The sequence below is a fragment of the Carassius auratus genome, chromosome 50, assembly GCF_003368295.1.
Source record: "Carassius auratus strain Wakin chromosome 50, ASM336829v1, whole genome shotgun sequence".
NCBI classification, from domain to species: Eukaryota; Metazoa; Chordata; class Actinopteri; order Cypriniformes; family Cyprinidae; genus Carassius; species Carassius auratus.
Genome location: NC_039292.1, coordinates 10,002,725 through 10,124,620, shown reverse-complemented (window position 1 = coordinate 10,124,620; position 121,896 = coordinate 10,002,725). Strand labels below are relative to the sequence as shown.

The following is a 121,896-nucleotide window of genomic DNA, read 5'->3' as shown; positions in this document are numbered from 1 at the left end:
TTAATTCAGCGAGCAGTCATTGGCTACACAGAGGGCAGAGCCATGCGTTATTTAAAGGGGAAGTTCACGCGTCAAAGAGGAACGAGGGAATAAGTAGCTAGATTCTGATTAATTTTATGTAACTGATCAATATTTTGTATGTAGTTTGGGATAATAAAGGGTTTTATATGTTTGACTCAAATAATAATGTAAAAACTGACACTTTAAATCAACGTCTCAAACAACAACAATACAACAAAAAAATTAAAAAAAACATGTATCCAAATCATAGACTGTATAAAAACATGGACGTAGTAATGTCTGTGACGTCACCTGTGGACTCTTGAGGAGCATTTTTGAAGCTCAAAGTGTGAAGAGCGGGCTGTTGTCATCTTGGCAGCGTAATCGCGCGACTCTCCTGGACAATGGAAAATGGGCAAAAAATCACCCACCCAATCTTGCAGATGTTTTTAAATAATTTTGTCCCATGTCTTTTATGGACTCTTTATGGGCTTCTCCCTTGACTTTATGCCTCCATGTCCCCCAGATTGCCTCATAGACAGTAAAAGATTGCCTGCGAGCTTCTCCTCCTGTCTATATGGTAATTTCTCTACTGTATGACAGAGAGTCGCAGGTTATGACGCAATCGTTAGCCTATTTTTTACAAAAACTGCTTCTACGGGGCCACAATGTAAGATACAAGGTAATGGGGCCTTTTATACATTTTCGTGTTTCTTTACAAGTAATGAATGGAAAAATGGAGACTTTAAATGCAATGGAATGCTAACAGCAAGTGGGGGTCCGCTAGCCAATGGCGGCGTCCAGGGGTGCTTCAAAAAAATATGAAACCCTGCCCCCCGGCAAAAAGGCTGGAGCTGGTTGCTACGGCAACCTCCCGCTCTCTCTCGTGAAGCCCATATCGAAGTGACTAAAATTGTAATTCATCGACTGGCCGCTTGAGGCTGGCTGCAAAAGGGAGTCAATCCCATAGACAGTAAAATAACATAGACAGTAAAAGAAATGGACACAGCGACCCCATTGGAACTCAATTGAGACAAGTGAAGCCCATTTTTAGCTTTTTTAGCACTTCCGTTTCTGACGCGCAGACCTAAAGTGTGGTTATGACGCTATCGTTAGCCTATTTTTACAAAAACTGTTTCTACGGAGCCATAATGTAACATAGAAGGTAATGGAGCCCTTTATACACTGTCGTGTATCTTTAGAAATAAATAATGGACAAACGGAGTCTTTAAACGCCTCAGATGTAAAGTTATTCGCTGTCAAAGTGACGCCAAAATGAATGGGAGTCAATGGGAATGCTAACGCAAGTGAAGTTCAGCTACAAGATGGCGGCACGCGGCCGACTTCAACTTCCGGTCGACTTCCTTACCGCCTGGTCAATCCCATAGACTCCCCATGTTAAGATGCCCAACTTTACAGCAAAAAAAAAAACAACAAAAAAAAAACACCATGTGTACAGCTTGGTCCACCTGTCACTCAAGTGGCCAAGCCGTTAATTAATGCAGACCTTTAAGGATTAATATAATTTAAATGGATGAGTTAAAAAAAATTCAGCCCCCTCACAGTTGTCATGATGGGCAAAATTAGCTATATAGACCAAAATCATTTTTTTTAACCAGACTGTAAACGTTTTTTTTTCTGCTGTAAAGTTGGGCATTTTAACATGGAGAGTCAATTGACTCCCTTTTGCAGCCAGCCTCAAGCAACCAGTCAATAAATTGTAGTTTTAGTCACTTCCTTGTTGGCTTCACGACATAGAGCGGGAGGTTGCCGCTCATTCCAAATAAAATAAAATATGATTTATGTGTGATGGCGATTTATTTGCAATTAGGGGTTGCACAAACCTGTTTATGTTTATTTTAGGTCTATACAGGCATCTAGTGGCAACACATTGGTATTACAGATGATAAATGGTGTAAAATGTATATCTTAACAGTCAATTTCCAAATAATCTGTTCAGATTTGTCCAACTCACAATGTTGCATCTTCACACATTACTATGACAGCCAATGTGAATGTGTAAACTACAATATATATAGCACGTTTCATATAAAACACACACACACACACACACACACACACACACACACACACACACACACACACACACACACACACACACACACACACACAGCCTTGCTTTAAAACAACTGTGCTTCATCTAATATGGTTTTAACTGTGTGGTCCAGGTACAACATATGTCAGATGGTGAAGTCAGGGCACCCAGTGATCTGATGAAGCTAGATACTGAGAGAATAATGGCACTATAATCTGTAAATGCCTGGGCAAAGACAGCTTTCTGCCTTTGAGCAGAAAATGTATTGTGACAAACACTGCCCTTCCAGGAATCATCCATCCATATGGCTATGGTGGAGAAACGACTGTGAGATTATTCTGTGGATATGATTTTGCGTTTATAAAAATATCATCTTTCATTCTGTTGTATGGTTACCTGCTTTTGAAAACCATTGTAACTCAAGTCAGCTAATTTCACCTTGTGATCTTTGTATGGATTAAAATGTGCAGGTCATATTAATGAGCGTCATCTTAAAATGCCTCTCACATCTTTTTTACAGCATATGAATGCTCATTTTTGCAGTAATGTGCTATATAAAACATTAGTGCAATACAATGCATATTTACGCTACAGAAATATAGTTTAAATGGAACAGCTAATAATGAGAATAGATGATAATACTTATGCAAATAGCACATGCAAATACCATTGCACAGCTCTTTTTTGGTGCAATGTCTATAACTGAAAACTTAGAGGGTGGGGGAGTGGAAATAAATGTCTAGAGACATTAAGTGTTTAGAGGATCTGAAGATTCAGCCTTGGTCAGCAATGCCCCCCTCTGGTGCACAGACATATTTCTTTTAGGACTGCAAGCATAACAGTGCCAACCCTATGCTAGAATGGTTTTTAACCTTTAAAAACAAACACCCACACAGAGATGTTGATACTGAAGCAGATGGCATCTACTTTTTTTTTTTTTAAATGCAACATTGTGTAAGTTGCACTTTGCGGTTGAATATTTTTAGCTTCTAATGTTTTGCAAGTGTCCTTCTTTGCTAGAATATTATTTTGTTTGCATATGCACACTAATTAATTACCAATAATAAAAACCCATTTTAAAGGAATAGTTCACCCAAAAATGAAAATTTGCTGCAAATTTTACTCACCCTTAGGCCATCCAAGATAGACAAGTGCGTTTCTTAATTGGAACACAATTAGAGAAATGTAGCATTACATCACTTCCTCACGAATGGATCATCTGCAGTGAATGGGTGCCGTCAGAATGAGAGTCCAAATAGCTTATAGAAACATCACAAAAATCCACTGCACTCCAGTACATCAATTAATTTCTTGTGAAGCAAAAAAAAAAAAAAAAAGAAACTAAAAATCCTGGTGAATTATTGTTTTATCAGCTGTTTGGGCTCTCATTCTGACAAGGCAAGAGATGTAATGCTAAATTTCTCCAAATCTGTTCCAGTGAAGATACAAACTCAAATACATCTTGGATGCCATGAGGGAGAGTACATTTTCATCAAATTTAGGTTGAACTATTGAAATAAAATAATGCATTATGTTATAAAAATGACAACTCATTTGACTTTGGATATTTTAATTGTTAAAAATGACATGTATATGCCATGTTAAATGGAGATATTAATTTCTCTTCACATTCTGACTTTGTAGACCCTTTATATTTTATAAGGAGCTCATGCAGTGATGTTTTAAACCACGTGGATTGTTTCTCATGGTTTGAACAGTGCACTTTGCCAACATATAATATTAAAGCTTAATTATACACAACCAAAAGCTTACATTAAAAAAAGTTTGTTCTACTGTATGTATAGATATTGCATAGAATAAAAGCCATGCTGTATACTATGCATACATAAAAAGCAATCAGCCATGTAGACTTAGAGACAGATTAGATACATAAGTATAAAATGAAGTCACTGGTTTGCAAGAATATTTGAAGAGATAAGTGCATCAGTATGAAGAACATTCAGATAACTATAGATATTTCAAGTGATTTCATACATCAATATACAATGCATGTACAAATTAAACATGACAGGACATTTTGAAAAACCCTTAAATGATTGATAGATAGATCATAATGCCACCTTACCAGATGGTATACAGTTATATGATAATCTGTACAAAAACTGTCATACCAGAATCATGGTGGCATATCTGCGATAAGTTAAAGGCTTGCTTGAATAGAAGTCATTCATAAATACACAAACAAAAAAGCCTGTATCAAACAGTAATTATCTTGCATGCAATTATTATGTGTATACTTTTGCCCGACATGGAAAAAGTTGACTTGAATAAAAGAGATTCTAAAGAAAACGCAACACAATCATGCAAGAAAATGTTTAGAATTAGGTTCCGTTCTGTTTACTCGTCCTCCTCACATGTTTTATAAGGCAAGCCTCAGGTTCTCATTTCTTCCGGTCTTCTATTTAACTCCCCCACCAATGATTTTTTACCAATGCGCCGAACCGTTCATGATTAACGTTCATATGGTCATGATGTGAATGTCTTTATCTGTAAACAACAAACAGTAGTGACAAAAGTGGGTTAATACTGTATGAGTAACTGTTTGAGAAATGTGCTAAGTAACACAAATATTGCTCCCTATATCTAGTTCTTTGACATTCATTAGATGGCTTTCTGGACTGCTTGATTCTGACTGGGTCAGTTGGGGCATTCTGCAAACATCTAATTCTTAATATTCATCATAGTTCACGGCAACTCTGTATACCATTCACCTTAAAAGCCAACTTTTTATCTTGAACGTAGCATTTTTAGAATGCTGTGTGCATGAGACATAAGTATTCAGCATGTTTTCACAGAAATCAATGAAAAAGCAGCTCAGCAGAATGCAAAAACACATTCTATGTGAAACCTGCATAAACTGGTGCTACGCTTATGTATGCATATATAATGGTTTTTGACAATTCAAATGCATAAATCATTGCAATGAAATTATGAAACACAATACATGTTATTCTGTTCATTTACACACTTTATGGTAATTTTGAAATTTTAAGTGTAGCTTACAGTGCCTTAATTTCTTTGCTACTATAAGCACTGTTTACAATCTTGTTTTGTGTCTAGCTGACATGAATATTCTCAGTGTATCTGAATACTCACCTTGTAATGAAATCAGTTTGTATTTCTCTGACGTAGGTTTTTATCTTTGTGGTTGTTGGTGGAATTAGTTTTCCTTTGAAGGTGAGATCATAAAAATTAGTCAGAATAAGTGTCACAATTCAAAATACAAATCTAGCATTTTACGCATGCTTGTATATAATTGCATTTCCATAATTCACCGTTTCTTTATACTCTATACATTCAGTAATTACACATCCACTGGCATCAGTTGCATTATATTAAGTCTCATTTAAAATCTAAAGCTGACACTTACATTGGCCCAGCTGGTTCGTCATCTTAGGCAGAATGGGAAGCAAAACAACAATTTTAGTTTGAGGCTGTAATGGTTGCAGCTGGCACAATATACACATTATTGAATGAATGCCGCAAACTGACTGCATTAAGTAGCTAAAAACACCTCAATGCCATATTGTCTTTCAATATTTAGGATATTGTGGCGCAGTGCAATAACATAGAACAAAGACTTCGCTCCATCATCTTTGGTGTGAGTATTTAAAAGGCTTGCACTATATAACAGTTCATGAACTAACAAGAAATACAGCCATGCAGCCCATGGAGTGAAAAACTACCCATGTAATCATCCCATGATCCTATACGTTTAATTTTACAAAACTTTAACATATTCAATTTTAAACATATAGGATCATAGGATGGTTACATGGATATATGTGTATATATATATATATATATATATATATATATATACACACACATACATACACATACACACACACACACCCACGCATATATGCACCCATACTTTTAGCTTTTTTTTTTAAACAATCAAAATTGAAAGGAGAAAAGAAATCGAAGGAAAAATCTCATGCTCATGCCCACATGATTGCATCTGAACAGACTCAGGTAAAAAGACTGCACAGAAATGAAGGTCATTTGAAGGTTAAACAGCAAAAAACAGACCGCATTCCAATAATGAAGGCAAAATAAAAACCCATTACAGCCTAAAATCAAACAAGACTTATATATACACACACTAAAGTGAAGCAGAACAGTTATTATGGGCAATAAAGGTAGGTTCAATCAAGCTGCATGCAGGCCTTTCACTTACCACAGTGTTTTAGGTTGTGCCATTCAGAGAGAAAGAAACGTGTTAACGTTGTTAATTCTTAATAACCTAATGATATTAACCGCTAAAGGAGTAACTTAAGACTAAAAATAATGGTTCAAACTATAAACGCCTGCATAAAATGTGTAACACAAACGAAGCTGAAACTGAGATTATACACCTAACATTGTATTTTTACACATTTTAAATCAATAAAAAAGCATAAATTCGTTGTTTCAGTCTATGACGATGAAATCAACACCGATGAAAACCACTAGGTGGCGATGCTGGACACACATCCCATTCAACGTCACTGTGTGACTCATGAAGACGTTCACCATTTGTGATGCGCTAAACCAGTTCTGGTAGAAATATCGATTGGTAATAATGAAATGTAAGAAACAGCAAACATAATTGAATCCCAGAGAGAACTGCATTGCTTTAAACAGTCTTCAAACATCAAGAGTTCGTTTTATATAAAGGCAGAGCTAAAGTGAATTTACTGACATCCAGGAATATATTGTGCTGGACTGACTGGGTCTCGTTTTCCTTCGCAATGCAGTGTAGGTGAGCTGTAAGTGACGTGGGACTACACCTCCACGCATATCAATAATTCACTGCCCACTACCTACCCATACACTGCAGAGTCATATTTCTCTCGAATATCAGATTAGTGTCCAGATGACCTAACACAGGTGCCCAACAGGAAAAGAGCGTGAGTGTGTATGTGTGTTTGGTCAGGATGGCCTCAGACTGAATTATTAAGTAAGAGACCAGGTCAGGATCAGATAACAGAGTGTGGTTTTCCAATAAACTTGAGTCAAAGTGACGCAGTGGGAAAAAAAAAAAACTGTGTAAGATGTACAGAAGGACATTTATTATCCTTTAGTCTTTTCTGCTCGCCAAAACTGTATTTAAAAATACAGTAAAACAGTAACATTGTGAAATATTACAATTTAAAATAAATTTTTTCTAATTCAGAAATCATTCTAATATGCTGATTTGCTGCTCAATTTTTTTTTTTTTTTATAATGCATGTTGAAAACAGTTGTACTGCTTAAAGGGATAGTTCATCCAAAAATGATAATTCTCATGTTGTTCCAAACCCATAAGACCTCCGTTCATCTTCAGAACACAAATTAAGATATTTTTGTTCTCTGACCGTCCCATAGACAGCAAGGGTACTGCCACAATCAATGTCTAGAAACGTAACAAGGAGATCGGTAAAATAATCCATGTGACATCAGGTGTTCAACCGTAACATTATGAAGCTATGAGAATACTTTGTGCGCAATAAAACAACAAAAACGACTTTATTCAACAATTGTCTCCTTCGCTTCACCCTATAGCGCCATTTCTAATAGTATCAAATACGCAAACAGCGTATGATGTTCTGCGCCATCTGCACCACATGCATACGTTGTTTTCATTTAAATCAAAACAAAAACAATGCAGAAAACGTATCCACGTGGCGCCATAGGGTGAGCGAAGGAGACGAATTGTTGAATAAAGTCATTATTTTGTTTCTTTTGCGCACAAAAAGTATTCTCGTAGCTTCGTAAAGTTACAGTTGAACCACTGATGTCACATGGATTACTTTACCGATCTCCTTGCTATGTTTCTGGACCTTGACCGTGGTAGTACCCTTGCTGTCTATGAGAGGGTCAGAGTCAGAAAGCTCTCAGATTTCATCAAAAATATTAATTTGTGTTCTGAAGATGAACGGAGGTCTTACAGGTTTGGAACGACATGAGGGTGAGTCATTAATAACAATTTCATTTTTGGGTGAACTACCCCTTTAACATTTTTGTGGAAACACCTTTTGTTTTTAGTATTCTTTAATGAACACAAGAGTTCATTAATCCTTAAAATAACTAAGTAAATCTTAATGACGCCAAACTGAACAGTATTGTCTATGACATCCCTTTTTTAAACTTGAGATAATACCAAAATGTGTCAATGTTTTTTTTTTTTTGTCTATTTATTTAAAGTAGGGCTGCACAATTAATCAAATTTGTAATTGGGATTACAATCACAGATGCCACAATTACGTAATCATCCAAAAGGCACAAAAAAAAAAATTCATATATTATACACACACATAGTTTTTCTTTTTTGCATTTGAAATTAGTTTAGTATAGCATTATAATATCATGCATATTTTTTTCAACACAAACCAATTTATAGTTGACATTTGAGGCATAATACTATGAAAAAAAAAAGAATTCAGAAGAGTGCTTTCAGTTTGTTTATTTTCATATAAAAAATATGGCACGCAGTTGCTTCGAACAGTGGTAATAAACCTGTTCAAAACATCATTCAATGTAAATCGCAATTATATCCTCAAGGGAATAATCGACAATTATGATTTGTGTCATTATCGTGCAGCCCTAATTTAAAGTGCCCAGAAAGAAAAAGTATTCATACATTTCATTGTATTTTGTGCCCATTGTAGGTGTATTATATCAGATAAACTACGCTTAGGATGGTCTTGGACTAAATAAATCTCTTCAAATACCAATCTCTTCTCCACTAACATCAGTAGTCCATAATGAGACAGTAACCCACCCTTTTAAACTCACCGTCAGGAACATCATCAGGCTTCTTGCGCTTCTCGTAGATGACGATGATCAGCACCAGGATGATGATCTCGGCGAGGACCCCCAGCAGGGGCCACAGGGGGGCCAGGCGGCTCCTGACACGCAAAACTGATTGCATGGAGTTGGAGCCGAGGATGTTAGTGGCATTGCACTCGTAGTCTCCAGGGTCGGAGGTGATGTCTAGGTTGATGATGGACATCTCGGTGTAGCCATCCTTGCTGTTGATGAAGAAACGGCCAGAGGAGTTGTCAATTTCCTGAGTGATTGATGGAGTGGGAGGAAAACCGGTGACAGATCAGAAGAGGTGGAAGACAGGGAAGGAAAGCCACTGATTATATGCCCAAATAGTATATCTTTTTAAAAAATATTTACTTTTTATTAAATGATAAATGTTTGAAGGTAGCTCAAGTAACAAACTACAAGAGAGAGTGAAGACCTTTTAATGTAACTGTAAAAATGCCTTTGTTTTATAAATTAAATGTAAGAATACATGTTATATTGTTATTAATATTTCAAGAGGAACACTTGCTGGACGTAAAGTAACTTAGGTTTACTTGAGTTTCCATAAATCATTGTTTTATTTTAGAAACATCATGTTAAAATGTGAGCATTAAATATGAACAACAGGCTTTTGAGGAACATTTCTTTGTTCATCTCTCAATCATCACTGTATTGCATTGCATGTTTTGTCTTCCCCAATAAAAACTACAGAGCTTTGATCAGCTTTGATTTTAAGAAGACATTTTATTGGGAGACATAGAGTGACATTTCTTCTAAGATATTTTATGCAAGTAGTCTGTTATCTTGATAAAATCTCATTGATTTACATCGCAAGCCATCAGAATTTACTTTTTGGCCAAATAAATATCAGTACCAAAATTGCATATTTTTGGCTTAGTTTGGGGATCTGAATAAAATTAAGGATTTTCAAGTATTAGCACACACTATATAATACTATATGAAATATAATAATACTATTTTTTTATATAAAAAAAATTGATTTTAAGACTTATTTAATGTGCTTTACAGGGTTGAAACAACTTGAGGCTAAGATGTCAAACTATCCTTTTTAAAACAACTCAACAGAAGATCTAAGATTCACTCATTTGTCAAAATTAACATACCGCAATTTCGCCGTTATCAAGTTTATGCCAGGTCCACATGGGATAAGGATAACCCACAGATTTGCAGTAGAGGACAGCTTTCTCGCCCTCATTCTTATTCTCGCTGCGCTTGTGTCCCGTGATGTCTGGTGAAGCTATGAGAGGAGAGCAGAAGGACAGTGAGACCTTCATTATCAGAACAGATTTCATTGCATAAACCTTATTAAGCTGCCTGATCTTCAATCACTGCGTGGACATTTTTTCTTGCGTCATTTGCAGTTTCATGTTTGGGTGATAAATATAGCTGAAAACAAGAGGCAGATCAGGAAATATTAAGAAAAAAAAATTACCATGATAGCCCTAACGCATGGGAATAAACCAATAACTTAAGCCCACCGCGATGTTTAGATGGAAATGCTAAGAACAGTCAAAACAATGACATCTTCTCCTTCACATTTATTTATTTGGTTGGCCTTTTCTTTTTCCCAAAGAGATTTACAGTGCTTTCAAATTAACATGTATCCCATGAATTACTAAGGATTCAAAGCAAAGTTAAAATGAGTTGAATGAGTGTGAAGTGCTGCTTCAAGATCTCTTTAGTTTATTTAAAAAGACAATACTTAGACAATATTTAGTATGAGGTCATTAAGATTTATAATTTCTTTTAAAGAAATTAATACTTATTCAAGCTAATTAAATCAAAAGTGACATTAAAGATATTTATAATGTTATAAAAAGGATTTCTATTTTTTTATTTGTTTGTTTTGAGTGGTCTATTCATCCAAAAATCATCATGGTTTTTACAAACAATATTATGCAGCACAACTGTTGGTTTTAAAAGGGTTTCTAAACTAAATTAAACTACAAAATGGTTATTTTCAATTTTATTAAAAATATTAGTTTTTAACGAAAAAAAAGCAGCCTTGTTAGTCAATAACATTAACAAATCTTACCGACCCCAAACCTTGACAATATAACTATATACTTGCTGTTGTCACTGACATACAGTATTAAATCGAATATCTCAAAGGACTATGAATGTATATGTTGTGGTAAATATACACACTGAATATATAGGACCATAATGAGATGATTCACAGTCAGATCTCTAAGGTTTAGTCAGTGAAACCAACAGAGTTTACAAAAGCTTTAACACCAAAAGGGATATTATTCATATGCCAAGTCCACAAATAAGCAAAAAAAAAAAAAAAAAAAAAAAAAAAACCATACACATGTAAATCATATCCACATTTTGTGATTTAAAAGTCAAATAATGAATCATGACAGCAGACTTTTTAAAGGTTAATTCAGTCTAATGACACCAAATACCTCAGTTAAGAGATAGGAAAAGCGAGAGAAAAAGAGACAGATTTCCATCCCCACCCCCTCAGACATGCAGGCCACCATCTGGTGCCTGTGAGCCGACCGCGGGATAACCAGAAAGAGGTGACTAGGACATGCTTAAACCACATGGCACTTTACCAGCCGATGATCTCGAACACACAAACCAAACACCCTGGGAGCTTTAAAGACAATTATTAAACACATGACCACAAGGAGATCTGAGCTGCCTGACATTTTGGTGTATATATGGTACATTTGGATACACACACACACACATACACACACATACATATATACACACTTGGTGGACAAAAACCTCCAAAAACCAAGCTCACATTCATGCTGTCATGGCCTTTGTGAGCGTCCAAGCTCAGCTCTGACTCAGCATGTGTTATGTGGAAGAGATGGACAGACAGGCTGACCCCACAGACAGGTTCGAGATGTCAGCACTCATCCAAATCAACAGAAAATCAAACTCCCCGTCTTAGAAAGAAACCAGTGACCATTCACGGTCTTGTTTTTTTTTTTTTTTTAGGGAAACTTACCTTTAACCTCAATAGTTTCATTTGCTGCAGGGAGCGAATTGAATGTGTACACACACATATACTCGCCCGAATCCTCTGGCCTTGGTTTATTAAGTCTGCGTAAAAGATAAAACACATTACACTTTTAAATTAACGGTACCATAGGTGTTCTTTGAAGGAGCTTGGCATAATATAAAAAGAGTAACACACCTACAGGAAAAGACAGATCTAATGCAGGATATATGTTAGCAGTACTACTGTGTTCCTAAAAGGTTAGTCTGATTAGATTAGGAGTCAGCCAGGGAGATTAGCAACACGTGTTTGTAAGAGACCGAGGCCTTGCGCAGGATTTAGAGCAAACCGGCATCAACAAACACTTGGCCAGAGCCTGAGAATCACCGAGATGATACATTTACAAAACAAAAGACCACTCAGGTGATGCTAAATTTTTAACACCCAGAAGCCTACTTGTATTCGGTGTTCTTGGCTTCGCCCCTCGTGTCAGAGATCTCCTCCCCATTCTTCATCCAGAAGCTCTCAAGGGGGTTGCTTTGGGAAGTAGTAAGGTTGCACTGAAGCGTGATTGGTGGGAGGTGGTAACCAGTGGGTAGAATAATGTCCTCCGTTTTTTCAATATTCGGTCCTGGAAGCACAGAAGTATCAAATATATATATTTAGAATAAAATGGTTCTGAGGTTGACCATTATGAAAAAAATTATTAAACATACAAAATAATTCTATTTTGTATGCTATATACAGTGGGGTCCAAAAGTCAAAGACCACAAAATGTCTTGTGGTCTTTTAGGATTTAAAATTTTAATAAACGTCTCAGATTCTGCCGACAAACACAAACCAAATACTAAATCCAAAAAAACAAAGTTCATTGCTATTATCACATCACTGATACACTTTTATAGTTTTTGTCAATGCTTTTAACAGCGTTTTATTTTGTTGTTTGTATTTTCAATTTACAATAATTTTTCACATTTGTTTTTATTTTTTATTCGTTTTTTTAATTTTTAAAGTTGAACTAAAGAAAAATTTAAAATGTTCCCTGTTTTTTTTATTTTTTTTATCATTCTAGTTTCAGTTAATATTAGTAACCCTGAATTCTAGCATAGTGAGCAAACACATCTGGACTCCACTGTACATCATATACGATACAGTCCTATAGGACAGGAGAAGAGTAACTATATCAGCCACTGGACATTGAAACACATATCGGCTGACCAATAAGCACTGTACCTTACCAGATTCCATGGATTCCTCGGAACAGAAACTGTAATATTGTCATGGTCAAATAAGGAGGACAAGGACATTTTAGACTCAATAAGGGCTTTCTGACTACAGAAATAGGTCACTGCTTGTATATGAAGCAGCTACAAGGGCAAGAGTAATCTAATAGGATGGCGCTCTGACCATTTTGTGCTCCGGTTATAGACTATAACAAAAGAAAAGGAAAAGGGAAGATCACTACAGCAAACGCTGGCCACGGTGCTACACTATGGATCAAGGGGATGGATGGTTTATTTTGGCCACACCACTAGCGGGAACAGGTGAACTCACTCTGCAACACGGAAACTGTTGCTTGGGCTCGTATCCAGGTAGTGGACGGATTCTGCCGCAAATCGTTACGCCGTGGGTCATTACTGGCCCTGCACTCATAAATCCCAGAATCCTCAATGGTGACGCGAGTGACGGCTAACACGCTTACACCATTGACGCCGTACGCCGTGTTGATGGACACGCGTTGCCTGCGCGCGCCATCCCACAACTGGAAGAAGCTGTCGGCCCTGTTCACCTCAGCGTACCACCACTGGATCTCAGGGGTGGGCTTCCCCACAACGTCACAGTACAGCTCAAACGTGTCGCCCGTCAGCTTAGTCTCAGAGAGGGGCGACTTCACAAACCCCGCTGAGGGGCGGCACAGAGGAGGGAAGACAGGGAAAGATGACAAATAAAGAGAAAAAAGGACAGTAAGAGGGCAGTGGGTGGAAAACAGAAAACAGAAGATTAAACTCAAATTGCAAACCAAAAATATAACAAGAAATGAATAATTGCACAATTGATGAATGGGAAAATGAAAAAGGTTTATTTTACATTACATGCATTTATATTTAGGACACTGATACATTTCATTTTTGACTTTGTTTCTATTAAGTTTGATTGTGTACTGATTACTGCATTTTGTTAGTGATATTAGATATTAGTCATCTTAATTAAGTTGATCTTTATCACATGCAAGAAAAAAAAGGATCTTGGACAAAATAGTTATTTATTCAATTGTGTATTTTATTTATAAATATAGGAAATTAAATGAGGTCAGGGGCCTCATCCTAACTGCAGTGAAGTAAAAACTCTGATATGACCTATATTTTATCAGGATTTTTCCATCTGAAAGCACTGAGTTTTAAAATTCTGTCCACCACTAAAAACATGCCTAAAATAATAATAATAAAATTAATATTAATAATATATTAATTGTGTCTCTTACTCTCACTGAGGTTGATTTTATTTAATAATAAAAAAAATACAATAAAACAGTGACATTGTTAAATATTATTACAACTTTATATAAATGCTTTCTATCATAATAAATGTAATTTATTCCTGTGATGGGAAAGCTCAATCTTTAATCCAGTTTTCAGGGTCACTCATAAATATATATATATATATATATTTTTTAGTATAAACATTTTTTTTTTCAGGATTCTTTGATGACTAAAGTAAAAAGAACAGCATTTATCCTAAATGTCACTTTTGAAAACTTAAAATACATCCTTGCCACATGTATCTATATATAACAAAAAGAAATATTAAAATAATTCAAGAATCATAGAGGAAATAAGCATGCACATTTAAATGGCCAATAAAAACTATATATATTTTTTTCACACTGAAATAGTCATTTTAGCTAAATTTAGTATTTCATCTGGGTATTCTTTGCACGCACAAAATGTGCATACGGTGCATAGTATACATGCTACATATTTATGCCGACTAGAATGTCAGTCTGCTATTCTGACCATAACTGGTTTAAACTTTGAAGATAATGATGATAACTGATTCTACAGATAACAAAGTGCACAGCCGTGAATGGTGCTGATTCCGAGCACCTCGGTGCAATCTCACTATTCATGTGTGGGTGTGCTGATAAGACTGTTTCCATAGAAGCATACTACAGTAGTTGAGCAGGTAGGCCTTTAAGAAGAGGGAGAGCTGCCCACCACACTGCATACACTTCTGCCGCCCCCTCATTAACTGCTGTGTAAGCTGATTGCATTCACAGATTTGGAGCCCTGCTAAGCGTCAAGAGTCATATAGTGCAATAAGTGATTCTTGTGTGCATTTCACAATATAACTAGCAACATAGGAACAAAACCGGAGCAGAGACTGAAGGAGTGATAAATCAACCCTTCTTTCCAATTTAAAAAAAAACTGTTTTGGAGGAAACAAGAGACAATCCATTAGAGCACAATACAAAAGCAAAACTAAAAAAAATGAAAGCATTAAGACTGGACTGCATAAATAAATTCTGAATAGAAGTGATGTTGAAAAACTAAATGTTTTATGTACTCTCATTAATGATGATGTCTAAAAACATAGCTATATTTTTATTTACTGGAGTGTGACTTAAGTTTATAAATAATAATAATACATATGCATCTTTACATAACTATATTATGATTTATTTTAAAGTCTTGTTTGCTTTTCTATTTTTATCTGCCCTTAAAACTTTGTTTTTCACATACAACCTTCAAAAGTAAAAAAAATAAAAAATAAAGTCTAACAAAAGAAATATAAAACAAATGTGACTGCTACAGTAATCATTTATTTCATTTTAAGGATGCATTGTGGAAACAGTTTGAAATGAGGAATTGCCTTAGTAGGAAGAACAGACAAAAGATCAATTGTACAACGAATACAATGTTCCTTAGAGCAGTGGTTTTCAAACCGGTCCTGCGAGCATTGCACGTTTTCTGTGTGTCCCTTATGAATCACACATGATTCTACTCATCAGACCATTAGTAGAGACTGCAAGACCGGATATTGGTGTCAGATATAGGGAGACACAAAATGTGAGGTGCTAGGAGTGCTTGCAGGACCCGTGTGAAAACCACTGCCTTAAAGGTTATGTAACATAAATATGCAAAGAGGCTTTTTACTGGTTGTACTGTATTATGTTAATCAGAACATTATATTAGTTAGGTTTACACACAGTAGCCTACTGCTGGTTCTTCTGAATGACTGATGATAAAACAATCATATAAGGGCATAATGAGAAACAAAGCAGGGCCAGATATGATTTTTACATCTAAACAGACTTCCTACTCCATGGGTGATGCTACACCGATAAAAAAAACAATGATAGAAGCACGTTTTCTTTTAACGTGGTGGTCACAAAAGAGCCTCACAGTAATTAGGAGGCGTAGCTAAAAGAGGAGCTCCTGTTCCACATTCCTGTGCGGCTGAAAGGAAACTTACATAGTGCCTGACCTTCAAATCTAACACGCTTCCATCAGATTCTTTAAAGTCAACGTGTCTTCCAATCCATTTTATTAACATAATCTGATGCATTCAGCTAAAACAGATGAAAAAAAAAATGTGTAGCAACAATTTAAAAATGATTTTATTGTCTTCATCAATCTAAGCCTGAGGAACTAATGATGTGGACAGGGCATGTATGCTATTGCATATAGTCGCTTGCTAAAGATAGAAGCAAAAACCTTTTTAGTCTGAAGGCAGGAAGTGCTGTTGTGCTCTTCTTCCCGTTACTGAAGACAGCTATGCCAAAATGATCCATTTGATCAAATGTGTTTGCATGTGCTCATGCATTTGTATGCAAGAGATAAAACGCATGCGAGTGAGATGAAAGGAAAAGTGTTGGGTTTGATCTTCATGTGAGTTTGTGGCCCCTCACAAACGGGGAAATGGGTATTGCTGTCACGGCTGCAGCACTCTATAATCCACAAGACTCCAGTCCATCAATTAATGTCTTGTGAAGCAAAAAGCTGCAATTGTAATAAACAAATCCACCAATAAGACGTTTTTAACTTCAAAACATTTATTTCGTTGCTTTTAAAACTCTCATTCTGACGGCACCCATTCGCTGCAGAGGATCCATTGGGGAGCAAGTGACGTAATGCTCAATTTCTCCAAATCTGTTTGAAAAAGAAGCAAACCTATCTAGACTTTGAATGGCCCGAGTACATTTTCAGCAAATGTTCATTTTTTGGTGAACTATTCCTTTAAATACAGATGCACTTGCAAATGGTTGGGCCTGATTACTGATTACATTACAGATTTTTTTTTTTTTAATGTGATGGATCATAAAAAATAAAATAAATACAAAAGTCCTCCTGGAGCAAAACCGGTTGAGAACCACCAAATCCAATCAGCGGGTCACCTTGAATCAGGTGTTTAACACAAACACTAAATCAACTACTTTTTCTGCTTAACTCATTTTTCCCTACAGGTTCTGTAATAACCCGACAGATTTACGCTGCTAAAACGAACGCATTAGTCAAACTGCAGTAATTCATAACAGGTTATGGCCAGGAGATGAAGTCGGACGGGCTCATGCGTAACCGCTCATTAACTGAGCGCGTTCATGACGTCATAATGCACCGCGGTGCTGCTCCGTTAATACTTTAACGGGTCCGCGCGCACGGGGAGAACATTAACGCTATGCATACCGCTGCTGCATCGGCTCTATAAATAGAAACATGCAGCAGAACGGACTGAAGTTATTTACGGCGCTGCAGAGGACCGGTGCTCAAAGCGGGTACCTGCCTCTGTTTGATGAGCGAGCTCGGGCGAAAATCACGCAAACAGATCGCTTTGCGTCGGAGGAACAAACGGAAGAAATCCTGAGTCACTATCTCTATGCAAATCAAGCACAAGTGTGAAAACACAATTCTGCATTCCGATCGCTCCGCGTTGGATCAAGCAGGTTTTGGGTTTGTGACAAGCAGCCGATGACCCACCTAAACACATCCTAATGATTCTGTGAAAGAGTCGCAAATAGACGCGCCCTGTGGGACAAGCTACCAAATATTACCTATTTGTGAGCGTATTTAAGTAGAAAACCGAGCCGCTTTTAAGACATAAATTGCCCTTTAAAGCGGAATTGTAATGCGTTTTGACATTTAAACCTACAAGGACACATTTACCTAAATATTTAATAGGCTACATATAAATAATCACCATTCACAGCCCGCACGCCCGTTCAGTTCTGAGCATTTCAGAAAGCAATGCTGAGGATTGGCGAGAGTTTATCCGGTGCGGTCGAGGCAAATTACCTGCACGTGCCGCGACCGTTTCCTTATCAGGAAAGCCTTTATAATCTGTGATGAAACGTTCTTTACACGCCACACATTCACAGTCCTTACCGTTCTGTGCGGCGCCCGAATGCAGCATGAAGACTCCGAGTATTATCACGAACGGATTCCCCGCGCGAGACATTTTTAGGTCGTCTGGCTACCTGTGATGTGTGGAGGGATGCAGAGGACAGGAGGGCTGTCGAGGAGGATGTGAGCGGAGAGGGAGCCGCTACAATGACGAGGCGACCCTGGATGGAGCTCGAATCGGGTCACGCAAAAAGCCCGTCGCCTAGCAATAGCGAGCGCCGTAAGTAGATTCCGACGCTACACTTACATCCGGTTTTAACGAGTCTCGTGAAGACGGGGAATTGAGTTCTCTGCAGAACAAAAGTGGGCGTTTCTAAATTTGTCGGTGTTTTCAAGCTGTAGGGTGTTTCTCAATTATGCAATAAACATAATACCCCTTACCTAACCCCACCCATAAACATACGTCACTGTGGCGTCAGCCAATCAGGAAAAAGTTCTAAAAACACCCCGATCTGGTAACGCCCATTAATTTTCTGCAGAGATTTGGAAGACGGTTGCGCTGTCCTCTTAAATTCCCGCGATAGCAGACCGGCTGTGTCACATGAAGATGGACCCAATCCTCAGGTGATCATTCTTCTGGATCATATCATATTATAATCTTTTATAAGGGTTTGTTTATTTTATTGTCATTTTAAAGCTGAATTAAAAAAAACAAAACCAAATAAATAAAAAATAGTTCTAATAGTAAGAAATTTGTTGCACTTATGCTACCAGATGATCTTTATCGTAAAAATACAGTGTGACTAAATATATTAGTTTCTACCTGTGGGCATATTTTAATAAATAATGCAAATCATCTTATATTTTTAAACCTTTTTTTTACATGTATTTTAAAATGTCATATGCTATGCTAGATACCTTGCATTTAAGTAGCTGACAGGTTTTAACAGTATTTACAAATTAAAAATTAACTTATACAATAGTGAATAGTTTATGTGAGATGACTGTCATAATGAGATGACATGAACTAAATCCTTAAGTTCAAATCTAAATGCACTGCAAAAACATTGTTGACACCATAAAAATAGGGTGGCACATCTAAAGTGTAAGATGAACTTGAAGTTCTCGAGCCTTGCTGCACCAAACAATATTTCAGGGGAAAAGTAGTCCTATTTAATTTTTGCTACTTGCTCTCTAGGGAATCCGACACAAATAAAAATCTTATGACAGTAATAGTTTTTTGTTCTTTTTATTTTTACGAACACATTAAACACAAATCTATCACTGCAATTATGTGCCAACATTGCCATTCCCTGCCAAAACAAATAATTTAATATTTAGCTCTCAGTATGACAGTCTACTGCCATCTACTGGACAGCAATATTAACAATAAGACAAACTACCTCGTAAAGGTGAAAAAGTATTTTTAATTAAATTTTTAGTTAATAATGTTTTTGGAGCAATTGTTACATTACAATTGATTTATATTAACCAATCATAATTAGGCAGAAAGTAACTTAACAAAACTTGATTTAAACCATGGCATAAAAATCCAAAATGTCACTTGCGTAATTAATCTAGGAACCAGAAACGTTAAGCTGTTAGCCGTCACCTCCCTCAATATTTGCTAATATTCGTAATGTTTTTCACAAGTTCATAACTTTAAAAACTAATTTTGTCGTCCAATAAAAGTAGCTACCTCACCTCAGTAATTTCGCGCTCTTCCAGTCAGCCTCGCGCTGCAGTGAAGCACCTATTGGTCGAGTAAGATCAGGCAATATATATATATTTATAAATTATAAACTTATATATATATTTCCTGGTGCGTGTGTATGTATATTACACACAAGTAAAATGAATTCTTTGAACAAATCCAGCTTCATGACAAGTGCATAAAGAAACTATTACTCAAGATTTAATATTCTATAAACAACTCCATTCTATAATTTTGACAACTGTACAGAAATTCAGTTGTGTCCTTCTCATTGCACTCTAGTTTGTGATTGTTTGCACTTGTACCCTACTGAGCGGGCAAACATGGCACTTCATGTCATGCACAAGCTGTTCACACTGGCTCTGACCAGAATAGATGCTAACTGTGAAATCTCTGTACACATAAACATCACATTTTATGGATGCATGAAAACTGTTTCCTAAAACTGACATCTAGTCCATGCAGGTGATGGTAAACAAGTGTTGGAAATATCTAGAGGATTGGTCAATGAAAAATAAAAGGAACAAAGCAGAAGTTCAGTGATGCGGATGAAGCCTGTGATGTCTGATGATGCTTCTGGTGTTCTTCCAGCATATTATTCCTGATGCTAATTAAAACAGCAGTGTGTCATTTGCATATCATTTGCACTCAAAATATGAGCTCCATGGTTGAGCAAACAGGAATCATGATCGCTTCTTTTAGCTTATTTTACATTGACTTATAACCCCCATAACATGGTTTGACAAAATCTTAATAGTTAAATTGAGTTTTCATTTATTTAAATACAGTGCTTATTTGGCAGGAGTGTATCTTCCTCAAGCATTCTTCTTAATTTTCTAAATGTCACTTGTCCTGTATACGGGACACCTACATTTACTTCACTATTACAATTAAATCTAATCTTGACAAACTATATATCATTTGAAAGGTTTAAGACTCCCAAATTTTACCAATTTTACCAATGTTTTTTTTTGTAAAAACAGCAACCCTGCTATCCAGTCCAATGTGTCCACGGCAGAAGAACCACGTCGCTTTCTCTCGCCTCCCCAGCACTCACGGTAATCTCTTGCAGCCGGCCTTCAGCCCGTCTCACATGCTTCTACTCCAACAGTGCTCCGCAAATCGTTGACTTTGTGGTTACTCGTCTACAGTGTGCTGCAATCTCTCATAGCCATAACCCATCTCAATACAAGTGGAAGTGAAACCCAACACTAACGCTCAAGATGCAGGCACAATGTGATTTCACACTCGCTGTGTTAACTTCTGTTACAGATGCATGATGTGGCCACCTCCCATCTCTGCCAGTCACAGTTTTTAGGTTTTTAAAAGGGAACCTATTAACCGCTCCACCCCAAAATCCATCACTTATCAAGCGTCAAACTTATTAGTTCATTGCTTTATCAGAATTAGAGGTGTGGCTATGAGAATACTGCTTTCAAAAGAACACTGCAAATCCACACAAGAAAACACAGCAATTAAATGTGATCATGCATATATAAAATACATTGTGCAACACCCTTGCTCCACAACACCTCTAACTTTCATTCTAGAAAGATTGTCAGGTTGATCAAATATTATATGTAGACCCAAAATGGGCTACCCATGATAGATGACCTCTTGGATGCCATTAGTGCCTTTGTGTGTAATAAACACTTTAGTCTGAGGATGTCAAAGCAGGTCATTCTGAGGTTACCAGTCAACAAGTAATGTGTTATCCCCAATATTTACTGGCCGAGGTCCAGTGTGTCTCCAAATGACTTTTTGGGGCAATCTGGCAAAAGCTGCATTTCCTCTGTGATGTCTTGAGGGAGTTGGCTAAAAAGAGTCCCTAGAGACATGAAAGTGAGCCATGATCTTCTGAGCTCTGGACAAACTCCTCAAGATCATCTGGAAGCACCTTGGCAGGTTTAGGAAGCCGCCCATATAGACAATATTGGGTATTGTGGGTCATGGAAACTCAAATGTAAAATCATTTCTCATGAGCAAAGATATTTGAATCATGAAGGAGGGATTTGTAATTAATTTCTAATCCAAAGTATTTATTGCAGAAGGAATGGTAGTGTGAAGAGATAAATCTGGTTTTGTAATAAACTGAAAACACGTATGCCATTATGTTCTGTACACGTTGATCAAACGTCATCTTGTCTGTCAGCTCTACTCCTGGTAAAGGAACATATGATAGAGGTAAAGGAGCTATTTCGTAATGTGCTTCTCCATGCATAGTCCAACGGACATTTAACACAAGAGGGAGACTAAGATTGGCGTGCCAGGAAAACGCCACCTCCAAAAGCTGAATCTTTCAGAACCAGTTTTCAAAGATTTTCCCCATTAGGGCAAGTTGATTGCAATGCATCTCTTCAAATATTGTTCCAACCTCTGAGGCCAGAGAGAAATGGATACAGAAGGACAGTTTCTCTCTTCTAATTGATATGTTTTGTAAATGCATCAAACAGTTCCTTTTCAATCCCACCATATTATAAAGAATATAGTGGACTCCTCCTTGATATACCAGCTATTAGAGGCTCTCAGCATGGTCACGTTGTGACCTACTGAATGTAGTTCTTCAATCAGGACCTTCATGTTCACCTAGTGACTTCCATCCAATGGAAACAACACCACTTGACCTCAGAACAATTGAGATAATATGCTCAAGAATGCCAAGAAAGTGGCAGGAAGGTAATGCATCTTTTTTTTTTTTTTTTTTTACTTTTGATGAAAGAGAGTGTATTACAATAGATTACAATTTAGTTTCAACAATTAATAACTGTTTACATAAAATTGAGGTAATCTGCTTTACTCACCACACAAAGTTTATTAGCTGGCGATGAAAACTCAAGTATGCGACTGATCAGGTAAAATACTGAACGCATTCCTACTAAAATAATGTGAAACAAGCCCAGCCCTGTCAACATGTGCAACACACTGTGAGCGTTCAAGGGAAAGTTGGTACCAATGATTCATCCGTGTGCACAAAACTTGTACATGCTTTTGTTCTGAGAAGTGCATATATTTAGTTAAAATGGTCTAGTAACCAAGTACCCCCCCCCCAAATGTTAGTGTTCTTGTTTACCAAGAAGACAACAGTGTCATTAATAAAATGTTAGATGACGTAAGAGTCATGTGACACAGGGGAAAAAAAGTATCACTTGTGAGCAATGTTTTTATTGTAGGCCAGGCCTACATAAAAAATTGTCATTTCTTATTTGACGTGTGATGGAGATGACATTGTGACCATTTAGGCGGAACAGGACGGAGGATTTATGGTAAAGAACACTCTGAAGGACATAATTAGTACACAAATTAACAAGTGAGAATAAGAAAAATTTGATTTTAACATCCACATGGGCCTATTGTGCCCATAGTTGTAGAGATATTCATATGTGTAATTTGATTGCGTCACAAAATTCGATTTAAAACTGACTTGCACTCAATTAAATGTTATTTTCTTAGCGTATTTCTTTCCAACGCTAGATGGCGATTAGGTGTAGCATTTGAGTCCAGTCATATCACAGGCTTCAGAACTGTTCCTCATTTATTAATTTAAACTTTGTAAACTCATTATATTTATATATATATATATATATATATATATATATATATATATATATATATATATATAAAGGCACTTCCTTTCTTTTTCACTTAATTAAATGTATGGCTATTCAATCCAAACAGCAAATTTGCCTGACTCGACCAGTACGTGCTTCACTGCAGCACGAGGCTGACTGGAAGAGCGCGAAATTACTGAGGTGAGGCACTTTTATTGCACGACATAATTAGTTTTTAAAGTTATCAACTTGTGAATAACGTTTAGAATATTAGCAAATATTGAGGGAGGTGACCGCTAACACCGTAACATTTCTGGTTCCTATAGGTGAATTACGTAAGTGACATTTTGGACTCAAAATAGACAGTTATCCTACTTAAAAACTCAGATGTCAGATTGGACACCATATTGTATAACATATTAAAAATGAGGCTCCAATGGGACAGACTTTTAAAATACACCGTTTTTACACTGACATCCACTGTATAAAAGTGCTAGATCATACGATTTTCACAACTTTAAAACCTGTTTATGGAGTTTTTGCCTACTTTTTTACTATTGAAGATTTTTTTTTATTCTTCAGAAATATGTTTCATCAGCTGAACAATTGGTATGTTGTTAAACAACAGTACAGGGAACACACTGTACTTCTATACCTCACAGACTTTTTTCATTCCTGTGTAAATATGGATTAAATAAAGAATACAATAAAACAAATAGAAAGACAACACCACACACACACACACACACACACTGTCTAATCCACCCTATTTGATTAATGTTAAAAACTTTAATAATTTTGATAATTTTAACAATTTTAGTGTTTTTCAGTTTATTAAATTTTTTTGTGCATTAGTTAACTTTACTATCCAACAGACTTTGTTTTTCTCCACCAAACACCGATCGAAGCACTTTACAAATTAGACACTATAACCAAAAATGAATGCATATTTAGCTGGTCCAATTACATAAAACGATAAAATAATTGCAAAAGAAAACCAAAATATAAATAAAACGAAAATTAATGAAAAAATGAACAATTATATTTATATATTTATGTTTTAATATACAATCAAGGAAATGCTGTTTATAAACCCAAAATCAACTATATAATGAAAAAATATTTAGATTTGATAACTAAATTTTAGTATTGTTTTTATAAAATCCCTTGTACCAAACCAGCTTCATGATAAAGGTAATAATAAGTGGCACTAACAACACAATTGCTAACAGGGACAAAATAACATCTATAGAGTGGTACTCAATCCAGGACATTCGGTAAGCCTGTGTTCGTAAGTGAGGAGCTCCTTTATTCCTCATGACAAACTCAATCCAGAAGACAGCGTGATCAAGAGGTTTCATTGGCTGGTCATGGTGCAGTTTCGACAGTCTCTGCATGTTCTCCTTGTAAGATGGGTTATGCAAAACCTCCTTTAATGCCTCTAGAAACACAGTCCGGTCCAAAGTTGCAATATCTACAATTTTTGCAGTTCCTTTTGCTTGCATCCTGGAGAGATTGTCAGGTTGATCAAATGATATAGGAAGGCCCACAATAGGCACTCCATGGTAGATGGCTTCCTGAACTCCATTGGTGCCTCCATGTGCTACAAACAGTTTGGTCTGTGGATGTCCAAGCAGGTCATTCTGGGGGAGCCAGTCCACAATCAGAGTATTGTTACCAAGATTGGCAGGTCGTGGACCTGTGTGTCTCCAAATAACCTTCTGAGGCAACTGAGCAAAAGCTGCAGCAATCTCATCATTGATTTCACTCAGAAGCTGACCAAAAACACTTCCTAAAGACATTATGATGAGCCCATGCTCTCCAGAGCTCTGCACAAACTTCTCAAGGTCATCTGGAAGAGGCTTAGCTGGTTTGCACTGAAAGCCCCCCATATAGACAACATTTGGCATTGTGGGTCGTGGAAACTCAAAAGTGAAATCGTTTCTCATGAGCCAGATGTCTGCATCCTGGAGGAGGGAGAAGAAATCAACATTAGGCCCAAAATACTTCTGGGAGAACTCCTGGTAATGACAACCAAAGAATTTTGGATTTTGATAGATAAAAATCAGATAAACCATCACATTCATGACTCTTTGACTGAATGTCATTTTGTCGGTTAGTTGTAATGCTGGAATAGGTATATATGAGAGAGGAGATGGAGCTACAACAAAGTGACCTTCACCGTACATAGTCCAGCGGACATTTAGCACAAGAGGGAGGCCAAGACGGTGTGCCAGTAACACTCCACCTCCAAAAGCAGGATCCGTGAGAACAAGGTCATATTTATTATCCTCCAGCGAATTCATCAAGATCTCATTTTCGAATATCATGGCTGTCATATTGCATACTTGCCGATGAACTTCTGAAAACCTGCTAAAAATCTCCTGAGCAATTTCTATTTCAGACCAAAATGATTTTCCGTGTCTCTTGATTTGCAGTAACCGGGGAAGCAACATCATCCAAAAGTCACTGTCAAATTCACCAGTGTCGACAGTAATGGAAGTGTAGTGAGGAGACTCCTCTTCAATGTACCAGCTACTAGAACCCCGGACCACTGTGATATTGTGACCTTTTGAACGTAACTCCACAATAAGGACCTTCATATTGATCCAGTGGCTTCCATCCGCAGGGACGACCAGAACTTTACCACAATAGGATCCTGATAGAGCAGATAACAGAACAAACAAACCGAGAAGGGTGGATTGATGCATCTTCATTGATTACCTTAAATAAAAAAGAATAATAGCTATATTAATGTTAGATAATAAATGGTATTTGACAAATTACAATGATAAAGAGAATCTGCATTACTCTCCAGAGATATAATGGAATTGAGTGTTAAATATAATAATTAATCTCGATTTGTACTACTTTGTGGCCAAACTATGCACAATTGAATAGTTCAGGAATTCAGGTGTATTAAATAATATTAGCTTATTCCTTGGCATCAAGTATTGCATCTTCAATAAGAAGGTTAGATGTTACTTCTGCAAGTCACTGTAGTTTGCATCACTAATAGATTTTACACAGTCTCACTATGTATATAAGTCGAGAGGAGTGATAACATATCATGTACAGATGATTGTATGGCTCTTTATTGTAACTTTGTCAGATAAGAGTTCAGCAATAGCTAATACCAAGAGTTCATTCACAATTCTGTTGACTCAGTCATAACACAAAGATTAAATGAAATTAGGGGATGAATTTTAGCCTTTGTACTATCTGTGACTGATATTTGGCTGTAGCAAGTCCTGATAGTATAGATTGTTGTACACTGAAAGAAAAAAAAATACTTTAGGATTCATGAAAGCACATTTTGTCAGGAAATAATCAAACAAAAGAAAGAATTTATATAATAAATGAACTGATATTTCCAGCTATTGTACATTAAACTCAAAATAACATCTATAGAGTGGTACTCAATCCAGGACATTCGGTAAGCCTGTGTTCGTAAGTGAGGAGCTCCTCTATTCCTCATGACAAACTCAATCCAGAAGACAGCACGATCAAGAGGTTTCATTGGCTGGTCGTGGTGTTGTTTCGACAGTCTCTGCATGTTCTCCTTGTAAAATGGGTTATGCAAAACCTCTGTTAATGCCTCTAGAAACACAGTCCTGTCCAAAGTTGCAATATCTACAATTTTTGCAGTTCCTTTTGCTTGCATCCTGGAGAGATTGTCAGGTTGATCAAATGATATAGGAAGGCCCACAATAGGCACTCCATGGTAGATGGCTTCCTGAACTCCATTGGTGCCTCCATGTGCTACAAACAGTTTGGTCTGTGGATGTCCAAGCAGGTCATTCTGGGGGAGCCAGTCCACAATCAGAGTATTGTTACCAAGATTGGCAGGTCGTGGACCTGTGTGTCTCCAAATAGCCTTCTGAGGCAACTGAGCAAAAGCTGCAGCAATCTCATCATTGATTTCACTCAGAAGCTGACCAAAAACACTTCCTAAAGACATTACGATGATCCCATGCTCTCCAGAGCTCTGCACAAACTTCTCAAGGTCATCTGGAAGAGGCTTAGCTTAGCAGTGACTTCCATCTGCAGGTACAACCAGAACTTCTCCAGCATAAGATCTTAACAGAGCAAATAACAGGATGAACAAACTGAGAAGGGTGGAGTAATGGATTTTCATTCACAATAAGAAAGAATATAATCTGAATTAACATGCTATGAAGTAAATTATATTAAAAAAAGAAAATATATAGTGATATAGAGAAATTCCTCTGTTGTAAAATTGGATTACCTCTGTCTTTTTGAGCATGTGCACAACAGCCAGACCAATTGTAATATGGTTAATGTCGGATGAAGCCAATCAATATTACATTAGAATCAGCAATCACATTATTTCGATTTATTTTTGCAACTTTGCTAAAATCAGACTGGTGCGATTTCGTTTTAAATCATGTAAATTACATTTTAATTATTAGACTGACTAAGGACCGACATTTAAACTACATGTTAACACAATAAGTCAATAATGAAAGCAATAGTAAAATTTATTAAGCAAGGGTAAACTCGTTTTTCAAAAAATGTTATGCCTTAAATTATCACTTTCAGGGTTTTTTTGTTGGTGTTGTTGTTTTACTCTACTGAGGCTACCAAACATAAATGCAGTTCTAAATAGTCATTAAGAATTTCATTAAATTTCCGAGAATGAATTTGCTATGAAATCTAACTTTATTTCACTGAAATGTGTTTTACAAATAAAGCAGGAACATTGTAACAATAAACTCAAAAATTTATATCATGCACATTTCACCTTCTTTTTGAATAAAACTCTAAAAAGATATCGAATCACATATATAAACAAAAATACAAAAATGAAAAGTGTCGCCATTAACGTCAAAATAACATCTATAGAGTGGTACTCAATCCAGGACATTCTGAAAGACTGAGTTCGTAAGTGAGGAGCTCCTCTATTCCTCATGACAAACTCAATCCAGAAGACAGCGCGATCAAGAGGTTTCATTGGCTGGTCGTGGTGCAGTTTCGACAATCTCTGCATGTTCTCCTTGTAAGATGGGTTATGCAAAACCTCCTTTAATGCCTCTAGAAACACAGTCCTGTCCAAAGTTGCAATATCTACAATTTTTGCAGTTCCTTTTGCTTGCATCCTGGAGAGATTGTCAGGCTGATCAAACACTAAAGGTACACCCAAGATGGGCACCCCATGATAGATGGCTTCCTGAACTCCATTGGTTCCTCCATGTGCCACAAATGCTTTAATCTGGGGATGTCCAAGCAGGTCATTCTGTGGGAGCCAGTCCACAAGTAAGGTGTTGTTTCCAAGGGTCACAGGTCGAGGTCCTGTATATCTCCAAATCACTTTTTGAGGAAGCTGAGCAAAAGCTGCTGCTATGTCGTCTGTGATATCTTGTGGAAGCTGAGAAATAAGGGTGCCTAAAGACATGACGATGACTCCATGTTTCCCTGAGCTTTGCACAAACTCCTCAAGATCAGCTGGAAGCGGCTTGGCAGGTTTACACTGGAAGCCGCCCATATAGACAATATTGGGCATTGTGGGTCTTGGAAACTCAAAGGTAAAGTCATTTCTCATGAGCCAGATATCTGCATCCTGGAAAAGTGAGAAATAATTAACACTGGGGCCAAAATGTTTGAGACAAAATGAAGTAAAGACGGGGTCAGCCACGACTGCAATCTGGAACCAGGAGAATAAGTAAGTCATAACATTTTTGACACGTTGGAGAAATGACATCTTGTCTGTTAACTCTGCTCCTGGGATAGGAACATAAGAGAGAGGGGAAGGAGCAATGGCGAAATGTCCCTCTCCATGTACGGTCCATCGAACGTTGAAAACCAGAGGAATTTTAAACTTGTAAGCTAAGATTGCACCTCCTCCGGCTGCTGGATCTGCTAACACCACATCATACTTAACATCTTGGATTGATTTCATGATTTCTTTGTCCTCGAACATTCTCTCCATCATCTGCATCATATCTTCATGCATTCCTTTAAACTTCATGATTATTTCGTACTCCAGTTGAAGACGACTCCAAATGGATGACCCTTCTCTTCTAATCTTCAAGAGACGGCCAATCAATAAACCAAAAAACTCCTCATCAAATCCCCCTTCGTTTGGAATGGTGATGGAATTGTAGAAGGGAGACGTCTCCTTGATATACCAACTGTTGGAGGCTCTAAGCACGGTCACATTGTGACCCCTGCTATGTAGTTCCTCAATCAGGACCTTCATGTTGACCCAGTGACTTCCATCTAGTGGAAACACCAACACTTTACCGCCGTCTATTCCGGATAATACGCATAAAACCAACAACAAACCGAGAGGTGCTGAACGGTGCATCTTCGTACACAACCTTTAAAAACAAAACGGAAGAAATCAGTAAAAGGATAATGAGTTAAGGGAAACAGAAGAGAAAAGACAAGGAAAAACAAAAGGCAGCTTTAGTGTTTGTTTGTTTTCTTTGTGTTCGCTGAGTTGTGGATAAGTCTGGAGTGGCCGTGACTCTGGCTTTTAATGCATTGTGTTTCCTTGTGGGGCACCAGTGAGTATTTGGACTTTGTCTAATAGTAGCAAGTAGGTCTCTCAGTTGTCCTGAGTGTGAAAATATGGATCTTAAAACCATACAATCATTGTTAGAATGGGTTAAAAATAGCGAAAGATGTTTGAAAACCAAAAGATTTGTGTAACCTGAAGGATTTTTCTGAACAACAGCATCCCTGATGATCCCTGTGGATCATCCAGGGTAACAACACAGTATTATGAATAATGAATATGGAAACTTTTGAACAGGGTTTATTTATTTATTTATTTTTATATTCAACTATTATTTTCTCTTGTGGATGGTATGTAAACGTCTCTTATGTGAAATATCTTATTCAGGTCAGGACTAAATATAGCATGCATTTTGTATGATCTTTCTTATTTTGGTAAAATAATTAACATTTTACAAAAACTGCAAAGTGTATGTAAAATTTTGACTCTAATTGTTCCTTTATAAGAACTCATGGCATCAACCTGTACCTTGTAAAAAAAATCATTTAATTTATAACAACACTTAAATACAAAGCAGTCTAGTGTACATGTGTGTGGCATAGGCCACATTTTCAGGAAAAAGTAAAAAGTTCTCACCTTGCACACGAGTAGTCTCTGAATCAGCTTTTTTATTGTCTAATAGTGTTATGTGCTGAGAGCTTCCTAAATATGTCAAAGTTAAGCATACCTCACTACACATGCTGCAACATGTAATTTTCTCCAATCAACAATTTGTTATTTGATTTTGAACACCATATTCATGAGCAAAAACAAAAATGACAAAAAATGAAAACCTAGTTGCTGGATTTACTGCTGGTTTAAACAATTTTCACTTAAAATGGAAAAAGTTCTGTAAAGCTGAATTTAGTTTAACAAAGTAAAAAATAAATAAATATATTACATAATGAACTAAGCAGAATTTAAATCTGAAATCTGATCCATAGACCGATGACGAAAGAAGTTATTTGCCAGATCAAATCTTATTTTGACAGAATTATATTTTGATAATATTTCAAACCTCACCTGATAAGCTGCAACTACTCCTGAGAATTTACCTCGGCAGTGTAGCATCCAAAACCTTCAACAGATTTATCATGCAACGTTTACAAGCTTTTCAAGTGCATTCAGGTGAAAGGTTCCTTTGAATAAAAGAGAACAGCAAAAGCCTATCAGGTTCTAGGCAGGCTAGTTAAATAACGCCATGATAATAGTCAAAGATCTTTGAACCCTGTTTTGAAACTATGATTTTTATATAACCAGCCAAACATCATGAGGGAATTGCAGGAACTTCTTAGATTTTACGTTTAATTAAATCTTAAAAGGGTGATTCTTCAATTTTGCACTTCACACGCTAGATGTCAACATGATATCTAAGATTAAATGTCTGGATTTGTAAAGACTGAAGATCATGCTACACTTCCCCCATTAAGAGCATTCCAGGGGAGAAGTGAACTCAACGGGTTATTGTTTGAGTCTGTTATGTAACAGGCAGAAAGAATGACAGGAAATCTGAGCTAGGATCAATTCTTCTTGTTTAAAGCAATGCATAAGTAATTAACTCTGTTTATGAAGATTTTTATGTAGTGTTAGATCACCAATTGGAAAAAAACTGACACTATACTAATAAAAAGTCACTTAATGCCTGTCCTAATGCGGTCAAAAAGTTCATCAGTGCCAATAAAACTCAATAAAACACTAAATTTCACAAGACAAATAGCAGTGCATGTTCTGTTTTGCTTCTGAAAGGATATTGCATAACGTTAGTGTCATGCTTTAAGTGTACATTGTCTTATTTGAGTAACAACAAGACTTGGGCACAAGGAATTTAACTGGTTTCCCTGACATTTTTTCAACCCAGTTTTCACAAAATAATAAATTATTAATACATTTTTATACTGTGGATCAGAGAAAATTAAACCGCATTTGAAAGATGACAGCATGACAACAAGTGCATTACTACATTCATTTTTGGAGAACTACCCATTCTCATTTATCATCACATGTAACCGATTTCTTTTAATGGTCAGTTATACAGTAAATTTAATTTTCTAGTCGTGGATTTGAGTACCAGTGAGGTCCATAATGACTTTAGCTTAAGCATCAGTTACAGTTCCAATGACCATAAGCAAACATTAATTATTAATTGTAATACAAAACAATAAAATGAAATTATAAAGTTTGTGTTGTACTGCAGCTTATAATAGGCCTAGAGCATGCAAACTTTTGGTCTCATTGTTAATTGGAGAGAAGGAACTGCAAAAACACAAAATGGCAAACAGCTACCCCATGTGGTAAGGAAGAATTATAATTCAATTCATGTCTTCCATTTTGACATATGACTAAAATGAGGGAAGTTGTAACCTGCAAATGCAATTTTATCTTCTGACATTTTCATTTATAGCTCAAAATACTTTGATCCTATGATTTAAAAAACGTGCCAACAGCAATAGATTTACACAGTTGAAGACCGGATAATACTCAAACACACAAAGTGTGTTAAAAATGACCAGTTACTAGCTGCAGTCAATTATAATTTTTATAATCTAATCAAATATCACAGCTGTAGAACTTTTAGTAGAACTGAACCAAATCTTGTAGCTGTCAGGCTGTTTTAGAAGCAAAAGTGACTCTGAATTTAACCCCTATTAACTAAAATATACAGAATCAAGAAAAGCCTTAAAGGGATAGTTCACCACAAAATTAAAATGGTCAGTAATTACTCGCCTTCATGTCGTTCCAAACCCGTTCATATTCATATTCAGAACACAAATAAAAAAATTTTTTTTTTGATGAAATCAGAGAGCTTTCTTACACTGCATAGACAGCAACGTAACTAGGCCCACAAAGGTAGTTAGGACATTGATGAAATAGTCCATGTGACATCAGTGGTTCAACCTTCATTTTATGCAGGAGAATACATTGTGCGCAAATAAATAATTAGTTACTTAATTCCGTATTTCTTCTCCCATGTCAATCTTCGATGTGCATTTACGACAATACCCAACCCATTCGTGTTCATTCCTCTGTGTGCAAACAAGTTGTAGCACATCCAGGTTTTACATCATCGTGCAACACGCATCAAAGACGGAAAATGCATCAATCAGATTACTCACAGATACCCCAACAAGGCTAGTCATAAAATTCTTTATTCATAAACTTGATGCAAGTTTACAAATATACTGTACATGGTCAAAATTCTCTTATAATGGAAAAACCTAAAAAAAAAAAAAAAAACATGCTGACAGTGAGAGCTTCAAAAACCATTCTATGAGATGGCACCAGAGACGAGTTCTGTCATTGGTTACTGTGAGGTTCATTTTCGGTGTGAAAAAAACAACTAAAAAATCATAACTGTTCAGACAAAGAAACAGAAGAAAGGCTCATCAGTTACAGAAACCTTGTTCAATGTGGAAAAGCCCAGGTCAAGAAATCTGAGAGAAGTCCGATGTACTTCTGAGATAAAACCCCTCTTAAAGGAACACCATTCAGAAGTCTGCTTTTTCGAATCTCACCAATCAAAACCCTAGACCAAGAACATCTCGGAAACAAGACAGAAGAAATAACTTGCAAAGCAGATACTTGAGTTATTCAATACATCCCTGCTGCAGTGGCTCTCTTGAATTACATTTACACGTGACTGGAGAAAAAAATTACATTTATATCCATGTAAAAGATATACATATCCAAGAGCCTGCCTGTTATGATCAGGACTGATCCAAGAGGCACAATCACAACATTCTGTACAAATACTAAACCCAAATGTCCCAAAATATATACAACTGAAAGCTGAAGTCAGAGGGGCGAGAAAAAAAATATATAAGGTACATTTGACTGAGCACTCAAATTCAGTAAACATAATGGAAATCTGATCACTATTGGCCTTTAACACTTCTTACGATGGAACCAAACCCCATCATAAAATACTAAATAGCGACCACGGAAAGTGGTTAAAATCCTACTTTTCTTTGCTTTCAGGAACTAGATAAGGTTCTTAAAGTAGATAGAACAGAAAAAAATAATTTTTAAACAATGGATTTTCCTGAGTTTTCAATGAAAATTGCGAGATGCCTTCACATGCGCGAGTCTTTGACAGCCAGTTTTATAATACACTGCAAAACAGACAAAAACAGGGAGGTATGGTGTACTTTGAAAAGTACTCTTTCGCCATGAACGCTGAAGCCTTGCCCAGTCTTAAGACTTTATACTGGATGTTCAAATCCAAGAGGTAAAATAACGCCTTGAGTATTGTGAAAAATGTCCATCAGGCAGGAAAGAAACAGTGCTCTTGTAGTGTTGTGCTATGAGGAAAGTATTATTTGCGCTCTTGAAATCCATCAATGCTCACAAAATGAAACTGACAGCATGGACAAACTCTAGGCTAAAGTACTGTTCATGAGAGGTCCATTAGTAATGTAAACCTCAAATGTCTCAATCTGTAACAGATGTTTTTTTTAATGGAGCAGAAATTATGAAAATGACAATTAAGGGTGGCAACAAAAAAAAGTTATGTTCATATCACTTACATAAATACAATTTTTAAGATATTACCCCTGTTATTTTGAAAAACATCAACCTTTTCCCCATTTCGAGTCCCAAGTCCTCATGTGAAAACAACTCCGATAATTCCCCCACTTCACAAACACCACATTTAAGACACCTCAAATCCATTTACAAGTATACAAGTGGAGCTCTGTTCAACTATGGAGCGACCGTCAGTTCTGCTTCGCCTTTTCAGAGCTTGCATTTGTCCATTATTGGTCAGATCAGCCACATGCTAAAAGCAAGCTTGAGGAAACTGAGTGGAATTCATCCTTCGTTGGAAAAATGAGATCTGGAGCTAGAGTTATACAAGCGCCCCTCCCTCTCCTCCTCACTGTTATCATTAACATTGGGGTTGCTTAGGAAGCTTACGCATATAATTGTGGCAAATAACGATTCTTTGACGACATCAGCATTAAATGTACCAGTACAGGTTAACTCAGAATGCATGAGGGAGAAAAGAAAAGTCTCTATAGATACAAGAGCAGTGGCACATTGTCTTCACATTGTCTCTAGTTGCATCCATATCCTGTTTTAAGTTCAGTAAACCACCATTTAAAGTCCATGGCCATAAGAATGTCCTTTAAAAGCAGACAGAAGAGGATCAGATCCAGCATCTTCATTGAGCATCTCCATCTATATAATCCTGAACAGAGCCATGCTCCCATAAAAGGGAGGAGGAAGCAAAAAAAAAAAAAAAATTCTCTGATCAAACCATTTTGAAACACCATGTTGGATGCCTTATTAGTACAGTAAGGCTGTGAACGTCCCATCGGTACAGAAGACAATGGATGAGAGAGAGAAAGAGAGCATGAGAAACAGACAAATCCAGACATCATGGGATCTGGTCAAAGTGTCCAACCTTGCAGAGGATAAAGGATGATGCAAATTTCTGAGCATTCCAGACAGCAAAAGGAGAAACGTTTCCCCTGATGGCTTCCACTCACTGGAGGGGGCATCATACTCAAGCTGAAGATGTGAAAACATAAGTAAAATAAAGCAAAGGTTTGACCAGATATCTATCCCATGTTTGCAGTGTGCAAGCGGATCAATGATTTCCCTAGCCATCTTCTTTAGGAGGTGTGTACCAGCCTAGAGGAAAAACATCAGAAAACAAACATCTGAGAAGAGTTCAAAGTGCTTCATTTCTGCATCGTTTTACGGTTTCTCCACCTACCGTTCTTTTCATGAATCTGAACCAATGATTTGTATGACTGTTGTGCTCTGGCAAGATTGTATTGATTCTGTAGAAAACAAAAAGGGAAATGGTCAACATTTCTACAACCAATAACTATTATTTGTTTTTGTTCATGAGGCTGGACAAACCTTATTTGCTCCAAACTGTACTCTGGCTTTCCCTTTCACTAAGGTGGCGTTGATTTGCATGATGACTGACTCTATTGAGTAGGCACTGCTCCAGCCCTGTGAGGTCCGATTTATTTCATTATTTCTGATTTATTTTACTTCACTGTGCAAACCTTAATTAACCTAATTAAAACCTTAAGAATTCAAAGAGGATTCAAACCTGTTTTGTAAGTAGCTCCATACACAAGGCTCCTCCACCAAGAACATATCTAGATGAGAGAAAAATAAAAATTACATATACACACACACATACATATATACACACACACACTTCAGATTGTGATTATGAAAATGAACATTATTTGTATTAAGCCGGCTGCACACTATACGATTTATAATGGTACTTTACGATTGTTGCTTGTCAGACTGTATGAACACGGTGATCATGTCACACTGTGGGATCTCACACTGTCAGAATTTTGTCGAAATTAAAAATTTAAATCACAATAGTCATTAATCTGCTGTCAGTCAACATGTCAAACTAATGATCAAAGACTACAAAGGGCTCTAACAAGTGACCAAATGGTTGCATTTTGCAACCAATTTTTATGCCGGTGCGACTAATTTTTGTGAGCGGTCGCACTGACGTGATACAGTTTTGAATGTTATTTTTAACAGGGTGAACAAAATTAACTGTGGTAAACAATCACTTCTGTTAAACTACTTAGCCATTAATTAAAAAAAAAAATTCCACTGTATTTCAAAATTATAAAATAACTACTATAAAATCATCAGGAAATCAGATTTTGTCTGAATTTTACACTTCTACCAAATCTGTTCCTGGCGCCACCATCTGGAGAACTTAGTGGTGCTGGTGCCACTGCTCTCAAATGTTAAGTCTGGAGCTCTGCTATAGATTTTAGCCTAGGATCGGAGGAATCTTTTTGGATTCACAAAATTTCTCTCAGATGGCCAAGTCGTGACCAAAATCATAGTGTGTGTCTGGCTCAAGTTTTTATTTATAAACTAAAAAGGTTTATGACTTTTTTCATTTTGTCTTTTCACAAATATATGGTGTATTAAACAGAATGCTAAATAATAATTAATGTAGGCAAATTACATTAGCAGCCCTCATTCAAGTTACAATTACATACATGCTAGATTAATTCATGCAAAAATCTTTAAAGACGCCATTATACACAATACATTTATATTATTCTCTGGGGCATAATAATCATAATCATTCATCAAAGTAGTAAAATCTTTACTTGTAGAATCTTTTACTAGCATAGAAAAGCAATTCTGATTCATTTACTAGGATAAAAGTTCTCGTGCTCACCCTCCAGACAGCACAGGAGACACAACACGTACAAAGGGAGGATCGAAGGGAAAGTTATCCTACCATCAGCAAGAAAGAAAACAAAAATTCAGTTGCATAATCTCTCCTTTCATTCAAATAATCTTCAATCAGGATTTTTGAACAACAAAGAAAAAAAAACTAACTTTATAAGAGAAATTGAGCAGAATGTAGTCCATGCCTTCTTTTTCCTTCAAAACCTGCAAGTCACTGTGTAACGGACTGTCTGGGTCAACCCTTAAAAAATCATGAAAATTACTTTACACAGTAAAGACATCATCAGCCCACATGGCATTTCAAATGTTATGCAACCATACTCACGTCCTTAACTTGACATGCCATTCATACAGGCTGTCATTGACTAACTCCACTGAATAGATACCTGGAACAGACAGAATGGTAAACAAACTTATCAGACAGATCTGTAACAGTCCTGGAACAAGACATAACTAATGGAAACAGGCACACTCACAACAGGTAGGTAACTTCAAGTGAAAGCAAAGAACAAACTGGTGATGTCAATTCCAACAAAACCAGGCCAAACTAAATTCATTTGGAGTTCAAAACCAATGCGAACGTTCCAGGGAAGTTTACTTCAGCTGGTAAACCCCTTCTAACTACAATTGATTCACTTATCTGCTGAAAAAAAAAAAGTTCTCTGGCTTATTTCTTCTTTCCCATCCGTCAATCTCAAACTAGAGTAAAAACGTGAACATTCTGGACAGCAACTTTGTAGTACAATTTCACAATTTAATTGAAAGCAACACTTTTTTTCCCATGTTTAATACCGAAAAGCTATACTGCACAAAAATTGGACAAAGGAACTACCATAACAGTGAAGATGCTTCCTTAGAAACCAGCAGCTTATTTAGGCAGTAGGCAACTCATTAGGTTTGGAACAGATGTATGGAAATGTCAATGCTGTAATGCACAACTAAAATTACCTGTCTTATAACTCTGTGATCTATAGATCTCCCTGAGTTCCTTCATGAGACGGTCAGAGGCCTGGACTGAACCAGACACTGCACCCTACAAGACCAACAATGAAGCATTTAGGGAACATACACAGCACAGCAAGAAACAAGCTTTCAAATTCTTCTTCTGTAGATAAATTACAGACTTCACAAATACAAAAAAAAGTTGACCCGACTAGCAAATAAAACATTTGCTTTATTGCATTGTATAACACATCATAAAGAGAGGATACTGCTATAATGAATCAATAAAATCAATCCAAATCAAATGCTCCACCCAACCCCAGAATTGTATAAAAAAGGTACCTTACCGAATGGACACTTACGTTCAAGTGGTCCTGCCTCTGGTTCTTGCGGATTTTCTCCAAAATGGCCAGATTCTCCTTCTCAATGCCGTCGTCCTCTGACTTTTTCCCTTCGACAGGTTCCTCCTCTTTCATGTCATAGTGGTCTAGATCTTCAATATCCTGCTGCCACAGAAACAAACAAAAGAGAACTGTTATGCATCATCTAGTCCTCGTCATGAGGAACCCATCACATTCCCTGAAGCTTAATACCTCTGCCATTTCCTCTTCCTCCTCTTCTTCTGATGTCACTTCATCTGTTGTTCCATGCTGGGAAGAACAAGGACAATAAGTCTGCATCAGCTCATAAAAATGAGTGTAATTAGATTATGTAGGTGTGTGCTGATTTGGGCTACCTTCTTGTCTTGACTGATGGGTCCAGCAGGAAGAGGCTGATCCAGCATCTCCACATCAGGATGCTGGGGCAGGTTATAGAGTCGGCATAAATCACAGATCAGCCTTTTCAGCTGCTGTAGGAGCTGCATAAGAAAAAATTGTGGTAACAAATGCTAAGTTATTCTATTAGACAAAAGCGGGTAAAAAGTTGGCCAATTCAGTATTATAAAAAAGCTAATCTACTATTAAGCATTGGGTTGCATAAAAATAACGTGAGAAAGTGTTCAGAAGATAAAGAAAAAAGCATCATACTGACCAAAATTTGGATTTAGGGTTCATTATGGATTAGGCTCCATGACAGTTACGGTTAATCAAAAATGTAAGTATTATTAAATGGAACCGAGCTAAGTGTTACCTAATTTTCTTTATAATTCATTTGCAGTTTAATCTGTTTAAAACATTTGTTTACTTTATATTTTTGTGTATTGCTTTACTGTATTTAAATGTTTAGATCTTGTTATATGAATACAAAAACGATCAAACCTGTTCTATGATGACAACTTTGTTGCATATTATTTCAAAATCACGATAATACCGAAATGTGATAAAAGCTTAAGAAATTATCGCAACATGAAAATGTTATACCGTCACATGCTTACAGTCTTGACTCAAAAAATCTAAATTTCAATCCAGAAATTAAAATAGTTAATCAAAGAGGGGTTTTCAGATCACCATTTATATGAACTGCAAGTTTGATGTATTTTTTGAATAAATTAATAGATATGGACAGATGTAATTGATGATTATTTCCTTCAATATTGTAATCACTCAATTTTTTATTTGATTTGATGATCAGGAAACATTTATTTTTATTAATGATGAAAACTGTTATGCTGCTTCAGATCAACAATTGAAATAGTATTTTTGAAACTATGTAAAAGACTTTACTGTAACTATCAATTTAAAGGGATAGTTCCCCCCAAAAAAAATGTCACTGTCAAATGTCATTAATATTCTGTCATTACTCAATCTCATGTTGTTCTAAACCTGTAAGACCTCCATTCATCTTTGGAACACAAATTAAGATATTTTTTATGAAATCTGAGAACTTTCCTACTCAGACCCTACATAGACAGCAAGGGTACTCCCACGATCAAGGTCCAGAAACATAGCAAGGACATTGGTAAAATAATCCATGTGACATCAGTGGTTCAAACGTAATATTACAAAGCTACGAGAATACTTTTTGTGCACCAAAAAAAAAAAAAAAAAGCCATGCCGCAGCTGACACAGAACAGGTCAGTGGCATTCAGTGGATATTCTCCAAAATGGCACTGGGTGACACGGAGGAGAAAAATTGTTTAATAAAGTTATTTGTTTTCTTTGCATTCAAAAAGTATTCTCTTTGGTTTGTTAAATTACGGTTAAACCCCTGATGTCACATAGATTATTTTAGTAATGTCCTCGCTAGAGCCCGACCGATATATAGTTTTGATATTGGCAAATATGCTGGTGATATGAATTATTATTGTTTTAATTTTTTTTTTTACCGAAAATAACAGATAAAATCCTTGAAATGGTTTAATAATTAGTTTGTCCAGCAGAGCGTGCTCCATTGTTTGCTAATGCCGACCTAGAAATTGAACTTGTACAGTAAACACTATGCAGTGTTATTTCCCCTAATCATTAAATTTCTGTATTTGAACACTAACGACCTTATTTTATTTGTAACATATTGTGTTGTATTTATCTATGCTTGTAATTTGTGTATTTGTTCTTATTTTTATTGGCTGTTCTCTGGTCTCTTTAATCATGTTTGAACTTTCTTGGTTAATCTAACAGTATTTGCTGTGGTATCAAAGTAGTACTTAGATTTAAGTAATAAATGTTAAGCAAGTTAAACCGAATTATTTTTCTTTTCTCTGTGATCCGAAAAATGATACAATCCGTGAGTCAAAAACTGTAATCTGATCCGAACCATGAGATTTTTTGATCCATTGAACCACTATAACATACACAAAGAATATCGGCCGATATATCCATAGCGGCCTTTTTCTACTCCATAATATCGGTATCGGTATAGTCATTATGTTTCTGGACCTTGCTGTCAGAGAGCTCTCGGGAAGTATCAAAAACATCTTAATTTGTGTTCTGAAGATGAATGGAGGTCTGATTTATACTTCTGCGTTGAACCTACACTGTAGCCTACGCATAGACGCACATCCTAAACCATAGCCTACTCCGTAGCCTGACGTGCACCTCTCCAAAAATCTAACAGCAAGTCAATTCTACGCAATTCTATGATTGGTCTGCTAGAACCAAATAATGATTTAATATTTATTTACCGCCATCACAGCAACGAGAGGCTTTTTCTTTGGCTTTTGCCGTGGTTATACAAGCAACATGCCTGTGGAAACTGCAGACTAGCATGTGTACTGCACGTCGATGCGGACAACAACGCAGAAGTATAAATGAAAACTAATGCATAGCCTATGGTGTAAAGGCAACGGTGTAGGTCCGACGTAGAAGTATAAATCAGGCTTTACTGGTTTGGAACAACATGAGGGTGATTAACTAATGACAGAATTTTTATTTTTGGGTGAACTATCCCTTTAATGTATCTTTGCTGAATAAAAGTGATAACATTTCAATTGAAAAAAAAAATTTACCCAAACTTGTAAACTTCAGTGTACATTAAAATACTTATTTTGTGCATTATTTTGATGATCCCATCTCATTACAATCTCAGAGAGAAGAAACACCTCCTTACCAAGGTATTGCCTTTTCTGACATCATCTAGTCGTTCAAGGACTTCAGTCAGACTTGGATCATCTGAATCAACAAACCATATTGGTGGTGTTGAAGGGTAAGACTCCTACGAAAAAACCAAGAGTTACAACATCAGCATCTTCTTCAGAACTGTCTCAAAACCCTCTGTCCTTTCACAAGGTTACAGAGCGGTTCAGTTCAGCCACTTGCATGATAAGCAGACACATTAGCAGCTGCCAAATCAAAGAATCAAACTCTGCAGTTTCTGTCTCCTAATGAAAACCCTGAAGAGACCACAGAAGATCAGTGCAGTGCTGTTTATTTCAGAGAAGTGCGTGTCTGAGCTGATGATGTTCCATGAAAAATCATGTGAACATTATGTTCCCATCCACTTGTTAGAAATCTCCTCCCATCACGGTGTCTCCCGTCGAGGGGAGAGCCAACACGATGGCGGAGTGTTTTGTTTCTGCTTGTCAGGACCAAATACTGACCTTACAGCAACTCAAACATCAACATATAAGCTCACCGAACTAACTGGCCTCAATAACAACAAAACAGCAGCCAGTTGCATTGCAGTGGCGTCGTTTTGCAGTGTGCTTTCAAAAACACTCTAGGTCTTCTTGATAATGTAGTCCAATTAATATACAAGCGCATTTTGTCCAATAAAAAGCTGATAAAATTCAGGAACTGATCAAATACTAAGTTTCAAAATGTGCTAATACCACCTAACGTATAACACATTTTGATAGCAACTATAATAGTTACTCTGTACCAAATCATGCTAGATTTACCTAAAAATACAGCTGTGTCGTTTTTAATCTACGCTTTTCCTAAGAGGCCTCGCGAAATTAAGAACTTCGGCAAAACAACTAATAATTGATGAATTAAATAACCAACATTATAACCAGCTGTATGAGACAATAAAATGTTTTGTTACGCTATAAAAATTCTAAATAGTATCTCAAAGTCGGCTTAGCAAGACCAAAAAACACGGTTTGTCCAAAACGTCGTTTAGCTAGCTAAAGTATCCGCTTAGCCAAATTAGCACACAAGCTAATTACCTGCCAACTAACTTAACTGTAAAACCCCACAAACCAGAAATAAAACAACCCCTTAAGTTACATGCTTCATTTAAACTTATATTTGATGTGACCAAGCAAACCTGAACACTACCTGGTCAGTTTGTATAGCTAATAAAGTTAAAGCAAGAGCCAACGCAGTTAACTTTGTTAGCTAATCAACAAACGTTAACGTTAGCAGGCTAAATGTAGCTAGCAGTGCATACTTCCTTTGCCGTGATTTTGACACGTATTTGAGGATATAATCGATTCGGATCGGTCTAAATGGTTTATTCGCAATATGACGGCTTTATGCGAGTCAAAAAAGGGGTTGTGGGTGGTGTTATTTCACTCGGCCTGTTTTTGTTCGTCTGTAAGATTGACACGGCGGATGAATCTTACCGTGATGTTGCAGTGAATAATCAACAGCTTTTCTCCCGTCACATTGAACTGGCAACTTAGTTCATCGGGCTTCCAGTCGATTATTCTGAAGCGCTCATGGTTAGGGTCAAAAATTGACTCCAGGAACTTTAATTCGGCCTTCAGCCCCGACACCGACATCTTCCACTCATCTCATCAGCAGCAAGGCCGCGGGGGGAAGGGACTCACGGACTACTGCGAGCACGAGCGCGCAGCTGATCCAGAGAGAGCGCGTGTGCGTGTGCGCGCAGCGGAGGCTGGAGGAGAGGAACAACAAAGAGGAGGTGGAGAGAGGAGCACTGAAAACAGGGGAGAGACGACAAAACAACGCCTGCCAAAAAATTATGTATGAGGGGCCAGACAGAGAGTGTAAGGGCTGATCAGTATCTACATGGGATGCTGTTGGTTTTGTTTCATAAGCACATGCGCGTGTCATCTTTTTTATGGTATTAATATTAATACTAAGAAAAAGCAGAAAAAGAAGAATAAATGTGAAAACAATATTAGAATTATCCTTACTATTTATTATTTACAGCACGGTCGATTAAATAATTTGAGCAGGAACCAACAGTATTTCATATAATTAAAAATCTATATAGCAATTTCCATTATTTATTCATTTTTCATGAAACTCGACAAGTAATTTGAACCGACACTATCTCGTATAATAACCTCTTGCACTATCTAGCATATAACATAATAATACAAAAAATAATAAGTGTTCTTAGTAAGTAATAATTACGGTTTATAATAATTGATAAAAAATAAAATTACTACTACTATTATTATTATTATTAATAAAAATATATTATAATTATGTATACTATTTGTTTGTTTTTTTTCAGGATGGTCGACAGCAAATAATTTGAGTAGGATATAGTCATCCCCTTACATTAGCATATAGCATATAAATAATTTAACAATTATTATTATTATTAAAGTTTCTCATCTGACTGACTGGTCGGTTTTTGTTTGTAATTCTTGAAACTTGACACCATTGTCTCCAGATTCATGTTGCTTTTGTTTAGTGCTTTTTGGCAATATGCAACGTCTCGCATAAGAAAGTGACAAAGACCTGTGAGAGCAAAGAAAAAAAAGCTATAATTATGTAACGTATTTTTTCGTGGAAATCAAAATTTTAATTCACGCTTGTTTACTGAGGCCTGTTTGCTGTTGCTATTTGTCTCCATCTAGCGGCAAATATTTCTACATACATTTATGCACAAATAAAACTTTATTTCAAGCGCCTGTATAAAACTTTAATCTAGAGTTATGAGCTAGTAAATGCCAAAGAGAGCGCAGTTACGGACATTTAGGGTGTTTGGGTCGTTAAGTGCTATGATTTTCCTGAACTGCCGTGATGAGTATAACATTCGGTGACAGAGAGAGAGAAAGAGTGAAAGAGAGAGAGAGAGAGAGAGAGAGAGAGAGAGAGAGAGAGAGAGAGAGAGAGAGAGATGAGCTTTGGAAGCTGCACTACGTTTTTCTTTTTTCTCTCTCTTTATCTGGGTTTAAGTGGGCGGGAGCAATTTCCCTCTATTATGTCAATTCCCATTTGATATTCAAAGTGCTGCATACTGTGACAGCAAGTCATTCACAGCAACAAAGCCAAGTTTGTACAGGAACATCAGCGTGTGTCAAATCTGACCAAACATGAAATATCTTCAGCTTCTTCTGCTTCTCATCCTCCAGAGCCACAAGGTCCATATGGACAGCATTGAGAGGAACCAGGACTGTGCTTGGAGTTGTTCTGAGGTTTGTCAGTTAGATTTTTATGTAGTCTAAAAATAAATATAATCTGTTGTTCAGAAGCTTTTTTTTTAAATGATTGTTTTGTAAATGATTAATTTAGTAAGGTATTTTGTCTCTCTCTCTCTCTCTCTCTCTCTCTCTCTCTCTCTCTCTCAAAACTTGATATCACCTTGGCATTACTTCATTCAAACATTGCTGCAGTCATAATTTAATTATCAAAAGTTTAACGATAATATACTGGAATTATATCTAGCTTGCCAGGTGGGAGACATTTAACTTTTAAAAGGCAGTTAAATTAAATTGAACGAAATTTGCCAAATGGCAATAGCAATTATTAATATTTAACTTAATCAAGGCAGTGTTTATTTATATGAGCTATTTCTGTGTTGTGCCAGAAAAGTAGTGGCAGGTTGAGTGGGTGTAAATTATGAGTCATACGATATCAGTAGTAACAATCAAACCCAGTGAGTTATAAGATATGTTAAAAAAGCATTCATCTCAGTCTTATAGAAGCAGGTATACATACACAGATAAGCCACTCTCACTTATCTTGGACATCAGACATAGGCAAAGTTAATCTTTGTGTATTCTGTTGATTATCGTAAATAGATATGAGGAGGATACACTTGTTATATTGGCTCCAACCAGGAACTTTCTAAGGCATGAGCGGGAAACCCCTTGTTTTACTATCTTTACAGTACAGTAACATTTCCTGTTAAATGATAAAGCAGTTCTGGGCCATGCATAAATAGGAAAGTAATTTAAATAATTTGATTAGGCATAGTGCTTAAAATAATATTTGTTTTTATATCTACATACAGGGTCTACAGTGTAAACCCAGAGCTTACTGTAAGTATCTATCTATCTATCTATCTATCTATCTATCTATCTATCTATCTATCTATCTATCTATCTATCTATCTATCTATCTATCTATCTATCTATGTCTGTCTGTCTGTCTGTCTGTTTGTCTGTCTTTCTGTATATGCAAAAATTAATGATCCTAACATATTTTATATCTTATAGCTCCACTGTCAGCATTTCACTGCAGGAATCAGGCTGTTAGCAGCGGCGTGTTCAATAATGTGACGTTGTCTAATGTGTTAGCGTGTGAGGGGAGGAAATGTTCACTCCAGCTCAGAATCGCAGCATCAGTGAATGTTACAGGTGTGTATTATTCTGGTCACATTGTATGAATTAAATACTTTTAATGTAATATGTTTTCTGTAAAATACCACATTTTTGGAAAATATTTGTATATTTTACAATTAGTTCAATGCTTGTACTGTGACAACTTACCCCCCTATGTTCAATGTGTGTTCAGTGGACTGTGTCTTATTGTCTGGCGCAGCAATCCTGAAAAACTTCAACAATCTCTGTTAGAATGTTTTGTAATCACATTGGTAAAACTACCGAGTCATTCCTACATCACTGGATCTTTTTAAAACGACAGCTTTCAAAACAAAAAGTTATTGATTAAATACTCTATAACTAAACACAATATACCTTAATAATTACTATCTTGTTGATTTAACCTGAAATGTTTATTAAATGAGAAACTGCAAAAGTTATGTCACCTCTTTGCACCAACTATTAAAGCTGCAGTAGGTAACTTTTGTAAAAATATATATGTTTTACATATTTGTTAAACCTGTCATTATGTCCTGACAGTAGAATATGAGACAGATAATCTGTAAAAAAAATCAAGCTCCTCTGGCTCCCCCCAGTGGTCCTATTGCCATTTGCAGAAAGTCATCCGCTCCCGGTAAAAAACAACCAATCAGAGCTGCGGTCCGTAACTTTGTTTGTGTTCAAAATGTAGAAAAATGTATATAATAAGCGAGTACACCATGAATTCATTTTCCAAACCGTGTTTTTAGCTTGTCCTGAATCACTAGGGTGCACCTGTAATAAGTGTTTATATTCGGACTATTTTAGATTGCTTTGGGGGTACCACGGCGGAGTAACCCAGTACCTTTGTGATTCTTCATAGACATAAACAGAGAGAAGTAGTTCCGGCTACGATGTTTTTCCACAAGACGCAAGCAGTTCTGTTTATTAAACGCTAGAGCGTCAAAAGTTACCTACCGCAGCTTTAAATGGATGAAAGAAGATTTTTTTTTTTTGTTCTTTGAAAGTTTTGACTGTTTTTCCAGGTGATATTCGCGGGGTTTCAGTGTGTGCCGACTCTGCAGGGATGATAGGACATTGCCAGATTTATACTTTTGGACCTGTTGGCAAAGGAAAAGCCACAGGAAAACAGGTACAAAATGAACATATGATGCTTATTTGATGGTTACACTATGCAAATAGATTTCTAACATTACAACTGAGAAATTTATAAACGACATATCATTGTACCACCAAAACCATAATTTCTTTCCTTGAATGATTGTAAGATGTTGTATTCTTTTTTTCTGCTTCTAGGTTGATGTGCAGTTTAAATGTGTTCCTGTTAGACCTGGACAGCTTGTTTTTGTGACTCTCAAAACGATCCCCGGCTACTGTAAGGCTATTTGGACACAGAGACACCTTGTTCCTGGTATCAGTGTTGTCTTTTTCAGCAGTCTATAAATAATGTTTATATACAATGTAGTCACGCATGACATGAATAACATTAACATCTAATGCCCTTTTCTTTTTTTAATGCCAGAATGCAGTCACGAAGGTATCAGAGATGAAATTACAGAGTGCATCAGTAAGTTTCATTATCATGATGTCACTACATTCATAGACAGACAGACAGACAGATATATAGATAAATAGATAGATAGATAGATAGATAGATAGATAGACAGTAAAAGATAGACATAGATAGACACTCACACACACACACACACAGATATATTAGTATGTATTAGTATGTAAATCTGTAACTGTATTGTCGTTTTGTTGTAGCTGGGAAGCTGGCGTACACTGTAAATAAAGCTAGGAATATGTTAACAGTGAAAGTAACTGATGCTCCTGAGAACACAGATTACAACCTCAGGCTCTGCCATAAACGCAATGTCATCTGTGCAGGGGAAGGGGCACAGAGAACGGTAAGAACGGCACACACATTACCTTTTATTTCCTAGAAGAATTTACATCATTTCATTTTACCCTTGTGTTTTGCATGTGTTACAGATAAAACCACAATATCTAGAGAGTAGCATAACGCTTCATTATGCCAAACCATTGCCCTGTTTGTGCATTGAGGTATGAAAGCTTTATTTTACGGAAAATTCGGTTTTGAACATGAATCCGACAGTTAAAGGAACTGTTGATTTTGTCTTTTATTTCAGGGTTGGCCTGCTAGAGTAGATGCACGGAGAGTTCAAGTGTGTCCATTTAAAAACAGTGAGTAAAAGTTGCTGTGTTAAAAACAAAAGTCTTAGATGTTTTCAGGTTCTCGATTTCCCCTGTAAATATGCTTTGTGAGGGAACATAAAGGTTTAAAACGAGTGGCAACTTCTAAGTTAATCTTCAGACCCACCTCAAGAGCCGAACTGATGAACAAAAAAACTTCCTTGGATTGGTTTGCTTATTTACATTTGCTTGTATTGAATCTGATTTTTTTGTACTAGTTAGCACTTGTCGGATTTGTAAAGGGAGTACCAATTTCCTGTTGCATAGCATTCCAAATTACTTGCTTGCCAAGGGTCTCATACATGAAGCTAATACATTTAAATCAATAATTCACCGTCACATAAGTCTCAATCTTGTTTCAGTTGCTGCGGCGGTTTTTACTTTGTTGAACACAAAAGAAGATATCTTGATGAATGTTTAAATGGTTTTGTCCTTACATTTTACTTTAAAATACCCTCATTGTCTTCTGCCACAGATTTCGAAGAACTGTGGTCTGGGATAACTTATGACCTCAATAAGGAAGAGTTGATATGGGAGCCGCTGTGTCCTGTCAAAGTGTCAGTATCTCTGTGCCATGCTGATGGAGGGAAAAGCTGCCAAGACCTTGGAAATGCTTTTTATTCGGAGGGGCAAAAAGTATGTTCAGTTGTACCTTTTTATTACATGTGCAGTAATAGCCGCTGATCATAAGGAAACCTTACATCTTTTTTTTTTAACTGTTTCACCTCAGGTGATGTTCTCCTCCGTGGATCCACACCCAATGCTTTGCACGAAGGTTGAATGTTTTGTATTGCATATTTGCTTTCACCCCAAAATTAATTTTCCAAGATTTTGTCATTATTTTGTCATTATTAACATTATAAACCCTCATGAGGTTCCAAACCAGGACTTTTTGGAGAGACGTAGTAAAATGTCCTAGCTGCTTTATTCAATACAATGAAAGTGGATGGGGACTGGAACTGTCACATTTCAAAAATAATAAAAAGAACAATAGAAGTAGTCCTTATGACTCATGCATGATATCCTAATTGTTCTTGAGCTATAATTAGAGGACCATACAAACTAAACAAAAACGATCAAATGGCTTCATTATTGGCTTCATTAATTCATTCACAATTTAAAATTTTGAGGGAATTGTTCCTTTAAATGAATGATGTCATTGACAAAAAACAGCTTTTTGGGTTGGTTGGGAATTCATTGTAATGACTATTTCTTTATTGTAGTTTACCACTGAAGTGGGGGAATGGATAAAGTGTCCTTTTGCCAAAGGGAATTTCTCAGGTATATCGGCACAATACCTTTCACAGATGTTTATGTTACACACTGTATGATTCTAAATATCCTTTGATCTGACAAGTCTGGACAGCAAAGATTACATCCAAAGATGGTCAGCAGTCGGCAGAGATTTCAACATGGGTCAAAGCCAGCTTCTCCATTTCTGTCTGTGAGATGAATCCCTCCTCTCAGTGTAAACAAATCGAAGGAAACCAATTCCAAACCCTTTCAGTGGTAAGGAACATCGAGCAGGTAATCTGCCTGTAGGATCAGTTCAGAGCAAATGTACATGATGTCATACGGATGTTTTTTTTTCATGGTTTCCTCTGTACACTCTTATTCATCTTAGTAAACAATGAAGAGGGCAATTGTCTTTTCAAACTAAAAAATGTCACCTGGTTCATGCCTGATGATATGCGAAAAAGAAAACCTCAAAACACTGAAGCAGTCTTGTTTAAGCTTGTTTGATGTCATGCCAGGTCTTCTTTGTTTTCTAGGACAAAATGAAGCCCACAGTTTTCAACTTGCCTAAAAGTGCGTGCGAAGTGTGTGTCTGCATCAAGGTATGGCAACAAAGGAGTGACAGTAACAGTGCTGTCTAATCTTGTTGGATTTATGTCAGTGGTAATTATTGATGTGGATGGTCTTGTGTTTTCATGTTTGTAGGTCCAGAGGGTAGATGTGCGCTTTTCAGTCCCTGTACTTCAGTGCGACTTGCAGTGTTGTAAGTACATACGTAAAGCTGTGTTAGTGTATCTCAAATGATCTAGATTTTCATGTAAATTCCATCTAAATATAGTGTCCTCTAGCCCGAAAAGATCTTGCATTTCCATTAACGAGACACGTATAGAGTGAAACAGTATCACAATCTACCTCACTTCTGTGTGCACCCTCAGCTGAAACCAATAATAGCATATTGGTGAAACAGAATTTGCAAATGCACTCTGTATCATGGGTTTCTGTTTACAATATGTTCTTGCAGCAATGAGCATGATGATGCCCGTCACAGACATATCTGTTGAATTCTTGAACACAGTGTCTAATCAGAGGCGTTTAAGTTAGGCAAAATCCACTAACATCTCAAACACCAGATTTGCTGAGTTATGCCATCCCTGAGCCCTGTTAAACAGCCTGTATATAAACCTAAATGCCACTTTTGCGTTCTTCTGCAATGCACAAGGATTAATTTTGTTGATACTGCTTTTATGTCATTGGTTACAAATTTTTCCTGATTGTGTCTTATTATTGAATGTATTGTTTTAATACAAGAAATAAAAAAGTTTATAAATGACGTAAAGCTAGAGTCCCCCTAATAGTTCCACCACTGCCCATAATTTAGTTAAGCTAATCTACAGGTAAACTTTTAAAAACAGTTAAATGTAGCTACGGTACATTTCAAACTTCTTATTTAGCTACTAGTCCCACTTATGAAAAGTTAGTATGTAAGTTACCTTCACCTGTGATACAGCTAATAATACTTTAACTATCTGCTTGTGAAGTCTGACGTCACGTGTCTCTGCTTCCGTGTCCAAAAGCACTATCAGATACCACGAGAAAACAACAAAAGGTGCTAATATACACTCACAATGTGATATAATACTACCAAAAATATTATAATCTTAACCTTTAACTTCATACTGAAATCCCACATAGCCAGACAATAAAAATATAAATATAAATAAAAAATATATATATACAAATTATTTGTATTTGGGACGCTGTAAGCATGGAAACTGCAGTGTACACCGTTAGTTTGAAAACGTTTAGCTTAAATGTTTAATATGAATAAACAGTGCTCATAAACAGCTGCTGAGGTAGTGTTCTCAAGTGAAGTAAGTTGAGGCTTTGACACAGAAACAGCACTTCTTACGTCACCACTTAACAACCGAATAGTCATGCTAATATGCAGCCACTATAAGCTACTAAAACGTGGGCACAAAACAATGAAAAATATAACGTTTTTAGTCTAGCTACTTGTGACAAAGTCCACTGCAGTCAAAATTACTGAACCCATGTGGAGCTATTGTTTACAAGAATTAAGCTATATAAATATAAATGAAGACCTGATTTGATACCAAATCACAAAATAAACTTGAACATGAACACAGGCAAAGACTCACCAAGCAGCAGTTACACAACACAACTCTAGACGAGACACCAATCAGCTTATGACTTATGAAAGTACTGCAAAAGCAATTGGAGAGTAGACGACTCTTTAAACTTTTGAATTGCTCTCGCTTTACTTTGATTTCATACGCCGATTGGTCTGCACAGCACTGCTTCAAGTTGAACACACCTAATGGCAACATAAGGGCTATATACATATATACAAACAAATGGGGTTACATGACATAATCCAACTACTGAACACATGACACATACAACAGAGGAACCACTGGGAACAAAACACATGAACAAAAAAAAAAAAAAAACACATGACAGGATTAACAGTGGAGCAGTAGTCTCAGCCTCAGACGTCACACCCAGGGTCCGTTGGCTAAAATTCTGATGCATATGGGACACAAAAGTGGAAACATTTCAGGAATGTCGTCATCGGATTAGTTTAATTCTACAGGTGTGTCGTGTTCTGTAACATTCCACCTGGAAACAAAAATGCCGTGACCCCAAACCCTCTCACAAAAGAAGAAACCCGAAGTGTTTACAACTGTGATGACGAGCACTCATCAGGATCAAGTAAACGCTGGAGTTTCAAAAGTATGTGAAATATTCCATGCCCCGAAGTGTGGTGCTGAATGAAACAAACTGTGATTGGTTATTTGACATGTCAGTCAATAGGCTTCACGGGTGGGCCTTGGCCAATGAAAGCTACCATGAATTCCAGACCTTCAGCCATCAGTCTGAAGGTCTGGCTACATGAGACTAGTGGAGCAGTGACTGAGATCATAGATCGTGGAGCAGAGGGCAAGACCTTGGTGAATGGTGGACCTGGCCCATGGAGCAGAGGTGGGCCTGGACCATGAAGCAATTGCTGACCTAGGCCTTGGAGCAGTAGCAGGCCTTGATTTTGGAGCAAAGGGCCATGGTGCAGTGGTGGACCTGCGGCAATGGCAGATATGGGCAGTGGAGAAGAGACAGGCCTGAACCATGTAGCAGTGGTGGGCTTAGAACATGGAGCAATGGAGGACCTGGACCGTGGAGCAACCATGAAGCAGATTACCACCACGGTGGTGACCAACGTGATGCGGGAAGGTCAGGAGGCCATGGCAGATCAGAGACATGGACAGACCACCTGGCTGTGACAGAACAGGCAGAATAACTATTAAAAGTCTCAGTGGCAGTAACATGAAAGGCATAGAGATTGTAAACATCCACCGTGGCTGTGGCATGGCAATCATAAAATCCTTGAATGGCCTTATGCAGTGGCTGTAGCATGACTTTTAATGTTAAAGTTTGTAATAGTGGCATTGTTTTATTTTTGTAAAAAAAAAAAAAATCTTATTCAGTATTTTGAGAAGACCCTGCCCATGCCTCCCTTGCCTCCTCGGAGGTAAAAAGTGTAATGGTTAATGCTAATGTTGCTGCTTTGGCGGTACACAGGGAAGGAGACCAGAGCCTGTTTTGTTTGAATGGATGTCAAAACGACCTCTGGTCCCCTTCCCTTTGTACCTCCAAAGCGGCAGCTTTACTGTGGCAGTGTCACAAGTTTAACCATGGCTTTTGTAGTTAAACCGCGGTTATATATATGGTAATTAATATGCCAAAAAACATGGTTACTGCACTTTTACTGTTACAAAACCATGGTTAATTTTCAAAAGGATTAATTTAGGTAAAGGGTAAAGCTACTAAAAAGTAGTTAAATACATTATAATACATCATAATTTGTGGCATTATAATTTGTGGCATAAAAAATGTTCATGTAAATGTAGCGTTAGAGTTAGAAGCATCACCCATACAGCTATTATTGGGAAATCTATACTTTGAAAACAGCATATTGTCTTCAGCTACTCACACTTTCATTTTGGCCACAATATATGATTACAAAATAGCAATGTAGGATTTTGTAGCTTTATATCAGAAAAGCTACACTTTTTTAAAAAACAGCGCTAGTGTCACGCTAATAAAAAGTTCGTGTTTTTAAAAAGATACTTTGTACTTAGTTAACACCAATTGTGAACACAATAAGGATAAATACTTGCATTGTAGTGTTTTGTACTGAAAGAACTATACTATTTTGAAAACATCTAAAGCAATGTCAAGTTAATAAAAATGTAGTTGGTAATGCCACACTTGTGATGGGTTTCACTTTCAGTTGTACTGTATAACCAGTTTACTCAATCTATTAAGATATGAATTTTGTTTTTTAATCACACAGCAAGTTGGTGTCATGCCCCGGAGAGAAGTCAGGACATTGAGAAGGTTTTATTTCCTGCTCTCATTATTCTGACGGGGATCCTGGCGGCTGTCTTGTTTGGTAGAATGACAATAAAAGGTAAACCGACAGTGGTTTGACACACCTGTTGCCGCTGGCTAGAGGGAAAAGTCAAGATTGTTGTTGGTAATAGTACACATTGTGTTTGAGATTAAAGAGTCCATGACAAAAAATGTATATATAATTTTCAAAACGGTTATCCCTGATTTAACAACACCTTTTCACTGAAAATAAAAGTCATAATTAAAAGCAAATTATAGATGGAAGTAATATGAACAGTAGGTTTCAACATAAATAGTAGACATACCAGTTCCAAACCTGCATAAAAGCTTTAGAAATGAATCGGGCGTGGACGTGTTGTGAAAAACGATGAAAATCTCTGAGATACCAGTTTTTAGACTCCAGTTGCTAATGTCAGATTTTCCTGATGGTCTGAATGGCTTGTTTTGATTTTGATTTGTTTCTTGTTTCATAGATGGGGACAAGAGGAGAACACCATGGACGAAACTCAGATGTCTGAGGATGGTATGTAAACCAAGAAGATCTAATAGATATGTAATGGTGTCCTTAGCTTTCTAGTTCTATTCTATTTACGATTACAATCAATGGTTGCACATGATTCTTGGTATTTCTGACGTGATCGGACATGACACACACATGCACAATATTTACTGTACATGCAGTATGAATTCCTTTTACTTTAGATACAGTTTGATTACTTTTATAGCCAACAAAGGTCTCTAGTTCAACTTACAAATGAATATATTTCGAAGTAAAATTGCAAATGCATATTAGTATGTAAATATTAAAAGTCAGGTATTTTATTTGTGATTTTGTTTAACTTGATCTATACTCCACAGTGCTATTATAAGCCACATTTGAACTATTAGTAGCGGTGCTTTTTAAATATAATGCTCATGCCTAAACTTTTGAGGAATGTTGAGTTGAAGTGTGCTGTTACCTTTCTAAACAATCAGATTTACTTTTGACCTTGAGCATAAAAACCCCATAGTTACTGTATGAGAGACTTGGGCTAGTATGTAACCACCTAGCAACCATCCAGGAAACCCTAGCAACCACAAAGAATACCATAACAACATGCTAAAACTAACTCAGATGAGGGTTGGTTTTGTATTACCTATATACTATTATAGTATTTATTAATATGTTGAATTACCTTTTATTTTTATACTTTCACTTTTAAATGTTTTTTTAGTTGTCTTTTTATTTTTTTACATTTTTACTTTTACAACTGCATAACAACATGATTAAAACTGAGAACACCTTAGCAACCTATTACAATAACCTGGCAACCACCCAAAACATCTAGCATCAAATCAGTGACTTTTGAATAAGCAAACATGACACACTTTCGTTAACAAAACAATTGGGACACTGTACAAATTGTGAATAAAAACAGAATGCAATGATGTGGAAGTTTCAAATCTCAATATTTTATTCAGAATACAACATAGATGACATATCAAATGTTTAAACTGAGAAAATGTATAATTTTAAAGGAAAAAATATATTTTTTTAATTCCATGGCATCAACACTTCTCAAAAAAGTTGGGACAAGGCCATGTTTAAATCTGTGTGGCATCCCCTCTTCTTTTTATAACAGTCTGCAAACTGTTATACTGCAAACTGCAAACATGTCCCATTCTTGTCTAACACAGGCTTCTAGTTGCTCAACTGTCTTAGGTCTTCTTTGTCTCATCTTCCTCTTTATGATGCATCAAATATTTTCTATGGGTGAAAGACCTGGACTGCAGGCTGGCCATTTCAGTACCCGGATCCTTCTTCTACTCAGCCATGATGTTGTAATTGATGCAGTATGTGTTCTGGCATTGTTCTGGCACTGGCATACTTCCCTGAAAGAGACGACGTCTGGATGGGAGCATATGTTGTTCTAGAACTTGGATATACCTTTCAGCATTGATGGAGCCTTTCCAGATGTGTAAGCTGCCCATGCCACACACACTCATGCAACCCCATACCATCAGAGATGCAGGCTGCTGAACTGAGTGCTGATATCAACTTGGGTTGTCCTTGTCCTCTTTAGTCTGGATGATATGGCTTCCAAGTTAAAAAAAAAAAAAACTTCACATTTTGATTTGCCTGTCCACAGAACAGTCCAAAACACTTTGCCACAATCGATTTTAAATGAGCCTTGGTCCAGAGAAAACGCCTGCGCTTCTGGATCATGTTTAGATATGGCTTCTTTTTTGACCTATAGAGTTTTAGCCACCAACGGTGAATGGCACGGTGGATTGTGTTCACCAACAATGTTTTCTGGAAGTATTTCTGAGCCCATGTTGTGATTTCCAATACAGTATCCTTCCTGTATGTGATGCAGTGCCGTCTAAGGGCCCTAGGATCACAGGCATCCAGTATGGTTTTTTGGCCTTGACCCTTACTTACAGAGATTGTTCCAGATTCTCTGAATCTGTGGATGATATTATTCACTGTAGATGATGATAACTTCAAACTCTTTGCAATTTTTTATTGGGGGAATTGGTGATCCTCTGCCCATCTTGACTTCTGAGACACTTCTGAGGCTCTTTTTATACCCAAACATGTTGCCAATTGACCTAATAAATTGCAAATTGGTCCTCCAGCTGTTCCTTATATGTACATATTAAATTTAAAAAAAAAAATTAAATTGTTTAAAATTAAACATTTAACTTTTCTGGCCTCTTATTGCTACCTGTCCCAACCCAACAAAATGAGCCAAAATTTGGTATGACATTTCAAAATGTCTCACTTTCAACATTTGATTTGTTATCTATATTCTATTGTGGATAAAATATAAGTTTATGAGATTTGTAAATCATTCCATTCCTTTTTTACTCACAGTTTGTACAGTGTCCCAACGTTTTTGGAATCGGGTTTGTATAATAGATCCAGGTATAGATATAACATGTCTATATATGAATGAGTTTTTTTCTGGTTATTTTAATAAATATATTATGTCATATGTTTATTTTAACAGAACCAGTGACACCTGCCTTCACAGCAAGAGGATGTCGATTGCAGGATAGTTCTCAATAAAGCATGCATGTCTTTTTTTTCTTTTTTTTATCACTGTAAGAACTGAAGCGCTTGCATAATTTTTTGTCTTGTCTGGTGCATGAAAGAATTTGAAGAATTTGTGTATATAAAACTTTGGTACTTTTGTATGCAAGTCAATATAAGATTGAATGTATGTGAAAGCATTATAATTGTTTCGTGCTTTGCAAAATCCAATTTGTTTTTGTCACCTATGAGCTGCTGCTTTTGTACAGCAGAGGGCAGTGTCTCAAACAAATGAATGTCTGTGTCAGCAGTGTGAATGAGTTTTTCTTCTGATGTTGATATTTCTCTCACGTAAGGCTTGAAACTAGGTCACAAATGGGTAGTCAGTTTACAGACACTTGTGCAACCCCAGCATGTAGATTCAGTGCCATAGAAACGTTTGCGGCTGGACACGTTCCTGTGTCACTTGTGTCTGTAATCATGATTTTCGATGACACACTTTTTTCTGATTCTGAGGATGCAGAGATACTGTATGACATTCCTGGATGGTGCGACTCTGTGCCGATGAGAGGGGCCGGGTGGAACTGGCTCTGGGGTTTGCTGATGAAAACATTCCTGAAGTATAGAGTAAAGCCCAAACAATAGAGCTCAATCGTAGATATAGGACAAATATAGTTTTGGGGAGATGCCACCATTGTCCATCTTAGCTGAGGGTTCACAGTGATCACTCTTAAAAATAAAGTTTCTGAAAGGGGTTTTTGCAGTAATGCCACTGACGAACTGCTTTTGGCTCTGCAAAGAACCAAATGAAGAGTTCTTAAACTTAATGTGAAAAGAACATTTTAATAATGCTAAATCTTTTTCCACTATACGTATTTATGTGTCATGGACATTAAAGGTTCTTCATTGTACAATAAAGAAACGATATTTTTAAAAATGTGTGCATGTGGCATGTGGGTGCTAGCACTAGGGAGTATTTGACTCTGGTAAACACTGTAAAACAAGCCCATGTGAAAATTGTTGGCCTCAATGACCTCATCGATGCCTGCAGACTCCACCTGCTGTCTGCGAGTCTTCAGCTGGGAGTGAAGCATTCCCCTTTGATGCTTTCCATACAGACCACCGCTACCTTTTCTGTACCTCCCTGGCAGAATGTTCGACTGGTTGTGCTTTGCCTCCAAAACGTGTTTGGGATAAAGGGATAAAGCAGTGGAAAAAAAGACATAGAGACAAAAGCATTTGCTGAGTTGTTGTATGTTTAGCTACTTTCACTTAGCTGCCAGTGACTGCATGTGACCTTTTTGGTTGGGGTCAATAGCCACCAGCCCTGTCCTCTAACCTTTTGGACTGGTCAGTTTTATTACATGGACTCGTACCATCTGTTGGTGTTTAAACCCATAAATCCAAATGCAGAGAGTATAATAATCATTCTCATCTCATGATATGCTTACTTCACTATATGTAGTATAAAAAATAACTATTTCTGATTTCCAAAATTGCATACTGTCTGAGTAGGTGCTATATTTTATAAGGAAATGTATCATTGTCAGAAAAGTATGTTCTATATAGTGTCAATGTGTATAGTGTCAACTCCTCTCCTATTGCCTCATGGAAAGTAGTAGGTCTAGGGTCATTGGCGTACTTCTTGTATTGTTTCATGTACACTACTCATTTCACTGATTTGTTCACTCATTTTACTGTTTTTTTCTGTTATACAGCAGGGAAGAATGCATATTAGAACACATGGTAGGATATATGAACAGGCAGTGTTCAGTGCAACTAGAGAACACTTTGCTATTGCATAAGTGATTTAAAAAAAAAACATGAAGACATTTTTTTTGTGTTATGTATGATGACTTTTTTGGCTATGGATGAGAGAAGTGGGGCTTTCTGAGTCAAAATTCGAATCAACTAAACCAATTGCTTCACAAAACGATTCAACGTGCACGCTGAGGACATCTACGGAATAAAGCCGTGTTAATGCAAGTGTGTTGGTTCACTGACAAACCCACAAAACTCTAATAGATTCAATTAACAATTAACAAAAAACTGATTTGAAATTGGTTACAGTCATATGTAATCCAGGTTCCCGGATTAATTTGAGACAAACCGCCTCATAGCATCGAACCCCTGATTTATGACGCAACGAAGCGTGTTTGACGTGATTAACGTGGTCCACGTGGTTCACGTTTGAAGCCCCGAAGAACCATTGATTTAAAACAAAAGATTAATTAAGTGAATCTGGGCGCAAGCAGTGTTTCTAACATGGCCATCATTATAGACAAGTTAAGTTGTATATTGAATTTAGCACTTAACCTGAGCACACCAGACGCGAGTGATGCATCGCGACCAATTAAAACTAAACGTTGTCGTGCTGTGTGCGATATTTTATTTCCACTTTATTTGCCATTTAATTGTTGTATATATTTCCACTGCATGATGTTGACCTTTAGTCAGGTAATTTAAGTAATTTGTAGAAAGTGAATGATAATTCACACTTTTGGTGTATAAGGTTACAGACTTAAACTACGTATTATGACGTCGGGCGTCATCGGCTTTCATATCACTGTAGACTGGGAAAGGAAGCCATTTAAAATATTTAGGACACAGTATTCCTGTCTCTGGCATATTGTCTTAACACAGCTTCACACAGATAATTAGCTCAGTGTTGCTATTTGAAGTTTTTGGAACAGATACTTTTTTTTTGGTTAATCTAAACAGCACAGAATAGCATAGTGGAACACTGGGAAACAGAGAGTTAGCCCATAAATTCATGGTCCGGTGCCTCCAAGGACATCATAATGGTCCATTGGGCAGGGCACAAACCCCAGTGGGGGTGGTGGTGGGGTCAGGCTTGCATTCAGCACCCAGGGACCATCCATAATGAATCTTCCTCTACGTGGAGTCCAGCCAGCTCGCGAAAGTAAAAACCAGTACACCAAGGACCTTGTCTAATTATATTCAGATTATATTCATACTACACATTCATACTATATAGAACACACTTTTTAACTAGCAAATAATTACTTATTCAAAAAGAGCGCCTAATCTATGCGTTTTCGGATGCAGCCAGTCATAGCTTCTCACTTTAGCCTTTAGTATTTATTTATTTTTTTAGTATATAGACTCTTAGTGACTAAAGTTAGGGTTAAACACGCCCCCACGTGTCTACATCACTGTGCGGGAATATTTGCATAACACCACGTAACTTTTTATTACTGCCGTCATGTTGTGCAGATGCTGTGTGTTTTGTTGTGAAAGAGAAACTACTTTGTTTGGACTTCCAAAAGAGGACAATATCTGCTTTGTCATGCCTAGAGCTGATCCGTGCTGGTTGCTCAGAAAATACATCAACTTTGCACTGTGGATTGCCAGATCGTCCTTTACCATAGACGAAGCAGAGTCCAGCCCGGGGTTCTCACATGTGGTTGCCGCAAGCCGTTCTCAAGTTCGCCGGCTGTTCCTCACTCAAGCCCCCCATGTGTGACATTTTATGGAGCACTGTTTCCTGACCTGCAGAGTAACCTACAATGGGTCTGTGCTCAAAGGCTGTTTTATAAAATGGAGCAATTCCAACTTTGCAAGGACAATATGGTGCTTATGACTCATAGCCTGTAAGTACATTTTTTTTTATTTAAAGAATTTGCCACTTATGATTCAAAAATGAGCTTTGAGCAGTGTAGAGTAGAGCTTGTTGTTTGTTTTTTCTCCGATCACAAAGGCAGACATGGTTTTATGCTTATACGGCGCGATGCAACACGTAAAAACGCAGTATAAGTCAGTAATTATATCCCCACTGGATGCAACCAATGTTTTCTTGTAATGAGGTTTATTGGTTTTTGTCTCATAGTGCTGTCCTGTGAGACGTAGCTGGCCAATCAGCATACACCTCGCTTTTAAGAACGATGGGCTTTGTAAAAATCAACGCGTTTCAGAAAGGCGGGGCATAGAGGAGCAACAATCATGTACATTGTGGAAAATAAACCGCATAAACACATTGACCACTTTAATGACTTAACTGATGACATAACTACGACAATGCATGCTTGTTGTTTCTTTCACACTTTAATATAACGATACAGACTACTGCTTGTGCTGCCGCATTTATGCATGCAATTGAGGAGCATGTGCTACAAGCGCAGTATAACAGCTGACGGAAGAAAAAATAATTTTTACGGACATACGGCCTGACAACATCTCATGTGACCGCATTTCACGGTTGTTCTACTTAAGTTCCCTCGTCACCTGCACCTTTTTCACACTTGTTTGACTAGCACTTAGTATTGAGATGAAGTCGAAGTGCGCATCTGAAAAGTCTAAATAAACACAATTCTTGTCAAGAGAAAAGAGACCGAAGCCAAACTTAGCTCCGCCCCGGCGGTAATCGCATTAAATATTTGTAGCACGTTCAACTGAAGAAAATTAATCTACTGTGTTAACTTGCTAATTTTGACACCACTATCGCTTATATAACAGTTAGTCATCCCTGGGTCTTTTGTATCACTGGGTTTGCATGTTCCCGATGGTCTCCTTTTTTAGGTTTCATTGATACGCCAGTAGGTGGCAGTTTTTTAGGGGACCACCACTGTAGTGATGTCTGATACCATAGTGGACATTATCGAGTGCAATCCCATAATGCGTAAAAGTGCACTTTTTATTTACTCTGTTCAGTACATACAGTAAGTGCATTGTGTAAGTGCATATTGCATAGTATGTAATTTGGGACACAACTAGTTATTTTTTTTTGAGTCATTGAATCATTCATTCAAAAGCTGATTTTGTCACATTTAGCCACAGTCTTAAGACCCTTGGTAAGATTGGTTAATAGGCAGCAGTAATGTATCGGTTGCAAACATCAGCCACAAAATAATCACAAAAACATCACATTGAGCAAAACTGTCCCTGTATATTCAGGTCGCTAATACACACAGGTTCATTAGACTTATTAAGACACTGCTTGTCAGTACATGATGGTCCTAGTTCTCCAGTAATCATACATACCAGGAAATTCCCTAGACAAAGGTAAATTCCTAGAAACAGAGTGTTCCTCACAAGCTCTTTGAATTACAGTCCCTAGAGGGGCTTTTGGTGGTTGCTGATTTCACTGAACAATTGAATTGTTCCTGGACTTGTTGAGGCAACTTTGTGCTTTACCGTAGAATTCACTCCGTTTGGTAATTCGTTTGTTACATGTTTAATTAAATTATTCAGTGGTGCCTCCAATCTGTATGGAGAATATGTAAAAATGCAGTTGTCAAATTGGCAACGGTGTCTTTAAAAAGAATCATAACAGACACGCCAATGAAAACATTACAAAGATTTTTGTTGGATGAATACAAAACAAAACAATGCTTCTCTGGCGTCTGCATATCTTAACCCCGTGTTATCTGGCTGTGATTTATGGCCCTGCATATGTTAAACTCAATGTTAACCAATTCTCTTAACCAAACCCACCATGCCACATGCATAAATAGATCAGTAAATGATCAATGATGAATGACTCCAAAGCATATGGAAATAGATTTGAAATAAAAACACTTCACCGCCCCCCACTGACCACATTCAAACTCACTTTTCAGATATTCATGAGTCCGACACCACTTCATTGTCTGGCTATTCTGAGACTCTGTCTCAATTCTGGACAAAGAGGACAATGGGATAGACACCTGTTACCAGTCTATGAGCATAACAGATACATCATCCTGCTGCAATGGTCTGTCCACTCTTTTTTATATATATATTTTCTGAAGAATTATGATTTGTATTGCTTCTATTTCAAGCTTTCTGTGATCTTATCTGTCCACCTTTGTAGATTTTTTCATGCATTTTCCAAGTGCCTTCTGTTTGTTTATAGAGTGCCTATGGACACACTCATCACCCAATGTCCTTGGAAGGCCCCTGTAGAGTTCTTAGAGGGGGGTCTGAACAGATGGTCCCTGCTGAACCCCCCACATCGGACACTGTCTTCACACTGCATCATTGTCACTTAAGTCAGTTGCATGGCTTTGAGGGGGGAGAATTGAAGATATCTAAAATAAATTAGATTAAAGAACCAGGTTACTACAAGAATTCTTAGAGTGGAATATCAGAAATAATCCAAAACTGCCTTTGATATTTACAAAATAGATACAAAATGCCCCTTATTAAGTTGTATTGATTTAATAATATATTAATTTGAATAATATAACATATAATCTATTCAGTTCAATATTATTACAAAATAAATGTTTCCTATTTAAATACATTTTCAAGTGTAATTTTGTCCTGTGATGCACAACTGAATTTTCTAGTCTTCAGTGTCACATTGCTTAATATTTTTGTGGAAACTGTGATGCATTATTTTATTTTATTTTATTGTAATTTAATTTAATTTTTAGGATTCTTTAATGAATAGAAAGTTTAAAAAGCTAATATTTATAAATGTCTTTACGATCATTTTAAAATTTAATTCATCCTTGAAGAATAAAAGTATTATTTTCATTTAAAAATAAATAAATAATAATAATAAAATAATAATAATGAAACCCTAAAAAAAATTTGCTTAACAACTCCAAACTTTAGAAAAGTATTTGGCACTTTTGTAATACAGAATGTGTGAAACTGTACCACTTAATTTTAACTTAATTTTATCTGGTATTTTTATATCAGGTTGAGTGTGGACTTGTGTTCAAAAGCAAAAAGCAAATATATATATATATATATATATATATATATATAATACACTAAATAATAAAAATACATATTGCACTTTTCCCAGTCTGTATTCTATGTTTGTGTAAATCTTTTAATCAATCCTTTAATTATTTTTTTGTACTTTTGCCTCTTTCTTACATTTAAGCCCTACTCATTGCCCTGGAGTATTGATACCTAGTCGGGGTAATTAGTGAGCAACAGGGATGAGGGGGGATTGACATCCCCACATTCACTCCTACAGCTTAATTATCTCACCGGAGAGAAGCCTGATGTCCCTAGCTGCTTCCATCCCCCTCAAAACACATGTAAACCCACACACACACGCATTTATGCAGTTGCATGCTCTTAAAAGGGCACATTACATACATGCTGTGTTATTGCACACCTATGACATCATAACTTCATAACAGTGTTACAGGGAAATGAGGCTTCTGCATACAGTCATAATGATGTAAGGCCTGATTAATGGCAGTGCCCCGTTATATGTCTTTGGAATAATCATCATTACATCAGCATATATATCATGTTTCCAACAGGGTCAAAAAACATTTTAATCTGTTTATGCAATAAGTCCACAGATTTAGATCATAGAACAACGAGGGGTTTCTCCGAGCCCCTCCTAACATCACTTTATTCTTACAAAAGCTGGCAAAAAGCAGAAGAATTTTTTTTCAACTATAAAATAAATGGTTCAACGGAAAAAAATACTCCTATTTTGCATTAGTTTGCAATACATTTTGTAGATTTTTTAAATGCAACATAAATAGAGACAAACTTAAATTATAGGGGAAATGTTATTAAAATATAAATTATTCAAATCTAATATTTATAAATGTTCAAACAAAACTATTTTTTTAAATATATATAATTTATATAACAAATAGCCATAATTTAAATAAAGCTTTTAAATATAATTTAAAATAAGATCAAGAAATATATGCTGTGTCTCAGACTGATCTGCAGAGATTCTTAAAAATAATTAAAATGTTTTTTTGTGAAATGTAACCCAGACATTTCTTTGAAGAATTCACCCATATAAAATCAAATGTATAATTTTTCTCATATATATTGTTGAATATTTCTTTGAATGCCCTTGCTGATCCCATCTCTGCAATGTATTTTAGGCTTTTCTTATTTCTTATTTACTTAAATTCAGCAATGATAGCAAAAAAACAGAGTCACACTGAACAAATATTTGTTATGAAAAATCACATAACTTATCTAAATTTACAAAGTTTCCAACAAACCACACTCACATTATCAGATTCTTTCCTCTGAAAACTGCGGGACAAAAGGAAACTGATAATATGGGAAACCACAGCGATTTGAGAAGGATTCCTCACCGTGGGGATCATTTGTCAATAAGCTGATAGCTGAGAAGGATTCGTTCCAGGACAAACTGACCTCGTTTCTGAACAATATGGATGTCACTGGACTCATTCCCTGCATTATGTCTAAAGATACATAATGTGTATGAGATGTGCTGTTTCATAACGTAATGAGGTGTAACTGCAATACTGGGAAGTTCCATTTACTATATTTACATGAAAGTAACATGGTATTACCATGTTTTTAGACATAATACATTGTGATCTGAAAAGCCTTGACCATTGAAACTCGGGTAATCAGTTTCAGTCATTTGCAGTGGTTTGCTTTTGGCAGTAAGTAATTGTGCTTGCTCTGATGTGTGTTTGAGAACATCCTCATCAGTCTTGTTTCTGGAGTCAGAACATGATGCACCTGGTGAGTACGTTCCATTTAGTTTCTATAGCAACCCCCAAAACTATCAGCTATGAGTAAGCTGCTGTCAGATTTGTAAACAGCTTCTTTTGTTCCTTAGAAAAGGGTCTGCAGCATCTTCATCATCATCATTATTACAAAAGGCAGGTGTGGTAACAGCAATAATTTTTGATTGCAGCATGTCTACATAACTTCTGGCACATGTACACTTATGTTCTCTCCAGCTGTGCATGTGAAAATGAGAAAATGCTCTCCCCATGTTCTCTGTCACAGATGAAGATTGCAGTGATTTATTTGATGTACGGCATTGCATCTTTTAACTAAGATACTGATTATCTAAGCACATGCAGTGATTGCACATTATGCAGTAAAATATTTTATTGTTTATTTCTACATATTGATCGGATGTTTAAAATCATAAAATGTAATGTATTTTTAAAGAAGTTTTTTTTTTTTTTATGTGATAAAGCGATATGTGGTAAATATGTGGTAACATATATATATGTTAAATATGTATATAGCGATTTTTTTTTGCAGGTGTTTTACCTGAAGTTTGAACTATGCATTGCCTGTGTAGTGCTTTATGGATTATTTTATTGTGTGTGGGATTCTTTTTAACTAATATTTTTAATTAAAAACATTTACAGTTATGTATTTTGTTTTTCTTGCATAATAAAACAAATTAAACTCAAATCAAAGATATGATAGAATCTTAAAAAATCTGCTGTGGTTAATTTACCAGAGATGAGTTGATCCTTTCACTGTGATTAAGACTAAGTTTAAATCAAACATTAAGTGTCAGGATAATAGCCCACTGTTTCTGACTCACTCCCGCCTACCTTTCAGGGGTATTTCACTGAACCTATGTATGTGATCATGCTTCCCTGCAGCCATCTAATAGAGCCCTGTATAATTTACAGCGCTTGTGTCACATCTGTTGCCACTGGCAGTGGGGGGATGCCCATGTCAGGCCATCTCTATACTTGGTCAGCTACTGAGCTCGATTGGTCTGTTTGTCTGTGAGACAGAGGTAGGCCAATTATGCCCTTTTTAGGGCCGAGAGGGGATCTGTGACCCCAGATCAGCGGTGAATGTCACACAACCTGCTGCAGATCTCTTTGAGAGAATGTCCAGGCCTGGTTACTCACTTGTTTGTTATGCTCAAAGAAAAATAAATGATTATACAGGAGAGAATGATGGATGGAGACTGGCTTTTTTCCCATAGCAAAGTAAGTTGCTTTGCTACTGTCTGTATAGGTAGCTGCCATTTAAACTAGCATGCTAACTGAAATACAAACTCATAAGTGACACTCGTTATAGACACCAACTTAGCAACTGCAGACTGTAGGAGTAACTTGCAGTTAGCATGTTGCTAAGCTAACAATTAGATCAAAGTCATTTAAAGTTACACTCTGTGGCCATCTTGCTAACATCCACAGGTTGTTATATCCTATGTACACTGAACATGTTTCAAATCAAAAATAAACAACAGATGCATCATGAAAGAAGCTTAAAACATGCTAACCTGTATTTTTCAGGTTAGCCTATCTTATGTGGAGTATAATAGCAAACACTGCAAGCAAAACTATACTTCAGGCTAAATGCTCTTCAGCCAAAAGTTAAACAGCTGCAAATGTAAGACTGTTGAACTGATTTCATTAACTTGCAGTAAGCATATTGCTTAGCTAACAATTCCCTTTAAAGAACTCTGCTGCTTTTTTTGTAAGGTCCACAAGTAGCATTTTTTTATGTAAACTGCACATATTTCAAATCAGAGATAAAATGTGACAACAGTGGTTCCAGAAAATGTAGCTTAGAACATGCTAACAAATTATATTTTGCAGCTAGCCCAGCTAATGGGAAATAATAAAAAATGCAATGCTGATGCTGAATGAAAATATAAATTATAAATATAAAGTATAACTCAAAATACAAACAGAAATTATATTGTATATCAATGATACTAAATGAACAATGACCATTCTCCTCTTTTGCCGTTTCTGGTGCCATAGCTTTGCCGTTTCTGGTGCCCAATGAGCATCTAATACATTTTGATTTAATGCATAAAAATGTGGGATTTAAGATGCTATATCAGTTATGCAAACATCAACAAGGGTTAAACTTGCAATTTAAAAATTTGTAATTTCTGCTCCAGGTGGATGTCACACACAGCGTGTTTGTGAAAGAGGCATTCCTCACCGTGCAGCGTGGGAACAACCTGGACCATCCATCCGGAATTCCAACGGAGCATTGTCAGACTAGAGCCAGCTGTTGTCATGGAGACCGCCACAAGTTCTCAAGTGCATGTCCCCTTTTAGAAATGAGTTCTGAGGTGGGAAGTGCCTCGGGAGAGCCAATCAGTAGCTATCGCCATGCGTTAATAGTGCTTGCTGCTCTTTGAAGCCCTAAATTAATGAGGTTGCACAATGTTTTCCCAAACCACCTGCTGGACGGTCACATGTGCGTGAAGCTGATGGTTCACCTATGATATAACAGCAGTCACTTATCTTAAATGTGATTATGAGAACTCGGCATACCATAATCCAAGGGATGCATGCAAAGGTTGAAAAATGGCTTAAATAACAGAACCAACTGTGAGAATAAGAGTGCTAGCAGCAATTTTAAACACACAGGCAAGCGTATACATTCAGACACACACACACACACACACATAACCTCCTGTCTTGCACAGTATCAGCGGCTCACAAGCGTTTTGCCCCCTCCGCGCATCTGCTTTAATTAGTGGGAACACTGTGTACCCAACTTGTGCACTGGCATCAGGGCAAATGAAGCTCCAGCCTGAGGAAATCAAATGCATACACACAGCACATATCTGACTGCAGCAAATTAATGTTTTATCAGACTCCATTTCAGCTCCATGCAGTCAATTTCAATACATGCTGTGCTATTATACAGCATAATCTATATTCTTAAACACTTGCAGAGACTTTTACACTTGCAGAGCACTTTATACAACACTGGTTGTGTTAAAGCAGCTTTACAGTGTTAAACAGGAAAATAGTTTATCAGTAATGCAAGATAACAAAATAATTGTTTCAGCTTAAGTCAGTTCATTGATGATTTAGTGATGTCATCATCCAGTTCAGCTCTCTTCCAATTCTTCTGTGCAATCAGTCAAGTTTCTCCAACTAAGCAAGCCAAAGGCTACAGTGCAAGGAACCAATACCCAATCAGTAACAGAAACTGAGATAAAAACCTTGGGAGGAACCAGGCTCAGTCAGGTGTTGCCAGTTCTCCTTTAGCCAGATGTCACAAGCATGGCATGGTTTAGTTCCAGCCTGCTGCAACACAGGTCAGATTGGGCAGAGGACTTGTCTGGTTCCCGTAGTCTTGTGCACTAGTGATGCTTATGTGCATACATTCAAAATGTCTTGTAAAGGATTTTATGTGGGCATTGCTCTGTGGTCAGTAAATCTCTATCACATGCATGCTGTTCTGTGTTTCTAGGCTTGCTCAGGTGTTCTGAGTGGCTGCCTTTGCATTGCTATGTGGTTACTAGGGTGTACTGAATTGTTGCAAGGGCATTGCAATGTGGTTGACCTGTTTAGTTACAAGAGCAATGCTTTGCATTTACTTAAGTGCTGTGGATGGTTGGTAGGGTTTTGCTATGCCAGGGCATTGATATACATGACAAGGCATTGCTGTGCAGTTGCTTAGGTGTTTTAAAAGCTGCCAGGGCATTGCTATGCGGTTGTTAGGGTGTACTAATTCAGATTGATTGCCATGCCAGATCATTAATGTGCAGTTGCTTGGGTGTTTCCAGGTTGTTACTGTGCAGTTTCTAGTGCAGGGATCCTCAAATCTGGCCCACAAATCCACTTGTCAAAGAGTTTAGCTGTAACCAACACACCTGAGCATGCTAATCAGCGTCTTCAGGATCATTAGAAAATCACAGGTAGATGAGTTTGATCAGGGTTGGAGCTAAACTCTTACCCATTGGCCCTCCAGGGCAAGATTTGAGGAACCCTGTTCTAGGGTGTTATGGGGGGTTGAGGGCTGTATGCTGTAGCTAAGTTGCTCTGAGTGGTTGCCAAGGCATTGCTATGTGGTTGCTTTAGTCTTCTGGATGTTTGCAAGGTCATTGATATGCACTTGCTTGGGTGATCTGAGTTGCCAGTGCACTGAAATGCAGTTAACTTTTGTGTTCTGAGTAGCTAAGAGGAAGCTGCTCTGTGGTTGCCCTGGTCTTCTGAGTGGTTGTCAAGGCCTTGGCCTGTTAGTATTCAATTGCTATGTTGTTCTGGATGGTTGCCAGGGTATTGTTATGCTTCTCTGCTTAGGTCCCTCCTTTAATGGAAGTCAAAGAGTAAATCGTCCAGTACAATTTTGGCGATGAATTTCAAAGTTTAATAGTTTGGGTTTGCTCTTACCTTGAAAAGTCACAAAGAGTTTCAGTTTGTTTGTACAAACACCCTTGGCAAGAAAAGTGGGTGAACATCAGGACAGTTTTGCATATGCATTCTGAATGTGACAGAATGAAGGCAGTGTTTACAGGTGTGCACCCATTCTAATGGGTTTTAGTGCGCTACGTGCCAACAGCATAATGTCACTGATAACAACATGATACATCAGATCTTGTCAGCTGTCTCCTCATGCCCCATTCCACCTATTTTCTACCCGACCTTTCAGTCCAACTCATGAAAGTCTGTCAAGCACATTTTCTCCAATCCTGCTAATTGCAGTAACTCTTGATACAATGTCAGACAGCTTGACACACTCTCTCACTGGTCATCCAGACCGAGCGAGAGCCATCTCACATCTGCGTGAAATTTCTTATTCTATGAAGTCTGTAAAGTAATTATATTAAGCAAGTGGGTGCCCAGCAGAGTTAGATTCATTAGCTATTTTAGCACTAGGCCTGTGCCAAAGCTGCAGTCTGGCTTTATGTATGAGCTAGCCTGTGCGACTATTTATTTTCCATGGCTGTGTGGTTTGCAATGGAACTTATCTTTCAGTTTTAGCCATGCACATGGAAAAGCATGAATTTTCCAGGGCAAAAATGAAGCCATTCGCGAGAGTCAACATTCATTGTACGAGTATGCACACTGAGGCTTTTGTCCGCTGACTGGAAATGCTAAAGTTTTCCTTGAGATGGATAGACAAGCCTGAATTACTCTATGCAAGTGTGAATGTATGTGGGTGAGTCAGAGCTGGATGGAGGGGGGAAATGGGGATGTAATAGAGATTTTGTTGTCCACTAGGACCCAAATTGTTCTGGACCATTGAGGCTAAGAAAACAGTTTGTGTTCCTTGAAGAAAAGAAGCCCTGTTCATGCACAGAGTCTCTGTGTTTCTGCGCTTTTCCACTGCAACTGTGGTTTCTGAAAGAGGGTAGAGGGGGAGAGGGAAAGAGGGAGAGAGTAAATAAGAAGGTGATGCAAGTACAAACTACACTTGGATAATATTCAAAGGGGATGCACAAAGAAGGAAACCACAGATGTGGAAAACAAAGCAAAAGAAAAAGTGATTAACTGCCAGTATTGTGATGCAGTTGTGCTTATAAGTTTGCAGCCCCATTACAGAATCTTTATAATAATGAGTAAATAAATTAATACTTAAATAAATAAAAAAACTATAAATAAAATAGACTATTAATAAACAGAATTCACTGTATCATTTTAGATTTATTAATATATTTAAATTATTGTGTATAATTCATGCTATAATATATATGAAAATATTGATATTATTTTATAATTCTGTATATTTTGGATCATAATAATTTTTTTTGTATATTATTTTTTTTTATATACACTGTGTGTGTGTGTGTGTGTGTGTATAATTTTTCTGTTTTCCTCTCTATTTCACATATACATGTATAATAATAATTGTATATGGTACAATTGTGTCGGGTCTCAGGTCCGATCACCTGTATCTTTGCTGTTTCTGTATTGGGGTTGTGCATTGTGTGCATGGCTTTGTTTTGACCGCTAACCATGTGCTTATTGTACACGTGGGTGTGCCCCCCTCCCCCCACTTGTTTCCCTGCTCATTAGCTCATCTTCTCTCACACCGGGTTCTTGCTGATCTCATTATCTTCTCCCTATAGCTCCCCATGTTTTGCTGTCTTTTGTCAGACTGTTGTGGATTATACCATTATTCTGACTGCCATAAGTTGTGATTGTTTACCTGTCCTGTCCTGTCTAGCTCCAGCTCCAGTGCTTGTAGCTTCAAGTTGTTTTCCTGCACCTCTCTGTGCACTCAGGTACCCGTGGGCTCTTTTCGGCATTTGGCATCCCTGTGGACTCTCCAGCGGATTATTCTGCCTCTAGCTCGGATTAGTGAGCTGTCTTGCCGGCCTCATTTCCGTTGCCGCTGTCATGGCTTCTGCCAGCCTTTGTCACCCACTCACCTGGGTGGTAGGAGATTCTACATTCTCAAAAACTGTCCGCTGAAACGTTCTTTTTTATTTCTGATTATTCTGTTCAATATACCCTCTGTTATACCCGCATCTGAATCCATCCTAATTCTGGCGGAACAGTCAGACCAACGATGGATTCAGCAGGATCAGATCCGCTTCGTTCCGCTCTTGTTCAGCATGGAGTTTTGCCAGACCAGCATTTCACCCAACTTAACTCCACAGCTCAGGAAGTGGACGTTCTTAATGCCCAAGTCACTGGGCTCCTCACGTGGGTCGATGATCTTCAGTGGGAGGCTGCTAACTGGGGTCAGGTCCTTTGCATTGGTATTCCTCTTGAACCCGAATCTCATGCCAACAATCTGCTGGTTTACGATGGTGAACTGAATGCCTGTCAAGCCTGTCTCACCTAGTGCTCTCCGGTGTTCTCACTACAGCCTCAACGTTACACCACTGAGGTGTAACTCACACTTGTCTCAGTCCGCGCCCGTGAATAAGGAATTGCCTTATGGAGATCTCTTTTCATCAGGAAATGGCAAAGCTGCACCACTGATTAGCCCAGGGAGATGAAGTGGTTTGTCAGTTGTCTCGTCTGTCTCAGAAAAAGAGCTCTGTACCCAATTAAGCTATAAAACTCCAGATTCTAGCTCCTGTGTGTGGCACTACGCGCTTGCTTCCTCGAGGGGCTGGATCATGCCATCATCGATGAATTAGCTGCTGTGGACCTTCCCCTGGAGCTGGGTAATCTGATCAATCCTGGTCTCCGCGTGGAGGGCTGTCTCAACCGCTGCCATCAATGTAATCAATCAACTACTCTGTGGCACCACCTGGAGTCCCTTTCTCCCGATGCCGTGAGTACTCATTCAGCTGATGCTGAGCCCATGCAGCTGGGTTGTCTCTGGCTAACGCCGCCACAGAAACAGGAGTGTCTAACCCAAGGTTTATGTCTCTGCTGTGGCAAGGCTGGCCATTTCATCTTTCAGTGCCTGTCAAGGGCCCACCAGTGAAATGGAGAGTCCTGATGGGTGCCTTTCCTTGTTCCATCTCTCCAGCTACCTGCACTCAGCTGTCCTTTGACTCTTCTTCCAGGGGAATTTGCACATTGGTCACACCCTTCTGGATTCGGGAGCTGAGGGGAATTTCCTGGATTCAGCTTCGGCTCACAAATGGAACATTCCGACCATACTAATTATTGACTCCCCCTAAGGCTCCATTAGTTTCAGGAGCCAGGAGCCTGTCCTGTCATGAGTCATGCTTAGGTGCTACCTTTCCTCCTGTCTCTGTGTCTTGTGTTTTGCAGGTGGATCCTCCTGACCTGACCGGCATCCCGGCGGAGTACTGCAATCTTCGTGGGGTTTTTAGTAGGTCCCGGGCCACCCCGCTTCCTCCGCATCATCCCTACAACTGTGCCATAGATCTTCTTCCAGGTACTTCTCTGCCTAAGGGTCATCTGTATTCACTTTCCGGTCATGAAAGAGAGGCAATGTACAAGTATATACGTGAATCACTACAGGGTGGGCTCATGTATCATCTTCTTTTGTTCAGAAGAAAGAAGTCCCCCTATGTCCTTGTATTGATTATAGAGATTTGACTTCCTACCTTCAATGTCTTTAGCTTTTGAATTGTTGCAGGGAGTTGGGGTCTTCACAAAATTAGACCTCCATAACACCCACCATCTGGTGCACATTCGGAAGGGGGATAAGTGGAAGATGGCTTTCAAAATCCCCTCGGGACACTACGAGTATCTGTTTCTTCTGTTTGGTCTTATCAATGCTCCGGCCATTTTCCAGGATCTTGTCAATAGCATTTTGGGTGACATGATTAATTAATTTGTCTTCATGTATTTGGATGATATTCTTATTTTCTCCCCCTCTCTCCAATTATACATCCAGCATGTTAGATGGGTCCTCCAGCATCTATTACAGAACCAGTTTTTTTTCAATGCAGAGAAGTGCAAGTTCCACACAGAGTCTGTTACATTCTTTGGCTACATCTCTTCCAGGGGATCAAACCAGAGCCTTCTAAGATAGAGGCTGTGGCTAAGTGGCCTATCCCAGACTCCAGTAAAGCTCTGCAGCATTTCCTGGAACTTTTGTAGGTGGTTCATCAGGAATTTTGGTAAGATTGCTGCACCACTCACAGCCTTAACCTCCACCAAGGTGTCCTTCAGTGGAATCAGGATCCTCAGGTATGACATTGGCAGTAGAGAACTGTTGATGGTGAGACTGGCCTTGGGTGAGTGTCATCACTGGTTGCACGGGTAAGCACTCCCCTTCTTGGTCTTGACGGATCACAAGAATGTTGAGTTTATCTGAATCCCTGAACACCTGTTCTGTCTTTCTGTCAAGGGTTTGTATCTGCAAGTTGTTTTCCTGCACCTCTCTGTGCACTCAGGTACCCGTGGGCCAGCCTTTGTCACCCACCCACCTGGGTTTTAGGAAATTCTATGTTCTCACAAACTGACCACTGAAAAAATGCTCTCTTCTATTTCTGATTATTCTGTTCAATAAAGCCTCTGTTGTATCTGCATCTGAACCCGCAGCATATTTCCTGACACAATATATGGTACTTGTGTGAGAATTAGCCCCCATGCCAAACAAATGCAATTTTTGTGACCCCACATATTTAGTAACATAAATCAATGAAAATAATAATTATGAATAAACATTTAGCAAATTCTACAAGATGCATATGAAAATATGAGCAAAAGTGTATATGAACAATATTCAGACAGATATATATCAGAATATTAAGGCAACCAAAATCTTAACCATGCTTGCCATACGCAAACCAAACTGGCTCCTTCAGATCTGCTCAGATAAATAAAAAGTAGACCAAACTGAAACTTCCATGTGTCTCCAGCAGGGTGCTCTAGTCTCTGTTGTCTGCGTGTCTTGTGTGAACGTGTAGTGAGAGAGAAGGGATAAAGGCGTGGCTGCGTGTGCAGGTCAGTGGGTTCGTTGTGGTGATGGGGCATGCAGCTTCGGCAGCGCCACACAGACGCTCTGTTAACTCACTCCACGGCCCCATCTCTTTCTCTCTCTCTCTCTCTCTCTCACACACACACACACACACACACAACAGAGGGCTGCACTCTTCCTCCGCCAGTCGCAAGTCTGTGGACATCCCTTTGAGCCCTGAAGGACAGGGGACAAGAAAGACAAAGACAGACAGAAACCAGGGGCCATACATCTCCACTACACCCATTTAAATTAGAATGATATTTAAAGAGTGAGACATAGAGCAAGAGGCATATTGATTTCATTCATTTATATTTAACATCTTACTCAACATAATCTCATAATGTAACTAGGAAGGAATGATCTCAGATATAAACTCGGATAGACAGTGATCCTGTTTAATATATATATATATATATATATATATATATATATATATATATATATATATATATATATATATATATTTATATATATATATATATATATATATATATTTGTAATGTTAACATGTATATAACATTTCATATTCATTCATTTCATATAATACCATTTAACCTTTTTCAACCTTTTTTTCAAGTCCTAATAAATAAATATGATGTTAAATGAGATCAATTTAAATATAAAATTATATATATATATATATATATATATATATATATATATATATATATATATATATATATATATATATATATATATATATCAATCAATCACCTTTATTTATTTATTTCATTTATATATTGCTTTAAAATATTAAATGAAAATATTAAATGAAATTATATATATAATTCCCTTTGTATCACATCCCAAAAAAAAAAAAAAAAGACAAAAAGAGTAATACTACAGGGCAAACGCTTGTTTTGACAGGAGTAGCATCACTTAAACCCAAGCTGTTGCCAGTTTTGCAGTAGTAGGCAGCAGGAAGCAAAGCGTGACTGTCTGACTGTAGTAAGAGAGCGTGACTACATTTTGAAAAAGCCAGAGACAGAGGGGCGGTGCTCCCTTAAGAGTGCTGCAGTACGGCAGACAGGTGAATCGAGGACACGCTGGCACTAGATGTTCCAGGGAGAATGAGAGAGAGAGAGAAAGTGTGTGTGTAGGAGAGAGAGAGAGAGAGAGAGATGTTACACCCCATCATTTTCAGACATGAGACTCAAACCACACTACTGCACAGAGAAAAAAGGGAAAAAAGGGACAGAGGACCATAATTCTTCATTATTCAGGCACTCCACACTTTCAGGAGGGCCCCACTATAATTAAGCTCCACTTATAATTAACATAAGCCCTAAATAACCTCAGCTTTATTGATGATTTCAATGTATGCAAGACTATGCAATGGCAGGGGTATCTATACCAACAATATATAGCAATGAAGTCTAACCTGCTCTGACAGACTGCCCTACAAGTGGTCTCTAACATAGCAAACACTACACTATACGAATAACCATTAAGCATCAAAATACCAGTATGGAATGTCTAGTGAATGCTGGACTTTTTCCACATTATTCATGTTTTAGTATATAAATGTAAATAGGTGGATCATGTATGCTAAGTTAACATATTAGCATTTAAACATACAGTTTAACAGCTCTAAACGACTGCCAGTTAGGATAATTTGACATATTCACATATAAATTTAATACAAATATACCTCATTCACATAAACATTGATAAACAAGGTTGCCAACTGCTTTTATAATGACACCTTGATTAGCAAACAAACTGTTGATTTAGTTTTTGAAATGCTAGTTAGCTATTAAGAGAGATCTAATTTGAATCCATAGTCTATGATTAACAAAAACTATAACAAAAACTATAGCAAACAGGCTAACAATTTGAGGTTTTCATATTAAACAGCCGTAATGGTGGGATGAATTTAGAACAGTGCTAAATGATTATAAGGACAGGAAGGTTTAGCCAGTTAGCATAGCTTGTTAACCCTTCTCTAGACAGCCAGGCAAAGAAGTTGATACAAAGAAGGAATACATTTTTTGTTATACAACATATAAAACATATTTTCTTGCATTAATTTAGGTTTAAGTTTGGAGTTGATATGTTTTTGAATGCAGTCTCTTATGCTCTCCAAGGCTGCATTTATTTGATCAAAAATACCGGGAAAACTGTAATTTTGTGAACTATTAGTGGCCTACAACTAAAAACAACTGTTTTCTATTTGAATATACATTAGAATATAATTTATTCCTGTGATGCAAAGCTGAATTTTCTGCATCATTACTTCAGTGTCACATGATCCTTCAGAAATAATTCTAATGATTTGCTTCTCAAGACACATTTTGGATTATTATCAATGCTGAAAATACTTTTCAAAATACTTTTGTTTTTGATAAATTAAAGGTTCCTTGCTGAATAAAAGTACTACTGTATTTGATAGTGTATGTTTTGATATATTTCATAACTGAAGATAAACTTATAATTCAGACTTTTCTCTTGCAATTCTGAGTCTACATGTCATACATTTCACAATTTTGTCTTTTTTTCCTACCATAGAAAGAAAAATAAATAAATAAAATAAGCTAATTGCTAATTTCCATAGAATATTCTTTTTTTTCTTCAGTTTTCACATTATATCAAAAATAACTTTTTCAAAGCATTCAGACCTGCATTTGATATAATTCAGAACCTGATAAAACCCAAAACTTTAGGATGATTACAGCTGTTAATCTACATTTTGATAGATATTTCATTCTCCCAACCCAGCATCATGATTTCTTATTAAATGCAAGGGTTTTGATTGAGCAGTTCTAGCAGCAGTGCTGTATACAGTGGGATGGAGGGTGGAATGTTTGAGTCTGTTTTTCTCTGGATATCCATTGTGCTCTATGTTGTGCGATTCCACAGGCATTGTGTCATGGAGTTACATTAAGGCCAGGGTTTGGCTTCATTCCTATGATTGAATATTTTCCACCTGAGTACTGAACTTGTGCATCCAGATGAGAGAACCACTTTTAAAAAGAAAACTGAAACTGCATAAATGCTGACAATTATTTAATCATTGGTTTGCATCCATTACAGATGTGTCACAGCTCCGGTAAATTAGAAACTCTCTCTCTCTCTCTGCTCTTTCAGATACAAGTATGAATGCTCAATGGTCTATTTACAGTTCAGGGAGATTCGACACCAAAAATCACAATTAGATCTCTTTAATATTGTGCCAACATTATCACATAAGAAGTCGCAGATTTTCACACTTAATACAGTCTTTGATTAATAGAACGGCTGAAAGAACAGCACTTAATTGGAAATAGAAATCTTTTGTAACTTTATAAATGTCTTTAATATTTCTTTTGATCCATTTAATACATCCTTTATGTATCACTTAAAAATTCTTACTTACCTCAAACTTTTGAATAGTAGTGATTTTTTATTTTTTTATTTTTATTTTTTAGTGGTTGATGCATACTATTGTTAAGAAGGATTCCATAATTGTACCCAAGCCAATTTTTTTTTTAAATAAATGAATATTCTGTCTTCATTTAATCCTTATTTAATTTTTGTCTTGCTTTCCATAAGAAAAAATAAAGCTAAAGAAAAATAAAGACAGTCCATAAAAAAGACAATAAAATGATCACATATAGTTACATTTACTGTTAAAATGAAAGTGAAAATTAATAACTTTTATGTTCTTTATGATGGTAAAATCTAACTATACAAATAATTATTATAAAAAATAGCATTTCAAAAGCTGTGCCCATGTAAATCCTACATTTTAGGTTCTTCCAATATCCATTATGTATTTTTCAGGATATATCCAAAACGTACATGTAAACACTATACATAAGAATGAATACTAATGAGATCAGGCTATTCATGTAATCAGAATAAGGTCAAATTGCAATTTGAAATGTATGTCTCCTACTTCCTATGCTTTTCATTTGATTAAAATACCACAGTAATCTTAAACTGCTGAGTTTCAGAAGACGCTCTGCTCTCGGATTTTATGGAGGAGTGATCAAAAGTCACAGATTTTCAATAAACACTCAAAAGTTCCAACGCCAAATTATCTGAGCTATGCATTTTAACTCTAGATGCTTACTATGCCAGCAGTTGTCATATTCAGTTTTATTCTCATTCAGGAACTGCAGGAGAAAGATCAGAGACAAAACGATACTTTAATGAAATATTAACGCATAACTATTAGGTCTCAAAACTAACATAACTAACAGAGCTGTTAAGTCTCCTGAGCGTTGACTAATGAGCAACGAAATGTTTCTCTTGAAAGTGCAAATAACAAGTGACATTATCATTAATATATCAAAAGTAATTAGCTAGCAGCTGATACAGCTTGACTTTAAGCACAGACGGAGTAATTCAATAGAGCCTCGCTTGAAGCCACGAAGATCGACTTTCAAAAGCCATCAGTAAGACGTCTCCCTTTGTACGTTCTGACAGTCTTCTCTTCTTCATTGCCAACTTTGTAGCACATCAAATGCACCAACCACAGTATCATAATGCAACATTTGTTTGAGCCATACACATTTTCAGCTACCTCAGATAGAGCCTATAAATAAAGTCTTTCTATGAGGGAAAGGCAAACAGAACTGAACACTCTGCACATTGTTGTGAAGGGTGATCGCGAACAACACCAGTCTTGTCTGACGATACTCAAGACCGTGGAGAACTTGATGGATGAGGGTTTTATTTCTAAACCCGACAGGACCTGTCAGTGTAAAACTGCTGCTTGTTCCTCGGCGGAGCTCGCCAGACATTTTGGCTCCAGGGAAGTGGCTTTGCGCTGGGAGCCCAAAGATTTAAGAAAACACACCATGTGAAAAGAGCATTTTAAAATGGACCCCTACACCCACCATGTAAGTGAGTGAGGTCACCGTAGTTACCTCAGAGAAACCTTTGTTAGTGGCTGGATGGTGAGAAGGATTTCTGGAGCTCTGCCGGAGCTCTGGTCCCACTCGGCTTGTGGGAAACAAACCTCATTAATACACCCTACGATGTCAATTGTTAATGGTTTCGCAGCAGTTTGGACTTGATATGGTTGATTTTGCGGACTTGTCATAATTTATAACACTGGCCAATATGATTAAAGTTGTTTACTTGGGAATCAATTTTTAAGCAGCGAAATGTCTGCGAGCGAATGTCTGCTGTAAATTAATGTCTGTGATGTGCGAGGTTGCTTATTGGTACAATAACTCTCCGCCATCTCTCCAGCTTCCCCTCCCACCCTTTCATCTGTTGCTTGTCTGGGTGAGAAAAAAATTCCAGGGTGATTGTTGAGGGGCCCACTGTATTCAGGAACAAAAGGCCTCCTCTCTCTCAGGGTGGCGGAACGCTTGGTTTCCGGCATGAGGTCATTCTGTTGGACATAGAGAGAGATAGAGGAAGAGATGTCATTCAGGACTGGAATCAGAGATTATGCTGGTTTCTTGGGATGGAGGGAGGATGAGTTGGGGTGAAGGGAGTTTGTGTGTGTGTCTACACATCCCACACAGTTTAGTAGCACAGTTTTGGGAAAGCTAATTTGAACTGGAGTTTGCCAAGCTTCAAGCTTCTACGCATAATTTAAAGTATAGTTCCATGCTATACTTAAGCTACACACTAGCTACTAAAAAGTATTACAGTGATGCAATTTTGTTGATGAATTGTGCAAAATATACTTAAAAGGTGATATTTTAGTATTATTTTATATATATATATATATATATATATATATATATATATATATATATATATATATATATATATATATATATATATATAATATTTTTCTTCATGTTTATAATTAGCTTTTTTATTTTATTTTTATAGTAATACTTTAATATTAAGTTTTGCATTTCACTTTTAGTTTTAGTAATTTTAGTTCTTCAACTTAAACTTGTTTCAGTTAGTTACCAAGGCAGTTTTTATGTAAAATTTATATTTTGTTTTATTTTAGCTTTATTCATAGCACCAAAAATGTATTTTTAAATAGTTTTTTAATTTACAAAAATACAAAACATACAACTGACTACACGACACAAAATACACCCTTTTCATGTAACCTAGAAACCGCAGTCATGCAACTTTAAATTTAATATGTAAAGAAAAGTAAGCCATTTGAGGCTTTGTGACTGTGCCATTTTCAAAACATTTCTCAGTTTGTTTGGTAATCTGACCATCAACAGTGGTTCAACCAATAGTGTAAGTTTGGGGGCAGAGCTGTCTGTTTGTCTGGCCAATAGTAGATTGGTGGAGTGTCATGGAAAACCTGTTTGAAAACAGTTGTTAATTGTGCAGTTCCAATTCATGAAATTTCTCACATCAGCTTTAACAAAGTGATAAAATAGAAACACTGTTAACTGATTAAAACAAACAATTCTCCAACTTAATCAGTTCATTGAAATGAAACATGCAAAAAATTAATTCACTAAAACTAATCGAATTTCTGTTGCCCCAATTTTTTAATTATTATCTCAGCTTGTGCTAAAGGGATAGTTTGCCCTTAAAAAATTTCATTCTGTCATCATTTACTTTTCCTCATGTCATTCCAAACCTTTCCAAACCTATGACCTTCTTTCTTCTGTGGAACATGAAAGAAGATTTTTTGATACATTTCTCAGTTGTTGGTTTTCTTCTTTTTTTTTGTACATAAAATTGGAAGTCAATGGTCACCAAATCTTTTTCCCAACATTCTTCAAAACATCTTCTTTTGTGTTCTGCAGAATGAAGTCAAATGACTTTGAAACAACATGTAAATGAATGTTCAAACGTGGTGTAGCATGACAGAAAATGTTGGGAAAAACTCCACTTTTTAAATAGTTCTTGTCATACTACTGAAAACAGTTAAATTAGTAACGTCACTACTTTTAGTTAGCCACATTTGAACTTCTTTTGAACAAAAAGACAAACAATATGGTCACATTTTAAAGCACAGACTGGATAATACTTCCCCAGAGAGCTCCTGAACACTTCCTATCAGTTGTCAGTACAAAAACAAAACTCCTGAGACATTTCTCACAAAAGCTTCCCATCTGTAATAGCTAATTAAAATAAGCTCTGCTTTGGTAGTACGACCATCATTGTGAATGGTCGATATGTACCCATAAAATCTGACTGTGTGTCACTTCCTTGTTGTCTGTCCTAAAGTACTTAGCCTGTTTGATATGACAGGTTATTTAACTGTAATCTTCCTGCCTTGATCTATTGCCTCAACACATCATATGTGGAGCAGGCAGCAAAAGCACAAATCCTCCTAGTGTCTGCTATCATCGAATTAATGGCCTTGTCTAAGGGATACAGATCATTGTGCAGCGCTATAGACGGGTGAGTGAGTTCACTGCACTCTGTCAGTGTCGCTCACAGCCCAGTGGTGCCAGGCTGAGTCAGACTGACTTGTTCTCTTTCTCTGCACACTCAAAGCCAGCTGTGAAAGGCTGCTACACAGCCCTGTGCTTCTTCACTGTCTCTTTACTATGTCTTGGGATGGTAAACAAAGAACAAGCGAGTTAAAGTCATATTAACCTACTGAACCAGACTGGTGAGGCTGAGTTTGGATGTGGTCTAGTCTTGTGGTGAAATATCCAGACTTATGACCAAGTTCGGCCGGTTCAGTCAGCGAGGGGTTCTCCATGAACTATCTCCATTGTGTTCTTGAGTGGGACTCTTAAGCCCACGGTGCTCCGGGGGACTGACCCGGCAATAAATCAAAGTCCCCCTGAAAGTAGTCAGTCCAATCAGAGACCATCTTGGAAACGCCTCCTTGCAGCTATTTCCAGTCATGCAAGTTAAGCAAAGATACATTTCAAAAACTTGTCATCAAATCATCAGTAAATCTGGCAAAAAATCTATCTATCTATCTATCTATCTATCTATCTATCTATCTATCTATCTATCTATCTATCTATCTATGTATCTATCTATCTATCTATCTATCTATCTATCTATCTATCTATCTATCTATCTATCTATCTATCTATCTATCTGTCTGTCTGTCTATCTATCCTTCAATTTGTCTAGCGATCCATCCGTCCATCCATCCATCCATCCATCCATCCATCCATCCATCCATCCATCCATCCATCCATCTATCTATCTATCTATCTATCTATCTATCTATCTATCTATCTATCTATCTATCTATCTATCTATCTATCTATCTATCTATCTATCTGTCTGTCTGTCTGTCTGTCTGTCTGTCCCTTCATCCATCCATCCATCCATCCATCCATCCATCTATCTATCTATCTATCTATCTATCTATCTATCTATCTATCTATCTATCGATCTGTCTGTCTGTCTGTCTGTCCTTCATCCATCCATCCATCCATCCATCCATCCATCCATCCATCTATCTATCTATCTATCTATCTATCTATCTATCTATCTATCTATCTATCTATCTATCTATCCCTTCATCTATCTATCTATCTATCTATCTATCTATCTATCTATCTATCTATCTATCTATCTATCCCTTCATCCATCCATCCATCCATCCATCTATCTATCTATCTATCTATCTATCTATCTATCTATCTATCTATCTATCTATCTATCTATCTATCTATCTATCCCTTCATCCATCCATCTATCTATCTATCTATCTATCTATCTATCTATCTATCTATCTATCTATCTATCTATCTATCTATCTATCGATCTGTCTGTCTGTCTGTCTGTCTGTCTGTCTGTCCCTTCATCCATCCATCCATCCATCCATTTGTCTAGCTTTGAGTATTATTAATTTTTAAGTATTCATTATTTTTCTGTATAAAGTGAGGAAAATCTTTACTAAAAAAAAAGGATAAGAACACAACATATCTGGACTTGCCTGTAGATGCATATCTCTAACTTGATGACTGAGTCGTTTGTTAGTGTGAAGTGCTGTAGGTGAATAAAGAGCCTCTTTTCTGGACGAACTCCAAACCACAGTGTTGGTAATGAACACCTTATGTATGTCAAGAAACGCAGTAAAATGAAGCCGCTTCCTGACCTTCGCCCTCCTTTCCCTTACGCAGTACATTCGGTTGCATTTAGAGCCATTCTGGACAAATGGAGACCCCACCCCCACCCATGTGTCCCATGACAGCTGAAGGAGCAGCTTTCTGTCGAAGGTAGAGAGAAGGAAAGCATAAAATCGGTTTGACACAGGATGCTGAAAATGGAGTCATCAGAAATCTTTACCTACGTTCAAGAGCCAGACTTTTAAAAAATAGAAAAATCCCACATAAACTATGAATTACATTTGAAACTGATTAAAAAATATGTCTATCCTAATGTCAAGGTAAATAATGCGTGTGAAATAATTTTGTGTTTGTTTGTTTGTGTGAATAGGCTTAGTTAAAATTTTATTTTGCACATGTGATGCTATTGCTATCACTCATTAGGTCGGTGTAATATCTCAGTGAAAAAAAAAAGAGAGGTGAATTGACACTGATGGCTCAAATACTATCAAGCTACTTTTGACCTTTGCTGCTATGGTCTGGTACCATGTGACTCAATTTGAGGAGTCAGAATAGGGTCAGTGAGTTTTGAAGTAAGTGTAACAGAAGCTGTAGTGACCATGTCACTGTGTGACCTGTTCCGCCCATGTCACTGGCAACAGCTTTATTTAGTTTGACCCAATTCCCTACTTTGATCCCCACTGAGCAGTAGCCTTATTACTTGCAAGCTATTATTTAAATACTCAGCAATAGTCACTAGTTACAATGTAAATAAACTGAGAAAATGCATCTCCTTTAATCAGTATTGTGCAACCAGACAAAACCATTTATACTACTTCTACAACTTACACAAAAGGCCTTTTCTAGCATTAACAATTGTGGAATTAGATTCATTGTTTGCCTTACAAATCTACATATTCAGCAGCTAAAATGGTCATTGTCCTGACAAATACAAGCAAGCCTGAACCAAGTGACCTCATCAAAACAGGGAGACTGACAAAACTGTCTGCTTCCCCCTGAACTTCCTGTTGTGAAGCATGGACCCTAAATCCCCCTTTACCGTTCAGCACCTCTTCCTGTTTTCCACACGCCTGCTGGGAGATTGTTATTGTCATCTATCACAGCTGGGCTCTGGATGGACACGTTACCTAAAAAACATACACATCCAAACACGACACTCTCCACGCATAGCGTACAAAATAGGGCCTGAAAATCCTTAAAATGAGAGCATTCTTTCCATTTCACAACCCTATTATAATATATATATATATATATATATATATATATATATATATATATATATATATATATATATATATATATATATATTTATAAAACAAGATGTTAAAAGAAAACCAGTGGTTGGATCTTTATCATTAAAGGGTGGTTGTGTAGACACACTTCCATCACACATTTCAGTTCAAACAGCTTGTAAAAGTGCATGTTGCATCGAATGACCCTTTTAAAGTCAGACAATTCGCTTATTTCATATTCTTGCTTGTCAAAATTTTGACAAATGTTTTCATGGCTAGATCAAACATTTGAATATAAATATACAAGGTCCAAGATCCCAAACAAATACTAATCACTAATCACTTCAAAACAATTACAGTAGTAAACATCTAAATTTCAAACAATGGCACTGTCAATGACAACTTTATAATGTGAATTCACAGTAAAATAAAAGCAGTAAATTACTGTGATGTTAGCATCATTCTGCTGGTCATTGACCTTTATTTGTAAGCAAATGACCCAGCATGCATTGATTTCATAGCAAATTTCTGACTACATTAATATATTGTTAAATAATACTCATTAATCCTGTAAATTCCTGGCAATTTTTTTGAGTGCACTAAATATTCTCTTTTTTTGTATTTAACATAAGTTTATGAAAAATAGTTACTACAATGAATTGAGTATAAATTCAATTACTTATATATAAATAAATTAAACCGATTTTGTAAATATAAATGATCATTTCTGTACGATTCTAATTTTTTGGGTATGAGATTTGTGTCTTTAAAAAAAGTTCTTTATGCACTTCATTCATCTCTCTTAATGGCAGATGTTCATGTCTGGGAAAAGACAGAAATACAATGCTGATATTTCCTCCTTCCCCATTAAGTGGCGACCCTGACAGATCCTCAAATAAATATTTGAAATAGTCGCATCTGGTTCTCTACTTAAAGGAAGGAGGTCAATGAGGACGTAGTCCACTTGTTTTGACACATCTCTCGTATGTGATGATGTCAGTAACATTTGACCCTGACCAATAGCCAGCATTTCCTGCAAGCCTCAAGGCATGTGTGTCCGCTCAGATCTGTCAGTGCACACATCCTGTGCTCACATCACCCAACGAAGTGGTAGTCATTCAGCACTAATTCTATCATTGTTAGCGTAAAAGCCTGGATATAATTTCCCCAAAACAAAACTGGTAAGCTCTCCTGTATTTTCAAACCATGTCATTAGAAGAAGATGAAGAAAGCCTGGCAATTTCATTAAATCTTAATTGGGACAGTAAAACAATAAACAGGCTATATAAGTTATAAGAAAATGACTTTGTTTACTCAGTTGGTTCGTGTAAATCCAATTTTTCTGGCCCTTAACAAGCTTAATCCCAATATTATTTTTTTCACAGGCAGCAATGCTCACTGATCCAAACAATAAAGGAAATCAAGTACAGTAGTAGACCTACATACTTTGTTGCTGGTGGAGCTTGTGCTGAAATGCGACAATCATAGGAAGCAAAAGAGATGCAAAGCCATATGTGACGAGTCGGCTCCTTCCCCCTAATTATAATCATCACCCTGTCCCCCTTCGCCACCCTTCGTCCACCCTTCACCAGGCTCCCGACAGGAGTGGGTGTATGCGAGAGGAGGGGCGCTGTAAGAGCCTGGGCTGGCGGCGTGTTTAAATGCCTAGCGCGCCTCTCCTCTGGAGACCAGTCTCTTCCCCATGCATGCACGCTGGTGTCCTCATGGGTCCAGAAGGGTGCGTAGAGGGACTCCTGCACCACCAAAAACGTGAGCTGCTGGACCCGCTGTCCGGACGAGAACCGCACCCATTACACGGCCGTCGGGCCAGGATGCTGGGCCGTCTACTTCCTTCAAGTGCAGCAGCCAGCGAGCATGATGCAGCTGCTGGAAGAATCTGCCGTCCCTCACACCCCAGACCAAAGAGGGGAACACGTGTGGCCACCGGAATGCGCCCCTTATCTGGACCCTTCCATCTTGAACACTACCCCGCAGCACGACGAGGACACCAGATTCCCTGTTTATTTTGGACACTCTTCCCTTACGGACACTTTATTTCTCTTTTTTTGTTTTGTTATTTTCCGATAATAAAAGCCTTTCTGAGGCTGGTTTCCTGGTGCCACCCCCACTGTGTATGTCGTTTGCTTCTCCCGCCACAGTGGTGGAGAATGTGGGCAAGGGGGAGCCTAGACAGCACAGTTGGGCAACACCTGATGACGTCATTCCCTCTCGCTCGCAAAAGTTAGCGAAAACCTTGACTGGGACAGAGGAACGATGGAGATGGCCTCCCAGCCACAATAGGGGTTAGTGATGTGTCTTCCATTGGCATTTTAACCTGTGGTTGGTTGAGGCTGTTGACTAAAACCCAGTTTCTATTCAGTCCCTATTCTGGCGTGGTGAGAGAGGGAGAACTGCCCAGAGAGGAAACCCCTGCCCCGCACACTCCGACCGTTTGGAACATGGTTGAGGAAGGTAGCACTCCCATATGGGCGGCTACCTGATGAAGGGGATATCACTTGGGGGGGGGGGGGGGGGGGGGGGTTGTTACAAGTTGGTTGCCTCCCCCCTAATTATCATCACCATCCCATCCCTTAATTGCCCCCCTTCACCAGGCTCCCGACAGGAGTGGGTGCGTGAGAGAGGAGGGGCGCTAAAATAACCAGGGCCTGTGATGAGGCACACCTGATGCAAATGGAGCCTCATCACCGCCGCTGTTTAAATGCTGAGTGTGCCTTTCTTCGGGAGACCGGTCTCTTCACCGTGCATGGACGCTGGTGTCCTCGTGGGTCCAGGAAGGGTGCATAGAGGGACTCCTATGCGGCCAGAGACATGAGTTGCCGGACCCGCCGTCCAGACGAGAGCAGCACCTGTTATACAGCTGTCAGGCCAGGATAGTCCCTTCAAGCGCCCAGGCCAGAGAGAAGGATGCAGCAGATGGAAGAAGCCACAAATTGTGCAAATTGTGAGCCTCAAATCTGAATCTATTTATACAACGCATTATGGATCTCCATGATTTTATGGATGATTTCATGCTGATAGGCTGTCTAGTTGCCAGTTCTGTAGCTAATCAATAGCTTCTTTCTATCTACGCTAAGTTTTATTTTCTGGTTCGCCAAGAGGAAGCTCAGTTGTGTCTCTAGCCCTCCTCCATCCCTCCTCCATCCTTTAACCTCCATCGGCCATGGGAATGACTCCATGCATTGTTTAGAGAGCCACTGAGGTCTTTTAGATGTTGTTTCTCTGTAAAAAAAAAAAAAAAAAGGGTGAGCACACAGTAAATGAGTCTTATTTGCAAGTCTGCTTTGAATCAGCAATGAACAATGGGATAGTTTTTAATCACCCAGGGCGATGTGAAAATAAAACAAGACTGAAGTGACTTTAAACTTTGGAGGCAAATAGTTGACATTAGCAGAGGTCCCTCACAATTGAGAGCAGCTTACTAGCAGTATAATTGTCCAATTGGACATAGGGAACATGGGAAGTTTTTGATAAATGCATGTTATTGATCTTATTGCCAGCAGTTCATCAATTCTTAATTAAAATAACTTGATCTCCTGCTGACAAACATATCTGTGGTCTGACTTCTCCAATCAGATCTTCCGTTTGAGAGAAAAAAGACAGAATTGTGAGATTAAATGTGTAATTACTTTCTTTATATTTAATTTCCTTATACTTTGTAAAAAAAAAAAAAAAAAAACAAAAAAAAGGAATTGTGAGACTTCAGAGAAAACAATAAAAAAAAGTCAGAACTGAAAGATGTAAACAAGCAATTCTAAAAAAATACAAAATAAAAAAGTCACAAATGTGTGAAATAAACTAAAAAAAAAAAGTCAGAATTCAATTTTGTTTTCCGTACAACTGTGCTTTTTTCCCTCAGAAATGCAAGTTAATTCCGAGCTGATATTTCACAATTCTAAGCCATAAAATCTACGAACTAAATCGTGTGCACGATTTATAAATTGAGAGAATGAAATTGTAAATTGTGCGGATGATTTAGCAAATCGAGGGAACGAGACAGTAATCGTATGCAAGTCTTAGTATATCGAGGAAACATATTAGTAAATCGTGCACATGTTTTAGGAAACCGAGGGAACAAATTAGTAAATTGTGCACACAATTTATTTTTTGTTGAAATTTTTTTTAAAGTCTGAATTGTGAGATATAAACTCAGAATTGCAAGAATAAAAGACTGAAAATGTGTCATATTTAAAAAAAAAAAAAAAACTGTTTATTCTTTGACAGAAACAGGCTTCCATGTGATGATATGGAAGAAAAGCTTTGTTCCACTTCTGTTTAAATCTGACTTTAAATTGCATGCTGTATTTCACACTTTTCATACAAGTAGGTCTATTTTTTAAGGGCCTTGGTTATTTTTCAATTTTAATTTAGTTTTCAAGAAAAATGGTTTAATACATTTTTCACTTCAGTAAAAGTTACTTAACTTGCCTTTCAGTACTTTACAAATCACCCACCTAATAATAAGTAAAGAGTAATAATAAGGTTCATGTTGTGACAGATTATACCAGTCGTATGTGTGACACTGCTCCAGTTGTACTGACATTTCATCCCATTGAGTTCCTAGCATGGTTTGGATGAGGCACTACAAGCTGGCGAAAAAGTCTCTGTCCTGAGGTGACCCACATGATGTTATTTTCAGACTAAACAAATTTAGCTCTTACCCATGGAGCTAATTCTACTTGGCAGTAAAATGTCTTGCTTATTGGCAGTTTCTTCTATCCATCCCAACAACTGAGGACCTTGTGTACATCTGTGCCACTGCAGTAGATAAAAAGCCTGCTGAGTTTACCCAGAATTGTTATGCCCTTCTTTTTATAGTCACCATAAACATTTTACAAATTATGGCACTAAAAAGTCAGCGGAAATACGATTGCAAAAAAAGAAATGGTGCTTATGCAATGCAATTTAATCCTATCAAAAGCCTTGCAGAGTCTTGAGTAAGTCCACATTCTCCTCAACAATAATTTTCTCATTGGAAACAAACAGAAATTAATATTTTATTAGAACATCACATTACAAGTAAATGGTCGAAGCAGAATCAAGATTCTGAGAGTCAATTCTATATGGTGTTAGTCAATGTTTCAGTCAAAATTATATGAAATGCTAAAGTAAAGAACATTTCTCTTAAAGAGCTCAGCATTTCACTTGACTGTTGAATGAAAGTGTCACCTTGGGTAGTTTTAAGAACATGACACAAGCAAAATGTCACATGGATCTGACAAGCATCTGAATTCTGTCCCTTTAGACTTGGCATCTGCACAATCATGCTCTGAAAGAACTGTCCATAAATGCATTTCAAGATGCAAGGTGCCTTTGTGTCGAATAACATTTCATATATAAACATGCCAAAAAGAGATCTTTAATACAATCTTGTGATAGGAGATGACCACAGAAAGCAAAGACATAATAAACAAAAAAAGTATATTTACCATACAGTAAGAGATGATGAAACCTGCTAACAATTTTTTAAGAGAAATTAAAATGTTGTTTTTGTTTATTTAACCTCAGGTTGTTTCAAAACCATGTAAAACACAAAAGGAAATAGTTGAATATCAGGGTGGGTGAATTCAATACAGTGGAGCTATATTGTTACCCATTTTAACAAGACACCCAAGAGTGTCAACAAACATTTCCACACAGCTTGCAGTATAATTTCCAAGATACATTTACCATGATTTTCCAAGTAAACTTTACCACGAGCTATTGTATTGAATTCATACTGCAATGTGACTTTTTGCACTCTTTTGTAACTTTTTCTTATGAAGGCCAAAGGGATAAATTTTTTGGTTTTTAAAAATCTTCGTTCGCCGAATTTTCCAAAAATTCATGTTCACTGTGAATGGGATAAAAACAGAATATAAATGTATTAGGCACTAATATTGCTAATAAGGTTCTGTCCATTTAAGACACTGTCACTTCTTTCTTCTCCTTTGGTATCCTGAGTAGAAATGTCCACACAGATCCATTTTCTAGGAAAACCCTTCACCTGCTTAAAAGGTTTCCACATTTTCCCTGTGATGGTGTACTCCAGAGTCATGGATTGGTTCAGCATGAACACAGAGTTTCCTCTCACTACAGCAGTGAACAGTGCCCCTTTGCTGCTGCTATAGTGCCCAGGCATTGACGTCCACTGTCCGGTTATGTTGTAGCAGTCCATCAAATCGTCTTGGGGGCCATTGCGAATAACGTAGAAGTTGTTCTTGTAGGCCACCATACAGTGTCCGTAGCTCTGGTGCTTCATAAGTGTACTCAGCAGAACCCACACATCCTGGTTTGGGACATATTCATAGATTTCATTAGTCTCCATCGGTTTCCACAGACACAAAAATTTGGCACATAGCTTTGGTGCATGCGACTCCAGCGACCTGTCGAGGTAAAGGTGCTGTCAATGTCCACTCCTTTGTGACAGCGTGATATATATCAACTGACATGGTGGTTCTTCCAGACTCTCCTCCACTGGCATAGAGGCAACCTTCTATTCCAATTAGGGTGAAGTTGTACCGTGGATGTCTGGGACTTGGTAGCATAATTGCACTAGGAACCAGAGACTCCACATGTTTCGGCCAACTCCTGAGGAAGTTTCTTCAAGTCCTCTTGCATGTCACGGTACACATTCCTGATGAACTGAGCTGACATCTTGTGGAGTCCCAATAAGCCATAGGTGGCTGAAACTTGGTACATGAGAAGACAGTTGTTGGAGTTGAGAAGATCCTGAAGATGCTTTGCAAGAGATTCGGCCTGGAAGAAAGCTGCACATTCAATGGCTTCTAAAATCTCCTCGTCATTCAGAATGGGTCTCTTACCACTGGTCACGGACAGCATCATTAGGAACCATTGAGCTTTGAGGTTCTTCACGTGAATCTCTTCTTGATGGCACTCTACAATCCCCGATCTGTAAAGTGCCCTGAAGTATTCGTATTCTCCTAACAGTAGAGACTTGTTTGTTTCAAAGACACTGTCTCCAACTCTTACCTTGACCATGTCCATGTCTAGCAGCCTGATTGATAATTTGTCTTGTGCTCTTAGTTCATAAATACTCGCTATTGGTGAAAACCCATTGTAAGACATTTAATTTTAACAGTGAGCAATTGTCTACAAAATATCCATCAAAACTCTAACCTTACCCTTGCATTTACATTGAAATGTCCCTTGCGTGTCAGTTAACAAAACTGTCCTCTCTCCAGCTGGCGCATGATGTGCTGGGGTCCAGTTTTGTTACCAAGATAGCCCTGCCTATAGATAGCAGCAGTGCCTCATGACAGATATTAAACAGAAATGATCAATGGTTTGAATGGGGAATAACATATTTACTCATCACAATTTAAAGTAAATGATATGAATTAAATTACATCTGTGATAAATTGTGTTACATTACATCTGGGATAAATTGTGTTGATTGGTTATCTGTTCTTGCTGTGGAGACAATGACTTTCTTCTTTCAGACGAAACCAGTAGGAGTTATAAAAAAATTTTCTTTGGTCTTTCAAGCTCAATCATTGCAGTCAGTGGGTGTTGTATTGCTTCAGCCCAAAAGAAGTGTTAAAAAAACAAATTAAATTAACAAATTGTTAATTTGTGTCCATTATTTATAAATGTTTCCCCTCCTTGTCAGTTCCAGGGCTCTGTATTACTGAATTAATTAATTAAAGAAAAAATAGATAAAAAATAAAAATTAAGTTTACATTGCTATTGTTAGTCCATCTTGAACTCAGAATAGTTGAACATTATTGTTTTGTTGAGGTTTAGTTCTCTATCACAGAAGATCAGACAGAACAGAATACATCCCAACATGGGTCCACTCTCTGCTTTAATAAAAGGTAATTAACCCTCCTGCAGTGCAAGTTATGAGGTAATTGCAGGTCAGTGTTCATGCTGCAAGGCTTTCATATCTCTGTGAGAGATCAACCTGGGTTACCCAGAGTGCTCAGATTAATTTCTACTCACACCTAGACACAGGGGCTCGGCAGGCGCCCTCATGGCGTTGCTATGGAAACCGTACCATCTGACTCTACCTTGTCTGTCTTGATCGTCAAGATTTCAACCCCAGTTTGCCTAAACGCTTGTAGCAGTGTCTGCATGATTGTTGAACTTTGACACACACACACACACACACACACACACACACACACACACACACACACGGGATGCTGAGTACTCACGTGTCTTAGTCCTTCACGTCTGCTTGAAATTGATTTTATCACTTTAAATGGCCACACGTGATGAGGACAGTGGAGACCCTTGAACTATGTGACCTCTGTTACTCATTCAACTATTGGTGATGAAAATGATTTATAGAATGGACAAGTTTGGCTGCAAAAAGCACTGTTAGAATCACAGTCTAACCACACGTGCTTCAAATAATGTGAGCAAAAAGCATGATACCATATTAGTAAAACAAAGGGAACAGCTTGATTTCTAACCATAACAAGTGAAAAGGTCAGCATGTGTTTATGTTCCCCATGCTGAGTCATGGTGAGCCATGTGCTGGACCATGTGATCTCTTTGTTTTGATCATGTGATGGCAAATCCAGCGGGAGTAGGGCTAGGTAACAGGCTTTGAGCAGGATTGTGTTCAGTGTTGTAACCTCATTGTGTAAGTTGGCTATTATGAAAGCCTGCAGCGAATGTACCGGACAGATCCAGATATTTTTTAATTCTGCTGTTTATTCCCCTTTTCTCTCAGTGGAGTCACATGTACAAAAATTAAAGGGATATTGCACACAAAAAGAAACATTATGTCATCATTTACTAACCCTTATGTTTTTCCAAAGTGTATGAATTACTGTCTTCTGTGGGACACAAAAGAAGATATTTGGAAGAATGTGCAGGTTGCACTTTTTCATGCAATTTCAAAACATGAGGAGCTTTCAAGCTTTCAAACTGCATAAACAAGGTCCATGTGACTTTTTGGACTGGTTTAAAAAGCCATTACATTCAGAAATAAAATCATATAGGTTTGGAAAAAAATGTTCAATTCAGTGTGTATTCAAGTTTATTTGTATAGTGCTTTTTATGATACAGATCATTGCAAACCATCTTTACCGAAAATTAAGTTTCTACAATATTTAGAATATTAAGTAGTAGCTTATATATAACATGTTGGTTATAATGTTGGTTATACATTTCATTTTTGAGTGAAATACTGCTTTAAGTGTTGGAAACACAACTATTTTTTAGAACAGTGCTACTATGCATTGTTAGGTGTTATCTTCCTCTTTTACTCACAGCTTGTTTTATCTAATAAATAAGGAAGTGAGGGAGGCAACCTAAAGAAAGTGGCTTGAAATATCTTCTTTGTGGGGGTTACAATAGCTGAGTCAGGCATCTCATTGAATCCTATAATTTTATCTGAGCGCGAAGGAAGTGAATGGAACTGTAGGAGTGAACTGAGAGAAGTGTGTCTGAGATCTTCAGAGAAAGAGAAAGGGGGGAAAAGGTCCAATCAAGTGTGTTGTGCAACCGGCTTGATGTTACAAAAGCACACTGACTGAAGTACAAAAAAATAAGATCAAAGAGTGACCAAAAACTCACCTCAATCAAAAACGAATCTATCACAATTAGAAACCACATCTATGGTGTAAAAGAATGGAGCGTACACATCCAAAGAAAGCACAAGCTTAGAACACTTTAAAGGAAGTGTGTGGGAGGATATAAAGATAGAAGGTGAAACACTCTATCAATATGAGAGATCGTGTGGTGTTTTTCCCTACCAAAGCACATGCTGGGACCTCCACAGGAACCAAACCACATCAAACTATTGTGTCAGTTTAATTCCCAGCTGCATAAAGGAGTTCGTGACTTCCACAGCCCACTACAAAGAGGGTAGAATGAATGCTCTGCCAACGGTTAAGAAGATGTGTACATTCAGTCCACAACAGCAAGACACAGCACATTTAGCAGGGCACTTGAAACATGACGGCATGGGTTTCTGGCGTTCCGTGTGAGTAACGCCGCCACCTGCTTTAGATCTAGTGTTTCTCGGCTCCTACAAAGTCAATACAGCATTTGACAGCCTCTTTACATTAGGTCTCTAAGGCTGAACAATGTTTATGGAAGGTTCTTCTGAGGGTTAACTGTCTGTTCCTTACTCTAATTTTACTCTTTTGTGAAATTACACAAGTTAATCATTCTAGCTTTATAATTAACGAAACACAGTCACAATCATAGACCCTTGATGACTGTGCTAATTTCTCCATTGATTAGCAGAGGAACTAAACAGTGGGTCGCTTTTTAATTGCCATCTGCTTGACTGCTGTTTTGGAGTGACAAGCAGATGACAGTACCTTCACAATAATGGACAAAAAAATCAATGACCACCTCCCTCCCACCAGTTTCTAAACAGTTTCTATAAATACATCACACAAACAAAATGGGGACACCCCCCCCCTCCCCATTTAAATGATAAGTAAGTAAATATATAAATGTTTCCATTATATAATCAGAACTTAACTTTTAAGTTATAAAGTTAGATTTTTCCCCCATTGAAATTTAAATTAATAAAATAAAATTTCAAGTATATTGCCAGAACATGCATGCTTAAATAAACAAGTTTTTTTTTTCAAATCTAAAAAAAACAAACAATCAATCAATCAATCCCATTTTGATTATATTGCCAGAACTTAGATGTGTAAAATTGGATTTTTTTCATTGCTTAAATTTCTCTCTCTCTCTCAAGGTCTCTCTCTTTGCATAATAATAAAATCAGATTTTTAAACATTTTTTAATAAATACATACATAAATACACACACACACACACACACACACAAAAAAGTGTGTAGGATTTACTTTAAAAATAATTCACCAAGTACATTTTACAATAATTACAAAGAAATGGCAAGCAACACATAAAGAAAGAAGTGTGAAATTTTGAAATTAAAAGAGTAGTACGTAGTATGTTGTAAAACATGCTTAAAGGGTTCGTACCCCCCAAAAATGGAAATTAGGCCATAAATTACTCACCCTCACTCAAGTCATCCTAGGTGTATATTACTTTCCTCTTTCAGACGAATCTTGTCGGAGTTATATAAAAAAAAATGTCTTTGATCTTTCAAGCTGTTTAATGGCACTGATACCTGACACAGGTATTGCACTGCATCAGTCCTTGAGAAGTTTAATAAAAAGCTCACCCATTAAAAAAAGTGTCTCACATGGTTCTGGGGGCTGAACAAAGTCCTCCTCTAGTGAATTGATGCATTTTTGTAAAAAACATATCCATATTCAAAACTTAATAATCACTTTAATGTAGCTTACGCCAACAGTTGTACACGGAAGTAGCTCCGGGTGGATGACGTATGAGGTCTGGATTGCGCATGCACTGGTGAGTCTCGTGAAAACCAACATTTGTTAACAGGGGCAAAGGAAAAGCCAAAGTTTCCTTACTTTAGCAAAGGAAAACCAGTCTCCTCTTGGCTTATACTGAAATCCTCCGACATTCGTCTTTACAAATCCTTGTTTTGTAAATTATTTACCATTGTTTTGTTTTGATCTCTCCCCTGTGCTTCTGTGTTCGTCACTTCTGAGTGGCGAATGCACAAAGCCGACCTCCATACATAATTCCCCCAGAACTGCTTTAGTTTAAAACAGTGAGCGCAAGCTAGATTAAAGTGATTATTATGTTTTAAATACGGTTATTTTTCTTACAAAAATGCCTCGATTCACTACAGGAGGCCTTTGTCCAGCCCCGAAACCATGTGAGATTTTTTTATTAAGGATGGGTGCTTTTTATTTTACTTCTTTTGGACTGAAGCACTGCAACACCCACTGAGTAGCAAGTCATATGCACCTAGGATGCCTTGAGGGCGAGTAATTTATGGCCTAATTTTATTTTTTGGGTGAACTTTAAGTAACATACTCCAATAATCTTACAGTCTTATATAATATTACATGCAATCTGGGCATTATACTGCCAGAACATGAATACTTAAATGTTTAAAAATTGTTTATACACAAAATAATGTTAATTTACATATTTCCGTTTTAGATAATGGACTAGATTTAAAGTCTACCCAAGTATCCATACATGGAAACTTTCTCAATAATATTTAAAAGCATCCAAGAATGCACCAGGATTTGTTACTACATATTTTATATTAATATTTTATTGACTTTTCTATAATTTTACAGTGTGTGATAATAAAGAATGTGGAGGTGTGTTGAAATCTCTCTGGCAGTGTAAATGTCTTGTGAAAGTAATAAAACTCATATTTGTTTCTGCATCCACACTTCTAGTGTCAATAGAATTGATTTCCTTCATGTCCGCCTGACAACAATTGTTAATTGTACCACTTTGGGGGATGCAAATACACAATTCATAAATTTTGAAAGAGATTCGTCTCCAATAGCATGCATTAAAAAAAACAAAAGTGTCCCAATACACACATTCTCATATACATCATTTACTACCTCTTTTGTTTGCCCTCTGTGGCCATATGTTATGTGCATTATAAATATTAAGCTGTCAGCCTGGCATAGTGTTTTAGGCCGAGTATGGGGGGTAGAAGCACTCTAGATGCAACTGTCAAATTGATTGACAGTTAAATTAAGGGCTAAAACAAAAGAATCAGTGACTCTCATAGCATTTCATGTGAGATGACAGATGCTTCAGACCACTGCGCATCAGTGCATGAAAGAGCATTTTCATTGGCTGGTGTGAGTCAAGTCAATTCAAAAAACTTTCAGGACCGATTAAATTATGAAAAAGTCTTTATATTATGATGTCACACAAAAAGGAAAGTCATGTTATTTTGCTGAAAGATTAAGAGAATTGTTCTCTTTAAAAAACACACTAAAAATAAGAACATAACCGGTAAGGTTTGGGACAGATAAGATTTTGTAAACATTTTTGAAAGAAGTCTCTTATGCTCACTAAGGCTGCTTTTCTTTGATCCTAAATGTTGAAATATTATTATATGTAAAAATAGCTGTTTTCTGTTTGAAAATATTTTACAGTGTAATTTATTGCTGTGATGGCAATGCTGAATTCTCAGCATCATTATTTCAGTCTTCAGTTATGATCTTAAATCATTCTAATATGATGACATATTAAAAACATATTAGGGATGTGGAAATATTGATTCTGATTTATATCTGTTAGCCAATAATTATTATCATGCTATGGCTAATAACCAATAAAGGGCCAATATCAAAAATCTATAATATTTAATCCCAATAAATGAAAAATAAAACACTAAAAACTAAAACCAGGCATCACAACATTTTAATGTACAGTATGAAAAATCGATATTAATTTTGATATTTGCAAACATTTAACATTGTTAAAAAACACAAAACCAGTCTTAAGTCTCTAGGGTATATTTTTAGCAATAGCCAAAAAAACATGGTATGGGGCAAAATCATCGATTTTTATTTTTATGCCAAAAATCATTAGAATATTATGTTAACATCATGTTCCATGAAGATATTTTGTAAATTTCCTCCCATAAATATATTAAACCTTAATTTTTGATTAGTAATATGCATTACTAAGAATTTATTCGGATAAATTAAAAGGCAATTTTTGACCATACATCAATGGAAAGCTTATTTATTCAGCTTTCAGATTATGTATAAATCTTAAGACATGAAGCAATTTTAGGCAGGATAGTCTCCTACTATTTAACACTGTAGATGACTTTTCAGCTCTTCTATGCTCCCTTTATCCTCAGCCATGTTATACATGAGCAGATACATCCATCCTTTTGGGGAATGAGATAAAAGAAAGTGTGCTCAGAGTGTGACTGTCATAAAATCGGACCAGGCTTTCTTTCGGAAGAGCTTAGAGTGACCTACATTCCACAACCCCCAGTCATAACACTGCAGGGTCATGTGACTACTGCCCTCAGTCAAAACAATAACATGAGGAGCAGTGGCTAAGGCTGAGGGCGGGGCTTGTGATACTTGGGGAGGCTTTGATGTCCTAACTCTTTGCAGGTGCTGAGAGAAGATGGTTGGGTGATAAACTCTCTCTTTACATGGCAACCACAAAAACACAACTGCTAATTTCGGGGCAAGAACTAGCAAATGTTGGACAGGAAACTTTAAAACAAACAATGTTTGGTGTCGTATTTCATGACTCAACAGATTTTCCCATTATGGTGAGATAATGTAACTTATATGACACTGTTAAAGCAGAAGGGACCTTACAAAGGAGAACCTAAAGGAAAAGCTCACCATTTACTCGCCCTCATGTCCACATTGTGTGGAACGCAATAGAAGACTTTCTTGAAGTATGTTCAGACTGCTCTTTGACATACAACAAAAGCATGTCATTCTTTTAAAGTCATTATGAACATTCACAACCCATTTGCTGTGATGTATTTACGAGACTTACAAAAACACAATATAGTGAAATGTTATTACAATTTAAAATAGCTGTTTTCTATTTTCATATTTAAAATTTTTTATAATTTATATTATGCAAAGCTGAATTTCCAGCATCATTACTCCAGTTTTTAGTATCACAAGATCTGTCATTAATCATCTGTTGATTTGGTGCTAAAGAATCATTTCATAATATTTTGTATATATATATATATGTATATATATATATATATATATATATATATATATATATATATATATATAAATATATAAATATATATATATATATATATATATATATATATATATATATATATATATATATATATATATTATGTTTTGGTGGAAATAATTATACTTTTTCAGGACCTTAGATGAATAGAAAGATAATTTGAATAAAAATTTTCTTAAAATAATGCAAAAGTCTTTACTGTCATTTTTATTGCATCCTCATTTAAAAAAAAAAACTATAAACACGACTACCAACTTCTGACCAGTAGTTTATTAGGAACGTAACAAAGATTCGTTTTTATTTAATTTTTACTTCACTGATTAAATGCTCAACCAACTAAAAATACAAATCAACCACTTAAAGGGTTAGTTCATCCAAAAAATTTTATTCTGTCATTAATTACTCTCCCTTATGTTGTTTTGAAAAATATAAGTCCTTTATTCATCTTCAGAACACAAATCAAAATATTTTCAATGAAATCCAAGAGCTTTCTGACCCTGCATAGACAGCAATGCAACTACCACATTCAAGGCCCAGAAAGGTATTGAGGACATCAGTAAAATAGTCCATGTGACATCAGTGGACCTTAAATTTATGAAGCTACAACAATACTTTTAGTTAATAGTATATAAACTATTTTAGTATATACAGTAGTTGTGTTGCTGTCTTTACAGCTCTTGCATTTCATCAGAAATGTCTTAATTTGTATTCCGAAGATAAATGAAGTTCCTACAGATTTGGAACAACATGAAGGGTTAGTAATTAATGACAGAACTTTCATTTTTGGGTGAACTAGCCCTTTAAATAGTACATTACTAATATAACACTTTCTAAAACAGATATTTGGATTATATTCACTGAGAAGTCACAGTTCAACATTTTTCAAGGTCCAAGTGACACCATTTGCATTTTGCTTATCTTGTGTTTGCCAACTGGCAGTGTTGATCCTTTATGGATGACACACTCTCAAAAAAAAAATGCCAGGGTTTGGTGGAAATCAGAATGTGTGTTCACAGAAAGCTGTCTGACCTTGTGCTGACCTCTGATTTGCCAACAGGAAGTATAGGTACAGCCTGACCCCCTATAGGGTTTAATTACATTTATGCCTTATGTGTAATACGCTGTAATGCTGTACTCTAACATATTGTCTATTTTTTACCCTACACTTCCCACCCATATGTCATCTGATTGGACCGTTTTCCTACAATGCTCTAATCTATGGAGGTTAAAAACCCTAATTTAATGCTCCAGGCCCACCTGGCTAAAGTAAATGAATCTTATTCCTATATATACACACACACACACACACATAAATATAAATCATGCCTCAATGTAATGGCTTTGAATCATCTCCATTTGTGGGCTTTCCTTAACAAATATTGGTACATGTTATGCCATTATGTGATTAATTTGATAATTAAACATAATTAAAGGGGTCATATGATCAATTTCTTACATCAATTTTTATTTTCTCTTTTGAGTGTTCAAAGCTCTTGGTGCATAAAAAAGATCTGTAAAGTTGCAAAGACTAAAGTCTCAAATCCTATTAAATATTCTTTATAAAAGTTCAGACTCGTCTACACCCCCCTAAAACGCATCGTTTAAACACGACGAACATGATTTCACCAAGTACAACATGTTCCTGAATCAACATCCTTGTTGACCCTGGAACAACATTCCAATCAACCAATCAGTATTGAGATATAACTTTTCAGGAAATATCAGGGTTACAGGCTTACAATCAGGGTTAGGTTCTTCTACACCGATCTCAATCAGCTATCATTTCCCACTGATTTTAGGAATAAATTATGGGTAGGTTAGGGTTAGGGATTGGGTTAAGTCTATATTTTTGGACAATAATCATGGCAACCTTAAAACATGCCCCCACATGTCTACGTCACTGTGTGGGAAGATTTGCATAACACTGCCCAAATGTTCACGCAAAGAAAGAAAATGAAACTTTTATTCTCGCTGTAATATTGTTGTTGCCGTGCCGCCATGTTGTGGAGATGCTGTGTGTTTTGTTGTGAAAGCGAAACTACTATGTTTGGACTTACCAAAAGAAGAGGATATTCGCTTCATCATGCCTAGAGCTGATCCGTGCTGGTCGATGAGGAAATACATTAACTTTGCACTGTGGATTGCCAGATCGGCTTTCACCCTGGACGAAGCGGAGTCCAGCCCCAGAAACAAAGATGCCATGGCGCCAAACCCCCTCACGAAAGAAGAAAACAGTAGTGTTTACAACTGTGACGACGAGCACTTATCAGGATCAACTAAACACTGGAGTTTCAATAGTATGTGAAATATTTAAAGTTCGCAACAAGAATCTTTAAAATATGTCTGAGAGTTTTACACTCTGGTCTATTATTGAAGCGACATTTCCACGCCTCGAAACATGATGCTGAATGAAACAAACTGTGATTGGTTGTTTGACATGTTGGTCAAGTGGCCTTAGCCAATGAAAGCTGCCATGAATTCCAGACCTTCAGCCGTCAGTCTGAAGGTCTGAGGACTATGTCCCCAATGGACAAGTATAGGTCTCTGCAGGAAAGTAATGAGAGTTACCAGATCAGGGTGTTTTTACACCATGATACCTGATTGGCTGACGTCATAGTGATGTTAGGTTTAGGGGTGGGGTTGGGTAAGGTGGATCATTTTGATTGCATGATTTAGAAACACCCAGCAGTTTGAAAACACCCACAAGGTGATAAACGCCCACTTTTGCTCTGCAGAGATCTAAGTTTCCCAGTGGATGCAACAAATGCCTCATTTGTAATATGTTTTATTGGTTTTGTCTTGTGGCATCACAGTATGGAAAGGGGTGTTACATTTCCTTCACACGCTTGAGGTATTCAGCCAATCACAACGCACTGAATAGCTGGCCAATCAGAGCACACCTCGCTTTCCAGAACGATGAGCTTTGTAAAAATCTTTACATAAACAGCAGCTTTAGTTTCTATAAATGAATACAAAATTTGTCCCACAAACAGTAATACAGTATTTGGGAAAGTAATACATTTTATTTTACACAAATTTTGATTAATTTCAATAATTTATGGATTACATGAATTAATTAACAGTTTAATTTACATTTTCTTCAACTGCTCTAGTTTTTATAAATAAATGACAAATCTTCTCACGCAATATATATTTCAGAATAATATAGTCAAACATATTTTTTGAGAGGCTACATGACATCAATATTGAATTATTTCAATAATTAATTGAATAAGTCAAAATGAATTGACACATAATTATATAGCAAAATGTATTTGGGAAATCAATAAAATTTAAGAGCCAACATGTCATTAATTTTAATTTCAATAATTAATGGAAGTGAATTAATTGACAAATAAATTAATTGCATCTCTTAACTAATTGACAGTCCTAGTTTCTTTAAATAAATCACACATAAATTGTGTCTCATAATATGCATTTCAAAATTATACGTAAGCTTGCAAACATATAAATTTATTTTTTTGTTTCAGAAATTAATACCTTGTGACAATATATTTTGAAAATGCATATGCATAAATATTAAAAGGTTTTAAACAATTCAAGGACAGCATATGGTTTGAAATGGGTACATTTCAACTAATAGGTGATTATATCTGCCCTATATTTGAATATGCTTTGGATTTGACCATATGTTCCAGCCCATTGAAAAGGTAAGTGATTGTCTAACCCTGCCCTCCAGATAACCTCTGAAGAGGGTTCAGAGCTGTGCACTATAAGCCCCTCTTGTCAGCGAAAACAGTGGGAGTCTTTGTGATCAGTCCGATTAGACGTGTAAAGCTGCATAAAGCCACTTTTGCTTCAGGTTATCACATTTTCTTCAGGAATACATAAGAGAGAAGTCATTATGACAGACCGGCCATCAACGATAGTTCAGTGTAATTGGGAGATTTGAATTTAATTTACAAATCCGATTACAAAAAAGTTGGGAAACTGTACATATTGTGAATAAAAACAGAATGCAATGATGTGGAAGTTGCAAATTTCAATATTTTATTCAGAATACAACATAAATGACATATCAAATGTTTAAACTGAGAAAATGTATCATTTTAAGGGAAAAATATGTTGATTTTAAATTTCATGGCATCAACACATCTCAAAAAAGTTGGGACAAGGCCATGTTTACCACTGTGTGACATGCCCTCTTCTTTTTATAACAGTCTGCAAATCTCTGGGGACTGAGGAGACAAGTTGCTTAAGATTAGGAAATGGAATATTGTCCCATTCTTGTCTAATACAGGCTTCTAGTTGCTCAACTGTCGTAGGTCTTCTTTGTCACATCTTCCTCTTTATGATGAACCAATTGTTTTCTATGGGTGAAAGATCTGGACTGCAGGCTGGCCATTTCAGTACCCGGATCCTTCTTCTACTCAGCCATGATGTTGTTATTGATGCAGTATGTGGTCTGGCATTGTCATCCAGAGACGACATCTGGATGGGAGAATATGTTGTTCTAGAACTTGGATATACCTTTCAGCATTGATGGTGCCTTTCGAGATGTGTAAGCTGCCCATGCCACACGCACTCATGCAACCTCATACCATCAGAGATGCAGGCTTCTGAACTGAGCACTGATAACAACTTGGGTTGTTCTTGTCCTCTTTAGTCTGGATGACATGGCATCCCAGTTTTCCAAAAAGAACTTCGTCTGACCACAGAACAGTTTTCCACTTTGCCACACTCAATTTTAAATGAGTCTTGGCCCAGAGAAAACAGCTGCGCTTCTGGATCATGTTTAGATGTGGCTTCTTTTTTGACCTATAGAGTTTTAGCCGCCAACGGCGAATGGCATGGTGGATTGTGTTCACCGACAATGTTTTCTGGAAGTATTCCTGAGCCCATGTTGTGATTTCCATTATAGTAGCATTCCTGTATGTGATGCAGGGCCGTCTAAGGGTCCGAAGATCACAGGCATTCAGTATGGTTTTTCAGCCTTGACCCTTACTTACAGAGATTGTTCCAGATTCTCTGAATCTTTGGATGATGTTATGAACTGTAGATGATGATAACTTCAAACTCTTTGCAATTTTTCTCAGAGAAACTCCTTTCTGATATCGCTCCAATATTTTTCGCTGCAGCATTGGGGGAATTGGTGATCCTCTGCCCATCTTGACTTCTGAGAGGCTCTTTTTATACCCAATCATGTTGCCAATTTACCTAATAAGTTGTAAATTGGTCCTCCAGCTGTTCCTTATATGTACATTTAATTTTCCGGCCTCTTTTTGCTACCTGTCCCAACGTTTTTGGAATGTGTAGCTGTCATGAAATCCAAAATGAGCCAATATTTGGCATGACATTTCAAAATGTCTCACTTTCAACATTTGATATGTTATCTATATTCTATTGTGAATAAAATATACCTTTATGAGATCTGTAAATTATTCCATTCCTTTTTTTTTTACTCACAATTTGTACAGTGTCCCAACTTTTTTGGAATAGGGTTTGTACTATAGTACGATAGACATGCTATAATAATAGAAGTAATCGAGTCTGAATGTAAACTCACCTACTAAATCAAATACTGAGGGTCCATAGAATAGTTTGGACACATGTGCTTTGGCCCTACATCAGGTAACTGCTGAAAAGCTTGAGGGATTTCCCTGCTGATTGCTTCAGTGTGTCTCATAAAAGCTCCCCAAAGCCTTGATGTCCTTCTCAGGTATGACCTATGAATCTGGCATGAGATGAAAGTTAGGATATGTTCTTTTTTCTGGGGAAACAGGAGAAGAATGACAAGTAATTATAGAATGAATGTCACACATTCACTGTCAGATATAAGATGTTCAGTCATGGCTCATTACATTTTATTCTTAGCAGCCATTTGTGACACTTTACATAAAGTGCAGTTGGATTTTATGTGTAATTGCACATTTTATTCATCTTAGTCTGGGATGTAGTTATTATTTTTTAAGATGTTTTATGTAAAGGCAAAGCATCGATTTGACTGCAGTTTGATCCGTGTCTAATGGGTCTGGGGTGCACACCTGGAAATTAAGGAAGTCTGTTTGCAGAGGCTGTTTTATCATATAGATTTTCATAACAATGTTCATCCTCTATCACAGTAGGGGGGTCACTGTTTACCTGGTCTCCCTGTCTTTGAGACATCCTGTCTGTACTTCCATCAGCCTCTTTCCAAATTAGCTCCATAGATGAGGGAAATGATTAGGATTGATCTGGACAAAGAGATAATCCCAGAAAATAAATCTGCAAAGCTTCAGTCAAATGCTTGATAAGGATCTGCATGATTAATTTATGCAGACTGTCATATAATCTTATACTCTATATCCATAGAGTACTATATACTTAATGATGTTACACCATGCAGTTAGCCTATATGATCATTCAGTATGAATCATACAACTGAAACTTGATGAGGTATAAAGCAGAGTCTTTGTGGTTTTAATGCCGACACCAGATCTAGCTACGATGAACAGCTGAATTTTATGATTAGATTTTATTTATTCTACACAGACACATACTTAGGGCTTAACATTCATTATTGTAAATTATAAGTATTTATAAAAGGTTTTTATACACACATACATACACATAATACATGTTTATTTATATTATTTTTTGAAAGGCGCAGTACAGCAAGAACAGACAGAAAGACAACTATAATAATAGTAATAATAATAATAATAATAATAATGTGCATTATTAATATTTTATTATAGTATTAATGTTGATAAAAACTCACTATTAATTATTATTATTATTATTATTATTATTATTATTATTATAAGACAGGCACAACCCAGCAATATTACTCCGATTAGTCAAAGCGTAATTATACAATCTCTGCAACGTGGTTGGTCTTATGTAGCCTAAGCGCAATGCTCTGAGACGAGGTATCCATCGGCGTCTCGCACTATTCACCAAAGCTTTACTTATCACTGCTGATGAATGCTTATATATTTACAGTGTAATTCTACATTTTATCACTCAATATTTCTTCTTCTGAAACCGCTAAGGAATTGTGAGAAGTGTGTTTGTTTTTCATTTGACTGTAGTGCGTTTATCCGTCGCGGAGGGATATGTGCAACGCGTCCAGCCCCCAAACGCGAGAATTAAAGAGTTAATAAGGTTTCCCCACTCTCTCACACACAGACAGATCAACCGAGCAGACGCAAAAGCGCAAACGTGTGCAGTTCTCTATCACTATGGGTGTCCGAGGACATTTGTGAATAATTACCGGAGTTTGACACCTTTGTAGACGAGGAATCGGACTCGTTTGCGATCGCTCGTGGGATTTTCGCGCGGAGTCCCACTCCTAAATATATTTTTGAAGGAATTCGGTGTTCTCGGTGGAGGACGGAGTCCCAGTGATTTCCGGTCCAAAGCACAGCAAAAGCGTCTGAAGAACTGAGAATTTTTTTTTTGAGAAGCCGAAAAAAATGTTACTGTCCAAGTTTGGATCTTTTTCTCATATTTGCAACACAACCAACATTGACCACTTGCCAGTGAAAATTCAACTTCAAGCAGGTAACGTAACGTTAGACGTCGTTCTTCAGTTTCGTAACGTATACATGTTTAATGTCCCATTTAATCGCTTACCCTTACCCCGCTATTTAGCTAAAGTTACCCCTAATTTTCCAAACGCGACTAGTCACTTAATCGGGACGCGCCTGTCGTTAATCTGCGTATGGAGCCATTTTGTTGCCAACCGTGTGTTGTACACATTCGGTTTAAATCACGCTATTATACCAACATATTGACTTCTACTGCTTTTCTCCTTCATATTACAGCCAAGACCGAAAGGGAGCCATTTGACAAGGTGTATCATGTGGGCTCGGTGCTGGGAAGCGGCGGGTTCGGGACAGTGTACGCCGGTTCTCGGATCTCAGACGCGTTGCCGGTAAACGCTCGCTTTGTTTTGGTGGCAGCACATGGCCGCGTTTGGCGCCACAGTCACGCATTCATACTCCCCCTTTTCTCTTTTTGTCTCTAGGTTGCGATAAAACATGTCGCTAAGGAGAGAGTGACCGAATGGGGTACGATTGTAAGTAAACTAGCCTGTTATTTATTTATTTTGATTATTAATTTCTTAAAAGCTAGGTTGTTTATTAACCACGCGTGTTTATATTCCAGAGCGGCTCGCTGGTTCCCCTCGAGATTGTTTTATTGAAGAAAGTCGGGAGTACGTTTCAGGGGGTCATTAAACTCCTCGACTGGTATGAGAGAGCCGACGGCTGGCTGATTGTAATGGAGCGGCCGGAGATGGTGAAGGATTTATTCGACTTCATCACGGAGAAAGGCGCGCTGGACGAGGACACCGCCAGGCGCTTCTTCAGACAGGTGCTGGAGGCGGTGAGGCACTGCTACAGCTGCGGGGTGGTTCACCGGGATATCAAAGACGAGAACCTCCTGGTGGATCTACGCTCGGGAGACCTGAAGCTCATCGACTTCGGCTCCGGGGCCATCCTCAAGGACACCGTCTACACAGACTTTGATGGTGCGTCCTTGACTCATACCCATTGTGCTTTGCATTGGCACACCTGCCGCTTCTATTAAAATGAGCTGAAATATTTGTACTTATCCAATTCTGGAAGAATAATTATGAGCATTCGAGTTAAAAAGAATTGAGCGTCTCACCTCTGCTGAAAAACTGCTTTTTTGTGTGGTCTGGCTTGGTTTCAAGAGTAATTTTGGAGAAACCAGATGAAAACTGTCTTTGCATAGATGGAAGAACATCAAGACCATCTATGACTAGCAAACTTTTTTTAAATGTATTTTTATTTTAGCATTTTAATTTAGTAAAAAAACACATTTGAATCCTAAAAAGAATTTTTTTTCACCTTTTTACAACTGCAAATTATATAATACAAATTTATTTTGTCAACATTCTTGCATTTTTAAACTCATTTAATGTAACTGAAATCATTGAATCCGATAAGTTAGTGGAAGGGATCAGCTGTTACTGCACAGCATCTGTTTGTTGTGAAACCTGAGTTGCGGCACCACGTGATCCATCACAGATCCCTGTTTTTGTTTGGTATCTGAGCGACTCCTGGCCTTTGGGGGCCTGTCACAAACCCTAGTGAAGGGGCTTTTGTTGGGGGAAGTGACTCATGCTGGAAGCATGTGGAGTTGCCATAGCTTGTGACTGTTTGTACCTGAAAGTCTCCCTTTTAGATCGCCCTCCTGTTTCAGCTTGCTTGTTTTTTTTTTTTGGATCGAGCTGTTCTCCAGCTCAGAGTGAAGCTGGGAAGGAGGAGAGTTTGTGTGAAAGCCAGACCGCTGGCGCCCCCCTCGCTAGAGTCAGCTGACTGGAGCGGCTCATTATACAGTGCTGCAGTGTAATCAAAATCGGTGCTTTTTACGCCAAAACAAGACTATTATGAAACAAGTGGTGTTTTGCCAAAATCACAGAGTAGGTTTCAGGACAAAAAAAAGTGGAATCTTCTTCATTTTCTTAACCTGCAAATATGTTATGTAAGTCGCAAAGGTTAATTCTCACCGGATTGAAAACCAAATGTTTTATTTTGTAGGCACGAGAGTGTACAGTCCTCCCGAGTGGATACGTTACCACAGGTACCACGGACGCTCCGCAACCGTTTGGTCCCTTGGTGTCCTACTGTACGACATGGTGTGCGGCGACATCCCGTTTGAACACGATGAGGAGATTCTGAGAGGACGGCTCTTTTTCAGGAGAAGAGTCTCTCCAGGTACGTACTGAACTGGAGATACCCAAACCAGGAACCAAAATTGACCAATAATTACTTTTGATTTGGCCTGTAATTGGATCAAACTAATGTTAACCTTTTTTTCTTTTCATTTTTGTGGATGAGAAGTTTAACCTTGCTGCTTTTCTGTTTATCAGTCTGTCAGCAGCTCATCAAGTGGTGCCTCTGCTTGAGACCTTCTGACCGGCCCACTTTGGAGCAGATCTTTGAGCATCAGTGGATGCGCATGGAGGAAAGCCCGGAAGCAGAGAGCGGCAACATCACACTTCACTCCATCAGCTCAGAATCGGGCAAAGAAAGCCTTTGATGGATGCGGGGACGGCGAGTGAATGGACTCGGAGATCTTTTTGCTCTTGTTCCCAGTCTGTTGGTTATCAGGACTTCGGTTTATGTTGCATAAATGTCTTTTTGGTTGTTTTTCTTGCTAAGGGTGAGTTGTTACCCGTAGGGACTGCGTGAGCAGCAATGCTAGTGATCCTTTGATCTTACTGGTTGCTCTTATAGAGCATGGACATTATTTTCCTTTTAGACTATCTTTTTAGTTTTCGGTGCCTTTTTTGAAAAGCTGCTTTTATGGGATTCAAGTCTCGACAGACACCAGGTGGATTTTCATGGATTTTAGGGGAACTCCCCTGGATTCATGGGAACCTTCAAAGACTGTATCTAGTTATGTGGTGGGTCTCCTTTGCCCTCTAGTGGTCGAATACTTGAAGTACACACTTACTACTCTCTTAACAGTATCTCTGCTGCTCTGCCATTCATATTCACTATTTCGATGGTTTTCACTTCTGTTGTTTTCTGAATGTCTTCCACTACTTCATCTCTGTTGACGTCACTTTTTAGACTATGCTTCGCAGAGACTTAAGTGATGTGCACAATCAATGCAATATTCATGGACTCGCTTTGTTGTTGCTTTGTTTTTGAGGGAGGGGTCGGGCTTTTTTTTTTTTTAGTATTTGTATTTATGTACATTTTCTTCCATGTATCTTATTTATTCATGCAATACAAACATTCCACATTCAGTGGGTATTTATTTATTTATTCATTTTATACCATCTTCAAAAAGTAATTTGAAATTATTAAATGTAAAGAGTTATTGGGCTTTCTTTAGTTTAACCTAAAGGATCATAGACATGCTAAAGCTATCTAGAACTGATACAAATATACGATTCAGATGTGTTAAGTGATGCCATTTTCTGATGTAGTGTAAAATTTAGAATCAGTTTTTTCTCCATGTGAAGTGGAAGTAAAAATGTGTTAGTCCTTCCACTGTGACCGTGTGGATTTTTTTTTTTTGAACTGGTGACATTTTATTTTTTTATATTGGACACAATAAATTCCTTTCATATGTATTGTTTGTGGTGTCTCCTTGCATGTAAATTACATCCTTATGTTTTCATGTGCAGTTACAAACTGTATTTGAGGATGCTGCCCCCTACAGATAGTGCGACTGAAATTTTCAATTTGATTCATTTGCAGAAATATTATCTTAAATTATTAGTCAACAGGGTATGCAAATGTGATGACACAATGAAATCAAAGCATTACTGTAAAAGAGCTGAATAAGGCTTTAATGAGTCATTATTATGTAATGCATGATTCAGATGTAGAATCACTTGAGATTAAATTCTACCTACTGTTACTAAGGTATTTTTAAATATATTTGGCATGCAATGACCCTTGCAGTATATTCAGGATTTTTATTCCTCACATACATGATTATATAGAGCATATAACCAGCAATGAAATGTGACGTTAAATATGCAAATAAGTTAAATACAAGCATATAATAATAAAATCTATTAAAATGAATAGCCAAATTAGTTTTACGCAAACATTATCTCTCTTCTGTGGAAATATCAATTCAGATTATTCCTTCATCCTTCACTATATGAGCCAGACTGCAGATGTTATGAAGACTGCTATAATGCCTGTATTGTAACTGGAGCAGTTTACTCAGGATAACTATAATTTACCATAGATTACATTAACATATGAGTCATAATAATAAACTTGATAATGGGTTGACAGCTGATGGGTCAATAAATCAAGCTCTTTACACTTGTTTCAAAACTAATTAAAGGTCAAAGTTTCCCACATTTTTTTGGCCTGTGACTTTCATGGTTTGTAATTACAGTATACTCAGCTAACATGGGATGTTCTCAGAACTTTGTTTAAGGTTCTGGCAAGGTTCTCTCAAAGTTATGAACATATTTCCAGTAACGTTACTAGAACTTTCGCTCTCAATTATTTGGTCTTAAATAATGTTAGCACAAAACCATAATTTATACACTGTTTATAGAAGGTTTATAGAAACTGAAGCAGTTTAGTGTTTGTGTAGTGTTTTTAAATGTTCCTACTTATTACGTTTCATATGGTTCAGAGAACATTCCCAAAATGCATGCAATATATTTAAAACAGAACATTCCCTTTATGTTGTATCTCAAGTTCACGTAATTAAGTTTTTGTTTGTTTGTTTGTTTACACATAAAAAAACACTAAGAAACAACGATTTCATAATTGAAACATTTTCACATTTTGTCAGCTGGGTAAAACATTTCAACCAAGAATGAATAATTTATCCATATATTATTCATTCATTGAAATAAAAATATTTATTAAATGAATGTCCACATACCTTTGGTCGTATTGTAGCTTTTGAGCTGAATATAAGGAAGAAGAAAAAACTCACACAGAAAATATATACGTTAATCAATATATATTTAAATATATAAATTATATAAAATATAATTAAATTTATACTTTTAAAATATATTTATTCATTAAAAAAATTCAAGTACTTTCACATGCATGGAAAACACTTAAAAAACAACAATTATAAGTTAAAAAAATGTAAGTTATAATATAATACAACTTGAGCACCTAAAGGTTTCGAAAAGAAAAAGCCACGCGGTACTCTAAATTGTGCAGCCTAGGGCGAAATAAAACGAATAACTGAACAATTTGGATCACACAACATACAGTATCCGTTGTGCATCTTGTCTAAAAACAAACTAACGAGGCCCTGTCTAGCGCTTACTTCCTTATTTTTGCCGCGGAACGCAGTGACGTTGTGCGTGATGACGCGGTGCGTAAGGCGATGGAGAGCTGCAGCCGCATTGTTGTGGGGGAAGAGGCGAACTAGCCTGCTAGCATAGTGTCCGTACGGCCAGCCCAATAACGACCGAAATCAGGCGCGTTAGTATGGTCGAGCTGCTGTTATCTTGAGCGTGTAACTCCGGCGTTTAAATGCTTATTTTTGGATCCGGCAGACCGTTACGGATACCTCATATTACCCCTGGAATACAACGGAGAAGCGGCTGGTGGACGGTAGCGCCTGTAGCGCGGCTCGTGCACGGATTAAACCTACTGCTGTTCAGTAGGCCACAGCGCTGCTGTTTTTGGCTCGGCCGTGCTGCCATTGAAGCTTCTTTTAACGTCGACGGCGAAGGTAAGAATGGGCCGCAGTGTCTCTATGGGTTTATTTATTTATTCACGGCTTTAAAGGGCGTTTGTATTCACGTTTTACAGCGCGTGTTTTGTTTTGTTTGACGCCATGTTTGCAGTGATGTCGGTGGGTCTTTCCAAACAGCATTAGCTCACTAGCAGAGCCGCCAGCAGGCCGCCGGATCCAGTGTGTGTCCTTGCTGCTCAGTTTGTGTGTTTTCTTTCCAGTCCAGTGTGTTTGGCCTCGTCCTGCCCTGCCCCCCTCAAACAAACAAAAGCCTCGATGTAAGCCATGGCTGTTATCGGTTAAACACCAATTGCTTAGTTAATGGGTTAATGTGTTTGTTTGTGGAGCTTAAACGTCAGTTTTGTGTCGGCAAGAACGTTACTGTTGTGTTTACATTTGTAATCAAATAACTAACTGACGTTACATCAAATGGCGAAACGGCACATGTTGAGAAAAAAATACAATCGGCAAGTTTCCATGCCGATTTTCTAGCTTGGGTTTAGGTTGCTATGGATACCAGATGGATGCGTGCGTGCGGTTAGGCCTGTTCACACCAACGACGTTAACTATAAAGAGTAAAAATATATTTTTTAACATTTTTTAAAAAAAAGAAATCCACTACACAAATGGAACGATATCTTTGAAACCACTTTCAGAACGTTTTTCCCCCAGCTGATGGACGATAAACACATTGACAGTCAATGAGAATCCAAACCACTGATTGAGTTTTTAAAGTGGCAATAGACCGAACTGCATCACTTGCTTAAAGGGATACTTCAGCCTAAAATGAAAATTTTGTCATTAACCAGTTAACCCCTAAGTCGTTCCAAACCCGTAAAGCTTAAACGAGATTCATTTTTGTATTCGAATAAAACACAAATAAAGACTTTATTTAACAATTTGTCTCCTCTGTCTCTCCACATCACTGTAGCCCTATTTTGGAGAATATGAGCTGAATGCAGGCTGCTTATGCTCTTCTGTGTCAGCCGCACCACAATTTCAATTGTTAGTATCAATATGTTAGTCTTAATGTTATCTATAGCCTCTTTCACACTGCATGTTGGTCCCAGAAAATTGCTGGAACATTGCCGGGTCACCTTCTGTGTGAACAGTGTCCCGGGACGGGGACTTATTAACATTCCTGGGTTCAGTCCCGGAACGAGCGATGTGTGAACAAAAGACAGAACTAAGGATGTAAAGTAGAGCTGGGCGATATATCCAACGATATGATCATGCGCATCTAGTCAGTAAATCTGGTTCTGTGATCACAGCTAAATCGCCATCACCTGCTTATAATCAGAGCAGCATTTAATAGACAGAGCCATAGATCACTGACAAGCTACGCAATATCGCGTTCATTATCGCTGATGAATCGCCTTCGATAATGAATATGATATTGTGTAGCTTGTAAGTGATCTACTGCTCTGTCTATTAAATGCCGCTTCAATTATAAGCAGGTGATGGCGATTTAGCTGTGATCACAGAACCAGATTTACTGACTAGATGCGCATGATCATATCGTTGGATATATCGCCCAGCCCTATCGTAAAGGATGTGTCGTAGTGATGACGCACGTTATCGTGCGACACTTTTACAGGTGTTTTGAAGGCAGATCAATGTTCACAACGGAAAAAAATATGTGCAAACTGTAATGAAGCAGAGATCGTTCACCAGCTTAAGTGAAAGTTAACGTGCCCAACGTTTTTGACTTGTACAATACACGTCATCCTGATGTCACGTGCCTTTACGGGACCTTTACGGGTTGTGTGTGAACGCACACACATATTACGGGCAATCACTGTCAGTGTGAAAGGGCCAAAATCTAGCAACCTGCGAACAATCACGGGACACATTACCCGTGTATTTTCTGGAATCGCAGTGTTATGCTGTGTTCACACCAAACGCGAATAGAGCGTCAAATTCGCGTCTACCGCGCCTAGTTTGCCGCTTGACCATTTTGAGATCATTCGCGCGAGTAATTCGCTTCATTCGCGCGTGAAATTAACTTCACAACAGACGTGAATTCGCGTCATGGGGGGGCTTCTGCCAGCGGAGTTCACGCAGCATTTTCAACCGCCATTTTTGTTCGGATAATTTTCAAAATATTACTGTTATTGTGTCATGAAATGTAGTTTTAAAATTATTTCAGGCGAGAATGTAGTTGTTTTAAACTCAAATATGCGGTTTATTTATAATGACAGCGTCTATTTAAAAAATGTGTTTCGCCGATCTCGGAGATGAGCTCCATGCGATCAGCGGGAGCTCCGTCATCATGTATCCGCCGAGAGTAGCCTTACCTCGGCTAGATCTTCTGACATTTGCCGCTGGCTCTGATGTGTCTTTAGTGGTTCAAGATAAAATATAATTCGTTTGGGGTAAAATGAAACGTTTCTTATCTTTGGCCTATTTTCAATTCATCTATTAATATGTTCTATAGAAATATGAACTTTTGTCATATAGCTCCGGTTTACTGCTCACTGACAACATCTGTCGTTCCTCCTTGTTGAATGAGTGGAGAAGGGTATTCCTGCACAACCAGAGGCTGCAGGAACATACTGTTGAATGAGTGACTCCTAGCAGGCTCCTGATTGGTTAACGCGGCGCGAATTGACGCCAAAGTTCACATTTTTCAACTCGGGCGGCAGACGCGAATTCGCGTCAAACGCTAAATGCACAAAAAGCACCATTCGCGCTTAAGGCGCGTTTCGCGCGTCAATTTCGCGTCATTCGCGCGAACTAGACGGGCGAATGAGGCGAATTCGCGTCTTCCGCGCCGCGCTTAACGCCCCATCCGCGCCGTGAGACCTCCAGACGCGCGTAAACGCGCCTTTGCATTGACTTAACATTGAAATCATTCGCGCCAGACGCTCTATTCGCGTTTGGTGTGAACACAGCATTAAAGGGGCTTATAAGGCAGTGTGCTCTAAAACAGTGGCAAAAATGCATTTAGAATATATAAGCATTCAAAGCTTGCAGTTTGTCACTTCTGCCAAAACGTCACAATGATTTTTTTGGCGTCACACCGTACTTCTTCATCTCATCAAATCTTCTGATCATTCAAATGCCTTCTAGAATCCAAAGTGCCCGCCCCCTGCACAATAAATAGATGCTAAAGTGCAGGCTAAGATCGTTCACAGTAGGGCTGCACGATATTGGGAAAAAATGACATTGCGATATTTTATTTTTCTGCGATATATATTGCGATTTTTTTTTTTTTTTTTTTTTTTTTCTTACAAACAAAAATGGTGTGAGCACACTTACATTCTCGTTTTAAATGATTTAAACATTGACACCATCATGTCAATTGATTAATATGCGCGATGGAGAGAGAGCAAGACGGCGCTCGTGTTGTTTGAAGACGGCTCGCTCTCTCTCTGTCTCTCTCGCGCACGCACTTTCTCTGTCTCTCTCGCGCACGCGCTTTCTCTCTCTGTCTCTCTCGCGCACGCGCTTTCTCTCTCTCTCCCTGTCTCTCTCTCTCTCTCTCTCTCTGCCCTGTTAAACTTGCATGTGTTTTTCAGTTCTGTTAATGATAAACTTTCACTCTATGATGGTTAAGCTGTGCAATTAATCCGCGAATCACATTCGTCAAGGGCCGGGGAGCAGCTGGCCCGTACAGTTAATGAATAACAGATTAACTATGACAGCCTACATCGCACATGCTGCGATGTGACTATCGTGGATTCGTACATCGCGATATCGATGCTTATACGACACATTGTGCAGCCCTAGTTCACAGTGTAGTATTTCCTGTACAGTGAATGGCTCGTAGTACACAATGTAGGTGATGTGGAACGATTCAGACGTTGTAAATATGCTTTCGATTGGTGCAAATGAGGTATGGTTTCACATTGTTTTACTCTAACCATGGCAGAGCACACAGTCTGATCCAGACTTTCCAGAGACGTGATCACACGGAGCAAGTCATATGAGTGAGTCAGTATTAGGGATGTACAATATCGATTAATTCCATGATCGATTGTCATTTAAATTAATGTTCAATTAATTGATTAATCGTTAACCATAATGCTGCAAAATGCATCTATTTCAGGCAGCAGTCACCGGCATGACAGGATGTGCAAAATCACAGAGACTCACAAAATACTTTCTCACTTGAATTAATTGGGTTTTAGTCTGAATAAAATGCTGGTAGCAGGATTATAAAATTAATCGATACAATGAAGAGAGTGTGTCGTACGTTTGAGATCATTTTACTTTGTTGACTGTTTTCTGGCACAGAGACTGCTGAACGTGCCTCTTTAAATGGTTTTGAGGTGCTTGTTGTTGTATTTTAAAACACAATTGCAATGTTTTCAATCGAGATTATGGCGCTGCGCAGTAAGTGAACCGCATCCATCGGCGCTGCTGCAGCAAAACACACTCTTGCTCATATTAATTTGATCCTTATGGATTCTGTTCTAGAAAATGTCTGATTTAGAATTTTTGTGTTCCGGTAGCCAAGCTTATTTGTTTTTAAAAATCCGGCATACAGTGCATTAGATCATGACAGTGCATGCGTGCATACGAAGACGGAGCGAGCGCGGCTTTAGCTAGATTTATTTGAGAGATTACTGCTCATGTCTCATTCCGCACAAATCCAAATGTTTCCATATTCGCAATGTATTTGAATGTTAAACCATTATTTATAATGTAAACTACTTACACGGGCGAGAGAAAGCCTATGGAATCACCAATAATCAAAAAAATATACTTTAAAACATACTGATAAACTGACATTAAATATAAAAATACTGTATTTAAAACAGCTAGTTCATACATAGTCGGCCGCAACTGTCATATTGCGCGTCCTGTGACAAATTCGCTGCATCTACACACAGAAGTTATCAGTAAAAATGTTCTGCAAAATAAGTCGATGGTGAAAATCAATAGTAGATTTCATTTTAGTGCTGCAACGACGCGTCACACTGTTTACATCTCACGTAATGGGATACTGGGAATGGAGAAAGTTGCATTCTATCACAAAAACAGAGACCACTGTTATCAAAAGCATGGGAATACTTTAAACAGAGGCCAAATAAATGGCCCTTTGTTCCCTTTGCAAAACCGATATGGTGTACCGCGGCAGCACAAAGGCGATGCACGAGCACCTCAGAGGAAAACATCCTGGTGCTCTCCGGTGTTGCGGTTTAACCGGTTACCGTGTGATCTGGTGACCAACTTCCTGGTTCAGGTCTCTGCTGCAGATATGATGGAACGACCGCAGCAGATTCTGCGATTCTAAAAGTATAAACTGATGTGATATTATTAAGTGTTCAATGAACGCAGACTTGCTCATTGCATGATTCTGATATTCTTGTAAAGATTACAAGTTATTGGTATGATCACCCGTAGCGGCTGAAGTAAGGATAAAATAAAAAAATCAAGTAAGTCTGTGTTGGCACTGGTTTTGAAAATGTGTTAGAGGCATTCACATATCGCGCCTAAAAACGCGGGTAAAATGCTAGTCGCGCCGCTTTATCCTAATTTCCATCATTCTTCTCAAAGGGAAACCAGCCATCACTTATGTGACTTTGAGGCCATGATTATCTGTCTTCTTACGTATTTTGAGGCATCAAGTGGGAAGCTAACCAATCAGAGATCAGGGCGCCGCCCAACGTGCTGCCATAACCAATAAAAATAATAATTATAATAATAATAATTTCGATCATCGTTTACGTGATCGATCATCGCTTTCGCGGTCGAGTACTCGAGTACTCGATCACTGTTGCACATCCCTAGTGTGTGCGTGTGTGAAATGCGGTGCTGAAGTGAAATTAATGGGCCGTTTCATAGCCGAATTATAATAAGCCGCCTAATAAAAATAATAGTTATTTTTAAAATCAAAGATATTAATAGGAAAATGAGCCTAATATCGTCTTGATTATAGACACTAGACACTAAATCTGCTTATATTGATATCTCTGACAATTGTCGATACACAATACTATCGTCTATCGACACAACCCTTATTTGCTCCCTTATTTCAGTTAAATCATGGGTTATTTAAGGAACATAATAAATGAAACATTGACAATTGCCACAAATTAAGTCGTAGCAACGAATTAACAAGTTGTAGGAATGAATAGTCTATCTGTCCTGTGTCCCGCAGAGCGCAGTTATCTGATGAAATGACTCAGTTACTACATTTCTATTGCTTTTCATGTTGAAAAACTTTTTTGTTTCTATTTTAATGTACTTTTAAAGTTTAAATCACATTAAAAGCTTAATTTGTACATTTATGCTCATATATGTGCTCATGAGCCGCATGCAGCCCAACATTAAATCAGTTAACCGACCATCGACAGCCTTAATTGATTGCATTTTTTATCGACAATTAACCAATCATAGATGAATCGTTTACATCCCAAAAACTATTACAACTACTGTACATAGCCTCAGCATGATTATGATCACTATTCTTTATTACTAAGAGTTTCATAATAAATCTAGGGTGTAATCTATTAGACTGTGGCTGTCAAATGTGGATTTACCAAGGTCAACAGCTCTGGCCCGAGCAGATATAAACAAAAAGCTATTTTAAAAAGACATATAGCAGCCCCGCCCTCTTTTCCTGTTTCAGTTGAAATTGTCACCACATAGAATAATGCTGCGTGTTTCAAGACACTTCAGGGTACCTTTAAAGTCGGTCCGATTCTGGTTGGATGTCAGTGTTTTATCGTTCGTCAGCTAGCTAGTTTCAGAAGTACTGAAAGTTCCTCTCTGTCTTTTTTGTCATGGTTTGGGTGTGGACTTCAGTATTCTCAAAGAAGTATTATAAAAACTTAGTTGTCGTCCTTGGTTTGAACAGACCTTGACAGTAACAACATTTTTAGAATGATTTTTCCAGCTGATCAATATAAATGTTGACAGACAATCAGAATTTGTCAGACTTTAATAAGCTCCAGCATTTAAAGCCACAGTCATGCAACAAGCGAGTGTAATAAACAGGATGTTGATGTCTGTTGTTGTGAATGTTATTGTTAACTTTGTAGTCGACAGTCCTGGTGTAAATGGATGTTTACAGTGTTGCTGTATTATTTTTATAGCATCTGTGTTTGTATTTCGATCCCGAAATGACATATGATCTGTGTACATATTGTGGCTTTGCATCAGTTGATGTGTGCTTTTCTTTTACTTCAGTTCCTCTCTGGCACTCAAAATGAGGAAGAAGGTTCGACATAATCGTGTTGCCACCCCACAGAGGCCTCCTTCTCCCATCAAACCCTCACGTAACCGCGAGACCTTGACATATGCTGAGGCTCAGCGTATTGTGGAGCTGGAGATCGACGGCTCTGTGCACCGGCTCAGCATTTATGACAAAATGGATGTCATCGACAGTGATGACCCTTTAGCTCAGGAGATCAGCGAGTGCACCAGCAACAAGGAGAACACGGAGAAGCCGCAGCAGGTTCTCGTGCGCTCAGTGCGGCTTAAAAACAACCAGCAGAAGAAGAGCGCCGCGTTGACGACTGTGCAGGGTTCGCCAGCTCAGGGCAGGCTACCAGAGCCAAAGATCAGAACGGTTGAGTACAATCTCCCGGCTGTGCCACGGAGGCCGTCAGCGTACTACAACTATGTGGAGAAGACACTGGACGAGCTCGACGAGGAGGTGGAATACGACATGGATGAGGAAGACTATGCATGGCTCGAGTTGATCAACGAGAAGAGGAAGAGCGACGGCTACAGCCAGGTCTCTCAGAACCTCTTCGAGTTTCTCATGGACCGCTTCGAGAAGGAGTCTTTCTTTGAAAGCCAGGGCCAAGGAGACCCCCAGCCACTTATCGACGAGGATGCGGTGTGCTGCATCTGCATGGATGGCGAGTGCCAGAACAGTAATGCGATTTTGTTCTGTGACATGTGCGATCTCGCCGTGCATCAGGAGTGTTACGGCGTCCCCCATATCCCGGAGGGCCGCTGGCTTTGCCGGCACTGCTTAAATTCTCCCTCCCAGCTCGCCGAGTGCATATTTTGTCCGAATAAAGGTGGAGCGCTTAAGAGGACGGATGATGATCGCTGGGGGCACGTGGTCTGTGCCATCTGGGTCCCCGAAGTGGGTTTTACCAATACGGTTTTCATTGAACCCATTGATGGTGTGGCAAACATTCCTCCAGCTCGCTGGAAACTCACCTGTTACCTGTGCAAGAAGAAAGGAGTGGGTGCCTGCATTCAGTGCAGCAAAGCCAACTGTTACACAGCTTTCCATGTAAGCTGCGCTCAGAAAGCTGGTCTCTACATGAAGATGGAGCCCATCAAAGAGGTCACTGAATCAGAAGCTACTACGTTCTCTGTGAAGAAAACGGCATACTGTTGCTCTCATACACCTAATGGCTGTGTGAGGAGACCCCTTACTATATATGAGGACTCCAAACCGAAGAACGGTTTATGTCAGAAGGCTGCTCACAGGGATAGAGCAAAGGGATGCCATAAGAAGAACAAAAAAAAGCTTGAATCGGAGCCCATCACAGTGGTCCCCACGGTTTCTGGGCCTAGTATTACACCTAAAAGGTAGGTGAAACCTTATTCTGCAAAGATTTTCTGTATCTTGGTTGTTTTGAATGTTAAATGTTTTTATTTATTAATACATTTTTTTGACACTCTGTGATCTCCTGTGTCCTTACAGTTTCAACACAATTCTCAACCAAGTTTCTGTCCAAAAGAAGAAGATGTTTGTGGAACGGGTTCTCAGTTACTGGATGCTCAAGAGGCAGTCGAGGAATGGTGTCCCACTAATAAGGCGCCTGCAGACTGCCATACAGACGCAAAAAGAACCAGAACAGGTGAGACTTTCTCAGTCTGCAGTGATTGAGAGTCCAATTCTTATGCGTATGAATTTTGAGCAAGGATTGGTTTTTTGAATGACAGGCACCACGCGTTGATGACCGTCAAGCTCTGAAAGAGCAGTTAAAGGACTGGCATCGCTTACGGCATGACCTGGAGCGTGCTCGCTTGCTACTGGAGCTCATCCGCAAGAGAGAGAAGCTAAAGAGAGAGGAGGTATGATGGTCATCGTCATATGATGTGATGTCAGGTGCAAGGGATAAAAAATTAATTTATTAATTTTAAACTATTTATGTATAAATATTAATATCAACTTGGTATCAAAGTACTGGTACTTATGTAATCCCTAATGTATGGAGCTACAAGAAAGGTGTGTTTAAGATCAGGTTAATGTAATCCCTCTCCCAATTTTTTGGTCTGGTTTCTGCAGATGAAGTTACAGCAGTCGGTTTTGGAGATGCAGCTCACTCCATTCCCTGTCCTGCTGCGAGCAGTGCTGGAACAGCTGCAAGAGAAAGACCAGACTAAAATCTTTGCCCAGCCAGTCAGCGTGAAAGAGGTATGGGTCTCATTCCTGTGGGGTTCATGCTGGCCTTTTCAAACTCTAAATTGTCTTTTGATAA

General features: G+C 37.6%; 6 protein-coding genes, 2 long non-coding RNA genes and 3 pseudogenes across 17 annotated transcripts in view; 4 read left to right on the top strand and 7 right to left on the bottom strand.

Moving 5' to 3' along the window:
• Window positions 1-3,609: 3,609 nt before the first annotated feature.
• On the bottom strand, window positions 3,610-18,525 carry LOC113066952 (neuroplastin). Of its 4 annotated transcripts, none has more exons than XR_003279239.1 (8): window positions 18,221-18,525; window positions 12,297-12,471; window positions 11,850-11,944; window positions 9,982-10,115; window positions 8,826-9,113; window positions 5,448-5,469; window positions 5,174-5,246; window positions 3,610-4,564 (listed from the first exon to the last, which is right to left on the bottom strand). XR_003279239.1 is itself a non-coding variant. In XM_026239095.1 (8 exons), the coding sequence occupies exons 1-7, from the start codon at window positions 18,291-18,293 to the stop codon at window positions 5,186-5,188; spliced, it is 834 nt and encodes a 277-aa protein (XP_026094880.1). In that variant the 5' UTR covers window positions 18,294-18,524; the 3' UTR covers window positions 3,610-4,564; window positions 5,174-5,185. The 4 variants fall into 4 exon arrangements, 2 of the variants coding, with proteins under 2 accessions (XP_026094880.1, XP_026094881.1); XR_003279240.1 differs by having other exon boundaries at window positions 5,448-5,457; window positions 18,221-18,524; XM_026239095.1 differs by having other exon boundaries at window positions 8,840-9,113; window positions 18,221-18,524.
• Window positions 18,526-20,891: 2,366 nt separating this feature from the next.
• LOC113066402 (UDP-glucuronosyltransferase 2A3 pseudogene) lies at window positions 20,892-22,204 on the bottom strand (annotated as a pseudogene).
• Window positions 22,205-24,284: 2,080 nt separating this feature from the next.
• On the bottom strand, window positions 24,285-31,075 carry LOC113066948 (UDP-glucuronosyltransferase 2A3 pseudogene; annotated as a pseudogene).
• LOC113066949 (UDP-glucuronosyltransferase 2A1) lies at window positions 26,520-31,115 on the bottom strand. The gene is made up of 2 exons (XM_074559881.1): window positions 30,984-31,115; window positions 26,520-29,781 (listed from the first exon to the last, which is right to left on the bottom strand). Exon 2 carries the CDS (start codon window positions 29,766-29,768, stop codon window positions 28,191-28,193), a length of 1,578 nt encoding a protein of 525 aa, XP_074415982.1. The 5' UTR covers window positions 29,769-29,781; window positions 30,984-31,115; the 3' UTR covers window positions 26,520-28,190.
• A 3,273-nt stretch (window positions 31,116-34,388) lies between these two features.
• On the bottom strand, window positions 34,389-43,243 carry LOC113066951 (ubiquitin-conjugating enzyme E2 Q2-like). 4 transcript variants are annotated; one of them, XM_026239091.1, is made up of 13 exons: window positions 43,045-43,243; window positions 41,586-41,690; window positions 38,836-38,958; window positions 38,693-38,749; window positions 38,447-38,605; window positions 38,106-38,190; window positions 37,483-37,543; window positions 37,308-37,398; window positions 37,144-37,202; window positions 36,025-36,073; window positions 35,826-35,921; window positions 35,677-35,743; window positions 34,389-35,591 (listed from the first exon to the last, which is right to left on the bottom strand). In XM_026239091.1, exons 1-13 carry the CDS (start codon window positions 43,201-43,203, stop codon window positions 35,560-35,562), a joined length of 1,143 nt encoding a protein of 380 aa, XP_026094876.1. In that variant the 5' UTR covers window positions 43,204-43,243; the 3' UTR covers window positions 34,389-35,559. The 4 variants fall into 4 exon arrangements, with proteins under 4 accessions (XP_026094876.1, XP_026094878.1, XP_026094877.1 ...); XM_026239093.1 differs by having other exon boundaries at window positions 38,462-38,605; XM_026239092.1 differs by having other exon boundaries at window positions 38,447-38,602.
• Window positions 43,244-43,366: 123 nt separating this feature from the next.
• On the top strand, window positions 43,367-57,737 carry LOC113066950 (putative interleukin-17 receptor E-like). Of its 2 annotated transcripts, XM_026239090.1 has the most exons (19): window positions 43,367-43,431; window positions 44,755-44,817; window positions 45,636-45,663; window positions 45,841-45,981; window positions 46,971-47,077; window positions 47,242-47,356; window positions 47,468-47,512; window positions 47,713-47,855; window positions 47,941-48,012; window positions 48,099-48,153; window positions 48,638-48,798; window positions 48,893-48,937; window positions 49,386-49,443; window positions 49,520-49,671; window positions 49,935-50,000; window positions 50,104-50,161; window positions 53,771-53,887; window positions 54,303-54,352; window positions 56,823-57,737. In XM_026239090.1, the coding sequence occupies exons 1-19, from the start codon at window positions 43,411-43,413 to the stop codon at window positions 56,829-56,831; spliced, it is 1,506 nt and encodes a 501-aa protein (XP_026094875.1). In that variant the 5' UTR covers window positions 43,367-43,410; the 3' UTR covers window positions 56,832-57,737. The 2 variants fall into 2 exon arrangements, with proteins under 2 accessions (XP_026094875.1, XP_026094874.1); XM_026239089.1 differs by lacking the exon at window positions 43,367-43,431 and having other exon boundaries at window positions 44,625-44,817.
• A 2,489-nt stretch (window positions 57,738-60,226) lies between these two features.
• On the top strand, window positions 60,227-62,788 carry LOC113066451 (uncharacterized). The gene is made up of 3 exons (XR_003279168.1): window positions 60,227-60,459; window positions 62,425-62,558; window positions 62,700-62,788. It is a non-coding gene; the product is annotated as an uncharacterized LOC113066451 (long non-coding RNA).
• Window positions 62,789-89,814: 27,026 nt separating this feature from the next.
• On the bottom strand, window positions 89,815-91,996 carry LOC113066947 (kelch repeat and BTB domain-containing protein 13-like; annotated as a pseudogene).
• A 12,926-nt stretch (window positions 91,997-104,922) lies between these two features.
• On the bottom strand, window positions 104,923-111,979 carry LOC113066946 (uncharacterized). Its single transcript, XR_003279238.1, has 3 exons — window positions 111,680-111,979; window positions 105,437-105,528; window positions 104,923-105,065 (listed from the first exon to the last, which is right to left on the bottom strand). It is a non-coding gene; the product is annotated as an uncharacterized LOC113066946 (long non-coding RNA).
• Window positions 106,446-110,393, top strand: LOC113066944 (serine/threonine-protein kinase pim-3). Its single transcript, XM_026239087.1, has 6 exons — window positions 106,446-106,840; window positions 107,104-107,213; window positions 107,307-107,357; window positions 107,447-107,810; window positions 108,847-109,023; window positions 109,179-110,393. Exons 1-6 carry the CDS (start codon window positions 106,753-106,755, stop codon window positions 109,346-109,348), a joined length of 960 nt encoding a protein of 319 aa, XP_026094872.1. The 5' UTR covers window positions 106,446-106,752; the 3' UTR covers window positions 109,349-110,393.
• A 178-nt stretch (window positions 111,980-112,157) lies between the features above and the next one.
• The window catches only part of LOC113066943 (bromodomain-containing protein 1-like), a 17,421-nt gene continuing 7,682 nt past the window's right edge, over window positions 112,158-121,896 (top strand). The window contains exons 1-5 of one of the 3 annotated variants that reach the window (XM_026239084.1): window positions 112,158-112,492; window positions 119,636-121,000; window positions 121,116-121,272; window positions 121,358-121,489; window positions 121,704-121,832. In XM_026239084.1, coding sequence (XP_026094869.1) covers window positions 119,655-121,000; window positions 121,116-121,272; window positions 121,358-121,489; window positions 121,704-121,832 — 1,764 coding nt within the window. In that variant the 5' untranslated portion in view covers window positions 112,158-112,492; window positions 119,636-119,654. Of the gene's footprint in view, window positions 112,493-112,579; window positions 112,774-119,635; window positions 121,001-121,115; window positions 121,273-121,357; window positions 121,490-121,703; window positions 121,833-121,896 lie in introns of those variants that run through there. The other 2 variants (XM_026239086.1, XM_026239085.1) reach the window with 2 other exon arrangements.

Coding starts and splice junctions, on each gene's coding strand:
- LOC113066952 (XM_026239095.1), bottom strand. CDS start 18,293: ATGTCTCGCGCGGGGAATCCGTTCGTGATAATACTCGGAGTCTTCATG. Junction 12,472..18,220: donor TTCGGGCGCCGCACAGAACG/GTAAGGACTGTG, acceptor CTGTGCTTCCAG/GACCGAATATTGAAAAAACG. Junction 5,470..8,839: donor GCCTGATGATGTTCCTGACG/GTGAGTTTAAAA, acceptor ATTCTGCCTAAG/ATGACGAACCAGCTGGGCCA.
- LOC113066949 (XM_074559881.1), bottom strand. CDS start 29,768: ATGCACCGTTCAGCACCTCTCGGTTTGTTGTTGGTTTTATGCGTATTA.
- LOC113066951 (XM_026239091.1), bottom strand. CDS start 43,203: ATGTCGGTGTCGGGGCTGAAGGCCGAATTAAAGTTCCTGGAGTCAATT. Junction 37,399..37,482: donor TGGCATGTCAAGTTAAGGAC/GTGAGTATGGTT, acceptor TGATTTTTTAAG/GGTTGACCCAGACAGTCCGT. Junction 37,203..37,307: donor TGCTCAATTTCTCTTATAAA/GTTAGTTTTTTT, acceptor TGCTGATGGTAG/GATAACTTTCCCTTCGATCC.
- LOC113066950 (XM_026239089.1), top strand. CDS start 44,716: ATGAAATATCTTCAGCTTCTTCTGCTTCTCATCCTCCAGAGCCACAAG. Junction 45,982..46,970: donor AGCATCAGTGAATGTTACAG/GTGTGTATTATT, acceptor CTGTTTTTCCAG/GTGATATTCGCGGGGTTTCA. Junction 49,444..49,519: donor TGCCAAAGGGAATTTCTCAG/GTATATCGGCAC, acceptor TGATCTGACAAG/TCTGGACAGCAAAGATTACA.
- LOC113066944 (XM_026239087.1), top strand. CDS start 106,753: ATGTTACTGTCCAAGTTTGGATCTTTTTCTCATATTTGCAACACAACC. Junction 106,841..107,103: donor GAAAATTCAACTTCAAGCAG/GTAACGTAACGT, acceptor TTCATATTACAG/CCAAGACCGAAAGGGAGCCA. Junction 109,024..109,178: donor CAGGAGAAGAGTCTCTCCAG/GTACGTACTGAA, acceptor TCTGTTTATCAG/TCTGTCAGCAGCTCATCAAG.